General features: G+C 39.5%; 7 protein-coding genes across 9 annotated transcripts; 5 read left to right on the top strand and 2 right to left on the bottom strand.

The window, feature by feature from the left end:
- Positions 1-17,010: 17,010 nt before the first annotated feature.
- cplx3b (complexin 3b) lies at positions 17,011-23,190 on the top strand. The gene is made up of 3 exons (XM_031746572.2): positions 17,011-17,476; positions 20,183-20,270; positions 20,614-23,190. The coding sequence occupies exons 1-3, from the start codon at positions 17,319-17,321 to the stop codon at positions 20,836-20,838; spliced, it is 471 nt and encodes a 156-aa protein (XP_031602432.1). The 5' UTR covers positions 17,011-17,318; the 3' UTR covers positions 20,839-23,190.
- An 8,694-nt stretch (positions 23,191-31,884) lies between these two features.
- Positions 31,885-35,455, top strand: LOC116325632 (growth arrest-specific protein 1). Its single transcript, XM_031746588.2, has one exon. It carries the CDS (start codon positions 32,694-32,696, stop codon positions 33,441-33,443), a length of 750 nt encoding a protein of 249 aa, XP_031602448.1. The 5' UTR covers positions 31,885-32,693; the 3' UTR covers positions 33,444-35,455.
- A 4,185-nt stretch (positions 35,456-39,640) lies between these two features.
- ulk3 (unc-51 like kinase 3) lies at positions 39,641-53,756 on the bottom strand. Its single transcript, XM_031746626.2, has 17 exons — positions 53,669-53,756; positions 52,972-53,114; positions 51,892-52,032; positions 51,152-51,272; positions 50,838-50,933; positions 50,559-50,702; positions 49,725-49,807; positions 48,242-48,397; positions 47,969-48,074; positions 47,787-47,827; positions 47,486-47,588; positions 46,677-46,741; positions 46,277-46,355; positions 44,800-44,840; positions 42,161-42,208; positions 41,962-42,025; positions 39,641-39,795 (listed from the first exon to the last, which is right to left on the bottom strand). The coding sequence occupies exons 2-17, from the start codon at positions 53,074-53,076 to the stop codon at positions 39,779-39,781; spliced, it is 1,410 nt and encodes a 469-aa protein (XP_031602486.1). The 5' UTR covers positions 53,077-53,114; positions 53,669-53,756; the 3' UTR covers positions 39,641-39,778.
- Positions 53,757-54,539: 783 nt separating this feature from the next.
- Positions 54,540-66,637, top strand: tars3 (threonyl-tRNA synthetase 3). The gene is made up of 19 exons (XM_031746542.2): positions 54,540-54,875; positions 55,139-55,225; positions 55,334-55,521; positions 55,713-55,836; positions 56,078-56,202; positions 57,611-57,728; positions 57,966-58,030; positions 58,111-58,189; positions 58,933-59,079; positions 60,306-60,404; positions 61,805-61,971; positions 62,088-62,250; positions 62,397-62,534; positions 62,947-63,024; positions 63,140-63,240; positions 63,713-63,817; positions 64,528-64,600; positions 64,738-64,852; positions 66,115-66,637. Exons 1-19 carry the CDS (start codon positions 54,552-54,554, stop codon positions 66,261-66,263), a joined length of 2,445 nt encoding a protein of 814 aa, XP_031602402.2. The 5' UTR covers positions 54,540-54,551; the 3' UTR covers positions 66,264-66,637.
- Positions 66,638-68,117: 1,480 nt separating this feature from the next.
- Positions 68,118-74,039, top strand: tm2d3 (TM2 domain containing 3). The gene is made up of 6 exons (XM_031746568.2): positions 68,118-68,275; positions 68,720-68,806; positions 71,466-71,620; positions 71,754-71,928; positions 72,555-72,630; positions 72,748-74,039. The coding sequence occupies exons 1-6, from the start codon at positions 68,170-68,172 to the stop codon at positions 72,911-72,913; spliced, it is 765 nt and encodes a 254-aa protein (XP_031602428.1). The 5' UTR covers positions 68,118-68,169; the 3' UTR covers positions 72,914-74,039.
- Positions 74,040-76,980: 2,941 nt separating this feature from the next.
- Positions 76,981-83,153, bottom strand: larp6a (La ribonucleoprotein 6, translational regulator a). Its single transcript, XM_031746405.2, has 3 exons — positions 82,287-83,153; positions 80,408-80,606; positions 76,981-79,006 (listed from the first exon to the last, which is right to left on the bottom strand). The coding sequence occupies exons 1-3, from the start codon at positions 83,063-83,065 to the stop codon at positions 77,912-77,914; spliced, it is 2,073 nt and encodes a 690-aa protein (XP_031602265.1). The 5' UTR covers positions 83,066-83,153; the 3' UTR covers positions 76,981-77,911.
- Positions 83,154-91,616: 8,463 nt separating this feature from the next.
- LOC116325598 (leucine-rich repeat-containing protein 49) lies at positions 91,617-124,590 on the top strand. Of its 3 annotated transcripts, XM_039612908.1 has the most exons (18): positions 91,617-91,871; positions 91,997-92,062; positions 92,154-92,202; positions 92,656-92,859; positions 92,986-93,079; positions 93,615-93,818; positions 94,640-94,706; positions 97,623-97,766; positions 102,299-102,360; positions 105,157-105,304; positions 107,193-107,276; positions 108,578-108,753; positions 109,670-109,765; positions 116,250-116,484; positions 117,015-117,200; positions 117,710-117,819; positions 121,236-121,389; positions 123,790-124,590. In XM_039612908.1, exons 1-18 carry the CDS (start codon positions 91,788-91,790, stop codon positions 124,003-124,005), a joined length of 2,379 nt encoding a protein of 792 aa, XP_039468842.1. In that variant the 5' UTR covers positions 91,617-91,787; the 3' UTR covers positions 124,006-124,590. The 3 variants fall into 3 exon arrangements, with proteins under 3 accessions (XP_039468842.1, XP_039468851.1, XP_039468846.1); XM_039612917.1 differs by lacking the exons at positions 91,617-91,871; positions 91,997-92,062; positions 92,154-92,202; ... (3 more) ...; positions 94,640-94,706; positions 97,623-97,766 and adding an exon at positions 97,857-101,812; XM_039612912.1 differs by lacking the exons at positions 91,617-91,871; positions 91,997-92,062; positions 92,154-92,202; ... (3 more) ...; positions 94,640-94,706; positions 97,623-97,766 and adding an exon at positions 102,113-102,168.
- Positions 124,591-128,032: the final 3,442 nt, after the last annotated feature.

The raw sequence follows: 128,032 nt of genomic DNA, 5'->3' as shown, positions 1-128,032 counted from the left end.
ATGTTTTGTGTGGACACTGTAATAATGTGAGCATTAGAAAGTATCTATTTATTATCATGTTGTTGATCATCATAGCATGCTGCTACTTCTGCCTTTTTCTATCAGTGTGTGTGTTTGTGCGTGTCTATATTATCTGTCTGGTAGATTTTGCATAATTGTATGATTATAGCCACCCTCATCACTTTGTGAACTGCAGTAATTATGATTGCAATTATTGTGCAGCATTTTGGGAATCTTCTATGCACATCCTCATTATTGAGAACCAAAACAAACAATAAATACCCAACATTTTCTCTTTTCTAGGGCTGAAACTGAAACTGACAGTTTAACAAAATAAAGGACAATTTTCATTATCAATGACTCTGCAGGCTGCCTTCTTGATTAGCAGACTGATTGTTTAATTTATAAAGCATCAGAAAAATTGTGCAAAATGCCCTCGACAAACACCAAGAATTCCAGGATGGTATTAAAAAATCAGCCGAATCCCTAAATATTAAAAAATTGTGAAAAATAAATGAGGCCATAATCAAAATTATTTCAGATTTGTTGTAATGTCAGTCACTAATTAATTAATTGCTAATTGCTTCAGTTCACTAAGTACTGATTGCTCTCCCGGTCTTGGTGTGATTATTGTGACTCTCTGCCATTCGACCCCTGTGACCTCGGTCGACTAGTACATTTTACCTAAGAGTTACATGCAACCACTGCTGCTCCTGAAACCTGATCCCAGTTTTACATCATCACTTTTGTGTAGGGTGACATTTTGGTTACGTGACTCAAGAGTTTATTCCTGTCCAGCTATCTGTAATACTATCCTATTATGACATTATTTGAGTCGCGCAGTGAGATGTGATACTCCAAATGTGATCAAATCCACGTTATACATTCAGATTTTATTCAAGGTCGCTCACTGACTCCTTTACTCTCATTAGTGTTGCATTAGCAGTGTGTTTACCCTGGTCTGTGCTTTAATATTTCCCCACTCCACTGAGATTTGGCTTCAAAAGCTCGCCTTCTGCCTGAGTCCAAACTAGATTACTCATCAGCCCCCCCACACAGACGTAGGCAGTGATGTCTTGCGTGACTCACGTTTCTCCCAAGAATGTTCATTTTAACTCTACGCTGGCTAAAGGAGGTGGGAGTGTTAGTTGTGACCTCAGTGTAAGTTGGAAGGAGCGAGATGAAAAAGGTTCACGAGGTTGGAAATGATGCACTTTACCTGAAAACCCATTATTAATGATTAGTGAACCAATTACTAGTTCCACATTCATACATTGACACTTAGAGGTGCCAAGTCCTCGTCTCATGGCCACTTTCCAACTACATTAGAGAGCACTCACAAGGATTAAAGGGGAATTCATACATGTTTCCCAGTTGAGGTTTTTTCACAATCAACCTGTGAAAATATTTTTCGTGGAGTCCACAGGGCTTCGTGAGTCTAAAAATCTGTGAATCCTTTTTTGACGGTCCAGCCCTCGTGTCGTCTACAAACTGTTGCTTTTACTCCACCATGATCCTCTTAAAACAGATCATGTCATCTTTTACCTCTTCTCCTAGCTCATATCCTTTCTTGACAGGTTGAATCACCACCCTGGCACATCAGCAGCCAAAATAGATCCTTACTCACTGGAAGCTGTTGCAGAAACATTACTTCAGCCATCAAATTTTGTACTTTTGGATACAAGAACAATTTGTATCCTGAAGGAGGATGGCAGGAGATTGGTCAAATGTTTATCTTTAGACTTGGGGATGAATTTGGAGAAAAATGTCAAGAAAGAGACACACAGGGTGCTTCCATCATCTCTGATAACATGTGACAAGAAAAGCTGTGAAAGCACGGCTGTCAATCATATTACATATAGCAGCTCTGTGCATACATGCCTCAGAATCCCTTTTTTTAGCATACAAATAACACATATCTATCAATCAAAAAATGACAACATTTAAGCCTGAAATGCTGCTTCTGCAAAAAAAAAATTAAAGATACTTAAAAAGGTTTATGGGCATCCGGTGTGCCTCGTTGCTGTCTGGTCCAGCTGATCCATCTAAAGTTCAAAATGCAGCCATGTCAAGTTCCCTGTGCTGTACTGCAAGTACACGACGCCTATTTTAGATGCGGCCCTGCTCCTTGATGAATCACAGAGACGTTTTGTTAGGCATCCGTGATGCACAGTGCAAAACTACAAACCTGCCCTTCCTGCCCTTTATATCGAGAAAGAAACTTTTGATATCTCTTCAGATTTCGAAGCATCTTCTTATAATTTTACTGTGAATTAATCTCCTGCTCCGTTTTAGCCATCTTCTTACGTTGTTTACATGATTTCTGTGTTTGTTGTCATGAAAAGTGTTTTGTTCACTTTTGTATTATTCACTGCTACAGTTGTTGCTAATAAAGCATTTTCTTTTTTCCCCTGTTGTTTATATAACTGCTGTGTGATGTGTCAGCCAGGTGTGCATTGCAGTGCATGGACTGTGACAGGTCTCATGGTTAGCGGGGACAAGTCGTGACGGACACCACTGGCTTGGAGATAAACATCTATGCAGCCTACCAGTCACTTGGCATGGAGGCCATAGCTTTGGCGGGATCCATGACACCCAGCAATGCTAACGTCTTCAGGCAGCCTGTCACATAAATCCAACGTTCGGCCCTGACTCCTGAGATGTCAGCGGCCTACTTCGGGAACTAACCTTACCTTCACCTTCAGCTGTGATGGGTGCAGTGACGCTCTGATTGAGCTGGAGTTGATTGAATTCAGCTAAGGTTTCACATGGAGCAAGGGGGAGGAGAGTAGGAGACGTTAGCGCTCCAGCAGAGATGGAGATGATGAGTTTGCCTTTGGGGTGAGGGCTTGATTCAGTAGAGCATATGAGCTGTTTTCAGTGGGTTTCATCAAAGCCAGCCTCATGTTGTTGGAGTCGAGGGGTGGAGGATTGGGCAGATTCATTTACCAATGGACGGGATCTTATGTAACCATTCCTTGTGCTGTTCTGGGTGAGCTATTATAGAGAAACCTTGCTCAGATGTCAGAGGAGGGGAAAATTCAGTGTTAGAATAACTTTTCTATGAGCAACATTTTAGAGGGTCACATGAACGACTGGTTGGTGGAGTTTGTTTTTTTTAACCCACTAGAAAGCACACCACCTAACATAACATATGGTAATCAACTTTCTCTTTTAAGCTGACTTTCTGCTTTGGGTTCTGTGCACACTCACATAAAAAGTGGTGGTTCATGGATCGTATGACTCGTACACAGGATGGTCCCTAGGAGTGCAGCCCATTGGTGCAGCCTGCTTCAATCAGAGGCGTTATCAGATGTTTATGAAAATGTTGAAACAAATAAAAATCGACAAAGAGCATGAAAAATCTAACAGAAAAATACAACACTGTTGCAAATAAGACCAAAGATTAATGGTTCATGTTGTTACCATGGTGATTTAACCAAGTCTCTTCGTGAGACAGAAAACTTTAAGCCCAGCATAGCTCACTAAGCCATTAAGATGCCCCCCCCCTAAAAAAAACAACCTAACAAACAGAACTTTGTAAGGCAGGATTTAAACTACAGTATTTTCTATAAGTTTATTCCTGAGACACCTGCCAATTTCCGTTCTTTAATAAGTGACAGTCAAAAGTTAAGACGGGTGGTTAATAAACCACCTTAAGGCCCCCATCCACTTAATAGAGCATGTTTATCAAAATAACCCACAGGAAAATGCAGAATTTAAATAACCACGGGTCTTCATGTTCATTTTTCCTTGTAAGGAAACAGCCTTGAATAAAACAGTCAACAATAACTCCGACATTGTAAAGATTACTCATGGTGAAAGTATTTTAGTGACCATGGTCATGTTCACTATTGAGGGACTGGCAGAGGAAGAGGACTCTGTGGTCTCTCTGTCCTCTTCATTTCTGCTCTCTTTGCCCTCATCCCTTGACCAGTAGTAACAGATGGCTACCCTTCTCTGAGCCTGCTTCTCCCAGAGGTCTCTTCCTGTTAGAAGCGAGTTTTTCTTTACAGCTGTCGCCAAGTACTTCTCATAGGGGATCATTTGATGCTTGGGACTTTTCTCTAATATTGTGGGGTCTTTACCTCACTATATACTATATAAACTGTTGTAATGAACTGGCACTGCATAAATTCAACTAAAATGAAATTATAATTGCACTAGTCACTAAATGCTGTCACAATGGACCAAAAATAGAGTACACAAAAAAGTGCAGGACAATTCATGCCCCATTATTGATGCAAGCTACTGCATGGTACCTAAAAGCAAGCAAAATCATACTGACTGCATTTCACGCAACAGAGTCATTGATATCAAACATTTGCAGAAATTAAATTTCCAAAATTATTGCAGAAGACTCACTTGAAAGTGTGCTGCATTTGATATTCACGAAAATCAGTTTCAAGATAATAGAAAAATAATGGTCTTCCTACTCTATTTGTATTTCTTCTAATTATAGGTCAAAATAACACAAGACTAATTATCACACTTATTGTGGTGCAAGTCAAAGCAATTATATCTGTTGTACTTCCCTGAAAGTCTGGTCTTTTGGCACATCTAACAAATCTTTTTGAAAAACAACAGCAGCTGATTAATTTGTCAGCAGGTCTATAACCTATGTACATAGTCTGTTGTTTATCTGTACAGTCGTGCGAGAACCTGTGCAGACAGAGGAACAGAGGAAGTGACAGGATGAGGACGATTTAGCTCCACCTCCGCCCACCATAGTGCATGTGCACACAGACACGCACACTGACTCATACTCCCTCCTCACATGGGTAACAACATAGCTTCTCATTAAATCACTGCGTGTGTGTATTTCATGTTTACAGATATGAGGCCTCTACGGATAACTAGGATTCAGAAGCAGCGATGTGTGAGGGCCGAGATCAGATGAGGTCATCAGGGATGGCGAGCTTAGAGGAGTTTGTCCCGAGCTGTGTGAGGAAGTCAGTGGTGTTTGTTTATGAGACGTGCAGAGAGGGAGGGGGAGAGGATGCTCTTAGTTGGAGCATATATTAGGATCCTGACATTTTACATTTGACTGCTGATAGAAAAGAAAATCTTTAGAGTCAAAATTCGGCAAAGCGATGACAAAATTTCCTTTTTTTCATCAGTAGAAACAAACTATTTATAGCAAATACAGTAAGACAGAGAGCTGTTATCTTGTGAATACACATGTCGTCACATATAGGCATTTTCCGCCTCCACTCTTATCTGTCCTAACGCCATCATATTTGCAGTGGTTCAGCTGCTCATAGATTGGCCATGTCTGCTGGGACCATGTAAACACGAGCACTTGAAAGCTTCCAGTGAATGGACAGACAGAGGCTACACGCAAAGGCAAACAATCATACACACTTGGGCAGTGAGGATGTATTAGTGGAAGCTGGGTCAGTGTGGCAGACAGTGTGAGCTGTAGAGGCTCTGAGCGTCGAATCTTTGCCATAAGGATCTCAAAAAGTCCAGAAAATTGCTTTCTTTCCCGAGGCAGATGCTTTGTCCTCTGCCTCGCTCTTCTTTTTTTTCTGTCTGAATCCTAAAATTTTGTGTGAGCCTAAGTAACACCAGACCTGAGTGCAGGTTCTCTGAGGTTGAACTGTAAGAGTTGCTGATCACTCTGTAAACACACCGAGACCATGTTTATTTGAATATAAGAACAAGCTCAGCTCCACTGTGACTCTTGTGCATGTGACTCTGGCTGGGAAACGTCATCATGTCAGTGACAGCAAAGCCTTCGTGTATGTGTGAGTGTGTGTTTCTGAGGGAAATAGCAGAGAGAGACATGTGTTACAGACTTGGGGGTCATAACTCCTGTCATAACTTCTCATTGTGCGGGTTGGGGAGGGGCGTTATGTAACGGAGAAAAATGAATGCATGTTGCCGTCATGGCAGCGCATGTGGGGACTGGGTAAATTTATGTGTCTGTGTGTACATCGGAATACTAACACCTCCCTCATAGCTGCTGTAGCTAGATGATGTTGTTGAGAAGTGTTTGCCTCTGTGACTATTTTGAAGTCTGCCTGTCTGTCAGTGTATGTGTGAGAGAAAGAGAAACAAAGCTGGAACTGTGCAGCACACTGAAAACAGATGGAGTGCTTCAGGCAGACCTCAGGGTCACAACAAGATGACAAGATGTATGGAAAAGCTTCGGCATGATGCATCACAGGGGATATAAAGTATGCACACAGGAGGCTATATAATGTGTAATGAGTCTGCTGAGGATTGCACTGTGGGTTTGTAGAACCTTTTTGCAGATGGAAACCACACTAACGACATGAAATCAAGAAACACCAGGTTTTAGTGGTTAATACAAGGTAATGCTAAAAAATTAATGCAAATAGGTAGAAATAAAAGAAAGTTGAATCAGACGACATTGATGTTTCATTTGCACCTGGAATTAACATGCAATCTGTAATTGCTAATACAGTGTCGTGAATATTGTTTGTGCTATTTGTGCTATTATGTAAAATTTGTTTTGTTTTGTTTTTTCCCCCAGTGTCAGTTAGTGTTATTGCTACTACCTGTAGCTTTATGAGGAAAAAGTGCAGATTAAGTGATTTCGAGACTGATTCTGTGCCGTCTGACAACTTGTCTAGTGATTGCATCCCAGTACATTTGCATGCATTTACACCTTCTAGATCCAGATGTGGGTCACATGTTATTGTCTGAGTTCTGAAAGCTTTATTTCCCAGAATTTGCCAGTAAAAGAGAAACTTGTAGCACATAAGACTTTTGATGCATACTAATTACATATATAAACATTTCCACAATACTAAGAGAGTAATAAGGTAATAGTTAGCTACAAAGCCGTCTCCATTCCTGTGTGTCATCAGTCTCTTCTCATGTTTTAGCATTCTCCAATGAGCCAAAGCCACAACAATGATTTTGTGTTTATTTAAGGCCGTTCTTCCCTTTTTTCCCAGCTGTAATTTTTCTTGGATGCTTCCTAGAATTTTCCATCACACAATTTGAGGCTTTTTTTTTTTATAAGTGTTTGGGAATCACAATCATTTTTATGCATAACCCTGCCCCTCAATTTTTGGCTGCTCAAAATTAATTCGACAACTGATTAACAAGCAGTTTCATGCCCAGGTAAGGACTGTTTCCTTGTAATTTCATGACAAATGACGCAAACATGATATTCATATATATCTGAAGTTAGTTCAAAGTGTTGAATTTGTATTTGTATTGTATTTGTCTTTGTTTACCTAAAGAGATGCTAGTGGAAGTGAAGGAGACCAATTGAAAAAAACAAATAAACCTATCAGAGAGAGTGTGCAAAGACTTCAGGAGTGGCCAGATCAATAATGTGTTACATTCTTAAAAAGAAGAAATGCACTTGCAAACTCAGCAACACCAAAGATAAGAAAATCTGCCCTCCAGCTTTAAACTGGACCTCGTATGCTTTGCTATGTTTTAGAGACATTTATACTCAACACTGTAGCGTGATGGAATCCACAAACTGACTGTTCCTTTGTTAACAACTTGGTCAACCTTGGGAAGGAGGCAACTCCTCAGGTTGCAAATGGAAGTCAGACTGCTCAGAAGTCTATGAAAAATGACCTAAGACTCCCTTGACCTTTGATCTCAGTAAACACTTTCACAGACAGATTTATGGTCTCAATTCTTAGTTTTAAATCTTAGTGGCTGAAACACACTGCTCACTTTGGGAGTTATGGTTCACATTAGAGTCAAAAGGAAACAACAAAGCATGGCATCCTTTATCCTTCAGGGGCCCAACTTGCAATTGACAAGTTGCTATTGTATGGTTGTGCAGTCTCTTAATTAAATCTGGTAACAGCATAAATTAATCACAGAAAAACTCCACTGACACAGAAGAACATTTATTACATATAAGATAATTCAACTGGGTTTTAGCACTTTAACACTGCTAACTGGCATCTAACTAATACTTTTGGAAAGTTATTAAGTACGTTTCAATTAAAGAAGTGAATATATTTGAAGATTATTGACTTCCTTCTTAAGAAACTAAGAAGAAAATCCATTCAAAGCTTTAAAACCTCAAACTCAACATGAAATGTTGATAGCTTATGTGTACTTTGAGGACCTTTCCCCTAAAAATACCATTTAAACAAGCACAAGATTATGTGCAGTATATTAATAGTGCAGTATATTAAATTGCAAATGTCAGGAAACAATTTGTTGTCAAAATGACTTCTAGGATGAGTTTCAGTCACTCCTCCCTGCTCCCTCTTCTCTGACCTTCACCCATCTTCAGCCACCTCAGCAGCCATTTTTCTTCCATCCTCGTCTCACTCTTCTTACTTACCCAGCCCGGTTTATCTCATGCTCCTCTGCCCCGTTCACCCTCACACTGCCGATTGTTTGCATCTATTCATGAAAGAGAATTTTCCGGTTTTCTCATTCCATTTAAGCTCAGCCAGCACTAACCCATTGTGCTCTGATGTTCCTCTCAGGCAAGAGGTCTAAATCAGGCAGGGGAGACGAGGGAAGGGGGAGGGATAGAGGAAGGATGGTAGGGATTTGAAGGAGTGGTGGGGTTGGGGAAAGGGGAAGGAGGAGGGGTGGATAAGAAGGACGGGTTAGTAGAGGGGAATGGGAGTGAGTAAGGCAAGTGTGTGAGAGCAGCAAAGGAGAGGTGTAAAGAAGCATGAGAGGAAAGAAAACTGAAATAAGTAGAGACATTACAGCGCCTGAGCAGGCTTAGCAGCCAGCCATATGCTCATAATGTGAACTCAGAGCTGACCTGTGATCTTTGCTGCTTGCCATCTTCTCTCTCTCTCTGTCTCTCTAACATCACTCATAAAATGGCTACTTTCCTTATGTAACATGCTAATATCTGAGTTTTGCATAACATTTCATCTTCACTTTAAGTTTATATAAGAACTGAAACTAAGGGTCATTTTAACTGCAATTAAATATGGATACAAATCCTGGCATTTTTTAAAATTATCTGATGCACATAGACCGTCTCACTGTGCAACGACTCGGCCTACTCGGTAGCCAAGCAAGGCAATAAAGCCGCTATGCTTATAAGGTTTAAAGCCAGCAGAGCTACTTATACTAATACAAGTTCATGCATTTGAATGCAAAGACTTGGAGCATGCTAATGTTAATACTAGTCGGTGCATATATAGAGATAGGGGTTGCATTTGATGTGGGTTTAAACAGGTTGGCAGCAGTTAAAAGCACAGCACAGGGATGAAACAACACTTGTTCAAACATGACTTGAAAACAGAAGTATTACTGACCCTCAGTATTACACACAGATGTGTGTGTGTGTGTGTGTGTGTGTGTGTGTGTGTGTGTGTGTGTGTGTGTGTGTGTGTGTGTGTGTGTGTGTGTGTGTGTGTGTGTGTGTGTGTGTGTGTGTGTGTGTGTGTGTGTGTGTGTGTGTTAAGAAATGTACTGCAGGCCACATGCAAGGGAAAACTTTTTAAAAAGTTCCAAAACTCCACCAATAAAAAAAACAAAAACTGTATCCAATTTAAATTTTGGTGCTATCTCATTTTAGACTTTCTTTTAGAGAACCACATGTGCATCTCAGATTACACCACAGACCTCAGATTTGTGCAGAGTGCACAAACAGACTTTCATCTTGAGGATCATCACTGGAGACCACACAGAAGTGTCTTCAAGATCCCACAGTGCTTAAGCCTGTGAGGCAGTTCAAGAAATCAGTAGTGTGATCAGAAGCATTTTCTTGTTTCTTTTTTGTTTTTTCCCACTGAGTCTCACTGTAATAACCTGAGATGTCTATGAGAACATTTGGTACACTCTGTCACGTGCGTCAGCAGTGATCCAGATGGTCTGTCGTGGTGAAGAGAGAGATGAGCATGAAAGAGAAAATAGCAATACCCTATCCTTACCTATGGTCATAAGCTGTGGATAGTGAAAGAAAGACTGAGACCACAGATAGAAGCAGTGTGAATAAGCTTCCTGTGGGTGAGGTCTTCAGAGTACAGCCGCTACCCACAGCAAATATAGCAGATATATATATATATATATATATATATATATATATATATATATAGAGAGAGAGTTAGGGTTAGGGTCATCACCAATAATGACTTAGACCTTGGACTGACTGACATGCAATATAAGAGGTATGAACACCAAATAGTTGGGATTCTATGGCTATTTGCACAAAAAGAGTACAGAAAGGAAGAGCCAGACTTGTTGTGGACTTGCTTGATATTCAGAGGCACCCTGACAGCTATTTCTTTGGCTGCATTGCTTTTTGGGAGGATTTGGTGCCTCTCTTAGACGGGTGAGAACAGGTGAGAGTTTCCACTGTCAGAATTACAATTATGTTTGACGTCCTGTTTTTAATTCTCTATTGTCATTAGGTGAGGCTGTTTAAGCAGATGGTGTTCTCAGCAGCATCGGCTGAAATACTTTGGCATTGTCTTTGTATCGAAAAGGTTTCAGCTTTTATATGTAATACTGTTTTGAGTCTGCAAAAGACATACTTTTTCATAACAGTAATCACAATGATTTACACACTCCCTGTGATAAATTGTCTTCCTAATTTTCAAATCTGCTTGCTGTTTTGGAGGCAGCTGCACACATTTTGAGTCCTTTTTTCTGTTCACACTCAATTTCACAACCTATTTCAGTTTGAATCCTCTGAACATTTGTGTTTCATCTTTCTCACTTTTGATCTGCGCCTCCTTCTGCTGTGAATTCTGTCACCGAGTGTGTCTCTTAGCGGCTTCTTTTCACACTTTCAACCACGCCAGTATGTAATGAGAATTCCAGCCTTGGTTCCTGCTTTCAGCTTTTCGTAATCAATATACAGCATTTTTCTTCTCTCTGAATGACTCATTTCCTGGCCATTGTGCCCATGTGAAAGTATTCATGTTAAATTCGAAGGGACTCTATGAAATCTACTGAACCCACAAAGAATACTATGTCACGAGGTCAAAATGCAAGCAGGGAGCACACATCCGCTGATTTGAATAATTTCATTCACATTCACACAACATGGCACATCCTGGTAATGTGAGTAAAACTGTAAGAAAAAAAATACTTGAAGCTGACTCACGGAATGATTTTTATAATACCATCTTGCTCACTGATGATAAAGTATGCTTGGAAAGCATCTAAGTAGGCCATTTCTTCTCACTTACCCTCTGTGGTTTGTGGTATTGTTACAAGCAGGTATGAGATCGATATGAACCCATGGAGGGTGTGTCAGCTCGAGATTTGGTCTCGAATTTTTCTGTCATTCTGCTAAAAAGGGAGGTTGGACCAGTCCATCTCTTTTGAGGTGTTTGAAACTCAGAAAAAATCTCCATCTCTCTCCAAAAACTGTGTCCCAATTACCCTGGATAATCCACAGACTTCCCTGTCAACCGTTTCCATCTGAACTACTTTCTACTGAAGAAACAGTCCCTCTGAAAATGGTTGGCAATCTGTTCTGTGGCTCATCCAGTCTAGCTGAGGCACAGTTTCTGGAAAGAGATATTTCATTGAAATTTTTAAGGCAATATTTTTGTTGTTGTTGTTTTTGGGGGTTTTTTGTAAGCCCCACAAACAAAATTCCATCTGCTTCCACTGTATTTGGGAAAAGGCAGAAATCCCAGAGGGAGATATCTATCTCTGACAACCTGAGCAAATAAAATCCAAATTTTCTGCCTGGCTGAACTGATACAGATCGGGCTCTGTGTAGATTTAAGCATCAAGTTTAAATGGTTTCTTAAAAGGCCATATTATTCATGTCATGTGGAAGTAGTTGATGTTAGCTGGTGGGACAGCTGCCATGCTGACATGTGGTGTAGTTCAACACCTTCTAGACAGCCTGCAGCGCATCAAACCACCTCCCCTGGGGTGACTTGCCTTTCCACCATATGATTCCATGCTTCTGCGACCCCCACTTGTCTGTTTTGATTTCTGGTCCGCCCCTGATGCAGGTAGAACAAAAACAATTCTTGCAAATAGTGTCAGATGCTTGCTTGATACAAAAAAAATAGTTTTGTCACTGAGCACACAGAGCACTTTGCACTTCTAATGGGATTAGTGTGATATTTGTCATCTCACGAGGGGGGCACCACATACACACTAACACGCCCACAGCTTTCTTTAAAACAGGCCTCCGAGTAACTTGCTAATGGCGTCATCTCTGCCTGTGTGCATTTAAAAACTCCCTGAATGTGCATATTGTCTGCTGCAGGGCACATTCGTTTGATGAGTCTAATCCCTTGTCTGGAGAAACAAAGGTGTAACACTCGGCTGCTGAGGATCAGTGAGCGTGAGTGATGGTGTACATAAGCCCATCTCTCCCAATCCCACACAGCCTCCTAATCCTGAAAGATCAAGTGTAACCAGACTGGAAGTGTGACTGGGTGGAAGCCAGCGTGATGCTTTCGGTTATGTTCACTCACACCGTGATCACGACAATCACATTATGTCACGCCTGTCTAACCTTTTCTTACTGCTGCCTGAAATTTTCTTCTTATTTGTAATGAAAGACCAAATACTATCCCTACTCCACATTCATTTTACTAAAGCGTTTTTTTTTCTTTACTATAGACTTTACTATATGGACTTTGTACCACAGATGTTTGAGCAACGTGTGCAACCACACATGAATTTTACGGTAAACATCTGTGTAGAGGCTATGCATGCATTTATGCTTACATATATAAAGCATGTATGCTTCATATATGTCTTACAAAGACCTTGGGGATTGATTTCCATTGTACAGTGAAACATCAGTCAAATCTGAGTAGGCAGTAATACGAACTGAGCACCGGCAGGAGCCAGGGAGCATTAACATGAGTCTATTTTTAAATCAGGAACTGTGAGTAATGTTGTTTTCCTCCATTTGACTAAGAGTGTTTCATTTCAATCCCATATGCTCTTATTTAACAAATACAGCTGATTAGGTCCTTCTTAATGGTTCTCTTTTGCAAGTGAAGGGCTTGATAACAGCCTATGATTTGAGATACTTTTACTGAAACAGCAACCACATTTTTGCTTCCTTTTGTTTTCAAGAGAATTTTGACAGGATTCAATGCTGATATGGTTTTTTAGTGCTAATATTCTCTTCAGTTTGCTTAAGTTGCAGGATACAGAAAAGCTTAAAAAATTTCAAGAACATTTGTAGATCATGTACATACTCTAAGTATGAATAAACAATAATATCTACATGCAGCTATACAGGTTTTCTGGATAACAATATATATGCTGACACATCTTTTGCTATGGAATCTTCTGAACCTTTGCCAGTTCTCTCAGTAGAAAAATACATCTAAACTATAAGTGTTTAGGCTTCATTTGTAGTTTCAATATGAATGGCATCACCATTGACAAATTACAGGAATAATCTGAACTGCTGACCACTACATTGAGGTGATCCTGACGTTGTGTCTCTTACCACTGTTGTCTCTACTGGGACTTTCCATGCTACAGTCACAGTAGAGACAACAGTGGTGGGAGACCATATTTGATCAGACTTATTGTAAGCATCTGCAATGAACTTGCGGTCTTGCTACCTGTGCACTGGTTGCTTTGAAGATGGAGACCAGGTCCAAAACACTTGTAGTTAGCTGCCATCTTCAAAGCAATTTTAGTGTGTCAATGATCATAAGACTATTATAAGTCTGCGAATGAATGGGGTCAAGTTGGCAATTACATGAAATAATCACGAATCTATTCTGTTGCCGCACAGCAAGAAGGTCCTGAGTTCAATTCCACCATCAGGCCGGGGTCTTTCTGTGTGGAGTTTGCATGTTCTCCCCGTGTTTGCGTGGGTTCCCTCCGGGTACTCCGGCTTCCTCCCACCATCCAACAACATGCAACTTGTGGGGATAGGTTAATTGGATAATTCAAATTGCCACTAGGTGTGAATGTGCGAGTGAATGTGAGTGCAAATGGTTGTCTGTCCCTGTGTGTTGGCCCTGCGACAGACTGGCGACCTGTCCAGGGTGTACCCCGCCTCTCGCCCAATGACAGCTGGGATAGGCTCAAGCGCCCCCCGCGACCCTGAAAAGGATAAGTGGAAGCGAATGGATGGATGGATGGATGGAATCACGAATCTATGAAATCTGTTGATACAGAAATTATCATTAAACAGAAATTCACATTAACTTCTTGCATTCAGAGTCCAGCTACAATTTCATAGATTTAAAACAGAAATGTGGATATTCTGCTACAAATAGTGGCAGAGCTGCTGCAGGACAGTGGATTAACTACAAAATGACATAATCTCGCTTTTACAAAGAAATATAACCTGAATGCAATTAATTGGCAATCAACTGAGTCTCGTATTGCAAAGAGATGTGTCACAGACAAGTTACACTTATCTGCACAGACTGACTCAGATTGGTTACAGTGTGCTGGAAAATCTGTCTGCATTTATAAATTAGATGGCAGCTATTTGTAGACCTTCACCAATCTGTCTGAGAATGAGTCCAGACAGTCTGAGCTGGAGCGAGACTGTTTGGATACAGGTTCCCTCCTACTAAGTGACCTCTGCTATTGTCACTTAATAGTGTTCACCTAGAGGTTAAGGGCCTTGCATGCTCAGTCTCTGGGTGACCAGTTGATCATAGCAGCTACTTGCAATCAGTTTCTGAATGTGAAAAAATTCAGTGCAATCAAAAGGCAACCACTAATTTTTGCTTGTCGCCAGAAGGTTGCCATCCAATTTTTACTGTAGTGTGACTGAGCCATTATGGTCACTACGAATCAATATGAAGTTGCTGTGAATGATCACATTCAAACTACAATGAAATATTAATTTGAACGAGTGTTTTTTTCATGTTTTGACGTTTACAGTCACCAGCTTTCAACCCACTACATGAACACCTATGAGAGATTCTGGACTGATGTGTTTAACACCTCCACACATTGGAAAGCTGGTGGTCTATACTCTCAGTAGGCCTGCTTTTTTGGGCCTCTATAGCTACGTTATAACTGCTTTGGCCGGTAGATTGCAGGATACTTAGAGAAACAGCATTGAAGATAATATGGGACATTTGGTAACCCAACACCTTAATGAGACACTTTATGATTGTGTTTCCTTCAATTTGCACTTGTCTGTAGTTTCATCAGTAATCAAACCCTCTAGGGCAAAATAGTGCTATGCTGTGATTTGAGCTACATGCTATCAAATCATTTCTGGACCCAGAAAAACCGTCATTAATAACCAACAAACTAGCACTGGAATTATGAATTATTGGAATTCATAGTGCTTTGTAAACCAAAATTGTAGTATTTAAAGCATTTTTTTATTTGTAAACTTGGTCATTTTTAATCCTGAAAAATCACAATAATAACACAAATTCAATTCAGCTAATTCCATCTATCCTTTTTTTTTTTAACTGCTTATGTAAATCATGATCACGGGGAGGAATGTGTATACCCTAAACATGTCACCAGTCTATCACAGAGCTGACACAGAGTGAAAAGCAGCCACATACCTCAATTCAGAATCACCAATAAACCCAATGTGTTTTTGGACAATGGCAGGTAGCCAAAGCTGACTGAACTGCAAACTGAAGAGGAACACAGAAAGACCACAAACTGTCTCTCTGTGTCTTCATAAACTTGGGTGATAACAGTGATGACAGAGCATCACAAGTATGGTGTGAAAACAGCTGGTGTATTTCTCATAAATTTGTTGTACTTGCCAATAAACACGCCGCCTCGGCTCTTTTTTTTTCACGCTGGTGTGATTGTTCTGTGAAGCTCAGCCACCACATGTCCTCAAGAGAGGCATGCAGCCAATCTTTACAGAAATGTATGAGTTTTAGCATTGAGCTATGTATGTCATATATGTTATCTTGGATTAAAAACTCCTGCTAGAGCACCTGTAGTCAGGGCTAAGTGATAATCCAGAAAAAAAGTGATTGGGACCCCTGCTTAGAACAGATCCCTTGGGTTTGAATATCAAAAGCCAAAGGATATAAATTGATGTTGAAACATGCTGGCTAGGCAAATTCTTTCTTCTTATTCAATTTCACAGAGATTACAGTTTTGATCTTATTCACTATGTTACGTTTCAATCTATTCACCAATGGCAGCTTTGAAGTTGGAGGGAGATTTTAAGCAAGGCAGGTATAGGTTAACAGGGCCTTGCTAAGCCTATGACAAAAAGACACTGAGACGGGCTCTGTCTCTCCTGATCCACAGGGATGGGGAAAGTAGGCCAGGCTCGGTGTCAGACTGCTGCGAGGATCAGGACACTGGAGTTGTTGACTTGTGATCAAAGTTGCTTTTCACACTTTGGATGTCAAGAATCTCACAGGAAGAGAGATTTAAAGCATCCCTCACACACATGTAGGTCATATTTTTAGAAATGAGGCTTTCTAGTTGAGTGCTACGTCATCTCCAGTAACCTCAAGAAGCAGCCAGCCTTTCACTAATACACATTATCTGCTCATGGAAGTTAAACTATTCACCCCGTCTGCCCCATCAAAGATGCACTAACACAGCCAAACAAGCACAAAATACTGACATTACAACCTCACTTGCAAGACTTTGGATCAGTACAGTATTATGCTGTATTACTGTGATGCAGTGGAGACAAATTTCCCAACTCTAGTCCACAGGTAGAATGGATATTTACAAGGGTGCTGAATCTGCCCATGCACTGCACACAGACTCATATTGTTGGAAATGGAGCTTGTTCATGTGCAACAGACAGAGAGGACTCATCATTTCTAAGCAATTAGACCAACAAATCAAGCTAATGCCGTGGGTTAACAGACAACCATCCCACTAATTTGCAATTAATACTCTGTTTGTCTGTTGACAAACTCTGTAGTAGGCTCCAGCGCGCAGATGACCCTGACAGAGACCAAGGCACCAAAACAGCCAGGAGATACTGTGGCTCGTCACGTGTTGTTTGTCCCCCCACACCCCCTCCGGAAATCTGTCTGAATCCATTGCGAGTTATAATCAGACGGCGAATCACGGGATCCCGCGCAGCCCACGATGCCGACGCGCGCTGTGCAAGCGCACACCGAGTCCGGCGGTGCCTGGGATTGGGTGGAGGGAGTGGTGGCTGCGGACGGAGTCACAGGATTGGTAGAGTTCAGCGCCAAAGTTGTTGACTCATAGCTGAGCAGCTCCTCTCCATCCTTCTCGGCACGGAGCTGTCCAGGGCCAGTGGTGCTGAAAGTCTCAGTCTCCGACGCATCGTCGGAATCATTTCCTACTTTTTACGCTTTGACTGCTCTCAGTCATCCTTTGAAAGTTACAAGTCTGATACTCATTTAAACGACACTTGGTTGATATCTGCCCATCATCGCTCTGTCCAAGAGCGCATCGCAACTTCAACTTCTTAACCGATCAAATCGAGGACTCTCCAAAGCGCAGCTATGGCTTTCATGGTAAAACACATGGTGGGAGGACAGCTGAAGAACCTGACAGGAGGACTGACGGAGGAGAAATCCGAAGGGGAGAAATCAGACGCCGCCGCACAGGGAATGACTCAAGAGGAATTTGAACAATATCAGCAACAGTTAGAGGAGGAAAAGTAAGCCAATGATTGAAGTTTCTGATTGTAAAGTTGTGATGAAAAAAGCCTGTGTGTCGGGGGTGAGGGGGTGGAAACGTGGCATGCTTAAACAGTGTGTTTTTCTGTGTAAATAGCAGAAAGCCCCCAGTGCGCCGCGCGCTTTTTTTTACGCACCAGTGCAATAATATGAACACTCCACGCACAGCTGCTCCTCTCGCCCAGGGAGCTCTCCGTCTCTTTGCTTCGGCAAAAATGTGTAGCGCCGTCTTTAATTTGGGATTCCTGGAATCATTCTTCCACGGAAATGTCTACAGGGATTCGTGCCTGTGGCAAAAAATGTTCCTAATGCTGTGCGTGCGGCTGAATAATGAAGCGGACTGTGGTAATTAAAGTGGTGATTATTAGAGGGCAAATAACCAACAATAATACAAATTAGTTTCGGCTTTTAACCGACTTTCATCATTGTCATTATAATCATACAGAAGTAACTATTCAAAATGACAGTGATTTTTTTTTTAATCTTATCTTCTCTTATTTAAAACCAGGCGATGCCTGCAAAAATATGCCAAATATTGCCTTTCATTAAATTGTTTTATTTAAAGTTGTAATTCACTTTTTTTCATTTTTTCCACTTTATATCAGTTCAATCTTTCCCTTATATCTCACCTTCCGAAGTTCATTCTTTACACGTTGTTTTATTATTATATTTATCATGTAGTTTAATTTCAGAGTGCACTAGGCGAGAACATAAGGCAACAACAAGGTCATTTGGCAAACAGAGTTCACCCAGGAGACAGCATCTCACTATTGATTAGTGTGATCCTCAGAGCAGAACTCCACGTCACTCTACTGGTCATATAATAAGCTACTATAAATAATCCAGGATAAGGATTCAGATCTGTTTTTTGCAGAAAAACAAAACAAAACAAAACAAATAAACCTGATTTTATTGGTTTCTATCTGCAAGTTTGTTCAGAACCCAAACAGCACTGCATACTCTGTCCCGTTGTTAAAAGGAAATTATCCAACTGTATCGTTCCCATCATCTAACACGTCCATCCAAAGTGTTTCACTGTACCATGGGCAGACATTTTCTAAATGAGTAGGAGGTGAAGTTCTAACTCTAGCAGTATTAACACTCAGCTCAGCCCACTGAGCTCCATAGGAGGCATGATGAGATGCTTAATGCTCTTCCGTCATAATGTGACCTTCATCGGAAGTTTGTTATTAGTCAGAGGTGCTGAACATGAGCATAGATCACTGAGAAGCTCGTTCTGCTCAGAATGAAGCAGAATATGGTTTGTGAGGGCGGGTTGGTGATACTGACATGTCACATACACACATTTTATTACCCTCAACGCGAAGGCCACAGAGACGACCCCAGTCATCTGATGCCCTTGAGAAAGAAAGTCACAAAGCCCCGCTCATTGGTTGCAAGTGAGCGCCACATGGCCTCTTGGTGTTTGGCCTACTCACGTTGATATGAAGTGAACTCAGGCTCACATGGACGCCTCCATGAATGCTGCAACGCCACATAAAACGACCTTCCACTGACACATTGGGTACAAACACTTTGTGAACAATGCCGCTGGTCTTGGAGTGTCCCTCTGCTTTTAGATGATGCTGCTGATCTAATCCTTTTAGGCATGCAATGCAGCCTCTTTCACTGTAGCTTTGCTTTGATTAAAATCATCAACGGTGTTTGTGTTTGTATTGCTTTTTGTTTCTGTAATCATGCTATGCTCAACCTTAGGCTGTACACACAAAATTGTAAAAGATTATATCTGCTGACTCATAATTTATAAGAGGCATATCAGCTAATTTAGCAAATGATGGGGGACAATTATGAACTACACTAAAGCCATAAATATTCCAGTGACACTGAATGGCAAAGGCACTGCCAGGAGCCTACTGCCTGCCCTCTGCTGGAGGCCTCATACACTGTATAATGGACTGTTTTTAAGAGTTTTAAGAGACAAATGTAAGCAGGCTAAAATATATTTGATATGGCCCAACATTCAGTTTCACCAAGATAAGTATTTTTAAATGTCTCAGTACTTCCTGTGTATTTGGTTTAACTACCTGTTTTGCAGAGTAACTCACTCTTTTCAGTTTAAGGTATTTAACATGAATGAGGCTCATCAGGCAGACCATGCTGTACAGCTTAAGTTACTAAGTACAGGACAGACTGACAGTATGTGAGTGGTAATGAGTGCGGATCTTGTAGTCCACAACCCGAGAAAACTGAAATCCCTCAGAGGAAAGCCGGACTGTCAGGATGCTGCATCTGGGGTTTATAAGCATAAGCAAAACTTTTCTTGCTTTTCTCCCCATGGCGGCACTGCTGCTGCTCCACCTTCTGTTCGCTGTATGCCCTGTAGTTAGCGTTAGGAGGACACGGGGTAACGCTAGGCTCCAAGGCCTCCATGATCCAGATTCAGCAGGAGCCTTATGTTTATTTATACAGCTGAGATGCAACTTCACTTGACAGTAGAGAAGTACCAGATTTATTTTACAGCATATGTGGTTTGTAATATTTATAATTATTGGTGAGATACCCACTGCAAAAGTAAAGATCTTGGAGTTAACATTTGCATTTTCTATGTCTCATTTAAGTAAAAGCACATATTAAAAATGTATATATTTATATTGTCACCTCTGGTTGGAACCTAAGCTTCACTTTTTCAAATGTGCCCCAAAAATATTTTTCGTCCTCTCTTGCAGAAAAGAACGAGAAGCTCATTACGCTCAGAAGAAAGCTGAGCGAGCCACAGTTAGAACTCATTTCCGGGAAAAGTACAGACTACCAAAGGTAAATTAACTGAAATATGCAATAATCTAAAGAAAGTAAAGATAATCCTCCCCTTTAAAATCTGTGTCTTGAATAGGCAATAGGGATAATAGTACTACTATTAATACTACTTTTATTCAATTGCTGAGCAATGCTCTTTCTTTATGGAATACTTAAGTGTTACTGATTCATTAATTTCATGATGTAAGGTGACCTTGAGTATCATTAATACTTCTTATTATTTGACAGAACATATTCATATGTTTTCCAAGCCATGGAAGAGCTTGTCCTTTCTTTGTTGGTCCTGGTGAACATGGCTATACATCAAATATATATTACCTTTGTCCATGTGTGTCCACCTCAGAATGAGATGGATGAGACCCAAATCCAGCAGGCAGGGGACGATGTGGTGCTGCCCACAGAGCTTGCCAAGATGATCGCCGAGGACAACGAGGAGGAAGCTCACAAGCAGTCGGTGCTGGGCCAGCTGTCCAACATCCAGAATGTGGACATCGACCAGCTGAAAGACAAAGCCCAGGCCACACTGGAAGACCTCAAAAAGCAGACGGAGAATTGCAGTCTGATGTGATCTGGCCAACTCCAAGCCCAGGAGATTAGAGTTTTTCTTGTATAAATATTTTCAGAGGCAGAGCTGCTCCGGGGGTAGACATTTTCTCATTGCTGTAGTGGAATGTCAGTTGGCAGAGCCACATATTAACAGTTTTTTCTGGTCGTGCAAAGTTAAACAGAAGCCTTATAGTACGATATTTTGGCCACATCTTACTAACCTACGATACAATTCTAGCCACAATGACAACTAGGTGAAACGGCTTAATTTGCTTGCCTTTTGACTTCCCAATATCTTAAAAGGTCACGAATGTCATGCATATTTTTACATAAATTGCCAATTAGCCAAAAATGTGGCTCCTCTCACTGAGATTTAGCCAATTAAAATATCTCTGCCCTTAGAGCAGTTTCACCTCTGAGAAAGGTTTTTCCAGTGTATTAAATCCTTTACTCCCTATAACCTCCCCAGCTCTCTGTACCTCATGTGACCTGTGATAACACAATATGATTCTGCAGCAGAGGTCGCAGGTGTGTGTGTGTGTGCAGGATTTTATTGCTTCCAAACACACAGCAACTGATTTCAGTGATGAACACATGCACTTTCAATAAGCACATCAGTGAGATCAGCTGCTTCGTTGGAATGAAAGCACACATAAACGAGGCTGACACTGATTGCTGTGTTATGTTAAATTTGGGGGAGTTAATGTAGGTAAAAAAAAAAATTAAAGCTCGCTGTGTTTATTTTTCATGTACAAATGCACAAGATGATAGAAATGGGCTGATCTTGGTCAAAAGTAGCTTGCTAATGTTGCTGCATTAATTTTAGATATTTTCCTAGACATATCATTTAGATTTTTCTGTACTTCAGTGTGCCTTGGATGTCCGTACAAGGTTGTCTTCTTTTGAGCTCCAAAATCTAAAAGCTACTTTTTACAAAGACAAGCCTTCTTGATTTTTTTTATTTTTGGAAGATGTTTCAGTTTTTTTATTTTCTTCTTTCCTGTTTGATTAAAAACCATTAATAATTACCAAGCAAGCACAGATGATGTCTTGCTGAAAGTCCAGATAGATTTGCTGCGTGTAATTCCTGTGTTCCCAAATTTAACCTAGCATCAATATCAACTATACTGGAAGTATTTCTGCACATATGCTGCATTCATAGAATAAAAGCTGCTCAGTTAGAAGAAATGTAAATGCTTTACAAGTTGTATGCCAAAGCCTGTGTTGATAACACTCTGACCAACATTAAGGAAAAGGCACAAATACGTCCAGATGTGTAACTACAGTGTATGTGTATAAATCCAAATACAGAGTCCGCATTCAAGTATTTATGTTCTGTTAGATGTACAGGTATCTGTTTGCCTATACTGTCAACAGCGAGTCATTTTGTTTCCATCAACTCACCGGGTCTTGCAGTGTTGTCAACCATCAGGTGACCTTTGACCTGTCCTCCATCTCATTGACCCCTCCGTCTCAGTAGTGCTCTTTCGTGCTGGTGGATTTCGTGTTGTTTAGCCAGTGTGATGCGTCAAGTGGTGTCTTTGTAAAACAGAAAAAAAACTCACCCTACAGCCGGGAGTGCTCATGGTAGTGTTACAGAGCACCCAGTCAGTGTGGGCTTACTGTGGTATTACTGATTAATAGCCAAGTGTGAAGGTAGGGGTGACGTTAAGGAGGATGCTGTTGATGTTATGTTACATTCATATATGCTACATTTTGCCAGTGTTCAGTGTATGTAGCAGTGGTGATGAAGGTGATGTTGGCTTGATCTCACATCTGTCCCCAATCTCATTCCTTTTATGATTCTACGGCCAAAATCTTTTTTCCCCCCTTTGTGTTACTTAAGATTTTTTTTAAGTTTAAACTGTGGCCAAAAAGACTTTGTTAATTTACTGTATGAGTTTTAATTTCCTCACTGTAGGTGCCACACTACTGCTGAATGAAAACGGAGGCAACATTTTTTCACTATAGTGATTATTGTCATCTGTTAGAAACACAAATATATATATATATCTATATATTCAGAATATTTCAATAATACGAAGAAGAAGAAAAGTTGCAATAAGTCCTTTTATAAACAGAGCTACTAGAATATGTCCTGTTTCATCATGAGACGATATTCATGGGGGGAAATGAAGCCATAAAGCAAAACTCTTTGCTTTGTATGAGTGTTTGTGACTTGAAATAATAATTCAATAACTCAATAATAATAACAGTATACACATATATATGATTTCTGTGGTGTCATTCTGTGGTACAGATTTTTCAGGAAATGGCTGCCATGACACGCAGTTTTTCTTCTTTGACCTTTTTTTTCTTTCATTGTATCTCTGTCATTCTGTTGGAAAGTATTTCAGTGACTTCTGAGTTTTAACTGCAATAAATTTTTTTAATTATATTCTATTTATTAATTTAATTCATTTCTACTGTGTGTGAATTTAAATGGCTTCGTGGTGTAGTGTGTCATTTGTGCATGTTGTTAAATGTGCGGCAGCTTGAACACCAGGGGGCGATAAAAACACACTCACCATTACAGATTTGTCCATGAGGGAGGCTTCTGGGTGAGGCCCATAGATTGTGACTGACAAGTCAAAGCTGGGGTGTATTAACTAGTATTAGTGTTAAAACTAGTATTAAAAGATGTTAAGAACAGAATGTAATATTTCAAATGAATCTAAAAAATATCCTCATTATCTCTGGCAGCAGTGTGCTGACCGAATGAGTCAAGTAATCCACACATGAAAGAGGAAAGTTTAAAGGAAAAACCCGAACAAATAAGTGGAGAAACACAATGAATGCATTCACATATGCACCGGTTCACAGCATGCATACACAGTAATAATTTTTAGCTCAGGGATGATTCTCTATGTGAATGCTATGAATGCAGTCATGACTTTGAAATAGGGTCCAAGCACTTAAAGCAGGAGCTTCAATCATAAAAACTACTCAAACAGACACTGTTTCAACAGGAACAGCGACTACTGTCCATTCATCCCTATAGCAAAGACAGTAGGACTCAGAAGCTACTTTTAACTGCTCCCCTATTTGGAAGGGGGTTACCACAACAGGTAACTCTGCTTATTTGATTTGGATGCCCTTCCTGACCCAACACCGATGGGATTTGGGGTCGGGTCCTACCATGATTGAACTAGGGAGCTTTTCCTTGTTAGCAAATGTGTAAACTACCATATTATGGAGTCACTCTTCAAGTGATGAGAAATGTCACTGTAATCAGACTGTCATCAAGAATAATCTGTTGACAGATACATGGAGGGAACTCTATAGTGTGGTTGAGGGCATACACACATCAGAAAGTTCAAAGGTGCAAAATCCACAAAGACAAAGGATGGCAAAGATGGGGTGACAGGGGATTTCTTTAAATCACCTTGCCGTTCTTCAGCTGAGACATCTGAGTTAGAAAACACAAACACTGCAGATTTTCTTTAACTCGCGAGGGCAGCCATGGAACGCAGGATCTGCGTCTCATCACTGTCTGCGTGCTTTATTTATACTTTTCTGTGTGTCTGTATGTGTGTGTGTGTGTGTGTGTGTACAAAGATAACAGAGTTATTCTCAGAACTCAGAGCTGAGGTTCCCCTTTTCTAAGTCTGTATGCTCCAGAACAGAAAGAGGAAGCTGTAAGTTGTTTATCACAAAAGAGTTCATGTCAAAAGTTATTAGGTGAAAAGTCACGTAGACATGTGGTTTGCTTAGTGATCAATAAAAGAATACATTTCATGTTGCTGATCACATATATACAATTTTCCTTTGACATTCCCTCCTGTTGATCACAAAATGAAATGTACAATTCATCAGTGAGTAACTACTTGTCTTTCACATTTTCAGTTACTACATCATTAGTTGCACTTCATCTTCATGAAATAAATAAGAAAAGAAGTCTTCATGATCTTCATTGATTCTGGTACATCTGCGTATGCTGTGAGTGATAAACTTATCATCTGTGAAATTACAGCTTTTAAACAAGGAATAACTCAAATAAAGAAAAATAAAATAAAATCAGGAAAAATTCAATGACGATCAACAGTCTCTTTAAAACCTGTTAAAGTTGAGCGCTTCTTCCTGGAGAAGGATGCTGATGTCATTGTGCACTTCACAAAGTCATTCTGAAAATGTGGTCGGAGATCAGAATTAGTGCACTTGTTCCAAGGTGTTTCCCATATATGGCTGGGTGTATTAATATGCTCGACATGTGCGAGCAAACATAACAGTCTTTCTCTGTGGTCCTGTAAGGGTGAGCTTTATAGTCAAGGTAACCAGGAGGGTTCCTCTTCACACCTACATCTGGCTGCCTAAAGTTGATCGGATAGAGATTGGAGTGTGGGCTTACCCGACGGGGGCCCAAGAACGCACATACCACCCTCACCCCCGAAACAACCAAGCGTAGGCGCTTCCTCCTTGGTGTCGGGGCTTCCCGGGACCTCGACCTTTTTGCAGTGGCTCTGATGTATCCAAGAGGGTCTCTGCAATTTTACAGGCTGTGGGTGTTGTCAATAACACTTGATATGGGCCCTCCCAGCAGGGCAAGCTCCAATTTTTCCTCTGGAGCACACGTAACAGGACCCAGTCACCTGGTTTCAACCTACAAGAGACTGGAGAAGATTCATACGGCAGTTTATTGTTCAAAACAATATCCTTATTTTCTGGTAGTTTTGCCATCCATTCTGCCAGAGTTATTTCTCTGACAGATTTTTCTAAAGGTTCACTTGTCACTGAGAGTGGAAAGGGTCTCCCATGAACAGCCTCAAAAGGTGTAAGTTTTTGGGAGCCTTGTATTAATTTCATCCACATTTTTACTAGGCCTATGCATTCAGGCCATGGTCTTCCTGTGTCTTCCATGCATTTTCTGAGTCTCTGTTTTATAGTGCCCTTAGTTCTCTCTACTAACCCTGCACTTTATGGGTGATAAGCTTATGCTGAATCCTAGTGCTTCAGAGACTTTACTAATCACATCATTGACAAAATGTGTCCCATTATCTGACCTTATCAGAGTAGGGATGCCATATGTTGGGATAAAATGATTGCATAAACATTTTGCAACTGAGATTGCATCTGCTTTTTTCACTGGATAAATCTCTGACCATTTTGAGAATACGTCTATAATCACTAGAGCGTATTTTGAGCCTTGATTTTCACTTAATTCAATAAAGTCCATGTGAATGGTGTGAAATGGATGAGGTGGTGTGGGGAAATGTCCTCTTTTTGTCCTCAGATTGCCTTGTGAATTGTGTTTTTGACAGATCATGCATGTCCTCACAAATTCCTTTGCTGAAGTTTCAAAATTCAGAGTATAAAAGTGTGTTTATGACTTGGACCATCCCTCCCGTTGAAACATGGGTCACCCCATGTGTCACCAATGCTGCTGTTCTGTGTAGGGACTTAGGGAGTATTGGTTTACCTTCACAAGTCATTAGATCATTTTCTAGTTGTGCTCCACACTTTAACCATTTCTTCTGTTCTGTAGTTGGTGCGGCTTTTTGTTCATCTTTAAGTACATCAAGTGGTATTTGCATAGAGGATGCAGACATTAATGTGTCTACAGTTTGCTGTGCGGCTAACTTAGCTGCTTGATCTGCAAAATTATTGCCTTTAGTTATTTCTGATTTGTCTTTCTGATGTGCAGCACATTTACATAATGCTAACTGTTTTGGCAATGTAATTACTTCTAATAGTATCTTTAGAAGATCTCCATGTTGTACTGGGTTTAGAGTAGATTTAATCATTCCTCTGTTCTGCCAAATTTTTGCAAAGTGATGTACTGCTGAAAAAACATACTGACTGTCTGTATGTCTCTCTGTCTGCTTCCTTGACACAGTCAGCTCCTTTTATTGGCATGTAGTTCCTGTTACACACACGATTTCCTGTCACAGACACACCACAGGCACACATATTTCCTGTTTCTGCAGACTAATCGAACTCTTTGTCGAACTTTCCATACAGCAGTGTGGATGACCTTCTTCGAGTGAGGCCAAGTGTACTCGGGTTCAACTGACCACACTTCTCGATTCTAATGTGTGATTGCGACAATAAGTTTCCAACATTTGAGAGTTGTCTCATATGTGTGAGGTAAGACAAATTAGCTTAGATTTAAAATTGAAGTCACTGTGTGGGGTAATGTGATAATCAGAGTGTGCCTCAGTGTCGGCTGACTTTTTACTGCCTCTGCTGTGGCTGCACAGGCTTGCACACACGTAGCCAGGCCTGACACAACAGAGTCTAATTTGTAACAGAGTAAGATGCAAACGGGCGTTTATTTTGTCTCCAAATGCTCGTATTAAAACTGCTTTAATGTAACCTGCTCCTCCATCCACATATAAGTAGAAAGGCTATTTTCAACTTACTGAATGCTTCTTCTGCTTTTTCTTTGTAGATGCAACACTACATTTTTACTTAAGGCATTTTAGGCAATTCCTATTTTTTCAAAGAATTCATACGTGTCACACATCTTACATATTTCAAAGTTTTAAGTTAGGATTAAAAACTTTGCATTGCTTACAGCTCATAGCTCACAGCTCTAAAACTAGGCATTAGTAAATCATATGCCTAATCATTATGTGTCATTGTGATCCACAAGTATGATCACAAATTTGTTTTCCAAACCAACAAAACAAACAAACAAAAACAAAAAACAAATTGCCGATGGCATGAAGCCTTTACACACATGAGTCAGGACACAAAAAGAAAAAGAAAAAGCTGCTGCCAGAAACAAAGCAGAAGTGTGAGGAAAAAACTGAGCTCACAGACAGCTGCATGTGTAAGCTTTAATATGCAGCTTCTGCTCTAAAAGACAAATAAAATAAAAAATGTGTAACTTGCTCATCAGCTTGGTAGTGTCCACATATTTAATTCAGCTTCTCAAACCTGTAGCTTTAGCTGTTGTATACAGGGTTTAGCTTATTAGTTATTAGTATAGGATTGCTCTTCATCTCAACAATGTCTCATCTAGGATGACAGGTTTTCAATCAGGTCAAGTATCTCTATGCACCTGATTAGTTTAGGTATTTTCCTTATTTTCTTCATCTCATATATCATTATACTGAGTTTGAGCAAACCTCAAGCTTGAATCAGACTACTTTTAACAATTATCCACCTCACATCATAACTGACTGAGGTGCCTCTTATTATTAATATTATGTCATTATTAATGTTATTATTGGTTGTTTTTTTTTTTTTATAACAGCAGTAGTATATTTCAATATTTTATTATGTATCCATCCGGGGCTGGGGGTGATCTGCAGCTTCACCCCCTCCCAAGCTGGAGACATTTACCTTTTCACACACTTTCCTTGGCTGAACAATGACACAGCCTTAATATACCTTATGCATTTCTCTATTTTATTTAATATGTTTTCGTGTGAATTATCTGCTTTCATTCATTCTATTCATTCTGGGCATGGTTATCTACCCAATTTTGTTTCATTTGTTAATACCAATTTACAGGTTGTTATCCTTCCTATTATTAGTTTGAATACATAAGCTCTAATTTAATTTAGCCTTTTGTTTATTCCACTTTATTCCTCTTGTATTTATATGTATTCAGTTGGGTCTGTATCCAGCCCTTTTTAAACTTTGATCTCTAATCTTTTACTTGATGAGGGATTATTATGTTCTTCCTGATATGGGTGAATGTATAGTGGGACGTTTTGTTTTCTTAGGCTTTCTCCATCTACAAGCACTAATTTGTCCGGCGCCTGGACATTTCTTTTCTAACCACTGCTCGTCAGCAGTGAGTTTGGTGGGCTGATTCCCCATTATCACAGAACTGCAAAGCTCTCTCTGGTACTAGATTCCAGGGTGGTTGCTGACACGCCCTTCTACCCTGTGCTATCCACAGGGCGGTGTCAGTTTTATGAGACAGAGCTCAACCTTTCCCTTTTACCACCAGTACTTGGGCTTATGCAGGATACACAAAGAAAACAATAAAAACAATGGAAGTAGTTCAGCAGCTTATTGTGCTGTAAAATCAACTTACTTCCAAAACACATATACATACACACAGATAGACATTTGCGCGCTGATTTGTCACGAAGTATTTTCGGCTACTTCTGAAACCAGTCTGAATATAATTTATTACGAAGTAATTGCGGCTACCTCTAAACCCAGCCTAAATTTAGTTCCTTCCGGCGAACTCAAACCTATTTCACGTGTTTATTTCTTTTAACCCTTGCGGCGGGTTAGACCCCTTTAGACCCTTGCGGCGGGTTAGACCCCTTTAGACCCTTGTGGCGTGTTAGACCTACTTAGACCATTGCGGCGGGTTAGACCTACTTAGACCCCTGCGGCGGGTTAGACCTACTTAGACCCTTGCAGCGGGTTAGACCTACTTAGACCCTTGCGGCGGGTTAGACCTACTTAGTGTTTTCTCACCCTCAGTCGTCTTTTGCTGGTTGTTCAGGTCATCTGGATCCCAACGTCGTGGACCAGAACTAAATCACCGGCCTGGACCCGAATTCAACGTCACAGGACTCTCACCTCTACCTAGAGAGCGCTGTCGACAGACTTCAGTGCTGGCTTTCCCACGACGTCAGGATACAGCAGTCAGACCTTAAATTGGAGTCACAGAAACGTGTCTGTTGTTTCCATCGCTAAGCTCGAAGGACCAATTTAAATGACAGGGGATTTCTTTAAATCACCTTGCCGTTCTTCAGCTGAGACATCTGAGTTAGAAAACACAAACACTGCAGATTTTCTTTAACTCGCGAGGGCAGCCATGGAACGCAGGATCTGCGTCTCATCACTGTCTGCGTGCTTTATTTATACTTTTCTGTGTGTCTGTATGTGTGTGTGTGTGTGTGTACAAAGATAACAGAGTTATTCTCAGAACTCAGAGCTGAGGTTCCCCTTTTCTAATTCTGTATGCTCCAGAACAGAAAGAGGAAGCTGTAAGTTGTTTATCACAAAAGAGTTCATGTCAAAAGTTATTAGGTGAAAAGTCACGTAGACATGTGGTTTGCTTAGTGATCAATAAAAGAATACATTTCATGTTGCTGATCACATATATACAATTTTCCTTTGACATGGGGAAAAACGTAGAGTCAAATGGGCATACTGCATATTTCAGACTGGTGATGTATCCAGTGTGTACCCTGTATGTCATCCTATGACAGATAAGATAGACTCAAGTTCACCTGTGACCCTTGACTCTTGACCCTGAACTGGAAAAGCAATTAAGAAAATCTAAAAAGGTGGATGTAAGGATGGATGGTCATTTTTGGTGGGGTATTATTATTATTATTATTATTATTATCATTATTATTATTATTGTTGTTGTTGTTGTTGTTATCACATAGGTACTATTATTTTTGTTCACTTCCTTCATTTTAGAAAGGGCCTTAGTATAAACTTATATACTAAAAATAGTGTAGTTAATATTGTTTACTAATCATGAATACTGTTAGATTATCATTAGATTATAAAATATAATTTAATTATATTGTACTATATAATTTATCATGACCCATTTCATTACTCCTATTTAGACCTAAAAATTTTCTATGTTATATAATATGTATTTGTTAATGATTAGCAGTTGTTGTTGTTGTTGTTGTTGTTGTTGTTGTTGTTGTTGTGTAGGTAAGGTTTCATTAGTCATCACTGAGCTCAAATTGGCGCTGCAGTTGGAAGTGTTGAAATCTTTGAACTTCAAACATATGTCTTCAATCTGGCTTTTGACTGAGTGTTCTTTTCAAGAAGTTACTTTGTTTTTATTACCTCATTGTGTCTAAGTTATAGGTTTATTTTTATTTTTAATGTTTTCATTTTAACTGCTCTCTAGCATCGCAGCATTTTTCACAGACTGGAGCTGGCTTGTTCTCGTACATTGTGTTTTATTTTATTTTTTATTGCTCTTAATTTAACTGACGTGCTTTTACTTTAAAGAATATTTTCTTTATGTTATTTCCAGGATGTTTTATCTTTTTAGTTTATTTTGAGTGGCTTTGACTTATTATACTCTGTTAATCATCTGTGAGACACAGTGAAATGCAGTGATTTGCATGAAAAGTGATATGCAAATAAAGTTTTTTGATTGACTGAGCTCACATATATGCACTAGCTGTCTTTTTGTGAGTTGATCTGCATGTTTTCTCTAAGATGTCTGCTCTTGTCCAAAACGTGATCAACTGGTTTTAGTGTATAAACCCAACAAAACAAAATGATATTTTAACACTTACTTAAACTCTTTTTAAATAATAATTACCAGTTACCGCTTTATAAATTTCATCCAAACATTCATTTAACACTAAAATACATTAAAGTAAGCTAAGCTTAAGTTTAAAAGGCCCCTAATTTACTATTTAAAGTGTTACCTGCAGTTCCAGCGCTGACTCTGTCCCTTTTAAAGACACAGAGCTGCAATAATTACCAGCATGTTATCAGTTCTTTTGCATTCTTGCAGATTTCAGGTTGGGCACCCATCTGCTCTGTGTGGTTTGTGCAAAACTGGCACAGCCCCTCTCTGAGGGCAGACCTGAAGCTAGAAAAGTTCGTTTCCATTTCAATGGCAGGAACGCCTGGGCTATTGGTAGTTTTCAAGTGTGGTGTGAAAGGGAATCGCTGTAAAATATATTGATGCTGAACCCCTCTCTATTGATAGGCTGCAGTGCGTGAACAATCTTCAGGCTGGAAAGACACTGGGCCACTGCATGGCCAATCTGACACAATTAGGGTGAAACGGGCCAGAAAATACTATTCTCTCTCTTTCTCCTCTATCAATCGAGGCTTAAAAAACTCTGCAGAATGGGGAGACGAGGGAGGGGGAACAGCGACAATTAGCGAGAACCTTTAAGTGAAAATCCTCATCGGCGAGGAAGCCATCACTGAGGTTTGTCCCTGCTCCGGAGGAACAGATTTGTTTTTCTTCGCTGAAATTTGGAACACTGAAGTTGCAGATGTGAGCTTCTTGCAAAGGAATGTATTTTGCAAGCTCCCCCTGCCTGCCACCCCTTTCACTTATGTTTTGCTACAGGAGGACCACACAGATCCTGGGTTTCATACAAGGAAAATTATAAACAGTTTCATCCAGCCTATCTCGTCATATACTGAGAGGATTTGTGCTCAGAGCTGTGCTGCTGTAGGCCTGGAAATGGGTCCCACGGCTGACTCCTCAGTGACGACCAATCGGTGGCCAGGATTGTAAATGAGAGAAGGGGAGGGAAAGGGGCGACTTTTTCTTTCTTTTTTTTCGTGGCGGAGGGGTGTTGTGGAAAAATGCTCGGCGGACCGTGAAGCGTAACAGCCAGAAGAAGGACAAAGACGCACATAGCGGGGCAAAATGGGACTGAGAGAAATAGCTCTCAACTAAAAAACAAAACAAAACAACAAGTTTGGAATGAATGCGCGGGTGGATGTTAAAAGTAGTTGCGCTGGGAAGAATCGAAACTAGCAATGGCAGGAGAGATGAGTTCTAGTGTAGTATCTGAGTTGTGTACATTATTGTAGTTAGAGCGCGTGTAAACTTTGGATAGACCAATGGCGCGTTTCACTGGCCACCTCAGATTTGCACCGGTGATGCGGAGACAGACTGCACTCTGGAGTTTGGATTTCTCGTTTTTGAATGGACATGCTTCCTGGAATGACTTTTCCGTTTCTTGCAACTACGCGTGGTGAATCCCCTGAGTCAGATCCTGACTTCTACTGTTGCAAATCTCACCAGGAGGAGCCAAACTCATCCAAGGTGCAAAAGTGAGTGGAGAATTTTTGAAAGAGCTGCACTGGTAACAGGTTGTTTGTTGCGAAAACTCTCGGATGAAAAGAAAACTTGTATAAACTTCAGTGTGAAAGTTTCTGTGCCTGAGTCGCTCTGATCCTAATGTGCTGGTGGAGAAAGTGCACGTCACCGAACTACAACTCCATCCAAGCATGAAATGTTGGTGCAGCGCCCTGGCACTTCTCCCGTGGGTGCTGGTGGCCTTGGATGCACAGCTAATATGCTGGCAGGCGCTTCTGCGGTGCCACAACGAACCCGAGTGCGAACTTGCATACAATCAATACATGACAGCATGTGAAGGTAACATCAAAGGAACTAGAAAGCAATGCCCCAGCCACTGCATCAGCGCGCTGATAAGGCTGAATCACACCCGCAGTGGGCCAGATCTGGAGACCTGCGACTGCGCTCAAGACCTGGACTGCCTCAACGCCAAGCGGGCCATAGAGCCGTGCCTGCCCCGCAGACACCCGAAGGACGCCGGAGGTATAGGGTGCATGGAGGCCCGGCAGCGCTGCGAGGAAGACAGCAACTGCCACACCTCCCTCACAGCCTACTTGTCATACTGCGGGCAGCTGTTCAATGGCCGGAAGTGCTCCTCCAAGTGTAAAGCTACCATTCAGCAGATGCTGTTCATCCCAAACGGCATGCTTCTGAACCGCTGCATTTGCGATGGAGTGGAGAGGCCTTTCTGTGAAGTGGTCAAGGAGAACATGAGCAAACTTTGCTCCATAGGAGACCACAGCGTTGTTTCAGACCCAACTAAAGATTATGAAGATCCATACGAATACGATTACCCTAAAAATGACAAAGAGGTGGATTTTAGTGAAAACTCCTCTGCTTCTCAGAGCTTATCCAGAGGCGTGTTGCCCTTGTTTCTTCTTACAGCACGGATATTATACTGAGAGGATGGGTATTTTTTTTTACAGTTTTATGAATAAAATGTACTGTACAAAAGTAAAATTATCCCGTATTTAATTTAATAAGGACTTGGTAACTTTCTCAAAGACACTTGAGCAGGGCGATGCTTTGCTGGCAGAGGACTTGAATTCAGGTCTGCAGGATGAGAAAAGTTATTTTTTCGTCCCTGGGCCCCTCAGACTTCTCGTGTTAGTTTCTTGGTGACAGAGAGCACTGTAATGGTTTGTGTAAAATTTCCACAACCTTAGTAATTCTCCATGCACATCTCACTCAGGAAGTATTTCCTTTCGATTCGTATACTGTACATGCTCCTTTTAGTTTTCTGAGTTAAAATTCCCCACCTGTTTAAGTTAAAAGAAAGCCTTTGTCAAAAATATCAAAAAAAAAAAATTCATGTGGCAGTGAGAGGAAATTAACCAGACCGTATTTTGTTGAAGCGCACGACCACTTTGTTTGCCCTCAAACAGCTCCTGTTTATTTGGTTTGCTTTCAATGGTACTTGAAGTGTGGCCTTATTAAGACCTTGGATAAACATTGGACCCATCCAGTTTCTATTTGCTTTGCTCTTTATTTCAGGGGCCTTTTCATTGTTGCAACAGCCACACTTCAAATATTTGTAGGAACAGTGAGAGGACAGGCAAGGGTGTGGGATCAAGTACTTAAATTAACTGAAGCGCTTCTCCAGCACTCTGTCTTGTTCCCCTCCCCCATTTGAGATTGTTTTATTGAACTTTTCCTGAGACCACCCTCACCCCCTTCTTCCTCCATTCTACTGCCTACCCCATTTGAGGCCTCTAAGGAGAGCTCTATCTTTATTACTGCTTTCACAGTGCTGCTACACTCCAGGAACAACTGCCAGCTGCTGGTGTGAACAAGTCAGCGTACAATATCTACAGTTTGTCCACAAGACTGCTCACATCTACAGGTGGTCTGACAATGCTTTGCTTTCTTTATCCAAAATGCAATGTTGGATTTAAGCCACATATATGTAACAAACTGTGCAAGTTAAGGATGAGTTCTTAAAGTCAGGTTTTATGAACTAAACAAATTTTGCTGAACAAAACATCTAAAGTAACACCAAGCAACACTAAAGCAGCAATGCAGTAAATGGTAAATGGTAAACAAAGCAGTGTCATGACAGTGTGTGAACATCAAGAAGTAGTCTTGTTGTTCACTGTGAGCAAACATAGTTATAATTCCTTATATGTTCCTTATTTTATGTCACACAGGTTGGCTTGAAGTTGAAAGTGTTTCTTATTTCATTTTAAAACGTTTGTCAGGATATTTTTAAATTAAATGATTTTACCCAGTTATTTTCTAAATGACACACACACAGATAAACTCAAGTTAATAATATGAGATTTTTACAACTTTTTCAAGTTGAGGATCCTTTCCTCAGTAATTGTACTTTGAAGTCTTTTGTGTGTTTCGAGGCTGAAAACATCAGAGCAAAACATCACATTCATATTTGTACTTGCACACATTGCTTTGAACAGCTGCTGGGTGGTTGATTTTACCTGTTTGCAGGTCCAGGGACTGAAACCAGCAGAATTTCAGTCTGACTTCTTACTTCCACGTTATGCTGTTTAACAAAAAGGGAAAATTAAAAACAACGTTTTTGTTAGTTTTGATCACTTTTTCTGAAGCTGCCAGTTTGTGTCTTTGCCACTTGAAATGCAGTCTTAAACAATGAATGTTAAGTGTTAAATTATGAAGCTATAGTATGAAGAATGTGTATATATTTTACCGTCATATGCAGTAAAACAAGTGTTGCTTAAATGCTTTTAATATAAGCAAATGTAGCTCAAAGTTTGTTCACAAAACCTGTTTTTTGGATGTAGTTTTTTCAATGTTTCCTCTCATTTTTTGGGAACATAGCAGTAAACTCTTCAGCACAATGTCTTCCTTCCTCCAAACTGGAGGATGCGTTTTATAATACATATATGACCTAATGTAGCCCAAGAATAAAAAGGAATAAATAATGTTGAACTTTTAACCAATATGTGCTTGATTTTTACATCATTTTCCTGTCATATTTTTGGTGATCGTACATTACCTCAAAGTCAGTGGAGCATTCATGACTGTATGTGCATAATTAATGATAATGTTTTTTTTTTTAAAAGTAGTGTAGAGGAGCTATGCGGTAGTTTTCAACCCATTCACCTTACACACAAAAGATCTGCAGTCGGACACTCAGAGGAAACAAACTCAGTCTCAGGGGCTCACAAGCTAATGTACTTAATGCTAGTCCCAAAGCTGGATAAAAGGGAAAAGGAAGGGCATCCGGCATAAAATCAGTGCCAAATCAAACATGCAGATTCATCCGTTGTGGCAACCCCTTGGGAAATAAGGGAACATCCAAAAGTGCCTAGATATTTCAGTGGTGTATGTGGCATGAGCTAAATCAACATTAAAGTGGCTATAATGTGTAAACCTTCACATACTAGCACTTATTATATTTTAATCATATTTCTTCACATTAAAGTTTCACTATAAAATAGTTATATGACGTTACCATTTTGGGTTCCTGGAAACAGTCATTCTCAAGTCAGCTAAGGGACTGAGTGGGTTTGTTTTTTCAGTATTGCTTTCAGTACTGGATGCTGTCTTAATTTTACCTTTTGTTAATTTGAGATGGGCGGTAATGGCCAGGTTGTAAGAGTTAGGAAGTTCTGAAGAGTACTATATTGCATTGCAAACACATGAGTCATAGTCACGTAGATGTAAAGCACAAAGCCTTTAAAAGGAAAAGGTAGAGAAAAGCAGCTAAGCTGATATTGGAAAGCATTATCATATACCTTCAAACTTTCCCAGTGTCAGCGTGATTTTGCTAATGACCGAAAATATAATGAACTACTTCAGAGCAAGCCACCATTTGGTGCTTCCTCCACAGTTACTGAGGTATTTGCAAGTCATTAACAAACTGTGAAAAGATCATTAGCATTAGCAGTTAGGTGTGAGCTGAGCTGCACACCTGTTCTGCAAATGTTACTTTAGTCATGTCCAAATGGTACAAACAGTGGGACAAACACAAAAGGAATAAACTGAGGAGTAAAGTTTTTCCACTATACTTGCGTGACAAAACAGACCTACATTTGTTGAGTAATTACGTTTTGGAAGTTTGTTACTTGAGTTAACAGGTGGCAAATTTCAGTAACATCTCCAAGCCTGGAGAGAACTTCTACACAGCCTTTACTGATTTTTTTTTTTGTAAACCACAGGAATTCTCAAGTAGGTCCAACTGTCTGCTGTCATAAAAACAGCGAGATAGAGAAACAATGCAGCCTATAGCTACAATATAGCACGACTCTGTCTCATGTAGTTAGACTGTCTTTGGTTCAGTCTGTCTTAACCACTGCCATGCATCTTAAAGTCCTCCAAAAAAAACCCCACCCTGTCCCCCCAATTCTGGGAGCAAAGTCAAAACAAACATGCACAGAGGAGCCTTGGGGAGTTGTGTGTAGAGGAGAATGGGGGGTGGGGTTACAGAGGGAGCAGTGTGCTGGAGCCCATTTTCTAAATTATCTTTATTCAACATTTCTTTAAAACAAACCCCCCTGTTCCCCCGGCTCCAAAGTGGGGTGACCCATGGATTTGGGAGGTTCTTATGTCATACGCATACAATGTTCCATTCATGACAGCCATGGAGCCATAGCAACTAGCCAACCTGCTCTCTATGTAGAAGGATGATGGAGTCAAGGTCACCCAGCTCCTTAGGGACCAGAACATACAAACCCCTCTTTATAGGCAACAGTGATACCAGCACTACTCGCTTGTAGCTTTAACAGTACCAACAGAAAAAGAGAGAGAGGAAGGGAATATGGAGACTGATCGAAGCCACAATGCTGTAGGTCGTGGTTTAGGAGAGAAGGATCGGTGATGTTTTGGAGGATGGGGTGGTGGGATAAGTTTTCCATCTAAGAAGCTCCCATTCTGGGCTGCATTACTGTAAGGCTATTCAGCAGACTTTTTAAGAAGGCAATATAAATTGGCAGTACTCCCAGAAACAACAAAGCAAGCACAAGGGTCAAAATTGCATCCAAAGTTTTCCTGGCAGCAACATGCTCGCGCTATGATTAAAGCAAAGAAACTGAGCCAACACCACGGGCACCGACAGCCAATTAGAGCCCCCTCCATAGCACAGCCACAAACTCATCACCCAATGGTTCTTCATCCCGTTGCTTCGGGGCCATGCTGTTTCTGCTCTAACCATACGGTCTGGTACTGATTTACACCTGGCATGACCAGGTGATTGTTATTAGCTAAATGAGAGCACAGAAAACAAACATTAATCTGAGTCCTGGTTTTGAAGACCGCTCGTACACCTATGACAACTACAGCTGCAGTTTTTTAAGATATCAAAATACATCTCTTTCTGATTTTCACAAAACTTAGTTGTCTTTTGATCTATTGATCCAGTTTTTAAACGGGCAATTTAATATTGGAAATAAGTTGGAAAAAGTGAACGTGACAGAAATAAAAAAAATAATAATAATCAAATTCAGAACTGCGGAAATCAAAATATCCTGGCTTTTAGAGTTTAGCATGAATTAAAAACACACACACAGAATCATACATTTCCTGTAATGGAGCAGTGCTGTGTTTCACTGGAAACTGCATGGTAAACACGTCTTTCAAACTCCACACTTTCAGTTTGTAAGACAGGCCTTGTTTTCCCCCCAAAGAGGCAAAAATCTTATTTTTGGGGAGAGTGGGACAAACTAAGTGATCTTTGTGTGTACATTTTACTTTTCCAAAAAAAGATAACAGTAAGCCAGAGCTTCACAGAATAAAAATGTGGAACTATCATGTTAGGTCTTCAACTGACATAATTCTGTGAAAAAACCTGGACGTAGCATTCTTGGCAAAACAGATTATGCAGATGAAATAAATTCCTCACCATTCTCCAGTTTTTGTGACATTTTCTGTTTCAGTTTCTGTAGTTTCCAGACTTCTATATAAATCATATTATTAATAAGTATTCTTACTTTTCCCTTCCCTGCCTCCCTCTCCCCACCCCTTGTGGACACGAGCCAGCTGTTTCTACAGAGCGCACTTCCAGATGATGACGGTGGCGAGGAACCAGGAGCGCTGTTCACACGAAGACAAATAAATCTTTGCAAAGATTCTGAAAAATGAGCGTTTGCGATGTGCTGCTGACAAAACTTCAGACTGCACAACTTTTAAAGATTGCGATTTTATTTTGAGACAGAACTGTCATTTGTGATTTGTCATTTAATAAATACATATTAAAAATCACACTGTATAAAGAAATTAAATAATGAAACAGTACAGTAGCATGAAAATCTTGCAAACAAACATACAGCATAATATTTTTGATATTGTATTAAAGCTCCCTTTTGGAATATTCAAATAAATGAAATCTAAACGGTCCATGAAGACCTACAACAGCGAGGATCATTGGCTTGCCACCATCTATTAAGTTTTTTACCGTTTCACAGAGGCCCAGTTATGAAGGGTTTACTTGAACTCCACAACTCAGTGTATCCCTCAAATATAAAGCCAGTGCCAAACCTAAGAAAATGCATGTCTAGTGTAAATAAGGCAGAGGCCGCACCTCTCCAGTTTTCCCCTCATAGCGGTGGAGAGGACTCCATCAGTGGAGAGAGCATGGTGAGCCTGTGGTTCACCCACAGTAAAGGCAGTGGGGGGGAAAGGGGGATGCGGAGGAGTATGTACATGTTTGTACAGGCCTCTATATCATATATCGTACATATATCATATATAGCAGTTGCTGAAAATGCTTTTGAAACATCTTAATGTCACAGCTCTGGCTTATTTGTATTTTCAGTTTTTCGTAGGTTTAGTTAAACTTCAAATACATTTGAATGTTCTGCACCAAACCAAAATGCCACAGTGCCAGTTGCGTTTTGCCGTGACAGTGTTGTATTGTCATACAAGCTGTCCAGCATTTACATATCAATGGTGTGTCAGTAGGAGGGGATTCAGGCTAAGCAGGGCAACAACAGTGTAAAGAACAGAGAACTTTCACATTCAGCAGTGTGCAAATCCAAAATTCAAGAGTTTCTTACCAGTCAAACTTTTTTTTTCTGAAAAATAATAAACAGAAGTTCACTACCTCTCCAATCATTTCATGTAAAAACTTTACAGCATCAGCCAAAACATTAGCCACATTTGGCTGGCAAGTGCAATATCCCACCCAGATAGTGTACTCAGTTGGTTAGGATGTGGTGTGATTTGGCTACAGCAGAAACCTGGTCAGGTGAAGGCTCTGTGTCCAACCTGTACACTGACAGACAGCCGAGGAGTTCCAGTCTTCCCACGGTGGCTGTCCTGTTTACTGCAAACAGCAGGCTGAGAAGACAGAAATGTGTCAAGCTCCACTTTTTCACGATTACAACACATTTCCTACAACATTTGGAATAATTATTCTCTATGGGTTCGGTAAACACATCTGGCATCCAAAAAGATGAATAATATTTTCCAGAGTTGCTTAGGAAACTTTTATGTTATTCATTTCGACTGATTAAAGGAAAACAGTGTGTTAGACTAAACATATTCAACATTTTTATAAAAACAACTCTTTATAAACATTTAAAGCTTATTTATAAATTAATTATCTAACTTAATGCACGTTTGTGTTACTACCTATGAGCTTAAATGTGATGTCTTTCTCCTCCTGCTGTGTACAGAAGTGCACATCAGCAGCCCAAGTGTTCTGTCTGTGCCACTGCATAATTAGCAATCACCATTACACCATGTAGACATCACTTCATCAATCAGTTTTCTGAATCTAAATTCAATTGTGAAACTTTAATGAAAGTACAGGCAGATTAAAGACCAGCTAATGTCCGAATTGACTGCATCAGATATTCGAGTCCTGACATGCGTCTCTGTTAGGTAATACTTAGGAGAGTCCAGGGCTGCAGTGCATGTGTGAAAAGTGCTTTAGTGTGTTACCTCCTGTCCACTCTCCAGCATAGACAGACTGGCATCCCACCAAATCGTATATGTAGTTTGCACTATATGTATACTCCTCTTGTGTTTTTAATACTGATGTTAAAGCAGTGACAGAAACTAATAGTCATCTGCATTTAGAAAAAATGTACTCTATGCTTATTAGGCCTCCATCAAAATTCTGGCATGATCCCCATGTTTCAGATTTTCCATGAAAATCCAATTGCTTATACTTGTTTGTCTATTTTTTTTTCTTGCTGATATTTTCTGCATCAGGGTAACAATAGAAGCTTTGTTATAGAAAATAATTCAATCTTCTTCTGAGGTGTTACAGCTCTAAACCAACTAATCTTTGAACAAAGCCAGTACAAACAGCCACTGACACTGACAAAATATAATTATTTTTGTAAACACACTAAATTGTGACCTTGGAGGAGATGCGAGTCCTCTTTTACTGTTTGTTGCTGCATGAGCTAAACAGAACATGTCCAGTTCTTTTCCATAAATAAACCTTTATGTAAATGGAGTTATCAGATATTCATCTGCCAAGACCTTCATGTCTATCCCCTGCTGGGCTACACTGATCATGCCAGTTTAAATATTCAGTGCTCCAGGCTTGTAAGGGGAAGGCACTGTACATGGACTACCAAGACAGTGCCTACAGTCTGACACATGAATTTGAGTATTTTAGAGATCTCAGTTCTCAGCAAAAGTTGGTTATGCTTATGTTGGTGTAGTCTAAGGTCACCAGACAGACTTGGGCGTAGCTGCGACCCTCTCTACTACAGCTGCTGTTGGATTAGTACCAGCCAGGCTGACTGTGGTGTGGTTTTATTAAAATAACACCAGCAGAAGAAGCAGCCACATTCTTCATGAAAGTTAAACGGCCTCTAGAGTCATCAGTTGCCTTCCCCCATTCCTGCCTTTTTTTTCTTTTTTAAATTCATAACTCCCCAGGAATCCCAAGCAGAGAACAGGATATTGTCCCGACTTTAAGTATTTACTATCCATCTAGGAGCAGAGCTTAGAAAATATTAGGAATTAGGTTTTGTCTACAAAGGTTGCCACTAGGGAAATTTGCAGATATTAAAACTTAACTTTCCATTAATGATACACTGGTTGTTACAGTGGAGATGTTTGACATGTAGCGACACAAAAGGAACAAAAAGCAACCCTTAAATAGAAGTTTCGAGTTTAGATGCTTTAAAGTTATTATTTTTTTCTCTGACTATGTCTCACTTTCACAATATAGGCTTTACCTCCCGTAAAGCCTATATTACAGGGCTGCATGGAAATAAAATGAAAGAGTCAGGGAGCCCAGCAGGGCGGCCAGAGCAGCAACAGAATGGCTCATATTTTACTAGTGGAAAAAACTTCAGTGAAAGGACATTTCATTGCAACTTGAGATGTGTGTTCCTCACCTACAGCAACTTCCACCACATCCCCTCACTAACAGTACATATACTGTAGCTACTTATCAGAATGGCTGCAAGGTAAAATCAAAAAAGTAAAAACACATTCATGGGCAAAGTAATGATTACACAAAACAACAGGGAGACTCACAACTTCTGACGGATTCTGCGAGAGATTCTCGATCCAGAGAAACATCCCTCTGAGTCTCCTGCATCTGAAAAATGAACAAAACATGTATCTGAAGATCCTTGCCTCTGTTTTTTTTTTTTGTAAATCAAATATTTTCTCATACAGTCCGGCGTCTTTCTTCTCCTTCACTTGAATGTACGCAGAAGGAGTGCATGCTTACCTTAATATGCTTTTTGAGGTATTCAGCTCTGCTCATGAGGCTTTTAATCTGATGAGATACAAAATTCCAATAAATGTGGTAACAGATACACAGTTACAACACGGGGTTTTGTGCTTAGTGGCTTTCATTTTAAACATGTTTTCTACTCAGGATTTTAACTATGCCTGCAGCATGAATCCAGAAGCAAGGCTGGCTAGTTAAAATATAATCCATCCCGTAGTAGGTGAGATAACAGATTGTACACATTTCAGTGATCCCCTTTTCTTTGGTTTTTAATAAAAAGTCTTCTTTATTATCAAAAGACTGTAAAACAAAACACATTAGTACAACCCTCAGCTGTAGTTTGTGGTTACATACCACTAGTAATTCTCAGACAGCTTCCAGTATGACCATATAGTCTCATTTTTTACATTTTATTGTGACTTCATTGCCTTTAAGTGAAGTATACAGATGGTTAATTGTTTTTTGTTGTGTATTATGCATTTTATTTATTATTTACTCTACACTGTGGTATTTTGTGCAGCAAAAAAACAAACAAACAAACAAACAATAAACTCTGGATGCGTGTTGGCAAAACCTGAATTAAATCAGATCAAACCAATCATCTCTGCAACTTAGTATTTCTATTTTTTGAAAGGATTTCATATGGCACACACGTGTAAGCAGTAACTGCTGTCATCACAAGGCTCGAGGGTGCTCTTTACTGTGGTAATCAGTCCTTTGGTGATCATGAAGGTCCTTGGCTGCACCTAATACCTAGTTGTACCCCTGCTTTGTCACAATTTAAAGCCAGCTCTCTCAGGCCTTACTGGAGTAACATCTGAGGATCGTAATGACGGGAGACCTAAATTGATGACGTCCGTAATGTCCCTTTAAAACACCAATCTTTGGAGCCAAATAATCATTCTGACCACAGGTTTTTAGTATCCGGCTCTGACCCCAACCTTATGTAGCCACAAAACTTTAATCACAATCCCTTTAATCACCAACTACAATAAATGTGGAACAAATCTACACGGGTAAGCAAAGTATATGGGGCATGCTGATAACTTGCAGAATTTTTATTACCAACAAAGGCTACAAGACAAAGAGATCCCATGTATGCTCAGCCATAATGATACTATGTCAACATACACTAGCTAGATCCAAGCTATGACTCACTACTGAGAAGCCAGAATATTGAATTACAGCTTTGAGAGACCAAAGCGTGCTCAACAGTAGATATGAACGCACATGGAGGCCAGCCATGGCAGCATGTGTTGGCTTTTTTAGGTTCTCACATACACACATGCTTTCAATCTAATACCCCAAACTCGCCTCCCTAATGCTGCATTAGATTATTACAGCCGCAGCTGAATTTACTTAAGACAAGCACCCATAAAACTTCAAATAGGGAGGTCTACACGGCCCATTCACCCCCCTTTTTTTTTGGCTTTGTTGGTGAAATATGGCTGTCTGTTGTTGGATCAGTTTCTGGATTAACAATCTTCACAAAAACAAAATACCCCGGAGCTTTAACAACAGACATTCACAACACCTCGTCAATGCAAGAATCCAGGATCCTAATTCCTCAAAGTTACAGTAAGCAATCTTATAGGATTGCAGAATTTAGGGTTTTATTCAGGTACGTTCGGGATATTAGAAAAACATGGCTATTATTCCCTCCGGGTTCTTGCAAGTGCAAGAAGATTAGAAATAAATAAATGGATGCTGACCTTCTTGACATTTTAGATTCATCACATCCCCACATTTTTAAAAACATTTCATTTTTAGCTGACTGACTTTAAAGTTGACATTACTGATTTGCAACAGAGGCTGGAAAGCCAGGTTGTTATCAAGTTGTAGTTTTTGACACCAAGGGCCAGATTTACTAAATAGAGCAATATAGGATGTGAGCGCAATCCCCAAATAGCCCTCACAGGTGTCATTCGTTTTTTTTACAAGAGTGATTTGGTGTTAAATATCAGTATAATTAGGAGTAAACTGCATGTCACAAATGTTAAGTAAATCAGTTTGCATGCTTGATTTAAATATTCTCCTCCCTACATTTTGCACTTTGAAAATGGAACTTCCAGAGATGTATATGCAACAAGGTCAAATGCAAAAATCTCTGAGTTCCACCCCAAACACACAATGGTGTCAGAGCATTCTCTCTGTAAATACCTCTAGGACTCAAAAATGAAATGAATATGCCAAAAACTACAGTAACTGAAGTGGATTATAAAAACCAATAGTCTATAAATGAGACATCTAGCAAAATTTTAGCAAAGTTTTTAAATTGTAAAACAAAACAAAAAAAAGAGTCAAATGACACCATAAAGCTTTATGTAGCTGATAATTTGTCAGTATGTGTACCTCTGCAAGAGTGGTCATGTGACACATTGGTAATAAAAGATATCCAATTATCTAGGTGGACAGTGATCTATGGGTATGTTACAGAAACTGATGATGAATTATATTATTTGTTCTTTACCAAAAAAAAACAAAACAAAATCGTATTTGATGAGTGGGAAAAATGCTTGCAGGTCATGCGACGGAGTGTGCATTGTGGAAGGTGATCAGCTGAGGGCTCAGTGGAGGTAGGAGATTGTCGTTCCTACTGTGAGCACTGAACCAGAATCCTTTCCTCACACACTCACCTCGCTGTGGAGCAGCTCCCTCCTGCGGCCCTGGGGTTCGGCTGGCTCACCAAGAGGAGAAAAAAAAGACATAAGAATAATGAGGAGAGGAAGGGAGGAGAGAAGTCCAATACCTAATTACTTTGTTTGTTCTGGGAGAGGTCAACTACAAGACTGGATTTCACTAGTGAGGTTCAAGATGGGATTGTTGCTAATGTAGGCCAGTGTTTTCACCAACTACCATCCGAAAGAGAAGACTCACAGAAAATGGAGAGAGATGAGGAGTAAAAAGAGGAGTCTGTGGAGGTTAGGCATGATGGAAGGCTGTGTGGCAAAGAGCTCCTAGACAGTCAAAGAACCAATGTTTTCCCCTGACTTTACTCCTCATGGTATCCTCTGCCACAACAAGGCTCCCTGACACTGGAGAGAGAAGGTGGTTGGGACTGCATTCACCAACCAACTAAACCAGTATAGCATAACAAATCTAACAAAAAGTTATCAGCATTATTCTACACATGTGTAAAGACTTTCTTCAGACAGCTTTAGAAACTAATATCCATTTCAAGTGAAAAAGTAACAGTATTTTTAAATTGACCAGATTTGTTTTCAAAAGCAGTATCTGACTGCTTAGAGCTCTTGTCTATTAGAGAGATAATAGTTTTTGTTTGTTTCCAGTGTGTAAACACAAATAAGTGAAGTGTTCTGTCTGAATGGGAAGCAGATGGCAAGGCTTTCATACCACACACAGGGTGCTGGCACGGGTCTCATCCCAGCTCAAAGCCACATCTGGATCACTCTATTCCACCTCTTCCATTGGGCTGATCTTCCAGATGAGCTCATGAACCCAGCCTAATGGACGCCAGGCCACAGACAGAGTCACTGGAGTCTCTTCTGTTACTCGGTTTGTCGGTCATATTAAGTGTCCCCATCTCTCTCCAAGTCTGTGGTTTCACAGTCTCTTGTCTTTCACCCTTTCAAATTACCTTTACCCTCGGTCACCCTTTCTTTGCATCCACCTCTCTAAAAGACCCTTTGTCATGTTTAGTATCTTTTCTTATTCTAGTTAAACTACTCTTTACTCACTCTCCAAAGTCTTTCCCTTGAGGATCATTTTTCCTTAGCTATTTCTTGACCTAGCTATAGCCTCAACTCTAACTGAATTTCCTGAACTCTGAGTCCTAGCCTACTCATTATCACCCCACTTTATATAACTCTAAGTGCCAAGCTGCCTTTTAAAATTATTTTTCTTCAAAATCCTTCTTATTTTTCTCTCTCTAGTACCAAATATTTGCAAACACACGAACAAAGCTGCTACAGTCTCAGTGTGCAGAGAGAGATACAGGACTACAAGATGGTTTCATTGTCTTTGGTGACACTTCAGCATTCCCTATGCTTTGGCGCTTTAGCTTACCTTAAGAACCGGTGAAGTGGCTCAGCAACCAATATCTATAAAAATCTGAATAACTGATGTTGTAACAAAAGAAACATATTTGTCTACCTGCTAGTGCCAACAGTAGATCTCCTAAACACTGCTGGTACATATCCAGTGCCTCAAGGTCATCTGATCCACTCTCCTCCTATACAGGAAAGTTAAAATGAGGCATAAATTCTTTAAGCCAGTCAATCAAGAAACTAAAAACTAACTAGCACCACTACTACTACTACATAATTTATTCCCTTCTTGTTGGCTGCTGAAACAACAGACACAAAACTGGAAAAAAATATTTGTTTGGTTCACAAATGAGCTTAAAAGATGTGGTTTGGATATCAATCTAAGAGAAGGGTTTGGTTTTTTACTCTTCCACTTAGGTCTTATTTTCCATTATATTGCCTTTATTTCACTCTGCCTTTATGTGTAACTACAGCGATGTCATCATTCAGCAATAAACCCATCTAACCTTAGCAATGGCAGTAGAGGCCATCTCCAAAGCAGCTAGGAGCCGTGGCTGATCTTTAGACATTTCTGCAAATGAAGAAAAACAGAAAACTACTTTGCATTGCTGTTGAATTTAGATGGACACACAGCACAACTCATTCTACTGAAACATATGCAGAACTTTGAAATTAGCATGAAATATTGCTGTATCTTATGACAAACTGTATTGTGAACATAGTGGTTTAGTTATATATTTGAGTCATTTTTTGAGCTTCAGACTGAAGAAGCTTCTTGATGAGAGGCAAAACATCTTCTAGAAACCTAAAGAAGTCCAGACGCTTTTCTTTCCAAGCTCTTTAGACTACGATGACCTGGATGACTGAGAACCTTCACAGACATTTCACCTCCAGGACAAAGAAAAATGAACATTTTTTTCCTTCTAATACTGATTAAAGTTTTACATGTTTCATCTTTGCATGTTTGCTATTCTACAAAAACCCGTTTTGAAGTAAACATCCGATTATTTGATCTAAGTTAAAAGAAAAATGATACACAGTGTGTGGCTAAACAAGGCTCACGTTTGATTCATAGTGCAGCACTAAGTGAACCTGGACCTCACAGACATGTTGCTTGAATGAAGGCTGCAAAGACTGGTGTGTGGCCTTGGTAATAATGTGCGGTGTAAACATAGGATATTGATTAACAAGCACAGTGCTTATGTAAAACAAAATATAGCAGGCTAAATCCAGCTTGGGAGCCATGTGGTGCCTCAGCCTCTGCCCGGAGATGTATGTTTTGGGTTGTTGTTTTTTTCTTTTTTCGTTTCTTTACCTCGGAGGATGTCCCTGGAAGTCCGCGCCTGCTCGAAGCTCAGTCTGTTGTCCGAAGCTACCAGGGCTTTGAGCTCCTCAGCTCTGGACACATACTGCCTGACCTGTGGAAAGGCCGCTTACATTGACTTAGCTTAATTACATCAACCACAACATATGGTTCTCATGCTCTCTACACACACATATGGTATTCATAAAGAAGAATTCATTACAAGTGAGAGCCACTGGATTATAGGAAAAACAAAACAACTCAAAATAGAGGGCAATCCACATGTGAATGTGAGGACTGTTTTCAGGCCTACCTTTTGCCTCAGGGCCTCTTTACGTTGACAATTTGTTTCATCTAGGGAGGGCAAAGAAAAGAAATGTGTTGGTTTTTCATTTATTGAGTTTCCTTTGCCAGTTTATTGTGCTGGAACAAAGACAGTGCATCATAGTGGGCCTTAAGTCATAGACAGGATATTAAGGTGGTTGTTGCTCTTACAATAAATAGCAGGGACAAAGTGCTCAAGAGCACTGCAGTAAAGCGAGAGTGCTGCAGACCTCTCCCCCTCCTGGTCCTTCTGAACGGCCTGTAGGACCAGCTCTTTCTGGTAAGAAGAAACAGAAAGTGGTATCACTGATTGGAAACGGATACAAACATCTATTCATTAACACCATGCGGTGAAAGTATGTTTACAGACCTACAAACATGTGTATAAAAGTCAGTCACATACAAAATTCTTCTTGAAAATCTGGAATATTCCTAATCTCTTACCGCTTTCACTATACTTTCTGCACTTGGCATGTGCTCCATATCCACAAAAGGGTGGGTGAAGAACTCTGCAAAGGTAATCCGGGCATCTGGATTTCTCTCCAGCAGCCGCAACAGAAGGTCTCTGCAGTCCTTGGATACCCTGGCCCCGGGAGGGAGCTGATACAAAACACAACCTTATTGCATTGCATCCAATCGGCATGGCGATACAAGGAAAAAGGACAGCACATTGTTACCACAGACCCTCTGGTCTCACATTGCTACTTTCTGTCAAAAGATGACCTTTAAACTCTCCGTGTGAATCCCTGGATAATGGGCCATGTGCTAATGCAATCCATTAAGTCTAAGCCTAATGTTTGATTCAAGAATCCAAGTGTTTTGAAAGTCCTCCAACATTAAAGTGCACGGATCTCGGACGCCCCAGTAGCCCATCACGTACAAAGGCTGGACAGAGGGTTTCATTACTGTCATGGGACCTTTGCTGCACGTCATTCCGCTCTCTTTCCCCTTTTCTTGTCTCCATTAAAGAAAGGGTAAAACAAGCACGTTTTCTTGATAATTATTCTAATTTTAAGCCTGATATGGTTTGCACATGTAGCAAAAAATAGGACAAAGAGACAAAATAGAGTTATTAGTTACTATGCCATTTAATTAAATAATTATCTCTCTCTGTCTCTTTTTTAAGAGATCACAAGCTCTTGTTTGCTGTATGTAAACACAGTTTTCAGTCCCAGACTGCCCTCTTAAATCAGTATTTGTCAAACTGTGGGGTAGACCACAGAGCCACTGCAGGGGAGGACGGATGAGAAGAGTAAAAGTATGGAGTGAAGCTAAGAGAGGATAACATTTATTTAGGGAATAAACAAACATAAGTTTACTTATGCTGCTGTCTTGATGTTTATTTCACTAAAATTCATCTAGTATCTTTTATTATTTCTCATCATTTAAAAGGTCATGTTCTTCAGCTTCCTAGAGGAGACATGTCACATTGTCTTGAATGCTGTAGTGGTGATTTAAGAGGACCGGTCATGTTACAGTAGACCCTCAATTGCTGGTTCCTCTTGAGTGGGATAGTTTGCCATCTAGTGGTTAAATCCAGTACATGGGAGAAAAATACTTGAAACTGTTGTGTTTTCTACACAGGCCAATTCAGCATATTTCAAATTTAGTGTTAGGAAATTATTACCATGCTATCTAATTTGACGAACAGAAGAAGAAGATGTAATGATACATATCAATATGGAAAACCTGACCAACCCCAACATACTATGGAGATACTGTACAAATGTAACAAAATAAAATGCTTAAATTTGTGCCTTTGCATACTGATGAACAATTTTAATAAACAGAAGAAACATAACTATAGCATTCAGCAGGATTTTTTTATCCATAGTTGGAATAATAATTGTCATTTGCACATTTGCTCATAACCAGTACATTTCAAATTTTTCTGTCTAACACATTCACCAGATTGCTCATAACTTACTTCAATAGGTTGGTTGCTCCTGATCTTCTCCTCTAATTCAGCATATGACTTTGATGCAAATGGTGCTCTGCCAAACATTGCCTCTGTGTGCACAAAAACAATGTTCAGTAGATTAATAATTATGCAATAATTACTGATTACTTAATAACAAAAAAATAAGGAAAGTGATTCAACTGAGCAATCTTAATAAACTCTTGTGCACACACACACACACACACACACACACACACATATGTGTATATATATATATATATATATAGAGATAGATATATAGATATATATATTCCATACATAACAAAGACATATTGCATGTTGGATTTTATTGAGAAATTCTGTGCAAATGAAAAATTATATTCATTCTACTTAGCTTTTCTAAAAAGCACATAATAAAAAATATTCTTTTCGTTTTGCACTGTACAGTGTCACACCCATAATACACGTTACTGCTGTGTGCTATTACAATATTATTGCCCAATTACTGCACTAAAAACCCATAAAGGGCTCTTCACCACTCTGTCACTTGATGATTAATAGTTCAATTCTACTTTTAGCCTACTGAGCGAGCTCTTTCAAGCCTGCAGGGTCAGTCAGCTGATTAGCCTTTTATTGCTGGAAAAGGAGTGGTGTCAAGATATTATAAATTACTGTTAGAAGTGAGACACACAACATGACACAGGACAGATTACACCAGATTTTGTGTTTACCCAGAACCACATTAGTTGCCAAGATGTCTAACACAAATGCATTACAAGTGTCAAATGGAGCAAAGCATTATTCATGTTGATGGCATTCCACATTCACAAGAGATAAAATATGTGAGCACGCAGTACTTGCCATAGAGAATAACTCCTACAGACCACAGATCCACCCTGGAGTCATACTGCCGTCGACACACCATCTCAGGAGCCATGTAGAGAGGAGAACCTCTCAGGACACTCTGCTCGTCCCATGGGGACATGTATTGTGCAAAACCAAAATCTGTGGGCAAATTAGGAAGTAAATGACATCTGAAACTATCTGTGTATTCTCTACCAATTGGCATGTTTACAGTAAAACATTAGCTTCTACTACTTAGCTTCCAGTGCTTGTTGTTTAGAGAGTGTATGTGATCACCTGCTAGTTTCAGGATAGAGCCGCTGAGCAGAATATTCTGGGGTTTCAAGTCCAGGTGTGAGATATTTCGCTCATGAAGAAACTGGAGGGCACAAGCTGTTTGTGTGGACAGATGTAATAGCTCAGGATAGAATATGAACGCAATTTTCTTCCACAAACAAGTATGCTGAAAATGTTTTCAAATTGGATTTAATTTCCAGACCAAAAACAGGTATGTAAAAACCTGCTTCAAGCTGATTACTCCCAAACAAATCTCTCATCAAAAACGTTCACATAAAACTACAACAATAGTGTTTGAAATGGGAATCACCCACCAATCTGCTGCAGGAAGCGCCGAGCCACACTCTCAGGTAAAATCCTGCGACTGCGAATGAAGCGGGAGAGATCGCCACCAGAACACCATTCAAGAATCAGGTAAATATTTTCAGCATCCCACTGATGAAAAAGAAAAGTTCAGACACTGAGGGACAGATTCAAAGCAAGATCAGGAGTACTAGTTTTATTTCACATTTCTTTCCTTAATATCTTTCTTAATGTTTTAAAAACATAAATATCAGCTAACACCCCCCCCCCCCCTAAAAAAAACCCCCAGAAAGCAGGAAGAAAACATATAAACAAGAGAGAACAAAGAAAAATTATATAGAAAGTGATATCCAAACAATTAATGTAGAAAAAGGTGCAAATATAGTAAACACAATATTGTAAATAACAAAAAGTTTTACAACAACCTAGTATTCAATCTGGGAAAAGTGTATATAATAATATGGGTCTATTGTCTTTCTGTTCCTTTTTTCTATTTTATTGATTTTTTTAAGTACTATAAATATTATTTACAGTATTTTTTATTTTTTATTTTGGGGGACTGCTGCAACTGGTCCAGGGGGTATCCTGCTTCTCACCCTACGACAGCTGTGAGAAGCTCCCACCCTTATATTCCTGAACTAGATGAACAGTTATTAAAAAGCTGGATGGATAATATGGGACACAAAACTCTGCTCATCAAAAAGATCCTTGCATAAGTACCAGCTATACTAAAACACATGTATGAGCTTACCTGGAAGTCTTTCAGCTGCACTATATGAGGATGGCGCACAGTCTTCAGGATTTCAATCTCTGTGAGCAGATTTTCTGTAGAGGCCTTGTTAAGAGTCTTCTTTCCAACTACTTTAACTGCAACCACCTCTCTACTGTTCCCCTGCAAAAAAACAAACACACAAAAGAAGGTTTTAACAGGGCTGCATAGTCATTTGAGAAATCAAGTACACTCCATGACTCAAAAGTCCACAGAACCAACTTCAGCAGCAATGACTTGTAGTGATTATTTTCTGCATGACTACAGTTTCTCACAACATTATGGAAGAGTTTTGGCTGACTCTTCTTTACAGTGTAGCTTTAGTTAATTGAGGTTTGTAGAAATTCATTTATTCTCTTTCTTCTTTTCTTTTTCAACCATTCGTGACCCAATTAAGGCAACGCTTTAGCTATCAGTCAAATAGCCCCACATTTTACTCTAGAATACTTTGGTGCCGAGGTCCTGTGGCTGAAAAACAAGCCCAGCATTACCACTCCACTACTGTTGTTTACAGTTGGCAGGTGTTTGTGTCGATATGCTGTGTTTTTTGCTAAGTAGTTTTGCGTACATTATAGCCAAACATCTCCACCTTGGCTTTGTCTGTCCAAAGGACATTGTTTCAGAAGTCTTTTGATTTGTTATGTACCATGTTGATTTCAAAGATAAGAATCTTTCTCCTGGTAACCCCTCTCAGCAAGCCATATAATTCAGTCTTTTTCTAACTTTATCATCGTGAACTTGAACATGATGATAAACATGATGGCCTTTGGAGTCCTCCGCTAGGCTAGGACCTGGAGTTCAGGAAATTCAGTTAGAGTTGAGGTCACAACTTCTAAAAACCTCAGCTTTTTTAGAAGTGGTCACACTTGCAGATGATCAATTAATCAAATGCACAGGGTTGCATGGACACCTGTGTAAACTTTCCTTTTGACATTATTATGCATAGTGCATAACATACTCTGGGTGAGCCTTAAATGCAGAAAGAATTAGGAATGTAAAATGCGTGGTATATAAACACAATGACAAATAACATCCACATTTACATATCACAGATTAACTCACCTTCCTGTAGGCTTTGTAGACTGTAGCATATGTACCACTGCCCAGCCGCTCTGTGAGAATAAAGTCTGACAGTTTTGGAGGAGCAAAGCTGGAAGTTGATGCCATGTTCCCTCCAGCATGAGATTCTCCCACACAGATCTAAGCTGGAATTTAAGATCGATATGCTGTTAATACCAAATATCTAATTTTAACCAGCACGAAGGGAAGGAAGGGAAAGTCGTCAGTGTGACCACAGTCATATCGCTTCAAAACTATTACAATAAAGCGTATTTCAAATATTCTATCAAATACATGTTTATAATATAAACATTTTATTGAGTTGGCGTCACTTATTCTTCTCTAAATCAATAGTTTGGTGAAGACTATAGCTTCAGTTTACTTTCGGTTGTTGTATCCTGAATTCATGCCGAATTTCAGACAGGCTAATGAATGCTGGCATTCTAGAAGGTATTTATCATCTTAGTACACAAAAGAACCGTAAACAGGTTTTTTTCTTTAAAGGTGCACACATTCCTGTTCACCCTGTTAGCTTCAGAAGTTCTAGCAAGCTAACTTAGCACTTTTACATTATGCTAGTATGTATAGAGCCACTAGATGTACTCGAAATAAACCAATGCCCGGATTTAAAACAGAGTATATACAGGTTTCCTGGTTCACACAAAAATAACAAATGGACCAGGAAATATCTGTCACGAACCTGTAGGCCAACCGCAGAATATGAATGAGGAAAGTAGTGTTTACATTCCTGCTGTTGGACTGTCTCATGCTGTACAGCAGCTGACGTCAACGCGTATTAAAAATATGTTACTGCCTCCTAGTGTTGATACTCCGTTACTGCAAGTCAAGGGAGAGATGGCTTTCTAGGAAAAAGTCGTTTTTGATAGCTTATTTTTGATAGCATAGTTTAGTATACTAGGAAATTAGGATTGTAACACCCACAAAAATATTAAATACTTCTCGAGGACAGCAGTTAAAAGATCTGCTTAAAACTGAATAAATCTTTTTTTTTTACCCTAGTATTAATGTAAAACATTTTCAGTCCTGTTTTGTCAAAAACAAGGCCAGTTAACAAAAGCTAAAGACAAAACTGACGAAAAAATATGTAAAAATTATATTGTGTACATACATTAAAAATACACAGGAAATCCTTTTTGTTTGCGTTGATCTCAGTTTGTCTAAATTGTCAGCACAGCAGGTTTGAATACTGATTTGTTCATAGGTTTGAGAGTGTGACGGCTACATGACTGAGAGTCGGTTGTTTTCACAAAATGCTGTCTTTGTATTCTCATACCTCCTGTTATATGAAAAAAAAAATCTAAACTAAAACGGAACATTTTACCCAAAAAGAAAAAAAAAATACAATCCTTTTTTTGTTGTTGTTGTTAGAGATCCCTGCATCTGAATAGGTTTTCAAGCTACGAAACTCTGGGTTATTAGCATGTATTAAACTCTATATCAAATCAAATTTGGTTAGAGATAGATCATTTTTTGGTTTGTCCTTTTACCACAATTTGGAGTCGAGGCTTTTATTTTCTATAAAAGCTCACCGGAAGTCAGCTGTCATTGGTGGTCATTTAAAGATGGCGGAGTGCTTGGCTGCACGTTTGGCCGCCCAGGAGGAGCAAATTTTGCTCCTCACCAGGGAAATATCCACGCTCCGGGATGGACTGGGTCAAGGTCTAGATGCCGCCGGTCTCGCGGTGGTCTCCCCGGAGCTGGAGAACCTGCGGACGGAGAATGAGAAGCTCAGGTATCGGCTGCTGCACCTCCGGCGGGGTCTCCAGGCGGAGCTGGAGCTGGAGGAGGCGCGGGGCAAGAGGCAACAAGGAGCCAAGTGTGAGAAAGCTCCGCAGAAAAATACCAGCAAACCTCAGCAGACAAACAACCGAGCTGACAATAACAAGGTCATTATACAGACCGGTGCAATTTAAATCATTTTATATGTAATATGAGTAAGCAGGGAGTCGTAGTAGTCCTGTGTCGTTATGAGTAGCGGGCCTCTGTCCCGTCAAATGGCAAGCTATGCTACCCCATTTCCAGAAATAGCAACCCTAGTCAAGCCCATGTGTTTGCACTATTTAAGCGGTGAATAGGCTGATAGTGTGGGTTGGCTGGTGATAAGAGGACATTGCAGGTCTGAAGAAGCAGACTTTTCTCTGATTAACAGGTGGCAGCTGTGAGTACAAAAACAGGTAATGGGAACAAGAAAGAGAAGAAACAGGACAAGGTGCAAGGAGATGGAGGCATGAAAGAGGTGATGATTACAGGGACCTGCAAGTTATCCTGTTCATCCAAACGCTACCAAAGTGTGGACAATTTCTTGACTTCGATTGTTTTTACTTTATTTTTGTATCTGCTTCAGCTGAATCCCTGGCCTGAATACATTGCAGAGCGTCTCAGTCTTTATGAGGAACTAAAGAGAGAGAGCGACGCCCTGCAGTCAAAGAAAGCTGCAGACAGTAAGCCCATTACAGTGGAGCTCCCAGATGGGAGAAAGGTGGAGGGCAAAGCTTGGGTCACCACACCATATCAGCTGGCCTGTAATATCAGGTTAGTACCACTGACTTCATCACTAATGATCAGCTAATAATTGTGTTACTTAATGTGGGTATTTACTAATAATAACAACAGGGAATCTTGCCTCTGTGTTCCTCTATGCTTTTTTTCTGCAAATATTCTTAATTGTCATGCTTTATCATAATGGCAAAAACCACTGACACAGGTTTGCATTTGTCTTTCAGCCAGGGTCTTGCTGACAATGCTGTGATTTCTCGGGTGAATGGGGAACTGTGGGACCTGGACAGGCCTCTTGAGCAGGACTGCTCACTTGAGATCTTGCGCTTTGACAATGAGGATGCTCAGGCTGTGAGTGCTCTTAAACCTTTAAAGTTGTCAATAATATTTTAATAATGTTTGTAAATACAGAATTTGGTGGGACACAACATAAATACACTGCAAATCAGTTCCTGATATCATTCAGTGAATTTTATTCTTGAATATTTTCAGTATTGTACAAAACACCCTTATGAGGGCATCCATAAACATACACTGAATTACTGTAACTACTTTTTTTTTCCTCACAAGAATAATGTTATTTAATTCCTAGGTGTACTGGCATTCCAGTGCTCACATCCTGGGGGAAGCAATGGAGCGCTTTTATGGGGGTTGTTTATGTTATGGACCTCCCATAGAAAACGGTTTCTACTACGACATGTTCCTGGATGGACAAAAGTGAGCAAGTATTTCCATTAACAGCTCAATATTTCCATACATTTTTTTTTTTTTTTGTACTTGAGTTTAAATGTTCTGGTATGGCATTCTGGCATTAATTCATGTGTATGCATTTGAGTGTTTTTATGATAGACTGGTGGCCCTCAGCATCCTCATGTCAAACTTAACTAACTTTGAGTCCCTTGATATAATGAGCATAAAATGAAAAGTGGCTGGACTTCTTTGAGTTTCTTGAAGATGTTTCACCTCTCACCTGAGAAGTTCTAAGTTCAGTTCTAAGACCAGTTAGTGGAGAGTCACAGATTTTAAGCGCTATTGGGAGTTGTCCCTTAAGAGGATTATTGACCCTGTATTGATCATGTGCCTAATCACATAAGCCAAGGTGTGGGTCATTATCAGCAGAGGTTTAAGGTGAAACCATTGTGAGACTATGCCTCACCCTATCATGTGACTTATTGCGATTAATTGACACAAGATGTGAGTGGGCGTCTGGGAAGGGACTGGATTGTAGGATGCAGATGGTTGGCGTCATAAGCCACCCCCTCTGTTCAAGGATGGTTGTTCACAGTGGACATAGATGGCTTCTTTCACTCCTCTTTTACACCATCTGTCTTTGTCCAAAATGAAAACATTGACATCCTCAAAAGAGTGATCTTTATCCTTCAGATGCAGATGTACAGCTGGGTCTTGTCCTCTTGAGGTAGCTCTTCTATGTTGTGCCATGGGTTTATAGAGTGGCTGTTTGGTTTCTCCAATGTAAAGGTCTGAGCACTCCTTGCTGCACTGCACAGCATATACACTATGTTGTTTAGTATGCGTTTGGGTGTTTTGTCCTTGGGATGAACCCGTTTTTGTCTGAGTGTGTGGCTGTGTCTGAAGTACACTGGGATGTTGTGCTTGGAGAAGATTCTCATGAGCCTGTCTGATAAACTTGCTACATAACGGATGACAATGTTGTTTCTGTGTCTCTGTAGTTAATGTCTGCCTTTGTTTACTGTGCATCTTTGCCTATTTGATAAAAAAACAGTTGGGATAACCACATGTTTTAAGAGGTTTCTTTACATGTTTGTGTTCCTTCATTTTCCCTTCTGGCTTAGAGGAAACGTTTTCTGCCCAGTGTTGCAGAGTCCTGATTACTCCAAGTTTGTGTTCCAGAGGTGGGCTTCTGGTAAACTTCAATGTTGAGGTTTCCATTCTCCTCAATCTGCACAGCACAGTCCAGAAATGGCAAACTATTGTCCTTTGTATCTTCCCCGATGAACTTAATGTTCCCATCTACTGACTTGATGTGAGCTGTGATGGTTTCTATTTCTTGGGTTTTGATTTTGACCCATGTGTCATCCAGATAACTGTGCCAGTTGGCTGTCCCTTTCCGTTGAGTCCTTTTTAAAATGTTTGCTGTTTCCAGGGGCGTGTCCAGCATGGAGTTTGGGGACCTGGAAGCTTTATGTAAAGCTGTGGTGAAGGAAAAACAGCCCTTTGAGAGACTTGAAGTCAGCAAGGAGACACTACTAAAAATGTTTAAGGTGAGTGAAAGAGGTAAGACTGGTGTCCTCTGCTTGACTGATAAAATACATCCTAGTGTTATAGTTGTCCAGTCTTGGAGTATGAAAAAATGCCAAATTCTGCTACCCTGCTGCTGTTTTTCCAGCTGTTTTCTTTGTTTTTACAAAACTATTCTCCAGTCTGCTCATATTGTATTTTATATTGAAACTTGCTTAGACTTGTATATCTTACTAACCCCAACTGTTTCCATCTTCCAGTACAACAAATTTAAATGCCGCATTCTCAATGAGAAAGTCACCACCCCAACTACTACAGTCTATAGGTAAGATGTTTATTTTTAACTTTAATTGTATATATTTTTCTTCGTAATGCTAACTGTTGTAAGTCACAATTCTTTGATAGATGTGGACCCTTGATCGACCTGTGCAGAGGTCCACATGTCAGACATACAGGCAAGATCAAGGCCATGAAGATCTACAAGGTATTTCCAACTCCATATTTTTGTTCTTGGACTCCAGTAGAGTATCTTTACATGATTCACAGTTAAAAATAAGATCGGAGATTGTCTGAGATCAACCATTGTAAGCAAACAAGCCTTTCCCTTTAAGCCTGCTTTAATCTAATTTACAGTTTCTCAAAAACAGAAGGTTTTAACAACCACAAATATTTGTGCCCAAGATGACTATAGCAAGAATACACCCTCTGTTCAGCATCAAACTGATGCTGTGTTCCAGATACCTTGGAACTGGGATGTCAGAACTTGTTAGTAGATTACAGAAAAAAGCGAGAGAAATCAAGATTTGTTTTGGTTCTTAGTCAGGTAGAGCAATACAGCACAATGCCACTGCTGCACATTTATAGATAGAACCCGATCAGTGCTCTGGGTAAGTCACAAATAAATAGCAGTGACAGTATAGATTAAAAGTTTTACAGTTTTACTACCCTTTATGGTCAGTCACGCCATCTTGGCTTGATAGCTCTTGGCTGCTGAATCTGCTCTGACTTTCTAGGTAGGAAATTGGACTTGAGAGGGCACTTTTGATTCAAATTCCAACTGGGAATATGGAAGGCACCATTTAGGTGCAAAGTAGGAAAAAATCCTGTCTGAAACCAAAGATTTGGAGTGATTACTTGTATGCAAACTTTAGGGATTTTTCAAAATGTTGTCATAGGCTTAAGCACCTTACAAACTGAATCAAAAAACATTTTTAATTCTGTCATCAGAACTCCTCCACCTACTGGGAGGGACGCTCTGACATGGAGACTCTGCAGAGGATCTATGGGATATCCTTCCCAGACTCAAAGATGTTGAAGGAATGGGAACATTTTCAGGAGGAGGCCAAGAACAGAGACCATCGCAAGATTGGAAAAGTGAGTCATTGTAGGCAGTAGTGTTTTTAGCGTGCCTAGTTGACTCAGGCCTAAAACCAAATCCTAAACCCAGTACAAAGTGTAATTTAATTTGTAATTATGTAATGTGATGGCAAACGCATCCGCTTTGAGGTTTTTGTTGAAGTTTTTTCTCACTACTTTATTTCGGTGGTTCTATAGACGTGTCAAAACACTGAAACAAACCTGGACAAAGACTGTAAACATGCACACAACAACCGGGAAATGAAATGCATTCATTTGAGAGGCTGAAGAGGAGTTGTCTAATTATGTAATCCAGCAAGCAGAACTTGTTGCCAAACCGATTTCTCAGCTTCTCTATATTTTCAGTGCCATACAAGACTGATCGAATGTGAGGTTTTTCACTTGAAAACCAGATCGCCTGTTGCTGCTATGTACCAGCTGAGGGCACTGTGTTTCCTCACATTGGCACATTCGGAACAAGTGTGAGTGAGTCATCAGAGCGCCCCAGCTGGTTACCCAGCATGGGAGACACAGACGGCAGCACCTCAATCAGCACTTATTACAACGCAGTTTCCATATTAAACACAAGCTATAAGACTGTCAAAGCCAGTTGGAGGGAGGTGGCAAAAGTGACATGTTGTGTTTAAAAACGGCGTTCGGTGGCATTTTTCCAACTTGACCCTTTTTTCTTTCTTTTTTTTTCATTTGGTCAGTTCAGCATGGAACCAGTACATTTGAAATCTCTTACTACAGTCTATTCTTGTAATGCAGTAGTTGGTCTTAGTGTGTTGATTTAACAAAACTCTTCAAATATGTTTTGGCACACATAGAGATGAGGGTGTGTGTCTTTTCATAAGGAAAGATGCCAGGCTCCAAGCCTTTAATCCCTTGCATGATTTGAATTTTAAATTGGTCTGTAATTGGGGTCTTTCTAGAAGTAAGTGCCAAGAAACTGAAATCTTAGTCTCTTTTCAAAGGAAAGTGCAAAGTTTATTGTCATTAATACAATATTTATTCAATTGGATTTAACAGTGCTTACCATCGTGATTAACACGTATCTTAAGTCTTTTTGATAAAAGTTTATTCTGTTCTCTTGTTAGGTTGTGGGCAGTCATTCACTGACAGATGGTCTGATGTGTGTGATGATTGGAACACTCTCTGCTGTGCATGGAGTTTCTTGCTGGCTGTACCTGCAGATAATGATGATATGAAATCATTTTTAAAATTATTTGTCTGCTTCACAGGATCAGGAGCTCTTCTTCTTCCATGATCTCAGCCCAGGCAGTTGTTTCTTCATGCCACGGGGAGCTTACATCTACAACACGCTGACAGAATTCATCAGGGTAGGAAATGCAGCTAATTGCCTATTTTATTTCCAATATCTGCATCATTTTGAGAAAATGTTATAGGAACATTCAGATAATATTATCTGAATATCAGTAGTACAAGCTCAGTAGATGTGAAGCAGTGTTTAAGGTCAATGTTTGGATCATTACTGTTTGTGTATAATTGTATGCCTCAGATCCAAAGTATTCATATATACATTGTGTTTTCATATTGCAATGAGTTGACTTTTAGGATCGTTTGTCTCAGTAAAGTTTTGGTTGGAAGGACTTTACTGAACCACAGAAACGCTTACAATCATTATACAGTTCGTGAGGACTGTGCTTTGCATTTTCAGAGTAGCAATCATGATTGCCTTCTCAATGGCTTGCAGACCACTAGCTGTGACTTTTCCAATCACAGAAGCTCAAAAATAAGTAACGTAACAGCAAGTGAAAAGTTTTGTTCATCAATGTCTGAGCTTCTGAAAAGTGGCAGCATCCTGACCCCTGTGCATAATCTGAAATGTGGCCTTTTTCCTTATGAAGGACTTTTTCCCTAAATATAGGTCAAACTGAATGGTATATAAACTCAATTCTGAACATTATGCAGTACTCTCTGAGCATGTTGTCAAAGTAGGAAAATTCACAGTACTTGTGAAGCTGCAGATTTTCTACATTTGAAAGTTCTCAAAAGGTCTTTAAAGTTCAGTCTTTGGATTTCAGCGTAACTTCAACTGCTCAGACAAGTTCAGTGACTCTACAGGAACTTGTCTCTGTGGTGTATTTGGAAAGACATGCTAACATCTTGAAGCCTTTCGCAGCACACACCCCCAAACCACACCATGCCAAGACAAACTCATACATTGCACAGACAGGGTGTAAGATAATTATCACATCACTTATATCTGTTAAAACTGCAGAGAAAATTATACCAGCATGCTATGCATTTCCCTTTCCAACATATCACCAAAACATGTAACAGTCAGAAGTTACTTAGCAGGGAACACGGCTATATTTATAGACAACAAGTGCTGACTTTAATGACTGAAGTGTCATGAGTTTTGCAATAAATGCACTCATTTATTTTCAGGTTTTGAAATTCTCCTTTTCTGGTAAATAATACTGAGGAAAGCTGAGTGAGCAAGCATTTTCTTTTTCAGCACCTTCCTTTTTGGTATTCACAGTTTCGCATATTCACAGAAATTCTTCCAGTTACAGTGTCTTTGTACTGTTGGCTGCTAAACGGCTCAACAGCCTGTTAAATGTTTTGCTTAATGGCAACAAATGGATAAATACAGCCCACACAATGTGATTTCCATTGCTGCAGCTTAAGGTTGCATGCCAGAAGTCATGATTCAGTTGAGTACCTGTGCAGCCTAAATGGTGTGTTTAGCCAATGTGGTTTGTTGTTTTTCTAGGATGAGTACTGGAGAAGAGGCTTTCAGGAAGTAGCCTCCCCCAACATTTATAACAGCAAACTGTGGGAGACATCTGGCCACTGGCAGCACTACAGCGAAAATATGTTCTCCTTCTCTGTGGAAGATGACATATTTGCTCTGAAGCCAATGAACTGCCCCGGGCATTGGTAAATCTAGAGCTCTCAGGAAAGAAATATTGTATTTTTTTTCTTCTCAGATTTGTATATCAAAATCACACACACTACTTCATGCATATAAGTAATTTAATTTGGTTTTCCTGCAGTCTGATGTTCAGCCACAGGCCTCGCTCATGGCGAGAGCTTCCGCTGAGGCTGGCAGATTTTGGGGTCCTACACAGAAACGAGTTGTCAGGAACACTAACCGGGCTGACCAGAGTGCGCCGTTTCCAGCAAGATGATGCTCACATTTTCTGCACAATGGATCAGGTCACAACATCAGTAGTTTTTAACATTTCTGTGGGATGTTTTTTGCTTCTAACAAGATGTGAAAAACATCTTTTAAAAACATGAACCTGCTTATTATGAGTCATTTCCTAAATGCTGAGTCATATGTATATTTTTTTTTCAAACAGATCGAGTCAGAGATGAAGGGCTGTCTGGACTTCCTCCGCTGTGTTTACGATGTATTTGGATTCTCATTCCAGCTTCACCTCTCCACTCGCCCAGACAAGTATTTGGGCGACATTGCTGTGTGGAATCAAGCTGAGAAGGTAAACTGTGTCATGAGTCACAGTTTAAGTAGTTAAACGTGTGAAAAAAGGAAATCCAACTACTGAATTATAAATCTAAAGGGATAGTAGAGATTTAAGCAAATAAAAGCTCATGTTGACACAGAACTACTCTGGATGATAGTATCGGTCTCCTGCCATGTAATTATGCAGTAGTAGTGTCAAAACTGAAGTTTCATGATTTTCTGTGGGTGGTGTTTTGTCAATAAAAGACATGACTCATTTTCTTGGCTTGATTCCTTCGAGTGTCCAGCTGTAAATTGCATAAGAGCACCAATTAAAACTGAACTCTATACCCAAGTATGGACTTTCTTGTAGTTCCACTTGGTGTGATTTACAGTAATTGCCTTGTATTGTTTAAAGTACATGCTAACCTCTACCTCATACTTGACAGCAATTGGAAAACAGCCTGAATGAGTTCGGAGAGCCATGGAGACTGAACCCTGGTGACGGTGCTTTTTATGGACCCAAGGTTCTGAATGAATCTTTTTATTTCATTTTTTTTTAATCTCCTGCCAAACACTAGCTCAGTTTGAATCTCCTTCTGTGGTCTGGAAAGAAGTATAATTCTTTCTGTGCTATTGCAGATTGACATTAAGATCAAAGATGCTATTGGACGTTACCACCAGTGTGCAACCATTCAGCTGGACTTCCAGCTGCCCATCCGCTTCAATCTGACCTTTGTGGGGTGAGTCACCTAATAAAAATATTGACACACTGCTGAGTCTGTGTGCTTTACAGCGCCAAGGATTACGCATTAAGCCCCTCCTGGATAAGATGTCTCAGCCTGTGCTGCTGTATGTAAATCTGAACTCACTGTGCAGGTGGCAGGCTATAGACTCACAGGGAACTTCAATTAATATACGCACCATGGGGAAAACGATGCACGTGCTGTGCAGCAATAGACAGCAGGCATTGCATGGATAAATGGTGTTTATAGTTGTATAGAAGTCTGTATGTCAGAAAAGTATTGTCTATGGAAAGACAATGGGAAGGTATGAGAATGATTGCAGGGTTAATAATAAAAGAGTGCTTGACATTAAAACCAGTTTGAACTGCTAAGTCAGTGTGTATATAACAATACATCAATAAAGTGTTTTTATTCAACCATATTTAACATAAGTGTTTTTATTTCTTTGTTTCTTTTGCTACAATTACAGAAAAGATGGGGATGACAAATCCAGACCAGTCATTATCCATCGTGCCATTTTAGGCTCAGTGGAAAGGATGATTGCCATTCTGACAGAGAACTATGCAGGGAAATGGTAATGTATTGTGTTTTTCTGGTTACATTTGTATTAAACACTTTCAGTTCAACACCCGTTAGTCTTTGTACTTTCTGTCACAATAGTGGATGCTCATATTAAACAAGGTTAAAATTTTAAATGGCAGTCCTGGTGAGCCAGCAGTTCAGTCTTCAAGCATTCAGTTGTGTGCCTGGTATCACCACAGGACATCTGGCTGTAAGACCAGAAGCCCCACCTACCTGATGTTCAAACCAGCTAATTTGTGAGATTGGGCCAATCTGGAGAAAAGTGGCTAAAAAGGAGACAAAGGAGCTAAAACTGCTTGTTTCAGGCAAATGATAATCTAAAGGGGTTCTCATGAAGCCCAATTTTAAGATAAATAAGGAACTATGACTTATGCAAAGCTATTTTACTAGAGTTCAAAATAAAAATAGAGATGACAATAAGCACAATGGGCCTACTAAAAGTACTAACATACAGTGTTATGACCCACTGCTTTGAGCTGTCTTTTATTTAGAAATAAGTTTTGGTCTTTATAATTATTGTAGGCATTTTGGCTTACTATGAAATTCTACCTGTATTGCCACTAACAGCTCTCCAACTATGGCGTGATTTTTACCTCCCCAGATCATGATTTTAGGTCCTTTTTGTTGAAGAAACAGATCTTGTCATGTTTCTATCTATTCACTATGTGAAAGTTGTAATACCCATGTTTCACCCTCCACCAGGCCTCTGTGGCTCTCTCCACGTCAGGTGATGTTAGTGCCTGTCAACCCATCCTGTGAGGATTACGCAAAGAAGGTATGACTTCCCCATTGTGGCCTTAGTCTCTGATTATTTCTTTCTTGTAATGCAGTAGTTAATAACAATAAGTATGTAAAGTTTGGAAAGTTCTTGAAATGTACTGAACATTAACAAATACAATTTCTACATGTCAGGTGTGTAAGCAGTTTACAGAAGCTGGTTTTATGGCAGATGCTGATCTGGACTCCAGCTGCCTTCTAAACAAGAAAATCCGCAATGCTCAGCTGGCCCAGTATAACTTCATTCTTGGTGAGGAAAAATAAAACCCCCAAGTTAGATCACTAAGTAACAAACTGTATAAAGGTGTGGTCTATAACGGGTAAATGAGGATGCTTGTACATTTGTAGTGAGTGAAAACGATGTGTCCGTAGTTTGACACGGTACAAAGTAAATTAAATTCTCCACAGTTCCTTGGATTTAGGCTGTGTCAGTGTCTTCTGTCTCTTCATGTTTTCCCAAACTGAATCACTAATGTTGGTTCTGAGCTCTGTGGGGGCCAGGCCATCTGCTGCAGGACTCATTGTTCTTCTGGTCAGGAAAAGTGGTTCTTTGTCAGTATGCTTGAGGTCATAGTCTTGCTTCAGAATTAATTTGTGATGATCAGATCCTGCTTAATGGATAAGAATTCAAAAAAATACCTGAAACTTTACTGTTCCAAGTACCAGAGACTTGTGTGAGGGAGGTGCAGGGCATGTATGAGCACAGTGAGACCTTGGTGAGGCGTGCAGTAGGAGTAGGACAGATGAGTTTAAGGTTGAGTGTGGGATTACATCAGGGATCAGCTCTGAGGCCCTTCTTGTTTTTATTGGTGATGGACAATTTATCAAATGAGGTCAGGCAGGAGTTTGACCTTGGTAACAGTAAAGATGCAAGGAAAGTAGAGGTAGTGAAGGGGGATGTGTTTAAATATCTGGGGTCAACTATTCAAAGCAATGGACAATACATAAAACAAGTGAAGAAGAAAGTGCTGGCAGAGTTGAGGGAGTCGAGGGTGATTTGTGGGAGGATATGTCTAAAAGATGTTAGTGAGAGCTGCCATTTTGTGTGGTTTGGAGATGGTGGCCCTAACAAAAAGATAGGAAGCTGAGCTGGAGGCAGTAGAGTCAAGATTTCAAATGGGAGGGACCAGGATGGGCAAGATTAGAAATGTGTATAACAAAGGAACAGCTCAAATTGAATGGTTTGGAGAGAAAGTTAAAGAGGGAAGGTTAAGATGATTTGACATTCTCAGAGGAGGGATAGTGGGAACATTATCAAAGGGTGTTTGAATATGGAGCTAACAGGAAGGAGAAAAGAGGTGTGTCACAGAAGATTTTTGGATGCAGTGAAGGAAAAGAATAAGCGAAAATCTGTCAAAGTCATCAAAATAAACATTCTTAATTGACTGATTATAAGCCAAACAGACCTCCAAGCTGGTTAACCACCAACAGCTGACAAATTCAGCACGCAAAGTGGGAGTGTGTGGTGAAACTTGGCCCGTGTAAAGTTGTTGTTGTCTTGTGTCTTGGCAGTGGTTGGAGAGAAGGAGAAGATGACTAACAGTGTCAATGTGCGCACAAGGGACAACAAAGTCCATGGAGAACTACCGGTGTCCGAGGTGATGGCACGCCTGACCCTGCTCAAACAGTCTCGCTGTCGAAATGCAGAAGAGGAGTTCTGATCAAGGCAGACAGCTTGGATTTTAATACTTCAAACATGAAACAGCAACAAGGGACACAAGATGGTTTTTGGGAAAGTGCAGACAAAATAAACTGATACTCTGTAAGTGGATGTAATGACTGGGCCTGCACAACTACTCTGCAGTGCTCTTGTGATCGTCTGTGAACGGGGGAAAACGGTTTGTAGGTAGTGTGGGTTTGAAATTATGTCAAGGTAATATAAGTGTATCTCAAGGAAAGTTAGTCAATAACTTAAGGAAACGATGTGAAGACGGTGACATTAAAGATGTGTGAATTTTACACTAATCTATTTTCACCAAGATCTGCCTCTGATGGAAAATTCAGGAATAATAATAAAAAAAATTCTCCAAATGTGGGTGCTTTGTTTCTTTATTTTCACAACAAAAGATGTTAATCTTTAAGTAGAGTTTGATATCATGACAAACTACAATAGGTTTATTTTGTAGAGACAGCCTTCACATTTTTGTTTTCTTTTACATTTTTTTTTTTTTTATGCTTCATCAGTTTATTTGTTCCAAAGTAATAACTATTGATCATGCTGTTGCTTTGGAATGAAGCCTGTAGGTTAATAGGTGGCAATAATGGCAATTCCAGCTGTTATTGTGTAATAAGCAAGAATGAGCCAGCTCCTCATACAGCATGTAATAACAAATCAGGAACATACCACAGTGTCAGGTGGTAAAATTTATTTTACCCATGGTTCCTCTTTCAACATGAGTGCTCTGTTGCTCAATAGAGGATAGTGTCACTGCTTTCTAACAACTCACAGCATGCAGAACAATGTGATAGATTCTCCAGAAAGGTGATTTCCATAAAAAGTTAAGAATTTATAAAACCGAATGGACCAAAATGTTGTCGCTAAAACATGCACCAGGGGTAGCAAGGTGAAGACTGGGAAGGTTTTTGCTGCATTAATCTTAATGGGAAAGGTTCAAACTTTTATCACACATTTCTGTTTAGCTTTTACACTAAGGTCATGAGATCAGTTAGTTTTGAAGATTACTGTAAATATTTTAAGGCTTGTTTTTATTTCATCGGTATGATGCAGTAACAAGGTTGAAGTTAAAATGGCTGGATTTCCTTATAGATTATGATATAAATGTGATGTTTACTAATATTTTATGTTTTTAATGTTTGTTTTATATATTTGGTAATAGGATTGCAAATCGGTCCTAGTATTAGTATTTTCTTAGAAAAAGATACTAGCAGTGTAATTCCAGAGACTTTTGAATAATAAAATGTAGATGTATAAATAAAGGCAGCAAACACTGAAATTAATTTGTCTTCTTTTAGTAATATACATAACAGGGTCAGTTCAATTGGACACATTGACACAGTTCAAAGAGGACTGACCTTTGTCAAATTCTTTTTCAAAATTTTCAAATTCATGGGTTGGCAGAAAATGTCCTACATTTATGGAATGGCCTTAATACACGATGTATTTTGTCATGGGTAAAGGGTAAACCGAATGCAGTCCTCTACCAAGCACTAAATACATATGAAATTTAATATGATTTCTGTTACATTTTCACAGCTTTAACTACATAACCAAACAACCTGATAATAGTTTTGCATTTATTTATTTTTTTTACTTTTTTACATTACAGTGGCTATTCTTCTTCTTCTTCTTATTATTATTATTATTATTATCATTAGTTTTTTTTTTTCCTATTGCTTAACTTTTAATTTGTATTAGAATGACCTCAAATGAAAAATATTTTCAGATCTGATTTGGGGTTTTATTTTAGTGATTTTTGTTAATTTAAAACAAACAAAGAAAACAAAACAAAACCTGCTGTATCCCTGTGCTTGAAACTATCAGAGGACTACCAGCACTCCAGTTTCCTACATGACTTGAATGCAGCTTTCTTTAGCTCTGCGGTAACAATGGCTACTGTCTGTCAGATTTGGAGACCGGACAGAGGACGGTGCCTTAAAAGCTACGGAATTATCGCCGTTTTGTTTATGGACCTCATGTTACAGTGTGTTAACGGTATGCGTACAATAATACACTCTTAGATCAGTTCGCATATATGTCTCGCTTTGGTCGTTACCTTTCCCCAACTGAATTAGCATGAGGTGGTTAGCTAGCAAGTTAGCATAACACTGGTTTATTTAGCTAGGTAGCAATGAAAACATTGGCTGTAGTGAGCAACACGGATTCAAAATCTATTTTACAAATACACAAAAACACCTTTTGTTAATTGTGTCGTATGTAAGTTAAGCTATGACAATTAACAGTTCATTGTTTATGCTAATTTGTAGCATTGACAGAATATGTCAGCGACTAGCTTCGGTGTAGTAGCTTCCTAAAATTATTGTAAAGCAATAACTAGCACGTTTTATTAAAAGAAAAACCTGTGTCTTTAGCTGCTTACGCGTGTTTAGACTTCTAATTTCTGTTCAACCATATATGACCTGTCCGCTTTGTTGTCAGGTTCCCTGAGCACAACTAATGTTGAGACCCACTACACAAGAGATGGACCTTTGATCACTAGCCCGGTGGTCCCCGCTGCAGCCTCAGGTAAATATTGTAGTCAGTAATCAAAATTAGACATACTGACTGTAATGTTATTTATTTAACTGTTATATATATCACATACTAGGAGAAAACCCGGTCTACATCTCACATTTGATGTCCTGTAAATGTTATATTAATATTTTTATCCTGTACATGGATGACATCAAGCTGTATGCCAAGAGTGAACTAGACATCGATTCACTGATCCACACTACCAGGCTATACAGCAATGACATTGGAATGTCGTTCGGACTGGAGAAGTGTAGTCGGATGGTAACAAAGAGAGGGAAGGTAGTCAGAACTGAGGGGATTGAACTACCAGAAGGCAACATTGCAGACATAGAGGACAGTTACAAGTACCTGGGGATCCCGCGGGCGAATGGGAACCATGAAGAGGCGCTAGAAAAGCTGCAACCACCAAGTACCTGCAGAGGGTCAGGCAAGTCCTGAGGAGTCAGCTGAACGGTAAGAACAAGATCCGGGCCATCAACACCTCGCCCTGCCCGTGATCAGGTACCCTGCTGGGGTAATAGGCTGGCGAAGGAGGAGATAGAAGCCACTGACATAAAGACAAGAAAGCTCCTTACCATGCATGGAGGGTTTCGCCCCAAGTCCAGCACCCTGAGGCTGTACGCTAAGCGGAAGGAAGGGGGCCGGGGACTGGTGAGTGTCAGCACCACAGTCCAGGATGAGACAACGAACATCCAAGAATACATTGGGAAGATGGCCCCAACTGACCGAGTGCTCAGTGAATACCTCAGGCAGCAGAAACCCAAGAAAGAGGAGGGAGACGAGGAACCATCATGGAAGGACAGGCCCCTGCACAGTATGTACCACCGGCAGATAGAGGAGGTGGCTGATATCCAGAAATCCTACCAGTGGCTGGACAAAGCTGGACTGAAAGACAGCACAGAGGCACTAATCATGGCAGCACAAGAACAAGCTCTGAGTATAAGATCCATAGAGGCTGGGGTCTATCACACCAGGCAAGACCCCAGGTGCAGGCTGTGTAAAGATGCCCCAGAGACAATCCAGCACATAACAGCAGGGTGCAAGATGCTAGCAGGCAAGGCATACATGGAACGCCATAACCAAGTGGCTGGCATAGTGTACAGGAACATCTGTGCCGAGTATAACCTGGAAGTCCCGAGGTCAAAATGGGAGATGCCCCCAAGGGTGATGGAGAATGACCGAGCTAAGATCCTGTGGGACTTCCAGATACAGACGGACAAAATGGTGGTGGCTAACCAACTGGACATAGTGGTGGTAGACAAACAGAAGAAGACGGCCATAGTGATCGATGTAGCGGTTCCGAATGACAGCAATATCAGGAAGAAGGAATATTGTGTGGTTTTTAGTTTACGAACAGTAAACTAAGGGCCGCATTCACAACGGTTGATAATTAGAGTTTCCTGAACTCCAAATTTAAATCTTTGAGTCAGAGTTTTTGAATAGTAGTCCAAAATGAAGCTAGAAAAACAAGTCCTCACTTGGTTCAAATAGAAATCGAAGATTCATTTGTATGAAGAAGTTATGTGACAAGATATGACATGTACATCAAGAGGACGTTCTGTTTAATATTTTTTCTAGCACTTAACAACAAAGAAATGCAGCTCTATTAAGCAGTAAGCAAGCTCAGTTTTCCATTAATAACCTGTTGACCAGGGGTTTCAGTTCGTGCCTCATGACCTGAAACCATTTTCTTTAGAGGGATGATAGCTAAAAGCTGGATACTTCGGGCTGTTCTAGGGCAAAAAGCATGGCGCACCTGTCACAGGTTGATGCTGGATTATTTGAAATGTATTTTAAAGGTAACATTTTCTTAAAGATATTGGTAAGATTTCATTGTAGCACTGCTACTACTGATTTTGTTCATACATCAGGATTATTTATCAATTCCCTAATTTAGCCTTATTTGTAAAGGGGGGGAAAGGGTAGACGTAGACAATTTTTCAGCATCTATACAACATTATTATTTCTGAGTCTGAACACAGGATGGAAACAGCATGAGACTTGGGGGTGCTGAGTTGTGCTGTAACATGGCAGCACTGATTAAAAAACAAAACTACCAAGCTTGGAGAAATACAAATGTGATGGACTGGACATTTTTGAAGTTTGTTATTTCCCCTGCTTGAGCGTCACTATAAATTAGTATTTCCTGTATGTAATGAGATTGTAAACTGCAGGTTTTTACATATATTCAAGAATGTCCATGTTATCTGGGAACTTGAATAAAATACAGTGCAAAATCAGAGTAATACTGCCTACTTCAGACATAATTAATTTCCATTGTCTATGTATTGCTTGTTTTTTTTCTTCGATAACCTGCATATCATTAAGTCTTGATCTCAACCAAAATTTGTTAAGTTAATTGCTTTTCAACAACAGCAGCAACAGTTTTCTTTTACTGCCCAGCATGCAGCTATAATGAAGCAATCAAGACTAAATAGCTTTGCTCAAGGACTCTTTAATGGCCTACCCTCTTTGAAAGCTGAGTATTTTTAATTTTGCCACCACAGTCTATTATCACAAGTCACAGCCTGTTGCCACAACCAGCAGCCAGATTTAATGAAAGCCTGCTTACTTTGCATAAAATATTTATTATGTATGCTTGAAAATGTCTTAAAATAGATAATGCAACTTTGTGGTGGACTTTTTGTAGTGTTTCCTGCAGATGAAGACACATCCAAATGTCCTAGTGGGGGTTTGTGTCACCGCCTGCCAGCTGATTGCATTCAATGCGATTACCATCTCAAGTGCACGTATGGCAAACCAACTTTATTTACCTGTAGACCCAAAAAAGGCGTTCACTGCATAGTGAGTAATATTGTCAAATATTCTTGCCTGTAGTAATTCTGTACCCTCTTTATCTATTTGTTAAGAGGGTTAGTAAGGTTTTAATTTGGGAATTGCTGTGTAGTGAAATTTATTTTCTTCTTTGTATTTACAGGGAGAGTCTGGACAGCAGCAAACCAATTTTTCTCTCAATATCACCTGTCAGTTCTGTTGGCAGCTGGACCCTTCCCAGTATCGCTGCACAAACTCCACCAACTGTATGACAGTCTCTTGCCCACGCAAGCGCTACAATGCCACCTGTGATGTCTTAGATCATGTACATTGCTTAGGTATGATCAAGGATCCACTATAAGCCTAATTAGGTTCTAAAGTCGTCAGTTAAAGTCATGCAGGCTAGAGCAGCAACTGTTTTGTCCACAGCATGAAGTTAAACTGGTATTCATTCATGGTTGCTATTAAAGGAAAACTCCTGTTCAGTCAGGACAGTCTTAGTCAAGGTATGATTATTATTTCATCTGCAGTAGAGCTATGTTTGGGATCTGTCCAGAGAGCCCTTATGGTTGCCCGGCCATTTGTGGAAACCCCACAGGCAGGTAGAGCAGCAGAGCAGGACCTCTTTACAGAATAAAACATCTGTGACAGCTTACATTTAAGTCAGAAACACCATAAGGTAAAGAAGTTGGGGTTGGGGTGGGTTGCAAAGCTACTTGCAGAGGCAGCAGCATTTGTATGCAGGCTGAAGCTGCTTAAATAGGAAAACCCCTATATGCGAATTATCAGCAGGATGGAAACACATCAGCGGATGTGAGCTGGCATTAAGATCAGCTGATTGGCGAGGATTTATTTAAATTTCCACGTTATTTTTATGTAATGTTTGTTGTATTTTCAGTCAGCTTGTTTACATTTTGCTTGTTTGTGCATTAAAGCATTCACTATGTCTTCACTTCTTTTTTAGGTAGAAGACGTTTTCCGAAACGTTTATTTTGTAACTGGACCGGTGGATACAAATGGTCAACAGCGTTAGCACTCAGGTAAAACTGACAGTAATATTAAAACCATTACAACAAGCTTAAATAATGGAAACGTAAAGACACCTTATTGATTAGGATATGTGATGAAACTTATATTTTTTCTGGTTCCTTCCATAGCATTACACTTGGTGGTTTTGGAGCAGACCGGTTTTACCTGGGCCAGTGGAGAGAGGGTCTGGGCAAACTGTTCAGCTTTGGAGGCCTAGGCATTTGGACTTTGATTGACGTCCTTCTAATAGGGGTTGGTTATGTAGGACCCGCTGACGGTTCTCTCTATATCTGAAGCAAAGCCCTGGGGACATGGCTGGCTTTGCTCTTCACACTGCTTCACTCTCAAAAGACTGAAGATCTGAGATGCTGTGTTCTTAGCACGTTTGGCTGGCTAAGCTCGCTGTGCAACACGTCTTCATCCCATCTGCTAACAGGCAGGAAGTGTTTTCCTCATCACACCAATGATGATTCTACCCACACAACCATCAGATCGATCCCAATCATTCTGCGTCCATGTCCTGTTGAGATTGCGCAGATGGTACTGTGCAGGGGTATAAGGAGCCAGTAATTACCTCTGTCCAGTTTCCTTGACTTAACTAGTGGTTAGGCTCTGTCTTGCTGATAGGTAGCTGTGGTTTCCTGCGGCACAACGCTTTTGCGTTGGAGTTGTGTATTGCTTCTCTCTTGTTGCAAGTTAAATGCTTCAATAGGGGTCAAATGGTAACCATGGCCATGCAGAATTTTATGGTGTCACCACACAAAGGACAAATTGAAAGGTGATATTTATATCCTGATAGCATGAATGTGCAGAAGGGATTTAAGGTGTTTTTTTATTGATTGTCATTTCAGTGGACAACCTGAACAGTTATTTCAGCATGTACTTTATTTCTTCCCCTACATTCATTCAGCAGTGCAGGTCACAACTGTAAGAACACTCTCCAAACAGGGGTACATTTTATTTTATAAAAGTTAATATGTTTAATAAATGAAAGCTACTATAGTCTCACAACAGCATTGCGTAGTAAACCAAAAGGAAGTAGTGTAACTGTCTCTTCCTGCAGCATGTAGTTGGATTTCAGTTGCAGAACAGATAACAATCGGTGTATGATTGTGTTTGTGATAAATATTGAAACACTTGAAATGTGATGCAATAGCAAACTCGGCTCCTTGTGATTTCCGTGTTGGAGATATCCTCTGCATTTAAGTGGCAATTTTCTGTGAAATCGTCATCATCCTTTACAGAAGTCTGTGTACTAACACTGTAAAATCTTTTAATTCACCCACATTATGTAAATATGTTTTATGTGTCAATTTAAGTTGCTTTTTTCCTCTGTAAGGGCACTGTAAATTTTGTTTTTTAGGTAAGAAAATAAAATTGAAATATTTGTTTATCAAATGTACACAGCACTGCTAACCAATTTCCTTTGCATGTGTGTTTTTTTAATGTATTTATAGTGTATGGTAACACCAGAGAATTTTGAAAGAAAAATAACAGGTGAATTTTGTCAGTTGAATTGTCACACAAATATACTCACATACTCAACTGATTACAGCAGAAATACAATTACTTGAACAGGACAGTTTCTTTATTTCAAATCACCATACACTAATTTTAAGCATGATGCCTGAATGCTTTTCTCCCTGCAGGCAAGAATAGGGATTAGGAGGTACGAGTTGAAGGCATTTTCAGAGATGACTGTTTTCTTTTTTTTCCCTCACATTAAACACAGTGAAAGGTGCCAGTAACCTTCATTACCCGCAGGTTTGTGACACCAGGAGGGTAATGCAGTGGCCAAGCAATGTTCCCCTTTTAATAAAATATCATTAAAGAGCCCATAAACAAGGCACTGAATAGCCACAGGGGACTGTAGCTAAAATGTTTATCCAGAGGGTAATGGTTATTTCAGTTAATGCATTAGGCTCTAATTCTAAAATTGATATAGATATCTATGCAACCACGTTACATAACAAGGCTTGAAAAAAATGAAAGAAAGGGAAAAAAACATTTCCTTTCTAGCAGGTTCTTGGGCTTTGATACGACTTTTCTAATTGGTTGCTTTGCTGAGCGTTGTAAATTTACTCCACCCTAATTCTAGTTCCTCAATTTTTACTCCACCCACTCGTAGTCACTACAGCTCCTTCCCACAGACTGATGTAAGTGTTTGTCATCTTCTCTGAGTTGAGGAGACGTCTAGTGATTATTTCTTTTTGGAGAGCTGTAATTTAAACACCAACCAGAGGCTTTTCAACTCTGCACCCATGAGATACTCTTAATAATATTTGTTCCTACTGACTGCTCCAGCCTTACCTCAGTTTGAATCATGCTGTGCTGTTACATACTCACATTAATGGATTTATCTGGACTGTGAACTTGATGGGTATGATCAGTCAGTGGGTTCAGCATAGATAGGTAATGGTGTAAATGTGTGCAATATGACTACATGACTATATAGTACAGGCTTTTAAAACCATGTAAAATAACTAGCAATGCAATGATGGAGTAATTGAGCAGTATACTGCTTAATTCACAGTGGTGTTACATAAAGTCATACAATACTTAATACATATGAAAAGCTGTGAAGTTTTATTCTTTAACAAATGTAATCTCCACATCCTTCTAATTCTCTCAAGTCCTAAATAAATAGCCTAATGACCTTACTAAATAACATTTTATTCATATGTAACTGCACACTGCCCAATTACAAATAATGGCCCCTGTGAGAGTCGGTTTTTCTATTATCTGTCTTTATATCCTATTTGGTGTAAGTATGAAACTCTCCCTAATGGTTATTATAGAGAATCATATGAGAATAATAGTTTAATCTTGTGGTACTTTTCTCAAACAGTCATTATTCTCACTGCTAACATTAACAGTTACATGGAGTTGAGCCAAAATATTATCTGTTTAAGGCAGACAGTATCACGACTTCCTAATTTTGAATTGCTAATCATGCAAAGAGAACAAAAGTTTATTCATCCCTCTCTTATGCAACCCCACTTAGTCCCATTGCATCTCTGAATTTTAGAGCATGGGCCCTGAACCTCTGCATCCAACACTGCCTAAGAGCTTGTGTCCTCCCATTGTGCTTACTCCTACAGGAAATAAGATTTCTAACAAAAAAGTGGATCAACAGAATGATGCAACCACATGAATTTAAAAGTCGTAACATCTCTACGAGCATCCAACAGCACGCTCCCTTCTTTCATATCTGAATGGTTGCTCAGAACTATTGGAAACCACTTGAGGACAAGGCACAAATTACATTGCTCATAAAAAGTAATAACCACTATTGTATCTTTTCATTTGGCTTTGCAACAACATGGGATCACAATGGAGTAATTAGTTTTATACAAATGAGCAGAGGATTTATCTGTGCAAAAGGGAAAACAAAGCTCTGAATATCTGAATTGAGGACAAACAATTGGTTTTGGCCTCCTTTGTTCTGATATTTCACTATTGTGGTAGGAAGTTGTTTTTGTAGTCATTGAGTGGCTAGCAATTTTCAAATACATAAAATCTGTATGTAAAATGCAGAAAAGGATCATCTGCAGGAAAAATGTAAATGTATAAGGGAAGCAACATGGACATGCTTCTCCATAGCAGACCCTGAAAGGCTTGTAAAGAATGTTTACATAAACTGAGCAAACAGACAAAATCGGGGGGCATGCTGCAGTGCACAAAGAAGACAGATAAGATATTCCCCAGCAGACAATACCAATCACCAAGCCAAATTTAGACAGGAATGTACTAAAACAATGATCCTGTCCAATAGTCACTTCAGAATCCAAACCTCAATCTAATTAAGATCCTGTGGCAAGACTCGAGAACAGCCGTTCACTTGCAGTCGCTGTGCAACCTGACAGAGTTGAGTGCATGAATGGTATGTGTATGAAAAGTTATTCTCTTAATCTAAATTCAATGGATAGTTTACATATTACCATAGCAAGATGCAATAAATGCTCAGTGTTCTAGTAAATACATGTTGCATTTTTTTTTTTTTTTTTTTTTTTTAAATAATCACCCCATGTTTCCTTTTCTCAGGTTTGTTATATATCCATCCAATGATAAAGTCATAGGATCAAATAATCCAAAAAAAATGTCATCATCCTCCCATCTGTGCAATTTATTTAAAAACAAAAAAAAACAACAAAAAAAAAAAAACACAACACCACACACACACACACACACACACACACCTCAAATGAGCCAATTTTGCTTTCCAAGTTTGGAATAGCTTCTACAGTCTGGGCACAGTAACAACATCTCACTTAATCCTGCTTACATATTGAAGGCAAAAATAAGATTGGCCATTTGAAATGACCACGACTAAAAGTAATGTCACAAAAAGAACTCAGGCAGAGTGCATATTTAGTGATTTATTTGTACAATAGGAATTGCAGTGTACAAATACCCCAGCTCAGATGTAAAGGCAAGAACATAAGAGCATCTATTCTGCCCGACCTGAAAATCCCTCAAACCTCATTGTGGGCTTAGACTGATGAAAACATGGCAAGAAGTAAAACTTAACCAAAAAAAACAAAAAACAAAAACCCCCAGCAACAATCAAGCAGCTACCTGCTGAACATTTACAGGGATAAGGAGAACCTTTCCAACCAAGTGTACCAAAAAAAAAATAATAATTTTTTTTTACAAAAATAATGTCCAATTTGAACATTCCAATCTTCGTGGCAGTGGAGCAATTATGGCCTCAGTTTAAGTAGTTTGTAAAAATGGAACTCGCATTAGACAAACACAGAAAAGGCATATGGCGACATTTCTATCAAGTCCATGTGCCTGTGAGACTTACACATTTGTACGCCATCCACAAACAAGATTTTTTTTTTTTTTTCCTTTTTTAAACATACAAGAGGACAAGACGCGCCCCCCCCCCCCCCCAACTTAAAAAAAAAAAAAAAAAAAAAATAAAAAGAAAAGTGGAATTCTTTCCTCCAGGTCACCCCAAGTAGAACAAGCTCTCATACAATGGAGGTGGCATGGTTCATGTCAGTGGTGTATTTAAAGTTCTCTCTCAAAACAATATTAATTTACATTCACTCAAATTTCCATTAGTGAATCACTAATGTTACCATGGTAACTCAAAATGTTGTATAAAAATATAACAGACTCAAAACTGATGCACTCAAAAAAACAAAAACAAAAAAAAAAGTATATATCTACACAGTCTCAAATGTGGGGTGGGGCTTGAGCAACATGGCCAAGAACTGTTTAAATTTCCTATATCTCATTTTATTTCTGGGGGTCAGCGAATACATAATGAGGCTCCACATATCAAGTCTGAGTAGCAGCAGTCTTTCCCCTTTCAATTGCCACACAGTGAAAGCCACGAGTTCCATCAGGACCCCTTGGCAGCCTCGTTACTCCTGGCGGCAGGCCATCAGCATTCTGGATCTTTCTACCCAGCATCGGGCTGCCGACCGGGCTGCTTTCCTGCGATGCCACCTGCTTCCGCCGCTGAACCCACGGGCTCCCTGAAGGTGTGAGGCTACTGTCTGAGGAGTAATCTGCCCAACGACGCCCAGCCTCAGGGCTCAGTCTACCCTCAACGGCTAAGGGAGACTTGTGGGAATGAGGAGCTTTGCGCTGAGAACACGGGCTGGCACGAGGGCTAGACCAGGGACTGTTACGTGGGGACATACTTGGACTCAGGTGATTATTCTGGAAGCTAATGCCTGCAGTGGTGGGGCTGAGCTTGTTGCACGACTGGGATTTTCTAGCCAATCTGGGAGATGTAGGGGTGCTCTCCGTCTCTGAAGAGCTGCAAGCAGAGTCGTCCCCATGATACTGAAGCTCTCGTACCCGGCTGTTTAGAGAACGGCTTTTCCGCATCCCTCCTTCCTCACGAGGACGTTCTTTTGGTACCTTCTTTTTAGGTGGCTTGGTGCCAATCAGAACCACTTTCAACCCCAGTAAACTGGGTCCTCCGTTCTCACTCCCTGCAGCTTCGTTGGCTTTAACAGCAGCCTCCACCTCCTCAAACTCCACAATGGCACATTCTTCAGTGCCCAGCTGAGCGTAGCGACCACTCAGCCTCTTCAGGTCAGCCGGCAGGTCCTTCCCAGGTTTCAAGACTCTAACAGAGGCAATGGCACCGTATGTTCCAAATGCTTTCAGTAACAGTTTCATCAGCTGCTCCTGTTGAGTGGCTCCTCCTTCAGCACTTCCATTATCCTTAGTGAGAGCAGCCAGCTCTGGCCACCTCTGCAAATCACTTAATAGTAGCATGCGGCTGGGCAGTGATTCGCTGGCAAAGACTGGTACTGCGGATTTACGGCGCACCTTACGCCCCTCATCATTCAGCTCAAGGATCTTTGAGTGTCTCAGAGCATAAGCAGTGGTTCTCCAGTCACGAGTCAAGTGTTTCACCTGGGGAAAAAAAAACAAAACATCTTTGTTACAGTCATATACCCAGTGACCATCGAGTCACAATTTCAGTGCCACTACCTTTAATTATGAGTTAAGCTTCAGTAAAAATTGCCATGCTAACTTCAGTCTGTTACCAGGATAGACTAAGAATGTTTCACAGCTTCTTGGTAGTCATACTTCCTAAATCTCTAATTACACCCATTAAGTTAAGCCAAAAATTCTGACTTTACTATATTGCCCAAACTTATGTTTTAGGTCAGTGATCCCAAGCTTATGGTTGAATCAGATTAAATCAGCAAGTGCCCATCCCTTACTATAGTCAGTTTGCCATATAGTGCATTACAAACGTGTAGTGACTAGTACTCTGTTAAAGTATCCCACTATGCCTTAAACTGGTCTACAGCTGTCACTACCCAAATACTGTACATTGCTTGATACTGCGCCGAAGGAAAAATTAAACTGACTAGAGTAAGGAGTATGATGTTCTTTATTGTCTGCCACATGTACTGTTGCACAGGTGTATACTTATTACATAAAAAACCAATAATGTCAATTAATATGATCCTCTCAGGTACAAGTTTTGGATGTCATCAAGACAGTCCCACCCACCTGCTGTTCAAACTGTTTGCAAGAAGCAACCAATCATGACAGTTGGCTTTTCAGAACAGAGAGCCTGCACCAAGTGCAAGGTAAATAATTATTTTTAACTGTAGCGATATTCTGTTTGAGTCTAAAAAACTTGAGCTGGAAAGATTTTTATTCATCAAATTCAGAATTTTTTTTTTTTTAGAAAATGTACATCAGTATTTTTCTTCTGGCCAATGTAATCTGTCACAGTTTAGTCTTCTATACAGAGATACTGAGTAGGGAGTAAAATGTGTGAATGATCTTGAATACAATCTAAGATTAATCTGTGCAAACAGATCTAAAAAAGCCAACAAATCTGAATCAAGCTGAAATTAGCACAAGCTGTTGTGAATTAACGTGAGAATATCACCAAACAGCAACAGCTAGTCATGCTGACACTAGAAGCAGCCAGTCATTGTTATTCAGCTCTCACAAGCCTCCGTCACTAGGAGATAAAAATGACTTTCATCTTTATCCATATTTCAATTTTAAGACTACCTTTTCTCTCAGCATTACTTAAAAGTTAATTTATTCATTATGGTCAACTATAAATCACAATGTGCAACGCAACATTGTGACTGGATTCCACACACACTGGCTAATCTATAGTAATACAAGACAAAATTCTGAGCCTCCAGTATAAAATTTAGTATGCGATGTGTATGTTTTAGCTAGCAGCAGAAGAGCATGTGTACTTTCCCACCTTAGCTTGATGTGTACTGAAATGAGACCTTGCCGTGTTTCTAGACTACCCCAAAATTTTGCCACCGTTACCTTTTTGAAGGAGGTGAGCAACTTGACGCTAACAAACCCGAGTTTGTTACGTCTGACATGTTTAAGCAGGAAGGCATCATGCTCCAAGTTTTCATCAGACAGGTAGTACTCAATCTGAGTAACCAACTTCTGGATAAGCTCTGGATCCGGGGGCTGCCAGCTCTCCTCCTCCAGTTCTCCTCCGCTGGTCCCGGCACCACTGTGTGTGGGAAGATAATGTGCATCATGGTCAGAGAACCTTTTTTAGTGCGTTGCCGAAATAGCAGAATGTTTCATATCCTTACCCACCAACATTACAACTGTTACACATTTTACTTTCATTAATACAATAAGCCAGAGGCTTACAAGTTTTTGGCAGTAATACAATCTTATCCTGTCATTTCTCCAAGCAACATGCTGGCATGAGAAGCGTTTGACCGTTTGCTTCCCTCCTTCCTAATTTTTCCTTGCAGCAGTTGACAAGCTGTGTCTCTAGCCACAGTCACCATGCCTCAGTGCCAGACCTTTACACCAGTGTCCCGCCAGTCCTGAAACTGCCAAGACCTCTCCATCTGAAGGCCAGAGTCACAGGCTCGCCCTCCCACATAGAATATGGTGGTTCACCACATCAACTTCACACAGTTTACAAAAACTGGTATCAACACTGCATAACTGAAGCTTTGAGGCATAATTTGACAGCAGCCTGACAGCTGCCGTAAAGCTGCACAGTCAGGTAGTCTTACAGATTAGTGTGAGGGTCTGAATGAAATTTTGTGGATGACTCATCACCTCCTCCAGCCTCCTCCCTCACACACCCTCGCTCAGCAGCTTTCCAGCCCACTGACCATACAGCTGGCACGAGCCCACATCTTCCCCAGGATATCAGAAAGCACGACAAGAATTTAGAAGAGAATACCTTCCTGCATTCCTCAAATAATAGGACGAGAGGCACGAGCAAAGACAATGCAAGAGATTATTAGATAGTTATACATTTATTTTCAAGTCACTCTACACAAATTCTCTGGAGGAATGCAGGAGGAATATTAGACTAACAAACCAACAGCTTACATTTAACACTCCTAAAACCGATTCCTAGACCTTAACCAATTAAAATACCAGCTGTGTGAAAAACGTGCTGTAAAGCAATAGCTTGCAGGCGTTACCGAGCCCTTTGTCACACAGGTCACACCTCAGTAGCTCCAAGTAAACAAATGCTTGGTATGAAGAAAGCGATTCATTTTCCCCTTTGGCCTTTCTATCACTGACTCACCCTTTGCGCATGTAGTTCAAGTAGGGACCTTATAGGCCAGAGGATAAAAATAGCAGGCCATGACGCAGGGGAATTAGATTAAAGTGAAGGTGCCATCCTTTATCTCTCCGTCTCAGGTGTCTAGCTTTATAGCTATGATGCTGCCTACAGGTGGTTAAACACTTCCAACCCAAAAGACAATAATAAATAATAATATCCCTCACCCGTGTCTGTGAGGATTTACACTCCCAATTGTAAGCATCTATTTTCATCTCTCGTACTGCACTCTTTGCCGGGTTTTGTTGTGCCTGTGATGCACCTGTTGGAATTTGTGACATTTCTACAATAGCCTTTTATGTAAGTGGCATTCTTTCACTGAAACAAAACAGTCCAACTGTGCCAAAGCTGCTCCCGTGCTGTCATCATCAGCTTAAGAATAAAATTCAGAGCACAAAGACACTCGTGGGGCTCCAGTAAGAACTAACACAGTCACTTGTTTTACTTCCAACCTTGCTGAACTTCTTTGGAGGGAATTGAACAACTAAACTAACAGGTTTCACATAAACGTGTAGGATATGATTTAGTTACAGTTTCAGTTTTCACTGCACTAGGTATTACGGTAATTAACTTAAAGTAGCAAATAACACAAACCTCGATTTGTCATGTCTTCCGATTTCGTCCTCGCTACAGCTACCTCCGAGGAAGTCAGCATTATTGGATGGCACTTCCTCGGGTTCCTCGTCCTCAGCCGCTTGAATGGCCACTGTTATCGTCACCGTCCCCATCTCCTGCGAGAGCTGGTCCACGGTAATTACCTCATCGATGCCCTGCTCCCCCGACGCATCCGAGGCGCATTCCGTTGAGTTCACACTGGGTACCCCCACAGACCCGCTCATATTCTTCGAATAAGTCAAGGTGGTTCCACCCGGTCCCTTCACGTCCACGATTTTAGCAGCAGCAGCAGCAGCAGCGCCTCTCTGGAAGCTTTTAATCTTACCCGACTCGAAGGCACAGACAGGATACTGGGCGCCTAAAGCTGCACGTCGCCTTTTCGGGCACAGGTGATGGCGGAGAAGGACCCAGGGGGCTCCGAAGACGCGCTCCACGGCTCGCCAGAGACCCCCGATCCAAATCAGACCCGACGAAGGGCCCTTAGGAGCAGCGGGGCTTGTAGCAGCCAGCGAGACGCAGTCTGGACCTGGTGAGACCGACGGTCTGGAGCCTCCTTGTGCTTCTGCTTCTGCTGCTGTTGCTGCTTTTACTTCCTCATATGTAAGAGGCTCTCCGCTTTTGAAACGAGCTCTGGGATTGGGCCGCTGCAGCGTCTCTTCGCACTCATTCCCAACCCACAAGCAAAAGCTGACACAAAGCCAAGAAGGAGGCAAGAGAAAGGAGAGGCAACGCATGAAGGCGTTCACCAAAGCGTACATGTTTTGGTTTTTAGTTTTCCCCCCAGACAGAGTGTTGTCTAAGTCTGCGAAAACACGAACGTCCCGGCCACATGTCTCTAAGTAGGGGAGCAAATTCACGTGTTTCTAATTGGGAAATTGCCGTGCCAAGGACGACCCCCTCCGCTAACGCTGCTAATTGGATAATCGGGTTTTAGCGTGTAGTGGCAAGCAGGAGGCAAGTTTTACAGGTACATGTCCCCAAAGCAAGCAGGAAAGTTGAACAACAGTAGCCGCTCGGGAAAGGCAGAGGCGGCAAGGGGTTAAAAGTACAGAAAACTAATCGTTATATTTGTTTTATTCTGTTATACTTTATTCAAAAATGATGTATTCAAGATTTGTATGCAACTGGCCAAATGTACGGGCCCACTGAAACCGACCCTGAACTGGCAGTTTAAGGTTTAAAAAACAGTTTTATGTTCTTGTTATAGATTCCCCCCTGCTGAGTTATTGCAGTATACTGTTTCGAAGCCATGTCAGGATTTTTACTTTTTGTTAAATTTTATTTGAAATAAGTTAATCCACAGAATATAAATTCCAAAAATGATTGCCAATATCAGTGATCAGTGTTGATGTAAGTAAAATATGTGCATTTTCTACCAAACCATACTTCTGTTATAATTATTACCTTGCTTGCTCTTTAATGAAACTAGTAATAATTATAACAGTGAAACTTTTTGTTCTTCGTCTTAGGCCCTGAGCGCTTAATAAGAATAAAGTATATTTTCAGAGTCACTGATTTCATTACTGTTGCAGAGGAAATGTATGTAGGTGTCCAGCTAGAATATTATAATTATAATCATATGGTCACTTTCTTATAGGCTTTACCTGAGGTCCATTTTTGCAGCTAGCCATTGGCTTTCAGCTAATAACCCTACAAATCACCCACACCGATGTCATGCAGCCCTGCGTGAAATATCTTTACTCCTCCCCACTGGCAAGCCAGGCTCACAGCTGGTGGGCAGTCTGACTCATTCTCTGCACCACATGCCATACAGTGCTCCAGTTTGTGTACAATGCAACATGGGGAGAGAAAGGGGGACGGAGAGAGAAAATGAGTGAGAGAAAGGAAAGAAAAGTTTGCCAACAAATAATCTAAAGCATTTAGTGTCTTATTGTATGCTTATCTGCTTGAATCAACTCAGAGAGCCTGCCAGTTTGTAGAAATACCCAGGATTGCATTTGTGTTTTCTGTCTTTTTCGGTTTGTAATTCTAGTGAATTAGAAAAGTTTTTTGTGAAACAGAAGTCAGAAAACACTGTTAGGGTGATTGTGTTCATGGTAAAAACCTCAAAATAATCCCGCAGTCCACTTCCTCTTAACTATAATTGTTCCTTGGCATATATAGCTACTTTCATTTCTTTTTCAAACATCTGTTCATCTCTTTATAGTGTTTACAAAAATTTTACAATGAGGTACAAAAAAATCTTGTTTATGTGATTGGAGTGGCTCTATGATTCATCTGCATCTCATAACAAAAACAAAGGAAAAAAGAACTATGGGGAGTTTCAAAAATCAGAAGTCTTTGATTGGACTATTTGCAGGCACCTTTTTTGTCCACATCTTACTCTTTCATCTTTCATGATCAGTATTTTCTACCTCTTGGACCAAGAAAACTCTGAACATTAACCATGAAAGAGGGAATTTAAAGAGTTTCACTCCTTTTTTCCCACTTTTTGAGCTTTTCTGTTTTCAATTTTCTTCAGGTGTTAGATTGTTTGTATAATCCCACTTGGGCATTTAAAGTAGTCACAAACAGAGTATATAAAGTAATCTAATACATACAAAATCTGGAAACAATTTAAAAGATACAGACATATTTATAGATTGCAAAACTGCACAGTCATTAAAACAACGTTAAGCGAATAACAATGAAAAGACAAAATGTGCACTGCACAAAAGCAGACTTGATATAAAACATGTTACTGAAATGCCCCAGTGAACAGATATGCCTTTAGCTAATTTTCTGAAGTCTGTATAATCAGCAAATCTCAGGTGAGCAGGAAGAGCATTCCATAGGTCAGGTGCCATGGCTTCAAAAACCTGCATGCCCACAGGCAGGTTTGTAAAACAGACAATAATTTTCTGGTATTCAGTTATAGAGTAATGATGGTAGTTTAAAAAAGGAAAAGGTTCGGCTCTGGTAAGGAAGCAAATGTGCTGTCACCAATGATTAATTGTCCAGCCTTTGATTTAAATCCAACCCAATATGGCATTGATTTTATAAAATAAAGCTTGAATTCCTGATGCTGTATGAGTCCTTATCAACCAGTCATCAGGACTGAAACCTCTCAGTTTTAGATATTTACAGATTTACTTTCAGAAGACAAATGTTAACATGTTATTAAAATATATAAATGTATTATGACCTCAAAGCAGAGGTCAGTTATGCTCATTCCTTTAACATTTCCTGTTTGGTCAGTGTTGTTTTGTCAGTTTCTGGGTTTTATTACTTTGGACTAAAACATCTCAACAGCTCTAGGATGGGTTATGATGAAATTTAAAACTGACATTACCCTAAAAACTTGTGTAACCCCATGACCTTTCCCCTAAATCTATGACATTTTGATCCACGTTGCCTGTACTTTATCTTTATTGCTGGTGCTAATGTTACTATATTTATGTTAGCACAGCAGTGCAGCCTGACAGCCACTCGCAAATGTTTAAAAGCAGAGGACCCACTTACAATGACTCATTTAATTCAGAGAAAGCTTTCAGATGGGCAGTATATCCAGCTGAGTTTAAGATTCTTAAATAGAAAGAGTACCACTGTGAAAACCTTATTTGCTATTTTTATTGTTGCTGTCTTGTTAATGTTTTAAGTATGTAAGGATGTACACTAATGCTCGTCTCTTTGGCAGAGCTTGACATTATTGGTATGATTTCACATGATAGAATGAATGGTGCTGAACAACCAGGCAAATTTTCCCCTTCATGTTTCTATTTTACTTTCCTGTTTGAAGAAATGAGTCACGGTTGTAACCCTGCTAGTCCCCACTTATTCCAATCCACATGACAAATAAAGTGCTGTTTGGGCATGCATACATTAAAGTAATTTTTTCAGTTTTGTTCCACTGTGTGTTTTCTCTTGTTGCACTTTTTTTATTCAAACACTGACCTTGTTATGTAACATATAACGATACTGTGGATCATACAATCTGTCTCTAGGCAAAAACGACAGAATTACAGTTATACTTGAACAAGCACAAGGAAATAAATGTTTAAAATGATTAACCCCTCATTGTCAAGTTCATTTAATTTCACACAAACTGTGATGTGACATAAATCGTTTCAGCTATTAAGGGTAAACCAAAAATGTTTGCTAACCGATTTGAATAACAAGAAAGACTGGAGTGAACTCAGTCACCCCCTTGCACTCTTTCTCTCTTTTTTCTGTCTCTCTCTCTTTAACCCAAGTGTTCGCCCTACACTGTAACCATGTACACGTACATGGGGGTTGCTTTTTGTCCCTAGCAGGGAGGCAGATCGCTTCAATATGACTAAGGGGGATCTGCTTTATATCCCCACAGCATGAAAAATGCAGGCATACACAGACTTCTTTCTTTTTTTCCTTTTGAATGTTTAGAAATGATGTTTTTACATCTAGATTTCATCTGTCAGTCAAGGCAAAGGCCATGCTGTGCTTTTGCCAACAAATCAGCACTGCTGGTACAATTACACTATATTTTGATTATTTGTTGTTTCATGATGAAAAAACACAACCCCCGAGGGTACACGTTTCTCTGGCAACCAACAATATATGTCCCTTTTGCTGTATTGTATGGCAGATTTATACAGAATGTGATATTTTCAGGTTCACATTTCAAATGTTTGAGGGCAAACTATACTCATCTCATTTTTATGTGTGGACGTATCTACCTCTTTGATCTTTGTTAACTATAATTATAATCTTTTGTAGTTGTTTTTTGGCCAATTTAAACTTTTGATGTATTAACAAAATATGTAATGGCAGAAATTTGCAAAACAAAAATTTGGTGCTGTGTCTGTTTTCTGTCCAGGAAACATCTACACAATCTGAATTAGAGCACCAAATATCTGTCTATATAGAGCTAAATTTAAATAGTACTTTGTCAATATGGCCTGCCACTCAAACTGTTGATCATCACCTCCCATCATATGTGTCAGCCTATGCTTCATGAATAGACAATGACAGGCAGTGTGTGGGATGTCCCTTTTGATGAATCTGGACTTGTCTTCACTTAGCAACAGCTTATTACTGCCAGAGTAAAAAGGGCTGAAAATACATCATAATCTATTTTATGACAATTGTTGTTTTGGCAAGGCTGCTGACTAACAACCCCCTGGATTAAATGGTCCTTAGAGTGAAAAGACTGGTAAATCTATGGATAAAGACAAGGTGCAAAATACCCTCTGTTTATGATATTACAAGAATAAAACAAAAATATAACTTGTATTCCGACTTTGCTCTGTACTTTGTTGAAGCACTTCAGGCAACAATTATTGCATATGATGCAACACGCTTTATATGCAAGAATGCACACCTATTTTGGGGCAGAACCTCTCAAACTCCATGTGGCTGGATGGGGAACAGCATTGCACAGCCATTTTCAGATCTCTCAGAGATGTTCAATCAGGTTCAAGTCTGGGTTCTGGTTCTGACAGGACATTCACAGAGTGGTCTTGAAGCCTCTCCTTTATTATCTTAGCTGTGTGCTTAGGCTTGTTGTCTTGTTGGGAGATGAACCTTAGCCCCAGTCCGAGGTTGGGGGTATTCTGGAGCAGGTTATCATCAAACATGTACATTGCTCCATCCATCTTTCCCTCTACCCTGACTCAACCCTCCCACTTCTTGCTGCCAAAAAACATCCCCACAGCATGATGCTGCCACCACCATGCTTCACTACAGGGATGATTTTGGCCAGGTGATGAGAGGTGCCTGGTTTCCTCCAGACATGACACTTGGTATTCAGGCTATGGTGTTCATTCTTTGTCTCAGACCACAAGATTCTGTTTCATATGGTCTGTGAGTCGAGTCCTTCAGATGCCTTCTGGTAAACTCCACACAGGGTGTGTTTTTTATTGAGTCCTCTCTACAATACAAGCCTGGAAGAGACCTAGTGGTTCCAAACTTCTTCCATTTAATGATGGAGGATGGAGGCCTCTGTGCTTATTGGGTTCTTCAGTGCCACAGGAATTTTTCTGTACCCTTCCTTGCTTTGACAGGGACTGTCGAGTATGAGACCTTACATAGACAGGTGTGTTCTATGTCCAATTTCATGCCCAGTCAACTGAGTGTCCCACAGATGGACTCCAGTCAAGTTGTAGAAAAATCTGACAAAATGTGGAAATAGGATGTATGTGACCCCTATTTATTTGTGTCATGGCAAACACTGTGAATACTTATGTACTGTATGTTAATGTTTTGTTTTTTATTTTTAAAGCATTTGCAAGAATTTCAAGCAAACTTTCTTTGCATTGTCATTTTGGGGTATTGAGAATAGAATATTGAGGTAAAATGAATTGAATCCATTTTGGAATAAGGCTGTAACATGATGAAACAACTGAAGCATTCACTGGATTATCAGCAAGGGTTCTGCATCATTTTCTGTGAACAAGTGGGTGATTTCTGGAAAGAAACACCGTGGATGAGTTTTTCAGAATTATTTTTTTGGCCTTTGAGCACCACAAGGTCATCTAGTTCATTGTATTTAAGAGAAAAAAACTGTACATATGCTCTCCAAAAATACACCGATCAATAATAAACCCTCTCAATAATAATAAATTTGAAATAGTATTTTTCCATCTCTACCTGACAATGGTTAAGTAGACACTGAAAAAGCAATTTGGGAATAGGGCCAGTGTATTTTCTTATTCTTATTCTACTTATTCATCAACTTAGTATAGCAATTTGTGTTTTTAATTCTGTTCACTTTGCTTTGTTTTTGTGTTTTCAGCTTAGTACTCATACATGTCGTGTACATTCTGTGGCAGCCATATAAACTATGGTTATGTCTATAAACTAGTTTAGATCTATTAGGCCTGTGTTACATAAACCACAGACTTTTAACTAACTAACTGTCATTCTAATTCAGGTAGCTGCACAGATAAAATGTTAAGAGGGTACAGGAAGCTAATGCTGTGGATGAATCAGCATTCTGAGAAATTCCAAAATTGCTGTTGACTCACTGCTATGACTTACTGACACAGCTAAATAGAACATAATTAGTGTTATGTGTTGCACCTGTGCCTTTTCTTATACTTACAGAGAAAAACAGTGCAGAAGGTCTGCTACAAGTGTTTTTGTGCGTTTAATTTTTTTTTTTGTGAGCACTGCATCAATTATATGGAGTGCAATAAAGTCGTGAAAAAAATACTCAATATTTTCACAGGTGCAGGTAGAAGTAATTGCAGGGTTTTGAAATGCTTTGGTTTAATTGTATTCAGAAATTTGATGGGAGAAGTGCATACAATACACAGTTAATGTGTTTTATATGCAAATGTTGTTTAGTTGTGTTACACATTACACATTACACCACAATTAGGATATGTTGAAGATACTGCTGCTCATATTCTTTCGACCTATCTAACTTTCTTCTGTTGGTTGGCTGGCTTGAAAACACTGACTCTACCTCAGTCTCAAAAGTCGGTGTGACTGACCAGGGCAAAGGTTAATAGTCTTTGCTTGGTCTACCTCTATGTCAACGCAGTGCTTTTTTCTTCTGCATTAACTTTGAGATAGGTGTCTTCTGAGAGGGGATATTTGATTGGCTGAATGCTATCCCTGACCTGTTTAACTGAGAATGATCTTCAGTGTGATGTAAAATGCAAACAAGACTCAATACTCTGTAAACACAGATAGCCCCAAGTGACCCTCGTACTGCCCACTCTCTGTTATGTACGTACTTTGTCAGATGCAGCTTACACAGTGAAAGACTAATTACAGCAGCTTAGAGAGCCAGTGCTGCTGCTTTGGGATACTACTTTCAGTACACCAGTTCCACTGTTTCATGATAATTTGACCAAAAACAAATTAACTTGTGATATATCCTTGATGTAAACATGTTATGAAATAATAGCTGACAAGGCAACAATATATTCTATTAACAGATAAACAAATTAAGCACAGGGGTGGGTAGTAATGGATTACATGTAATCACGATTATATAACCCAAATACAAAAAAAGTAAACATAATTAGCCTGAATTAGATTTCCAAGATGTGAGACCAGGTTATAGTTACAGTACTTGATTGTATTTTGATTACTTAGTAAGTAAGTAAAGTTTATTTATATATTGCTTTTCACAGACAAAGCACTGTACAACTGAAATTATAAAAGAATGTTGACAGAAGGAATGATTAAATAGAAAAGGTTTTAACAGTTATTTAAAGAGTCCACAGTCAGCTAAACTGAACTGATGTGGTCAGCACTTACAGAGTCTTGGTTCTTTATATATATTATGTATTCTTTCAAAAATGACAATTTGATATGGAATCCATTGTTTGCCATTTTTAAGGGATTTTACCAACTGTAAGTATCTAGATCAGGATATGTGATTTTAAGTTAAAAACTGTATTTATAATTTGTATGTTTAATGATTTGGCAACATTTTAAACATATGTTTAAACAGGAGAATAACAAAAACACTTATGTAACAATAAATGATGGTTGGGTCTTTTTTCTTCAGCAACTGGGCTTTTTTTTAAAAGGCAAAAATATGAATACATTAACACGGCTGAACTTTTTGTGGCAAACTGTGATTATTCATGCCACATATTTTGATTAAAAAATGTATTGCGAACAAATTCAGAAGCAGCACAGCTTCTGCTGTGATGCTACGTGCATGAAAGCAGAATAATAGCCAAGAAGGAGTTAGAAGGGACAAGGAGAAGGTCTGCCATTAGGAAGTTTTCCCTCAAAGTCTAAATAGCAAGTAAGTTGTTAGATGTTACTACTTTCCTAGATAATTCTAGGTAATTTTGCCTGCCCTTATGGTGTTCCTATAGATTTTTCCAATATAGTCTACATCATATTTATTCCTAAAATTCTTCCCAGACTTAGGAATGACATGTTTTAAATATGTGGAAAGACTTGAAAGAGGGCAGAATTCTTCCCGAAACAGATATGAGCTGTTAAAAACCAGGAGTTGATAAAGTAATATGAATTGATTTTCCTTGTCATGCACATATTTCAGCAGGTTATTTCTCAACAAAACACAAGACACAAAAGCATCAATCAGGCAGGATGCACTCTGACAACAGAGCACATTAGAGTAAATGTTTTCTATAGGCTATGTATCTTGACTCACTAGCAATAATATTAAAAAAGAAATGGTCAGGATCAGTTTTTGAAAAAGGGTAAGGAGACCCACGTAAACTCCCGATGATTACGTCTTATAACTAGAGAAAAACCCACGTTGACTTAATTAAACACCACCGAAGCGGGAAACGTGTTCTCATTTCCTTGCACAGTGCTTATTAGCGACACCGGAAGTGAGTGTAACCAAGCAACGCCCGTCGTTGCCGTGGTAACAATGTTGCCCTCGGGGAAGTTTGTAGCTGCAGAGGTGAAGAGCTATTCTGTACGAGAAACAAATCTAGGCTATAACTTGGCTGTAGTAGTTGAATTCACATATTTATTTTAATTATTCATAAATACGAGTTTTTGTTTTGTTTTGTTTTGCCAGGTGTGCTTTAACTGGCATCTTTAGTAAACGTTAGCTAGATGGAGCAGGATTTAGCCGAGGGTAAAATCATCCGCTCTCATAAACAGAACACAGGCGAAAAATGGATGTTTCTCACCCCTATGGTAAATACCGTTTTTAATACTTTTACGGACGCTTTCCAAACACTACTTAAAGTGTCGATACACGGTTATGTCTGAGCATATTTGCCTGTGTCTTATTAAATAAACACTGTTCAATATTTCTGTAGATCAACAGCTGCAAGTTGCACCTCACGACTGAGAAATCTCTCGTGCCAGCGAGAGCACAAGCGATGGTGAGTCATTCAAAGAGCGCACTGGAATAGTAATGGCTATGTAGCGTAGTTTTCAAGGCGTTTAGAGGTTGGTCTTTTTATCTTTTTTCAGAGTGACTCTCAAGATCATGTAAAAGAAACATTTAACCACTCTGACCTAGGTAGGTTTGACCCACTTAACTCATTCAAGCACTCACCACCCAAGAGGATTTTGTGTGATTCAGCAGCATATTAGCATATATTAATTACTGGGCATGGCTGTGGTTCTCAAACTTTCTCCGGAGATGCCCTGCTTCAGAAGACTATAAAGGTCATCTCGCATCCTACAGTTTTAAAATAAATCATCAACAATAATAAGTATCTATTTTGGATTATAGAGAAATAAAGGTCAACATAATAGTGTCAGCAAAATCTGTTTTGTGCATTTTCCCTTCAGGGTCATATTAATTTAACCAAAGTTTACATCACACATTTCTCTGGTTGTCCACAGCCCACTTGCAGTGGCTTAAAGTCTAATCAGTGGGGCCTGCTCCGCAGTTTTAGAACCACTGACATGCAACTGCTGTGTAAAAATGTTTTCTTTGCACTTATTTACTATATTTTATCTTTTGTAGAAAACAGTTTACATGCAGGCATCCAGAAAAGAGCTGTCCAGGAACTATTTGCAAGTGACAAATGTACATATAGTCAAAAAGTGCTGCTCAGTGGAGCTGCTGTTTCAGATGCTGCATACAAAGCAAGACACAAAGCAAGGAGACAAACCCAGTGTACGGGGGAAACTTTTGGCCAGAATGCCTTAAAAAATGCAAAACCCGCAGGTACTATTCAATTAAAAAATGATGGAATTAAGGTAACCTTTGCATGCACAGTTTTGTAGACATTTTTTATGTTGTGCACTTTGCTTTTGAGTGTACCCTGATTTCAGTTTGTGATATCTATTTCAGGTGATTTTCCTGGATGTAATTACAGTGCTGTGCCTGGTTTTCTCTCCACTCAATTGCCTTTCACATCCAGTTTTCAACGAATTGACTTGGAAAGGTACCCTTTATCTGCCTGTGTATTCTATATTGTCTGTAAAGTGTATGTGTTGTAGTACAGAGTTGTAGTACATTGTTGTCTAGCTTAAAGTCACTGTAAGCTGGAACTATCTTTAACATGTCATAAGTGTCAGCTGTTCTTTGAATCTTTTACCTGCAAAGGCATTCATATTCTTATGACATGCTTATGCCACTGAATTTTATTAACTCAGTCTGACCTTCACAGTCATTATTTGCTGTAGGAACCATGAGACTAACTAAAATGGCAAATGCTTAAGATTGCCACAAGGGAGCAGCAGAGTCTCTTTAAATAACTAACCAGAGTCTCCAGATAAAATGGCAGTCATTCTGACTAAATATTCTACTCACAGACTGAGCAGAAATCAGTCAGTTAAAATGTATATTGAAAAACTGATCTAGTTATTTGAATCATTAACCTGAGCTGACAATATTTGTTTCATCAATTCTGTCACAAAAATCTATAGATTTTATTTAAAGTCTAAATCATGTAATATGTTTTTTTCCCAATACTTTAGACAATCTCTGGAGGAATGCCCACAGTTGGACTTTGTAAAAGAACTGCAGTTTCTCAACCTTCAGCACAATCTAATTACAAAGATCCAACATTTGTCACATTTGCAGCAGCTGGTTTTACTGAATTTGCATGACAATCACATCAGTGACATGACCGGCATTGAAGTTCTGAGGTCTCTCAGGATCCTCATACTGGGGAAGAACAGGTTAGTTGCCATGACAGGAAGTGTAAACAAACAAAGACAGCACAGATAGTACAATTATAGAATTATGAAGCTTATTTTAGTATGATAAAACCTTAATTGACTTTGGCAATGTGCAGTTCAGTTGTACTAGTGCAAGATAACCAGTTGAGTAGCTTTATTGTTCTTTAGTTAAACATCTCTAATAACATGCTCAATATGCAATCAAAGTTGCAGCATTTATTAATAGTTAAAAGGGGTTCAGCAGTGCTGCCATGAAATGAAAATGTTGTTTACATTTAGCATTTAATACATTTGAATTAACTAGGTACGGCTACATGGTCAGCATCAGAAATGATTAAACCCAGTTTCATTTGAAAAGCAATCATCCTAGTGACATTTTTGTTTCAAAAGGTCAGCATGTTCTGGGTCAAAGTCACATCTTTTTGACATAAAGATCTTACAGGTGAACTCTGGCATTTCTTCCACTTTCTTTCAAACATGACATTTGTCTTTGCAAATCAGTATCTGAGGTCATAGTAACTGAACAGTAAGAAATGCCTCTACTTTATTTGTTGCCATTTTCAAAAGACCACAGCAAATTATTGTTCAGTGTTATATGATCTCCATCCATATGGAGAGCTCTGAGCAATATATTACTGGATATTATCTGTACTGCTGCTGTTCCCTCCAAAACTGCAACCATTTTAAATTTTTCTTGTTGGTTTTTCATTGAGCCAGAATTAACATAATACGTGTTACGTAACTGTTGCCACACTACAGACAAATTCTGTTTCATGTTGTGTTTTCCCATTATGTGTCACATTTTTCCTTATACTTTGCAGAATTCATGAAATCTGCTGCCTGGACAGCTTGTCTAAACTGAATATGTTGGATTTGCATGACAATCAGGTGCTGTTCCTTTACCGTCATCCCTCCTACAGGACATGTATATTAAGCAGTGTTAATTTAGTTGCCAGTGGTGTAAAGGCTGATCATGGTTGTAGGCTTCAAAGTTCAGTACGAGCTGATTGACTCTTCCATGTTCTAAACCATGTATTAGGAGCAGTTAATTCGCTTTGATACTGAGGTTTGTTTTTAAAGCCAGAAATCTGGCTCGTTGTTTTGGGCACTTAACTTCAGCATTTCACATAGTTCACAGCACTCTAAGAGAAGAAAGCACTGAAAACCATCAGAACCCACAAGCTGTTGTCTAATACCTACTCCCACATTAATTTCCTCAGTGGCCATCGCATAATTTATCGAACAGATGCAACTGTTTTTTTTTATGTTTTCAGCACTGGGTAATGTTTTTAGCTCTTGCAGATTATAGTGTTCCTAAATTAATGTATGTCTCAATCTATTATTATCTATTATTATACTGTTTTGTTCCTTGAGAATAGCGCCAGCTTAATGATATTAAAAGCCCGAGCAGTAAAATTATGTCAAATGAGAATTTTAACAGCTAATGGAAAAGGAAGACAACATAGAAAGGCTTCCCTTGGTCAAATTAGTGTTTTGCCAGAATGCCGCCTACACCCCTCCTCAGAGAGCTACTCCAGAGCTCTGGTAAGGCTTGCTCTCTTTCTGAGGTCGGTTGCTCTTTACATGAGCAAGCATTACAATTGCTATTCAATGATTGTTAGTTTTAAGTTATTTTTCCTGACAGAGATTTCTCTGTTGCCTCAACAGTGTTGACTTGTGCTTCCTAACTACATCTATATAGTTCATTTTAGCAGTTTTTATAATCTTACAGTTGAATTAACAATGAAACTTCTTTAGCTCTTTTGCTCTTACTTGTAATGCAAGCACATTATATTTAGGCTCGTACTCTGGCAGACACCTATTGTGAAGCAGATGATAAATCTATCATTCTCACAGGGCCAGTTTGTCTTTCAAACACTGAACTTAAAACCTTCTGTTTTGTGCAGCTCAATAACTGTTCAGTCATATTTTTAACACATTTTCCAAACTCACAAGAGATCTGACCACCCAAATGTATTTTGAATTGCTGCATAATGATAATTCAAGATTATGAAGTGGATGAATTATAGTTGTTGTTTAGTGACTTTTGGCCATAGAACACCAGCTGCTTGTCTTTTTTCCCTCTTTTGACCACAAGTTTTGCATCACTGTTATCCTTTCTTCCCCCGATCCTTGAGCTGGGAAGATCACAAACATCTAAAACTCAGCCATTTTACCCATTTATTGCTGTACCAGCGAGAGGTTTCTTTTCCAGTTTGCTGGAGCTATTCAGAATGAGATATTCTCTCTGGGAGTCGGCCTTCAACCCACTCAGTCTCAGTGACCAAGTCTTGGGGTTACAATGTGACCTGAGATTGTTGAATAACCAGTTCTTTACTTAGGCTGTGATGTTTTCCACTTCAACAGTTTGACTTAAATGTTCTCAAGAAATAGCTGAGAATGCCCTGTGGGGTCACTGAATTGAAAAACAAAAAATATCACTCTCTTAGAGAAGTTGGCTAAAGTCATGTAGAACTCTCACTCCTACAAATGATGATGTTGATTAAGTTTGACTCTGTCTGCCATGTTTGGTTGGCACATCACTCTGGGATGAGGTGAAGTTAAGACAGGATTTCCCCACAAGAATATCCGTGACCAACGATACTTGTGACACATACTTATTTTTCCTATGTCATTTGAAATAAACATACCAAGTATGTTAGAAGAACAGGCTTTTACCTGTGAGACAGAAGCCTCTTGCCAAACTCCGGGTCCTGACCTTCTTCACTGGAAATCACCAAATTCATGGTCTGTAACTCAAGATTCTCATATATTTTAGAATGGGGCTATCCAAAATCTATTTCAGTGTGTACAGAGATACAGAGTTTATGAATTCATATCCATGTTTATGAATTCATATCCATGTGTCTGTCCCTTGTAAAGGTTATGTCCTTTGATTTTAAAATGCGTGTTACAGAACAGTTAGTTTTATCAGTTCCCAAAGTGAGATATAGGTAAAAAGTCTACACTTGCCCCTTTGTTTAATGATTCTCAGCAACATTGGTCAGGGTGGCGCGATTGTTTAATTTTCACTTCCACAATGCAGACTGTATTTCGGGCCAAAATTCATAATCTATTTATTTCTATTTTAATGAACGCCTATCTAAGCTCCCAAAACAAGATATAAATCAGATGCAATGTATGCTGTGGTGCTGACTAAGATCATACTGCAGTGTTTTTGAAAAAAACTAAAAAAAATGTCTCTTTAGCTTTTACATTTATAAACACTGATATTTCAGACCATCTGAAAAGATATCCTACAAAGACAAGAACTTTTTTAGTCTCATGTTCAATATAGATTTTCAATCCATTTGTCCTGTTTACCATTTAAACAGCAGTTATGTTTGGATTTTGCGTTTTCACAGAATCATCAACTCATAAAGCATTGTCCGCCTTTTATAAATGTTTATAGTGTGCACAGTAGGAATAGGCAAATACATCACCATCTTGATAACAGCCACTGGGGATTCGTGTGAAGTATTAAAAATGTCACTCTGACTCTGAGGTTTATAAATTATTTTCTCCAAGCAGTGTGATGGAGAAGGTGGGGTAAGATTCCACCGCTGACTGACTCTTAGTTATTTTTTTTTGCTTTCATGATTTGGTTACCCAGACAGCATTATGGAGTGTCATTTTAGAGAAAGTTTTTCAATTGTACAATTCAAGTATGTTATACTCTGCTAATCCAGCCGGTGCTCTGTTCCTCACTGCATATAGAATTGGGTAATATATGATATGATTGCTCTTTTACATGCATTTTAGTTTTGTTTTGAACTAATTTTGTCTCACTGTGCTTTCCTTTAGATCTGCAGGATAGAAAATGTATCTCATCTGAGCGAATTAAGAGTGTTGAACCTAGCAGGAAACAACATCTCCAAAGTGGAAAACTTGCAGGGTCTTGACTCTTTGACTGAACTGAACCTACAGCAGAACTGCATCTCTGTTGTGGTGAGGGTACTCTTTTCCAACTAATTATAGATCTTTGTGTGTAAGTGTTTTGCATGCGTACTGCCCTTTTCCTTCAGTGTGTGAATGTGTGTGTGAATGGGTGGATGACTGAACGTGTAAAGCGCTTTGGGGTCCTTAGGGACTTAGGCAAAGCGCTATACAAATACAGGCCATTTACCATTTACCATTTCATGTTAAAAAACAAACAAAAAAACCCACTTCCTGCTTTTTGGCTTTTCTTTCTGTTCCCTTCTTCAGTTCCCTTATTTCCATCAGTTTGAAAGTACAAATACAAAAATGTTTGCACGCTGAGATCTTACATTGTGCATTGATTTAACTTAGCTATATCCGACTTGCAGACCCTAGTGTGATGCAGCACACAGCTATATCCCAACACTACAGCTACCCTGTGGTTCTTTGAAGTTCCTGCAGCTACCAATTAATTTTTTTCTTATTACTGTTCAGAAAATGTGCCTCTGAAGATGAAAGCAATAGCAATTGTACTTTATCTTTCATGTTCAAATTACCACTTGTGGACCAGGTCCCTTGGATGGTTACTGTTACCTTTGCTGTGATACAACATATCAGTTTTTACAGTCACAAAATAACAAAAATAAAAATAGCATTAATGGAATCTTTGTGAGAAAGTGGTGGTGAAGTATATCACTGTTGGTGTTACCTAGGGAGACATAGCTCATTACCGACAACCTCCCACCGACTTTCTGGCACGCTGAAAGAGAAACTGGATATTCTAAACACGGAAACTTACTCCCTTTGGTTTCTATAGTTTTAATCTGATAAACACAACAGTACATGCCAAAACAGGCCCCTTCATTTGTATGCAAATCCCCTAAGCCCTTTCCTGCTTTTTAGGATAGAAAATAAAAAGGGAATTCAACATTTTGAATCAGCTGAAAGCCCTTCCCGTCACTCATCCTGTCGTCTGCCTGCAATTTCTGATCACAAAACACTTCCAGTCCTAATTATCAGATGTTGTATTTTATTTGATACACAGGAGAGGAAAAATGCTACCCCTCAGCAGTTTCGGTCTCTGTCATTATTGCTGCTTGCTGCCAAGTGCTTATACCTTGCACAAACTAAATAACCACGTTCCAGGTGCTCAGGTTTTCTCTCTGTCATGAAAGGGAAAGCAGATAAAAAGTGAAATTCTTAACCTGAAAAAACACTGTCACTGTCTTTCTTTGAAAGCAACTCTTAAACTTGATTACTTTGCACCCAGTCATCCATACTTCCTCTTAGGTGTTCCTTTCCATTATGAAATTCACTGCGTGTCACTAAGGGATCCATTTTATATTTTTGGCAGTGGGAATGATGATTTGTTTGAAAGAAAAGCACAGTCAGCTTGAGCAGTGATAAAGCAGTCTAAGAGAAAAAGTCATGGCACTGGCAGACTGACTTTATGCATTAACAGAAGGGTTTGTCTGTGAGCCAAAAGACTATACCATCATCAAAACATAGAAAAATGTAGAAACTCCTTAATGCGCTTTGATTGTTAGAATAATAGATAATGTAGAATAATTAACTCAATATTGTGTGTGTGTGTGTGTGTGTGTGTGTGTGTGTGTGTGTGTGTGTGTTACAGTAGGTGAGTTTTACCTTTTATATATTGACACGGTTTATGGGAAGGAGGATTTTTGGATGTTCCTGAGTAAATAGCTTGAAGTGTTTCCCAAAACAGGTCAGTAAACAGTAACAGCAACTTAGTAATGTCTAAGTTTTTCCAGTATGACCTGGGAACATGGAAACTGTGTGTTATGTTCAACTGTTGTTACAGGGAGAAACTCTTAACTTCTACAACTTAAAATCCAAGTGAGTACCACAAAATGTTTTGGCTGATATGTGAAGTGTCTCAAAGGTCATGCAAGAATAACACAGGAGTGTTCCCAATGTCACAGCATCTGCAGTTCTAATGCACAGTCGCATAAACCAGATGAAATCACATCTCAAGCCTGTGCTATTGAAGGAACATCCACAAAACCCACCAGCTTACGGTCTTAGAAACCCCCCCAGCAGCCACATGTACTTGTGTTTACATGAGCAGCTTTCATGCTCTTTTGTGATGTGTTGGTGTTGCATGCAGACGAGACAGCGGTGATGAGAGGTTTTTCTGTGTTTATTGAATAATGCCTCAGCCAGAGCTGAGTATGAGTGTGAAAAATGAAGACACGCAAGCTGTCAGTAAGGAGAGGGTGGAGCTGGGATAAAGAGGTGAAGGCACGGGCACACAGATACATAAATACACACCCGCAGGCATACAGGCAAACAAGAACACACACACACACACACACACACCGCTCTACCCAGCCTCATAAGAGATCCTGTCAGCTGATTGGTTCTGATCAGTCAGGTTTTCTAAAAAAGGACCACATTGGTGGGCGATTGTTATGCAGCTCATCAGCTCAGTGATGACATCATTCTGTCTGAGACAGGGCTGCTATATTTAGTTTCAGACAGCCAGGAGTGGCTGCTGCTTCACTAGCATCCATACAAAAGCAGGCATAGACAGAGACTGTAAATGTGGTTGATGGTCGAGTACTGGCTAGCACTGCATAGCATGACTTGCATTTGTCTATCTATCTATCTATCTATCTATCTGTCTATCTATCTATCTATCTATCTATCTATCTATCTATCTATCTATCTATCTATCTATCTATCTATCTATCTATCTATCTATCTATCTATCTATCTATCTATCTATCTATCTATCTATCTATCTATCTATCTATCTATCTCAGTTCTATTGAATTATCTCCTTTGAGCAAAAAGATCACACAACATAGACCTGTGTTGTTAGATGTTGTTTTAGTAGATTGTTTCATTACATATACCGCACAGAACCCACGTTATGCGCCAATTAGAAATTTGAGTTTAGGACCCTGATTTAGTGTTTACTAACTCCTTGTCTCACCACTATTTCATGCACATTAGAAAAATCCACATGAAAAAATAACATGATTGGAGAAAATAACTTTCCACACTGAGGAAAAGCCATATTGCTGAGTTAACTATTTAAATATTTCTAATCAATATTTTTGGTTTTCCATGATGCAGAAGTCTAGATAAGGAGGCATAGTGTAAACTAATGTAAACTAATGTGTTAAACAAGCTAAAACATCTTGCTAAAATTTCATGCAGAACTTAAAAATTAAGTGTAGGTTGTTACTAGCTTAAAAAGCCAAGTTGTAAACATTAAATGTTTCTTTTAACTGAGTTTTGATGTGTTTAATTGTAGGGGAGGAACTGCTCAGTGATGCAGTGGTTACCATTGTTAGCACTGTGTCTGTATGGATTTTCTCTGGGTACTCCACCTTCCTCCAGGTGATCTTTGGCATTGGCCTTGCGATTTTGGTGTTGGTCATGTGATAGACTGATGACCTATCTAAGGTGAACCCAGCCTATTGTCAGCAGGAAAAACCTCCTCCCTAGTTTTTCTGTAGAAATCTTTCACAGTTATCAGTATCTCTAGCACTACTGCTGATGTTGTATACCCTACTACTCTATCTGTAATAAATATACTGTACTCAGCTTGTTGGCCTTATATGCAATTGATAACGCAGTGTTGCATAACTGTGTTATATCTATATGCTTGTGTGGGAGGGAATTTTGTGGATTTCTAAATGACGAAACCTGCCTGCACTGTTCTTCTGCAGGGGTGCTAGCATGACCTGAACACCAGTCTAACCTCCTAATAGAACAGAGCCTAGCAGGAAACTGAAGGAGGTTTGTGAGGCGTTGGCTGCAGTGTGGGTGGACAGTGACGCAGCCCAGTCATACTGCTGATGGGAGTGTCCTCTTTGCTTCCAGTATATCCAACATTGTCCAGCGACACACATAAAGAAAGCCCAGACCTTGATACTAGAGAATGTGATTTACCCCATGCTGTCGTCCAAGTAGTTTATGTGATTATGACATTGCACTTGTCCCTGTGTGTCCAATTCAGCGTGCCAGCTGCCCAGCTGCTGCTTTTCCCCCACCCCCTCAGTAAATTGTGCATCGATTTTTGATGCTGAGCCTGCCTGATGGTAAAACTCTCCACATCCCTGTCAGTTTCCACTGAATTTTCTCCAGCTATTGCATGAGGTGCACTACCTTAGTTAGCTGCTCGCTTTATATCACTATGCTTTCCACTGAGCATTTCAAGTTAGCTTCCTGCAGCAGGGGATCTCTGCATTAGCGCAGCACATTCTCCACTCTCCCCTCCCCTCCCCCCCTTTCCTCCTCATATTCTATCGTTTTCTCGCTCTCTTCCTCTCTCTCTCTCTCTGTTGCCCCTCCTCTCCATGTGCAGACAAGGCAGCATGCTGTATGTGTGTGTGTATGTGTGTGTGCATGCGCAGGGTGGATGGGGATGCTGCATGCTGGAGCTGAGAGCTGCAAGGTGACTGAGGGAATGGAGAGGGATACAGAGCCTTGACGACAGTGACGATGCAGTGCCCTCTTCCTGAGCACCTTCTCATCTTCACATCCCTCCATCTCTCTGTCTTCCCTCTCCCTCTTTCTCTTTATAGACTGAGGTGGACCGTCTGCCCTTGTTGCAGCGCCTCTTTCTCAGCTGCAACAACATCACCAGGTAAGAGCTTGTACCGCTTAACTCCCTCCTCCCCGCAGGATAGAAATAGGGATGGTGGCCGGAGAGTGCCACGTCCCCTCCCATGGCTTTGGGCAGAGAATACACACCCACAGCCAGACACACTCACAGATTTGCTGTAGTGGGCAATTTCTGCAACCTAGAAAATAACAAATCCTCGATGTGTTCTTTATTTTTAGTATTTAATAATCTGTTACCTAAGAAATGGGAGAAAATGGGTGGGAGAATGTTTAAAGTTATTTGGGCAACAAAGAAGCAGGTTGTGAGAAGATAATTATTGATGAAAGATTTGGAGGTTGGATGAATTAATGGGAAATATACCTAGGTAAGGACATGTAGGATGAATGAGAGGTATGATTTTTTTTGTGTTAGTGCTAACTGTCAAACAGCTTTACACACTTTTTTCCAGTATCTGTCCTCCTTTTTTCTTTTATTCTTCATTTCTGAGCCCAGCAATAAAAACCTCATAAAATAAACTTAACACAGCATCATCTTGGCACTAAATGAGGCTGTTTGCTTTATTTTTGCCTAGTGGAGGATAATTTCTGTGGGATCCAGGGTGGGACATTGCTCACTGGCTCCCTTGACCATAGTCACCTTGTGCTCTGATAGATCTGAGCTGACAGTCCAAACCAGCTTTGCGGTTCTTGTGTCTCCATGCTTCACACATTGTGAGAATCATGACATAGTCGCAAGGAATAAAATTCTATATTCTTAAACTTCTGATTTTACAGTGACATCTAGTTCCAGATATAATATGTGAATAAAAATAAAAGTAAATTTTGATTATGCGAAACATATATGTATCATTTATCATTCTTCATGATAGGGTATTTTAATGTATTGTCTTTAATGTACTCATGTAATGGCAGTATAGAAGGTTGGTTAGCGTGTATGCACCTTTTTGAACTCTTTAGTGCTGATAGGAGAACAGCTGTGCTCTGTTGCTAGGTAAAGAGACAGAGCACACTCATCACCTTGATGGAGTCTGTTTTCCCAGTTCAGGATCTTGGATCAAACATCTCTCATGAAATAATATTAAGACTGAAATATTCATTTGAGCTTAAATTGATATTGCTTTTGTTTTAAGAAACAACAACAACAACAACAAAAAAAACAAGACCCCCTATGAAAATAGGATCAAAGCAGAACTAATAATTACCAATAAGTCATTGAAGAATATGTGCAGGGTTTTTAGGGTAGTGCTAGTATAGATAGAGCCTGAAGCTACAATTTTCATTCACACCGCACTCTGTACTCACATCTCAAACATAGTTTTGATATTCACTTTTTATTGGACCATTAGTAGCAATCAGAAACTGGTGGATGGTGCAAGAAATAGAAGTTCTGTTTTTGTAAAGGTTCTGGTCTTCATCATTAATGTTATTATTATTCCTTAGTATGAATACACCAATTAGGCAGAATGTGTTAGATGCACTCAAGCACCTCTTTATTATGTCGATTATTTTATGTCTCTTTTATATTTTTATGGTAGGAATTGATATTCTGTAACAGAAAGGGTCTAAGCTACTGCATGTGTTTGAGATTGGAAGACCCCTGGTATCTCCAGCATGGTGTTTAGCATTCAGTTAAACCTCTGGCTAGGAACAGGCACAGTGTACTAGGACTTTGAGTGGTTCCAGGCAAATGATTCATCAAGGTTATTATCATAAATTAGCAACGATAGAATCTCCCCTGCCGTGCATGGCGTGACTTTGCTTTTTCATGTTTCCTTTTGCCATAGGGTGATATCAACAGTGTAGCAGATTTGTCTCTCTTCATTGCCCCTTGAGTAATGTCAGGCTGCCAGAGTGCCTGCTGAATTACCAGCTTATCATGGCATGTGTTAGCCCGGCTCCATTCTGTCAATACGAAGCAAGACAAAATGTGTCAGGAATAAAACGAAGACAGTGAGATTGTCTGGTGGATGATTCAGATTCTGCAAAATTTATTTTTATATATATTTTTTAAATTTTATTTACTCAAAGTCTCATTTAAAATTGTCATTTTTTTTCAAAAGTGACCTGAGGGCAGGGGACATTGTAAAAAACACATGCACAGCTGTCATAAAAATTCAAATTAAATGCAATAAAGTAAAAATAGATCAAATTTCAAATAAATTACAGTAGAGCTTTGAGAGCAGTCCATTGACCAAGAGTACCTAAATTCCCAGCTGTACAATTTCAGGTCCATCTGTAGCTTGTATTAGAAAGCTTTTTTGCCTAATGTTGTTCTGACTCTGGGGAAAAAACTGGTGAAATTTTGTGAGAGCTAAAGCCATAACAATTTCATTTTTTACACATGCATTTAAAAAAGGGAGGGAACCAGAGAGGGAACCAGAAAATTAGAGATTGATGTATAAAAGCATATAAACATACAGCTACAGCCACTTTATAGCAGCATATTCCACATTGAACAGTGGCCTATCTGATTTCCACAACCAGTAACACAGAACATAAAACATAGGGTAAGGATTGTCCAACTTCTTAGCTAAGGTGCTGATCAGTAGCAGTACATTACAATGTTTCTTGTATTGTGTAATACAACAAATTATAATTGATAAGAGTTCTTTGCTATATGAGAATCAAACTTGGATATAGCTAACTTAAGTTGAGTTAAATGGCACTCAGGCAGAGTGCAGGAATTCAAGTGTTTGCATGACTTCCCAGTATTTGCCACTGACCGTAAAGCATTTAGCGTAGCCAGTCTTTGTACTGGAAAACCCCCCCCCCACTGAAATTCATGAGTGTGTTTAAAACATTCATCCTTTGTTTCTAGTTTTGACCAGCTAGCCTGCCTTGGAGAGTCGTGCTCCCTTTCTGAGCTCACGCTGGATGGGAATCCTGTAGCCCTGGAGACATGGTACAAGCAGGCCGTCCTGCGCTGTGTGCTTCATCTCAGACAGCTGGACATGAAGCGCATCACAGTAAGACTGACGTGTTTGACTGTGTGTGTTTAAAAGTGATAAACAGGACACCAGCCACCAGTTAAATATTCAGCTGTGACTGCTAAGATATTTCGTTGTCCTTTCAGATATTTTTCTTTTCTCCTTACAACAAATTGCACAGCTACAATCAGAGAACACTGTGTTACAGTGTTTGTTTTGCTATATTTTGCTTATTAAAAAAGGGAAGAAATATTCACAAATATTTTTAGAAGCAAAGAGCTGCCTTAAAGCGATTAAACCTTCACAGCTTATGACTTTGCTGTGCTTTATATTTAATAAACCTATGCCATATTCTCGTTACACATTCATGTTAAGATAATGGTCCAAACTTTTTGTCCCTCTCTGATGTTCCTGAAGGCAGCGTACATGTTGATTCTTGAGAGTGATTCATTCTTGAAATAAACGTTTTTATGATTTCACACTTCAAATTTATTTTGAACCCACATAGTTTCCCATTCACTGTCACTCTGTGTCACCAAGTTGTATGAACAACTTTATAGTGCTATTTTCTGGCATTCATTATGCTGTTTTATGCTAAAAGCAAAGTGGTTCAGTGACTAAGTTATGACTCTAAGCTACACTTTTACACATATTTCACACACAGTGTATGTAGCAAAACAGTGATTATTCTCAGAAAACATGAAATCATTTTTGTCATACAGTTTGCCAGAAATGTGCTATCGTGAAATGTCAGAAGCTGTCAGGCAGAGAGCACCCAGGTCTGAGCTTGTACTTTAAAGGAATCTGTAAGTACCACACACCTTGCCCTCAAAACATAGTGCTGATATGAAGTAAAACCAAACCCCCCAAAAACAAAACTTGTAACTCAGATTTCAAAATGTTTTTACTTGAATTTTAAGCGGTTTCAGGATTAGGAAATTTCAGGATTATCGTGGTCCAATAAAAGCACCTCCACCACACTTTAGCTGCCAATCCCTGATACAAGTCAGTTACATTTTCAGAGTTTACTTTAGGGAGATGCACAGCATTGACTTAATGACAGAAATGTTTGTCCAGCATTGGGGTTTCTATTTCTTTAAGCATATTATAACTGATTTGGAATATATGCCTCCAAGCCACCATACTACCTCTATGCTGTGAAAGCCCATGCCTGGGTGACTGGTGGGTAGACTGTTATTTATGAATGAAAAAGGAAAATGAGAATAAAGTTCAAATTAACACACAGCCACTAGACTAGAGCATTAATAGTCAACTATTATGTTTCAGAAAAATACTTGAATATGTTTAACATTCAAATTTTAACTGGGAACATTATAGAAAATCTTAACAGCCTCATAACCAAGAGCTGTCCAAACATTCATTGTTCTGGCAAGTGCACAAACAAAGAATGTATTGACGCTGAAAAATAGCATCCTTTGCAGTCAAAAACTTATTCATCAGGTTAAAACAGCTTTTTCATTTTTATACTATATATTGTTTTTGTTACAAAATTAGTTTTAAGGATTGTTATATGGGTTTGGATTCTTAACTGTCTCTACCAGCTGACAGCATTTTGCCTGTCTTTATCAGACTCGAGCATCATTTTGCGTCATTGCTAGCTCGCCATAGACAGCTGAATATCCCCCTGCTCTTTGCTGGCACACTCAGATTGTGTTGGCTGCATTGCATTCTGGGAGTTTTGGCTTTCCCCAACAGCTGGGCTCAGTTTATCTGAGACTGAAAATCAGACAGATAATCCCATGATGCAGCCGGTTTGTGTGAGACTACCCACCAGCCTCCATAATGGTCCATTTCTAGTGTAGAGAACAGTTGTCCTGACAGGGTCTTTTGTGGTTCCCCGCTCTCTTGAATAATTCAGAACTCTTGAATGGAGCGACACTCTGATTGCACCGCCTATCTTTTTCAGGACGAGGATCGGCGCATGGCAGGTGTACAGGCTCGAAAAGAGGAGGAAAAGAAGAAGGAGAGTCACAAGCAGACCATTCATAAGGTACCAGTTTGACAAGATTCACTCTTGCTGTCTTTAGCTGCCAGGATGCAAATGCACGTTGTAGACAACAGCAACACAACAATCTGTTAAGAAGCAAATGAACTCAAAATTACCCTTTATATAGTTAGTATGTAGAAGGACAATAATAAGCAGTAAGGTTTTTAACATTCTCAAAAAAGCCACATATAGGTGATGATATCTGATTTGTAGTTTACTCATCTTCTGAATTACCCATAATTATGAGATTCAGATTCAGGCTTAAGTGTGTATTTAAAGAAAAAAAAGCAGCTCATCAGACATCAGTCTGCCCTTTAAAACATATTTAATGAGAAGGCTCTAAAATATTTAGGTCATGATAAGGATTCTTATTTATGAGTTTATTTATTTCTTCTGACCTATGTGTCTTGGGACTGATGAAGCTCATTAATAGTGTACACTTTTTGGATTCTTCATAGACATGGATTTTTTTTAAATGCATTCTCTTTTCATCTGTATGACACAAAAACTCTTTTAGATGGAATCTGGAGTATTGTACAGAGTTCACAAGGGTACTGTATTTGTAAAGTAGTCTGTAAATTACACTTTATAGCTTTAAATGATCTAAGATGTTCTGCTTTGCACATGCATCTGTTTTGCGGTAAATATGTTTGTGTGTGTGTGCCAAAGCTCCTGCTGCTTTAACTGTTAGATGGACCCTATGCCGAAACTCGTTGTCTCTCAGTTACCTAACTCTCTTTAATCCCTGGTGTTGAGAAAATTTTATAGTGAATGCCACAGCCAAGGGTTCACAAAGGCCAAGGACTTACCATGAACTGATACTCATCCCTGCTTCAAGGAGTGGCACATTCCTTAGCTGAGCATATTGAAACTCCAGCTTGGCCAAGAAAGAGTAATTGAAATAGAACAGAGAGGCAGAAATCTTCTCTCTTGCAGGGTGGGATGTCACATTTTTCTGGTGTAAGAGGCAAACACTGTTAAACCATAATGCTGTAGTGTGACAAAGGAAGCAAATGAATTGGACTAAGAAATCACTATATAATTTCAAATCTAATATAAATTGAGTGCTATATCTGCTTTAGTAAAATGTCTTAGTTTATTGTACTTTATTGTATATGCTTTCTTTAACAATGTATTCCAGTAAAATGTATATATGAGGAAGGCAAGAAGGATATGATTTTCTGTGACCCAATGAAAACACACAGAGGTTCTATTAGCATGCTAGCTCTGTCCTGCTCAGGAGATTTGACACTTGAAACCTTCTTTGTTCTGTGTATGTTTGTTTGTGTGTTCTGTTCATCAAGGAGAAGCGGCGTCTAGCAATCCGTAATGCTGCACAGCAGTGGGAGGGTGTCAGGGCCTGCCTGGAGCTCCCATCCACAAATGGCGCTAAAGAAGAAGTCAGTCCAGAGAACAGCCCTGCTCACAGCCCCGCCCAGACCAATGGCCTTACACAGGAACCTTCCCCTGATGAACCAAGGTACACACAGCATGTACAGAAAATTAAGATGAATTTTAGAAGTAAAGAATTAGATTAGTTAAGACACTGTTACTGTTAGTTAGGACAGACATTAGTTCGACTAGTTAAGACACTGATGTTATGGGCAAACTATATTATACTAAATATTCCTGGTCTAGTTAGAATTGTGGTTTCAGTCATGGTTTATTTTTGACTGTTTTTCCTACCTTTTTAGCTTTTCACAATGGAGATTGGTTTCCAGTTAATTGGTCTACGAACTTGGTTTTGAATGAAGTAACTCATGGATGATTTGAATGAATTAGCATGACATTTTTTGTATTTAAAATACATACAGTATTGCCTTTGGTCAGCTTCTTAATTTTCCTTTCGAGCCAGAATTTTGGTACAGCGATTCATGCCTCCCTCAGGATTAATTGTAATTACTTTGGTAATTCCGTCATAATTCATCTACCACCGTAACTGAGTCAAAAAATGTATTTTCATTTAACTAGTTCTATGGCTGATGACTAAGTACATGCAAAACTAATAACATTTACATCATTCATGAGTTATTTAAAAAAATTTTAAATATGGCAGTACTTCCTGACTGTACACAAAAACAATCAATGAAAAACAATTCAATGAAGTTGAGCAGAGCAGTTAATACTTAAATTAGTGATCATGAATGAAAAATGTAGTGTTTTTGGTAACTGATAGAAGTAAATTAGCATCGTGTGTGTAGGTGGGAGGAGAGAAAAAGTGAAAAATGCAACAGTGAGGGAACTGTATGCATTGCTGTGTAAACTTTCACATTGCATATAATTGTCACAGTTCATCCTGTGTGCAGATATTTGTAAGTAGAAAGATGAGACAATATAACACTGATTGTTTTTGTTATTCTGGCTTATTATCATTATTTTTGTTTATTTTTCATCAGGCGGGTAAGCCCAGGTTCAGGACCAGAGCGGCCGTCAGGGGGAACAGAAATCAGACTCCAGACCAACAGCCGTCCAAACAGCCCACGAGACCCCAAGTAAGACAAAAATTCCATGATTGTATATTTTACACAAATATTAAAAGTTATCACAGGCCCTTAAAAAAATCTCACATAATTTAACCCCTGCCCTCTTGAAACACCTATTAGCAAAGTACTGTTTGTCACATTTAAAGCAGTGTTTTACCAGCTGCTGTACCATTTTTACCTTATTAACAGATGGCAGAATAGCCTAGACAGAACATGCAGGGATCATTCTGGTAACATATTCAGATTCTGCAACAGCTGGTGTGTGAAACCTACCTTAAAATATTCTTTTACAACACAGTTATCCCTTTATTTACTTCAGGGGTGTTGCCCTTGGTTACTCCTCAGCTCTCTGAACTCTGGTAAGATGACCAGATGCACATGTACAATGTCTGAAAACAGTTCTTTTCTTTCAAATGTTTATAATATGACATTGCAAGAACTTTAAATCAGTAGTGTGGACTCAGTATAATGCGGAAGTAATGCCCTCATATTCTTTCCTATAAAGACTGATACAAGTCTGGATGAATTATAAGGGGGAGGGTTGAGATGAATGTGTGCGCTGTGTTAAGGGCTATTATTACATGTTTCAAAGAGGGCCCTTCCTTCCTGCACCAGGATATGAAAATGGCCCTAAAGCAAAATCTTCAGTGCCAGTGGTTTTCTTTTACTGGTCTATTATAACTTCACTAACGTGGCTTAACAGGTCATAGTGATGCAGAGTCTGCCATACTCTTATCAGCTAAGACTTGAATTACTTTGGCTTGTACTGTGTGACAAAATACAAAGGGAATTTACAAACCATGGCACCACTACTAACATGAAAGAGAAGCAACATGTATGAAAGGGTCAAGGGGTAAAATCCTCAAAATGCTTGGAAATATGAGAATTAGGAAATTTAAAACTTGTTTTGTTCACCACTGGGTGGGTGTACAGAATGTTGTAATGCCTACACAGTGTGGTCCTGATTACCTCGAAGAGCTGTTGAAGTACTACACCCTGAAGAAAATTACAACATCCTCCCCCATAGAGTGCATAGATACATAATGTCATCTCTGGTTCTTTCTTTTGTTACAGCGATAAATCACCCCTTTCCAATGATACGTAAAGCGAATGTTGACACCACTTTTATTTTAATATATCATCGTGCTCCTAAAATTTATGGGACAATAGTTTGTGTCATTGCCAAATTATGGCTGTTATGTAGGCTTAATTGTATTCATTTTTGTGAAATCTTAGATTTATTTAACCTCATTACCCCTGACAGATGGAATAAGGGTTGCATGGAAATAGAAGAGTTATTACCCAGAAATTCAGCATTTGAGTTGGGAAGAGATGGAAGGGGCTTTCTAGTGTTTATACATTGATGAAATTGAGGTTTGTACAGAGATCCTGAACAGGTGTTTTTTTTTTTTTTTAGGCACATAAATCAGTTAGATACCGGAACAATGATGAGAAAGAGATTTAGTGGGGTATATGAATGAAGAAGGAACTTAAGACATTTTAAACCAGTGCAAGCTGTAGGAATACTTTACAGAAACAGGACTGTTCTGTGCAACACACAGTACCCAGTAAGCCTGCATCTAAATAAATTGCATTCACTTTTTACAAGAGGGAAATGATGGAGTGGTGTGTTAAAATAACAGCTCAGTTCAAAGTTTTATATGCGTCACTACTGCACAATATTTAGGCATTTGTACAAGCTGTTTCTGTGGTGGGATTCAGTTGTTAAGAGATGACAGATGTCCCTTTTAAAACCTCTTTTGGATTATGTTAAATAGCTCTAATTGAATTAAATTTTGTTCTCTATAATTCATAGAGCGAGCAGGAGCCGTATAATTGTGATAGATTCTTCACTCCGTCTTCCCCGCCTTGCTCTCTTCTTCTCTCAGCATTTGTACATGAGTTCATGTCATAAGGGGATTCAGGGCCACCTGGAGCCTTCAGCTGTGCTGAACAGTATGTGACAGTGCAGATTGTGTTGATGGCACGCTGCCAGGTGTTTAGAAGTTACTCTCATTCTTGATGTGACTTATCTACATGCTACACTCCATCTCCTGCACTGTTCTTCAACTCCTTCTGATTTATAGCCTTTGGCATTCTTGCATCTTGGAGGTGTGGCATATTCCTTAAATATATTAAACTGCCTTTCAGAGTCTGGCGTCTCCCCGTCTAGTTCCATGTTTTTGTCCATGTGTGCACTTGAAACACGACCCACTTGGATTTTACAGTTTTAAAACTTCTTTGCTACTACTTTATCTAACATATATGCTTGCAGTCTGTGAGATTTTGATTTAGAGATATTGTCATCTGAAATAGTCATCTATCAATGTCCACACACTTTTGTAAATTAAAAATGTAAAAAATGGATGCACTCCTTCTACTGCGCATGTTGCAAGAATTATTTGAACCCTTTGTACATGTTGGTGTCCATGTTTGTAAGGTTGGTATTCGTACTAATATAAAAATCATACTTCTGACCTACTGTTTTTGTAGACTAAGGAGCTTGGAAAGAAAAGCGTCTGGACTTCTTTGAGTTGCTTGAAGACGTTTCACCTCTCATCCGAGAAGCTTCTTCAGTTCTAAGGGTCAATTGGTGGGGAGTCCCAGATTTAAATCCAGTGGGAGTTTCCCCCCAAAGAGGGACAAAGGACCCCCTGATGATCCTCTACCTAATCACATGAGCCAAGGTGTGAAGGCGGGTGGGGGTCCTAATCAGCCAGGGTTTCGGGTGAGCTCATTGTGAAACCTGGCCCCACCCTATCATGTGATTTCCTGGTGGTCGCTCACAGTGGACGTAAATGGCTTCTTTCACTCCTCTTTCAAACCATCTGTCCTCTCTGTCCAAAATGTGAACGTTGGCATCCTCGAACGAGTGACCTTTGTCCTTTAGATGCAGATGAACTGCTGAGTCTTGTCCCGTGGAGGTGGCTCTTCTATGTTGTGCCATGCGCTTGTGAAGTGGCTGTTTGGTCTCTCCGATGTAGAGGTCTGGGCATTCCTTGCTGCACTGTACAGCATACACCACATTGTTAAGTTTGTGTTTAGGAGTTTTGTCTTTCGGGTGAACCAGTTTCTGTCTGAGTGTGTTGCTGGGTCTGAAGTACACTGGGATGTCGTGCTTGGAGAAAGCTCTCCTGAGTTTCTCTGATACACCGGCTACATAGGGGATGACAATGTTGTTGCGTCTGTCTTTCTTATCCTCCCTCGCTGGTGTCTGATCTTCTTTTCTGTGCATCTTTGCTGACTTTATAAACGCCCAATTAGGATAACCACATGTTTTAAGTGCTTCCTTTACATGTGTGTGTTCCTTCTTTTTCCCTTCAGGCTTAGAGGGAACATGTTCTGCCCGGTGGTGTAGGGTCCTGATTACCCCAAGTTTGTGTTCCAGAGGGTGATGGGAGTCAAAGAGGAGGTACTGGTCCGTGTGTGTGGGCTTCCGGTAAACTTCAATGTTGAGGTTGCCATTCTCTTCAATGTGCACGGCGCAGTCCAGGAAAGGCAAACAGTTATCCTTTGTGTCTTCCCTGGTGAACTTGATGTTTTTATCCACGGCGTTAATGTGCGCAGTGAAGTATTCCACTTCTTGTCTTTTGATTTTGACCCAGGTGTTGTCTACATATCTGTACCAGTGGCTGGGTACTCTCCCTTTAAAAGAGCCAAGAGCCTTTCTCTTCACTTCCTCCATGCACTCTGTGCAGTCTTGTACAAAACTAAGTACATTCTTAAGAACTACGAGGATAAGTTGCAAGAAGATACTACTAATCAAATGCATCTAATTAACTGATCATCAGCAAGAGTGACCACCTTTATAAGAGCAGAGGTTGTGGGTACCATGTAGCCATTCAGTCAACTATGAACTCCTCTGTATGCCAATGTATTTTATGTGAGGCCATCTCTCTGGGCAGTATAAGACAGTGATCTCAAGCACCACATCAAATCTACAACAGAATGGCTAAAAAGGAAACAATCAAGGTGTTTGAATGGCCCAGTCAATGTCCAGGCTTGAAGGTTGTTCTGCAAGCTATTACATGATGGGGTGTTCCTAGTTTTTCACATGACTGGATACGTTGTAATCACTGTACTTAAGAAAAAGCTTTTTAAACTTTCAGGGTTTTTCTTTTGAGTGTAAGTTCAATTTTTGGCCATTGGGGAAAAAATGACAGAAAGGCTGACTGTTACACATATCAGTTTCTTTAATACATCTGTGGAATCCCCCACACCATGACCGTCCCTTGACATTTGACTAACAATCCACAGAGTGAGTGGTGGATCACATTCGCTATGTTGGAGTAATATGTCTGGGTAAAAACATAATGATTGAGGGGGACATTCCTCATCAGTCACTGGTGCATTGTGAGAGGTTCAGGTTGTATTACATGATTAATTTAGTTCAGCCTGGACCAGTATAGCTTGAAAATGTTACTTCCATCTGCAATAATTTATATTTGGTGGCATACATCTTTTCCGGAATCTGCCCTTATGCAGGAGGAGTGGTAAGACCAGTCACAGAACAAAGCATGTCACGGTGGTGGACGGACTCAGGCGCAGACTGAGGTAGCACGGTTCTACAATACTTTATTTATCACTCCGGTGCGCTATGTACACGTGAAGGGGGGGAGAAACACCAGGGTCCCGGGGAAACACACTTCTTCACACTTGCTCCGCTCCTTGTCCAAGCACTCCTCACACGAACAACCCACTCACACTCACGGGGTCCAGATAAACCTGTAAACATAGACGAGGGTAAGTCGGCGGCAAGCACGGGAACAACTGATTCACAATGAAGCCAGGCAATACTGACGAGGGTTACTCAATATTCCAGCGACGAATAGCTCAGAGCGCCAGCCTTATGAGCCAGAGATCAACTGCAAATTACTCGAGATCAGCTGCAGGTGCGTGGGCCAAGGGCGGGAGCCCAGTCAGAGCTCCGCCCAGGCAGACAGGTAGGGGGGAGAGAGAGAGAGGGAGCGAGAGCGAGAGAGAGAGAAACAACAAACACTTGTGGCCACACTGGGCTGGCCGGGAAGGCACAGGGACCATGACAAAGCAGGCATCAGTTACAATGGATATTAAAGTGATTCAGTTAGTTACAGCATGAAAGGAGGAGCCTTGGTTGATGTGGGTTGAAAAGCTGCTTGCAGCGGTGTACCTTGATTTCCTGCCTGAATTGACACGGTGCCTGATTTGTTGTGATTACTGGAAAGCATAATTTGGGGCAAGTGAGCTTATGTTTAACACTAATTAAACTGTGTTTAACTCACTGAAGTCTTATGTAGACTACTGTATTTATTTACGACTGTACATTAACACAAACAAGCATATGAATTCTGTAATTATGAAATGTATTTGTAGACAACACGTGGACTTTATGATTTTAATTTCTTCATATTTACTTACTGTTTATTAGTTTTAACAGCCTTTAGACCAATGGTTAATAGATTGAGACAACAAATTGCAGATTCACAAAAAACCAAAATATTAATAACAATATTTCTGTGCAAAGAGTAAACATGTTACAGATTATGAAATTATGAAATTACACACTAATACACACAGAAATGTGCAAACCTGTTTTTGTTTGCATTTCCTTTACTTGGTCATGCTTGTCAATCTAATGGAGACACAATACTACCTGTAGCAAACTGCTCATTTTAAAGAGGTATGTTACTAATTCAGTTCAATTATTCATTGACAGTACTTGTTTGGTTTTTAAAAATTTTTGCTAATCTTTTTTCCACCTAGGAGAGGAAACTGCACCTACTTGGCACTATAGAAAAAGCTATTGTTTGAGGGCCACTCTCTAAAAATGGTGACTTTTCAAACAAGCTTTTTATATGAGACAGCCTCATTATAGAAAACTAAATATACTCTTTTTGTTTACATTATATTTTGTGCCCCTGACTGTCTATTTAACCTATCTAAGGTCATAACTCAAACTCACACTTTCTAAAGTTTGGTCTCTGTGTAATCTTGGATTAGACTTCAGTAATCAAGGGATTAATCTTAAAAGTACTTTGGCTTTCTGTTGCATTTCGTCAAGAGGATATGAAACATGAATAGGGGTGATTTGTCTGTTGGCGGCCTGAAGTCAGGATGATCACTGTTGAATAGTGTGGAGCCAGTAGCCATCTGATGCCCTGCTATGCTGAAAAGTCCCTTGAGTGTCAGCAGACCCAGACGGAGATTATGTCTCCTTGAGACTCGCCAAGATTCTCTACTCTCACGACTCTCTTATCAGAGAAGGGCACTTCAACTGTTGTATAGGAGTATAGAAAGCAATTGGGCAGCACAAACAGGACATTGACTAGACCAGTGAGTGTTCTCTTGCGTTCCACTTCTCTTAGCAACAATGCCTGAGTTTTCAAGCAAATGTAGCATACACTTTTTTCTTGAAGACATTCTTCAAGTTTCACAAAAAAACACAATTTGCGCATTTAGTATCAGAAAATTAACTTAAGGAGTGTTTTCGTGTGTGTTTGTATGTAATTTGCAGGCTTGTGGAGGCAGGGAGTGGCAGTGTTCAAAGCTTGTCCTTGTCTGACAGTCACCTGGCAGAGCTGGATGGAGACACCCTGCGTTTATTTGGACTTGGAGCCCTGGAGGCCCTGGAGAGGGGCTGGGGTGTTCAGACTGCTGGTGCTGTCACTGTAATAACCTTCCGCTACATCAGCTTTGATGCCATAGTACCAACACTGCCACGAATAAGAGTCAAGTTCCCAAATCTGTCGGTGAGGCGCTGTTATTTTATTAGCTGTGCAGCTGTGATGACTTAATTAATTAATTAATTAATCAGGAAGGAATATGCTCATTGTATTTTTCATTTACCTTACTCACCAAAGTTCCATGACATGACACCAAAAGACGGTCTTGGCTAGTGGCTATTAGCCAGATCATAGCCAGATAGTCCTTTATTATTGTCCCTGAACCTTTAGTTAATTTCTCTTATTACGTAATGTATCTTGTAGGGCGCCACATTAATCCAATATACAATAGAAAAATAAAAATAATAGTCAGTGGTAGGGCCCATAATTTATACTTAGAGCTGCCTCACAGGTATATTGTTGAGGCAGTGTAAATCAAGGCAGTGTAAAAAAATCACATCATTTAATATTTTAATATATTTAATATATTTAATATATCTTTTAAACCCTTTTTACCAAAGGCCAACCTTTTAAGTCCTAGTTTAATTTAGCAAGTTATTGATATAAACAACTAGTTATTGCTTTAACAGGTACCAACTTTTCTTTCTTTTCGGTAGCATATGATCTTTTTGGAAACCAACATCAGCCGTCTGCCGCAGCTGGCAGCCCTGGCTCAGGTGAGGCGCCTAGACCAGCTGACCATACACCCAGATGGCAACCCAGTGGTCAGTTTGACTCTTTGGCGCTCCTTTGTCATCTATCGTCTTCACCACTTCAACCTGCAGAGAATCAATGGCCAGGAGGTGAGGATTAGCTTGATCTTTTAACACAGTCCTGTTGTTTATAGGTAGTGAGATATGTTGGCAAAAGCCCCCTGACAACATAGTCCCTGGAATCCCTCGGACACACAAACCCCTCCACCACGATAACGTAGCAATTCACAGAGGGGCAATTAATTAATTAAAAACATGTCAAACCATTAATTTACTGTTGCCAGCCCTAAATTATAGGTCTGTGTCTCCTGGAATGCTGTACCTGAGGATATTGCCTCTACATTAGATCCCATTTTAGACTTGATTTGATAAATGACCTTTAAATTAGTTTTCACCTGCCGCTTGTCTCAGTGTTACCTGCCACTTTCATGTCTTATCCTATCTTGCATCTGTTAAATGGGATCAAACCTTTTTGCTAGGCCGAACCCATGAATAAAGTTGTAAATCTTCATTTCGTATTGGGAAATACACGAAAAAGCTTGTCACTAAAATATCTTGTGCTGTGTGTATGTATGTGCACGTTTGTGTATTGACCTCAGGTGACCATGAACGATGTGATCGCTGCAGAACGTGTGTTTGGAACACTGGGCCATATAGCAGCTACCGAAACTCCACGTTGCCGGCTCCTTCTGCTGCTTGAGGAGTCCAGGTGAGAACTTGATCGCAGATGTTTAACCATAACATAGCATTAACTACAGATTAATGACAGGTGTGTGCTGTGTCTTGGACCGTGTAGATTGTTTGTTTAAATATGTCAAAAATGCGTGGATCCTTAAATGTGTGTCAGATGTAGGCTTCTATACATGTGTCTACATGCCTGTGCATAGCGTTTTGTGGGTATATGAGTGTGAGTAACAGTGAGACAGAGCCTGGCACTGAGGAGCCAGGGGAATTAGACTATGTGTCTCAGGATAAGGGTGGGTACTTGGCATTTGGACACAAACATTCCTTTCTCTCCCCAGCCAAAAAACTCTTGAGGTCTGTCTCTCAGGGTCAATTAAAAAACATCCTAACAAGGAAAAAAAATCTGCTTGTCACGCACAAGACTACTTTGGCCAGATTTCTTGTAAAGACATTTTTTGAACTCAGTGATATCTACCTGGATAATAAATAAATTAAGGATTATATACTTCCCAGATAATTGAATACATCTTGCTTGTAACAGATTTTACCCCATGTTGGCATCAGAACTGCCTTAATTTTTAATTGCATAGATCACAAAGGAAACATTCCTCTTAGATTTTAGTTATATTGACAGGAAACCTTTATAGTGTTGAAAATCTCCAGTTCCACCACAAAGGTGTTCTACTGGATTGAGATCTGGTGACTGTGTAAGTTTGAGTACAGTGAGCTCATTGTCATCTTCAGGAAACCAGTTTGACACGATTTGAGCTTTGTGACACTATCCTGCTGGAAACAGCCATTAGGAGATGGGTACACTAATGCACGTTGAATAAAATGTAAACAAATTTATTTTAAACAACCTAGAACTCAATTTCAACTGCCTTTGCATCCTCATTGCCCTTTAAAAGTCATGTTAAAAATGTAAACTTTTGGGCAACTGGCTGTAAGCTGCATCTCACCTCTGCTTCATGCAGTCTGTTATGGATATATAACACACAACAGCCTAAGGCCAAAGATTAATTTCATATCAGTGCAGAAATCTTACTCACTGTTATCCGCATGCAGAATCTTGAATCATTTGTATCCATCTGACTCACTTATTAAAAAAATCTGAAAACTGCTGTAGATTGTTTCTCACATAAAATGTGGTTTTAGTTTCCCAGCATGAAAAATAATAAAAAAGAAATGACTGGAAACAGCAATTATGAGTGAGCAAACAGTATTAAAAGGTGGTAAATTAATGCTGAGCTCTTGTTATGTCTATTTTGTTTAGTGGGTTTACATGAAACACTAGTGAGGAGTTAAGTTCCTGCAGAGGTCAGTAAGTTGAGGCATTCTGCGCATTTCAGGATTTGTCCCCACTGGGATTCTGTCACTGCAGGGTCTCCTCGATGCAGAGTTATGCATGGCTGCATAAGTCTGCATCAGTGCCTTCATCAGTGAGATGTTTTAATGGGTTTCTTTGCGAAATGTTTTTAAAAGTTATGGACCGATTTGACCTGCAAGATATGGTAAAAAATCACAATGTGCATCATATTTTCACATAAATAAATAGCTAGAAATAATAAATAATAAAAATAAATAAATAATAAAAATTGTTGTACATCATTTTTTATGTAGTCAGATATGCCTCTGGATCCAGGGACTCAATTCATTCAATGCATTTGTAGCCGTGGAATAGGTATTCATTTGGACTACGCTTATCTGTGCGCCACAGGCGTTCTAGTAAGAAAAAACCCCCACATCATCCTACACTATGGAATTTATGATCTCATTATAATAAATGCTTTCAGTTTATCACACTTTGTTTTGCATCATAAGGAGCTGACACTGGAAACACATGTGATGCATATATTAGCTATCCGATTTTTCTGTGCACATGAGCTCCTCTAAAATTTGGCATTGAGTCAGTCTATAGTCATCGCTTACTTAGCTAATCATTTAATTGCCTTAATTTCATACAAAATCTGTGCTTCTTGTCTTTCGTGAAATAGATGTGAATAGTCCTTTAATGGACTAGAACAGAGGTTGCTATCACCAATCAATGATAATTTTTTCATTTATAAAATCATTTATAAAATGCTAATGTCCTCTCTCTGTCCCTTGCTTCTCCTTCTCATATAGCATATGTTATACCTGCATTAAGCATATTTCATAGTTCCTCTCAGTATAAAGTTACATGTGCAAGATTCAGTAGTGTGTATTCTCTGTTTTCAACAGCTGTTCATTTTCAGTCATTTGTAGTGTGTGACAGTTGTATTTGTGTTTGTATGCATTTATAATGGCTGTAATATCCTCGTGGCCATTTCTTGAAAAAGAGATTTATAACGTCATTTATCTGGATAAGTAATAAAAAATATAGAATATCGTAAAAAAGTATAGAGTATAGTAATATAAAGTATAAAATACAGTAATAAAGAACTGATACACTGTGAACAAGCTGAGAGAGAGAATGGCCCATTTTTTTATCTACCTCTAATCAGTTAAGTTAAGTTAAGTTAAGTTAAGTTAAGTTAAGTTAAGTTTAGTAAGCTCACTTCCTGTACTTAACAAATTTCCTCTGTAGGGGAAGACATCAAAGGGAAACTAACTCTGTAACTGGGCATACTTGCTATATTGCTTAAGGTCTCTGATGGACAAAATACAACTAAATTCCTCAGCATTAAACAGATGCCATCTGGATTGTGTTTGTAAAATTCAGGCCGAAACTGTGGGATCATATATCAAACCCAAGGTGTTGTTTCAAGTTGTTTTTTTTTTTTTATCAGATCTAACTTCCACGCATCTGTATTATTGTGTTAGTCATTATAATGTGTGAATGACACACACTGATGTGTTTTGGCATACACATGCATTCACACACTCTACAAACTGTCTTATCTTAAAAGGAATGTTCGCCTCCAGCTTCCTCTGAAAAGACAGTTTCAGCATCCTGGCACTGACCTGTGGTACATGTTGGTGCAGTAGTGTATCACATGACATTTCCTTTTGATAGACAGCAACATTTGATGTAGTTTATGTTAGAGCGCTGTACTGCTTTAATAAGTGTATTGTACTTCTCTGTGTTAAAGACATTAAAATATTTATGGAAATAGTTCAAAAAGACTATTAACATTTTACATATTGTTTGCCTGTTTGCTTGGATTTAATCCATTATGGCGTTTTTTTGTCCAGAGTAGCTGAGTGTTGCTGACCTTTCTGAACTGTCAGTGTTTAAATGCTGTCATTTCTGATGACTTCTCGAGTGAGCCCATTCCCTTATTTCTCAAGAAACTGTTTTGACAGTATTAAGTTGAGATAGTGCCATTTGATGGATACTAGAACACGCCTTTAATATAGTGGTGCCACTCACTTGCAGCCACTGTTTCTCCCCAGGTGTCTTTGTGTTTTTTCAGTCTATATCTGACTTACTCTTCTTTCATATATTTCTTCACCCTGAAGGAAGCGGCAGTTGCAGTTCCTGTTGGAGGGGCGTGGCCGGCGGGCAGGACTCAGTCCAGAGGAGCTGCGTGATAATGGGAAACTCCTGGGAGAAGGCCTGAGCAGAGCATTGTTTAACTATCCAAGCAGAGACTGCAGTGCAGAGAGCCCTGAGGTTAGTTCTTATTTGCAGTGCTGACTGTACTTCATCCTCAAAAGAAGGTTAAGAGAAAACACAAACAATGAGTTGAACAGGAGTCAGGTTCTGGTGTCATTCATACAAATAACACACAGGTCATTAATGCACCATCAAACAGGAATCAATATTTGACATCAGTCCTTTCTAATTCATGCGGGACTACTGTACTCAAAAGAAACTTGTTATCTTGATCTGCAGTCATTTATATTCAAAGAACAGAGCAGGCCTCCGTTACAACAGTTATGGCATTGATTAAGTCAGATAAAGCAGGAATGAGAAGTATGGGTGAGATGGACTGAAAGTTGTTCTCCACTACAATGTCTCCATAGAACTATTAGAGCAAGGAAAGGTATTGTGCATGCTGTGTTATCATCATTGCTAAAGGAAAAATCATGCTTTCAATGGAACTGCTAAGTTTCACTAACAAGTGCAACTAATACCACCAGTGTTGCCAGAAACTTTGCATTGGATGGCATAGCTTATAAAACACACATTATAAACCGAAGAAAAAACAGCAATTCTGAAATCTTAAAATTACTTTCCTCAACCAGATACAGTTAACATGGTTATACTTGGGATTACTTAATATTACTTAAATCTCTATTTTCTCTTAAATTCAGCAACAATAAATACAGTGAACTTGGGATAACAGCACATTGGAGAAGCCTAAGCCTCTAGCTACTGTAGCCTCTTAGTAACTGGCACTTGCACTAATGCAGTTTCATCCTGCTTTATTTGGGTGCAATTTAACCTCCATTTACTGAAGACAGAGTGGAGCATCTGACATGTTTGTGCAGATCAGGCACCAGTACCTGTTTTGGCATGACAGTACTCTTGCTTTTCTGCCCCATGTTCAGGTCACCTCTTTCACCTCTCTTTTAAAGTTAGATAAAGGCTTTTTACCCAATCTCACAATAAAGCCAACACCAGCATTGACTTTATAATTTAGTAGTATGTTTAACAAAAGCGTACTGCTATATGTAAGATGTCTGTTTCCACTAATCTAAGATACTCCTATCATTTCTGTTTGAAAAACAAATGTATTTATAAGATAGAAAAATGAACAAACCAAATGTATTATAATTTGTAACACAAACATGCAAATCACGTTGTTCTGTTCACAGTCTATACGTATGTTTAAATAAGTATGGAAACCATTTGAATGTTGATTCAAGAAACAGCTTAGTGGAATAGAGGAATGGGAGTAAACTATCATCTAACATCGCCAACAGTGAAGCATGGCATGCTCAATGAAAAAAGATCTTTATTACACACAGTGTAGGGTAGACAGTAAAATGAAGAGAGAGAGTGAGAGTGACTTGCAGGAAATACTCTTATGTAGACTCAAACACAGGCCACAGCAGAGAGAAGCATAGCCTTCGGCATATGAGTTGTCTGCTCAACCACAGTGCTGTGAAAAAGAATTTGCCCTCCTCCTGATTTTTCCTTTTTTGAAAATTTGTTACAATTACATGTTTCAGATCATTATGCACATTTGATCTGATGTTAGAAAAAGATAATTCTAGAAAATACAAAGTACACTTTTAAGAGAAAAAAGTTATCTAAACCTACCTACCTCCATGTGGAAAAAAAACTGTGGAGGAATTTTTGCCAACTCTTCTTTGCAAAATTGTTTCAGTTCAACCACACTGAAGGGTTTTCAAGCATGAGTGGCCTGTTTAAGGTCATGTCAAAGCGTGTTAGTAGGATTTAAGTGTGGACTGTGATTCAGGCACTCCAAAACCTTAATTTTGTTTTGGAATTGGTTTTTTGACCTAAACAATTTTTTGACCAATAGCTTTTTTCACATAAAGCCAGGTAAATTTTGATAACTTTAAAGGAAAAAAACAAAACAACTTTTTTCATCATTTAAAAGCTGCTTTGTATTTCTAGACTTCCCATCTTTTTTAGCGTGTCTTACAGGATAATATGTGGCTAACTGTCCTTGAAATTAAGCTTAGTACATGTTGGGTGTTGCTGCAGGCCACTGATGCCCAACTAAACTACCACAGAACTAATTCAAGCAAAATGATACCTTTTGAACTGGTCCAGTGAAAACCCAGACATCATGACCCAGTAGAAAGACAAAGCTTTTCATACCAGAAATCATGAGAACTTATCTGATCCAAATAGTGCAAATTTTCCTTGTGAACTAAAAATCTGAGGTTTCACTTTTACACTGTAATTGTATTAAGGGTGTGTTTAATAAAGACATGCGGGATTATTACTGTCTGTGTGTTATTATCTGAAGTCTGTGTACTTATATTTTTCATCCCATTGTGAGCAGTTCATAGAGAAAATAGGCAATCTCAATGATTTCACATGTCCCCATGCCATAGAAAAACAGAATCAACATCAACAACTTTCCTTTCACAGGAGGGCAGTGTGGAGTCATCAGAGCGTGCTACTATGGTAGAGCAGTACCTACAGGAGTTGGTCCAAAGTGCATCAGACACCAACCTGAAGGGCGAGGCTTTACACAAGCTCTGGCCTTCCATGTTTGCAGAGATGGTGAGAGACTGTGTCTTGGAGATGAGGGACCGAGCGGCCTTCCGCCAAGCCAGCCTGGCAAAGCTCTCTGAGACCAAGTGAAAAGGACCAAAGGTTCACTGTTAGGCAACATACCTGCACACGTGGACAGAGCTTTCTTGAGCATCTTCGTCCTTTAATTTCAAAATGGATTACACATAATCACTTTGTCAGTTTTAATGCATTTGGAAACACAAGGGTGTATTTCCTTAGTCTGTTGGAAGCTTCTGCTTGATATGTACGTAGACTATTTTATAGATGTCTGAAGAAATTGTCTGAATGTAGATTTTTCACTAAAAAACCCACAGTTTGATTCTTCAGAGCTTGAAGGTAAATAATACTTGAAGAACGTTAAAGAGACTTAGTGACTCACAGTGCATTGTTGTCCCTACGGAGCATTGTCTGCACTTTAAAAGCCATCTGAATGACCCCTCTACACCATTAATATCATCAGCTGAAAATGACCTGTGTGTCTTTTCTTGAGACTAGAATGATTTTTCTGTCTTAAAGCCTGTCTCATCCATTGCTCTCTCATTTCTTCCTGCGGGACATAAATGCAAGGGCACAAACAAGGACAAGGTCTTTTCTTTGTTTACCACTGATTTTCTGTATTGTACTTAGTATTAAACAATTCTGCATTAACACTGAGATTGTCTGCATAGTATGCCTAATTATTTTTCTGATAAATGTCTCTACTGGAGTGAAGGGGCTAGGTCTCACAGGCATCCAGTTAGATCATTTCTTAAAATATGCCATTCTCACTTTGAAAGTCAGTCACAAGCCATTGGTATTTCATAAGGCGGAGGCTCTACGTTTATGCTAGGAGGTCCAAAAACTAGTAAGGTAGCGTGAACTAAGACTGGAATGTCCCCGAAGGTGTAGAGGCTTCACCTGTTTCCCACCACCTGCTCTTTAACCCTACAAAAAATGCTTAACCTTTATTTAATCCGACAGTCAGCAGGGAATGGCACCAAGCCAGAGGAGTAACACCACAAGTATCAGACAGCCCCACACAAGCTGATGGGTCATGTTGTCCTATGTCATCCACATCACTGGAGATCAGTCCCTTTCTTGGGGCATTTGACTTGAAGAAGTCAAGAACATCAGTGCCCGGTGGCTATTTTCTGGTAAAAAGTAATGTGAGTGACATTCATATTTACTTTTCTCCCACAACAATCTTCTGCCCATGCTACAGAGTATAGTTCAGCATCTGTTCTGATAGAGCGGTTAAATCTAAGAACCACAACATTGCAGTTTTTGGATAAAAAGAAACACGGTATAATGTGTTGTTTTTGGGGCAACTGTCCCATGATGATTTCATATGAAGGCTCATTGTTCTGCTTTGACAGGAAAGCTCTCAGTGCAAAAGTCTGCTATCAGAAAGCGACAACTAGTTTACTTTGAACACGTCTGATGCGCAACATTGCTGCCTATCAGCAATGCACTGTTGTTATATTTTGTCAGTTTGTGAGACTACAGCTGTCAACACTGCAAGAAAAGTCTAGTCCCAAAGGATTGACAGAACTTTGTGACTAGTGACAGCATACAGATGCAGAGCCACAAAATGAGAGCAATGTCTCATTGCTGGAAAGAAGTCCAGACAGTTTAGTATTTCCTGAGCTCCATCCAGTCTAGAAAGCTACACACATGAATATGTGCTCCATATGTCTTGGTGAGAAATAACTGTCAATCAATCTGCGGCACAAATTAAATACATATTTGTTTATCATAAGACGTTACACTGACATTTGTATTAAATATGTAATGTGTATTAAATGCAATTTTATTATGTCTGAATATTAAAATATATATAGTTCTTTTTTCAATTAGAGTTGCTGTGTTTGCAGCAAGGATTAGTCTGGTTACATGTTAATAATCAACAGCTGTAAAACTTACAGTGGGTGAGTAAAGCATGGGGTTTTCAACTAATCTCAGTTAGCACTGGCTACAGTATATCATCAAAATAGCTTTTATCTATGCCTGAAAACTGAGCACTTGGATCCTTGTTCACAGTAAATCAATGCACTTTTTTTCTGTCACAACAGCAGCACTGTACGTCTCAGCTGCCAATGCACAGTGGCCATCAGCCAAGAAGAGCTTGGATAATGAGAGGCAAACTAGTGTGAGGATTTCTGCAAGGCTGTGAAGACAATCTCATTTTCAGAATGCAAATAATGGACTAACTTTCTTTCCATCTTTGTGTACCTCTGATTTCTCAGACAACTTTAAACCTCCACGCTACAGGCTTGATTGATTCAGCTGTGGTTTAAAGCTTAACAGTTGTCTGTTTATGAGCGCAATGGTGTAATTATAATGTAGACATGCATAGAAGGTCACAGTAAACCGTAAACAGTAAACCCAAAAGAGGGAGTGAAATGAGAGTGAATACATTATTGTACTTATTATAAAATAGCTGACTAAACCCATGCAATATTATCTGCATAATCTCTGTTTGGGTGAATGACAAGCTAAAATCCTAAGAGCTGGTTTAGAAACTGCAGTGTTGATATGCTCAACTCTGATAGATTTTTCTGCAGTCTGGAGACCCGGCTGCCAATTCGTTCCACCTCACAGGACCAACTATTAGTTTCTGCTGGAACGAACCAAGTGTATTGTTTATTGTGAGCCATGTGCTGCAAAAAATAATGATCTGAAACAGTGGTTTGACTTGTTAGTTAATCGATTAAATTTGAGAATTATAGTGAATAAGATGTAGATTTTAAAATAAAATTCCCCCGAACATCAACTTACATTAACCCTTAAAAAATGTAAATAAATAAAGGGAGATGGTGGTTTACTATAGCTTGTCATTCTAATGGTCCTTTTAGACACATTCATGACATTTCTTTGAGTGTTGTCCAGAGACAGTGTACATGTTCACCTTGTGTGAGACAGTAGTGTCTACTGTCTTTAAATCTTGTCTAGACAGACTGTCAGCCAATCATCTGAAACAGTATTGTTTGTCTAAGACAGGTTTAAAAACTTCAAGGTTAAATGCCTGAGCAGTCTCAGCATCTATGCACTAGCGAGAAAAGTCAGTGGGGGCAAGCTCCCTTTACTTTAATCCCCATACTGCAAAGAGACATACTGCAGTGCAGTGGTACATAGTGCCACCAGTACCACTGGCGATGGATCTCTATGCACAGACTTAGGCTGCACAGACATATTGGCATACTGTTTTCACAATATTTGTAGATTATGTTGGCTATACTCTATAATAAAGGCTGCATGTTTATGAATGATGGCTATAATAAGCTGCTGTGGTATAAACCACTCTGCTATGCATAGCACTGTTTTTTCAAACTAAATAAACAGACTGAAGAGAACAATACACTGAGCTTTTTTACTTTGCAAAAATAAAACAGCAAATGTCTGTGATTCAAGCCTGAAGCCAAATGTTACTCCACATGTGACCTACCTCATATAAAAATGCCTCCAGTTTTCATTTAGCTAAAAAGTCTTAGATTATCTAGTTTTTGTATATTTGCTTTGGCTGCATCCGAGTACCAATCCCACTTAATGAAGTCTGCTCCTTTGAGACATCCTGAAAAAAAAGACAATTCTTAGTCTGAATTATAGTTTAAATTCACTGTTTTGCGGTTTTTCTCTGTTTCCCCAGTACTGGAGCAGTATAGGTAAAGCTGTACATATAGCACTATGAGTTGGTTTATTGGATGACCAAACAATAAAACCATACAAACAAAACTGTGCAAATTGAATTTCTTTCAGAACAGTTTTTTCAATGACTCTATGTCATTTTGTAGAAGATAGATAAAAAATGATCATGTTACAGAGGCATGAACTAGATTATCTAATGAAATGCATTTTATTTGTGGCAAGAAGGGGAAACATTATTTTCATAAAACTACCCTTTAACTTTGCCGTTTTGTTATTTTATATATTGAGTTTGTTTTTAATTGCTGCTGATTAAAACTATTGCAAGCTTTACAAAGTCTCGAGCAATATTTTGAAAGTTGTATTAAACCCTCACAAATATGAGTTACTGGCGTCCTTGCATCGCTGTCGTATGCAGTGTTAGAGAACAAAAGCTAAATGCAGCTAATACACCAGGATTCAGTTTTTCAGCACT

The sequence above is a fragment of the Oreochromis aureus genome, linkage group 1, assembly GCF_013358895.1.
Source record: "Oreochromis aureus strain Israel breed Guangdong linkage group 1, ZZ_aureus, whole genome shotgun sequence".
Lineage (NCBI taxonomy): Eukaryota > Metazoa > Chordata > Actinopteri > Cichliformes > Cichlidae > Oreochromis > Oreochromis aureus.
The sequence above is the reverse complement of the archived record's forward strand: the minus strand, read 5'-3'. Positions and strand labels throughout refer to the sequence as shown.

What these genes read in the sequence shown, in the direction of transcription:
- cplx3b (XM_031746572.2), top strand. Translation starts at nt 17,319, where the DNA reads ATGGCTTTCATGGTAAAACACATGGTGGGAGGACAGCTGAAGAACCTG. An exon ending in CAACAGTTAGAGGAGGAAAA is followed by an intron (nt 17,477 to 20,182) that starts GTAAGCCAATGA and finishes CCTCTCTTGCAG; the next exon opens with AAAAGAACGAGAAGCTCATT. An exon ending in AAAAGTACAGACTACCAAAG is followed by an intron (nt 20,271 to 20,613) that starts GTAAATTAACTG and finishes TGTCCACCTCAG; the next exon opens with AATGAGATGGATGAGACCCA.
- LOC116325632 (XM_031746588.2), top strand. Translation starts at nt 32,694, where the DNA reads ATGAAATGTTGGTGCAGCGCCCTGGCACTTCTCCCGTGGGTGCTGGTG.
- ulk3 (XM_031746626.2), bottom strand. Translation starts at nt 53,076, where the DNA reads ATGGCATCAACTTCCAGCTTTGCTCCTCCAAAACTGTCAGACTTTATT. An exon ending in TCTACAAAGCCTACAGGAAG is followed by an intron (nt 52,033 to 52,971) that starts GTGAGTTAATCT and finishes GTTTTTTTGCAG; the next exon opens with GGGAACAGTAGAGAGGTGGT. An exon ending in TGTAGGAGTTATTCTCTATG is followed by an intron (nt 49,808 to 50,558) that starts GCAAGTACTGCG and finishes TTGTGCACACAG; the next exon opens with AGGCAATGTTTGGCAGAGCA.
- tars3 (XM_031746542.2), top strand. Translation starts at nt 54,552, where the DNA reads ATGGCGGAGTGCTTGGCTGCACGTTTGGCCGCCCAGGAGGAGCAAATT. An exon ending in ACAATGAGGATGCTCAGGCT is followed by an intron (nt 55,837 to 56,077) that starts GTGAGTGCTCTT and finishes TTTAATTCCTAG; the next exon opens with GTGTACTGGCATTCCAGTGC. An exon ending in ATGTTCCTGGATGGACAAAA is followed by an intron (nt 56,203 to 57,610) that starts GTGAGCAAGTAT and finishes TGCTGTTTCCAG; the next exon opens with GGGCGTGTCCAGCATGGAGT.
- tm2d3 (XM_031746568.2), top strand. Translation starts at nt 68,170, where the DNA reads ATGGCTACTGTCTGTCAGATTTGGAGACCGGACAGAGGACGGTGCCTT. An exon ending in GGTCCCCGCTGCAGCCTCAG is followed by an intron (nt 68,807 to 71,465) that starts GTAAATATTGTA and finishes GACTTTTTGTAG; the next exon opens with TGTTTCCTGCAGATGAAGAC. An exon ending in AAAAAGGCGTTCACTGCATA is followed by an intron (nt 71,621 to 71,753) that starts GTGAGTAATATT and finishes TTGTATTTACAG; the next exon opens with GGAGAGTCTGGACAGCAGCA.
- larp6a (XM_031746405.2), bottom strand. Translation starts at nt 83,065, where the DNA reads ATGTACGCTTTGGTGAACGCCTTCATGCGTTGCCTCTCCTTTCTCTTG. An exon ending in GGAAGACATGACAAATCGAG is followed by an intron (nt 80,607 to 82,286) that starts GTTTGTGTTATT and finishes TCCCACACACAG; the next exon opens with TGGTGCCGGGACCAGCGGAG. An exon ending in TGCTCACCTCCTTCAAAAAG is followed by an intron (nt 79,007 to 80,407) that starts GTAACGGTGGCA and finishes TTTTTTCCCCAG; the next exon opens with GTGAAACACTTGACTCGTGA.
- LOC116325598 (XM_039612908.1), top strand. Translation starts at nt 91,788, where the DNA reads ATGGAGCAGGATTTAGCCGAGGGTAAAATCATCCGCTCTCATAAACAG. An exon ending in TCAAGTTCCCAAATCTGTCG is followed by an intron (nt 116,485 to 117,014) that starts GTGAGGCGCTGT and finishes TCTTTTCGGTAG; the next exon opens with CATATGATCTTTTTGGAAAC. An exon ending in AGAGAATCAATGGCCAGGAG is followed by an intron (nt 117,201 to 117,709) that starts GTGAGGATTAGC and finishes TATTGACCTCAG; the next exon opens with GTGACCATGAACGATGTGAT.